Source organism: Labeo rohita, chromosome 10 (genome assembly GCF_022985175.1).
Source record: "Labeo rohita strain BAU-BD-2019 chromosome 10, IGBB_LRoh.1.0, whole genome shotgun sequence".
Taxonomy (NCBI): domain Eukaryota; kingdom Metazoa; phylum Chordata; class Actinopteri; order Cypriniformes; family Cyprinidae; genus Labeo; species Labeo rohita.
The window spans coordinates 12,320,536-12,462,024 of NC_066878.1; the positions used below are offsets into that span (position 1 = coordinate 12,320,536).

The 141,489-nt window shown below is 35.3% G+C and overlaps 14 protein-coding genes and 5 non-coding genes across 23 annotated transcripts; 12 read left to right on the forward strand and 7 right to left on the reverse strand.

Moving 5' to 3' along the window:
• Positions 1–9,016: 9,016 nt before the first annotated feature.
• Positions 9,017–17,105, forward strand: LOC127172572 (uncharacterized). Of its 2 annotated transcripts, XM_051121893.1 has the most exons (8): positions 9,017–9,431; positions 9,640–9,857; positions 10,116–10,254; positions 11,593–11,732; positions 12,026–12,078; positions 12,227–12,351; positions 16,044–16,361; positions 16,446–17,101. In XM_051121893.1, the coding sequence occupies exons 2-8, from the start codon at positions 9,649–9,651 to the stop codon at positions 16,776–16,778; spliced, it is 1,317 nt and encodes a 438-aa protein (XP_050977850.1). In that variant the 5' UTR covers positions 9,017–9,431; positions 9,640–9,648; the 3' UTR covers positions 16,779–17,101. The 2 variants fall into 2 exon arrangements, with proteins under 2 accessions (XP_050977850.1, XP_050977851.1); XM_051121894.1 differs by having other exon boundaries at positions 9,017–9,857; positions 16,446–17,105.
• Positions 17,106–18,585: 1,480 nt separating this feature from the next.
• Positions 18,586–29,031, forward strand: im:7136398 (schwannomin-interacting protein 1). Its single transcript, XM_051120229.1, has 7 exons — positions 18,586–18,967; positions 19,950–20,178; positions 23,266–23,396; positions 23,482–23,569; positions 23,666–23,779; positions 28,133–28,250; positions 28,435–29,031. Exons 2-7 carry the CDS (start codon positions 19,981–19,983, stop codon positions 28,533–28,535), a joined length of 750 nt encoding a protein of 249 aa, XP_050976186.1. The 5' UTR covers positions 18,586–18,967; positions 19,950–19,980; the 3' UTR covers positions 28,536–29,031.
• A 3,308-nt stretch (positions 29,032–32,339) lies between these two features.
• LOC127172302 (P2Y purinoceptor 3) lies at positions 32,340–35,224 on the forward strand. Its single transcript, XM_051121548.1, has 2 exons — positions 32,340–32,552; positions 33,325–35,224. Exon 2 carries the CDS (start codon positions 33,430–33,432, stop codon positions 34,669–34,671), a length of 1,242 nt encoding a protein of 413 aa, XP_050977505.1. The 5' UTR covers positions 32,340–32,552; positions 33,325–33,429; the 3' UTR covers positions 34,672–35,224.
• A 1,682-nt stretch (positions 35,225–36,906) lies between these two features.
• LOC127172146 (P2R1A-PPP2R2A-interacting phosphatase regulator 1) lies at positions 36,907–45,400 on the forward strand. The gene is made up of 9 exons (XM_051121301.1): positions 36,907–38,040; positions 38,162–38,246; positions 38,341–38,397; positions 38,486–38,532; positions 38,612–38,669; positions 38,743–38,810; positions 38,954–39,009; positions 40,627–40,711; positions 41,303–45,400. The coding sequence occupies exons 1-9, from the start codon at positions 37,955–37,957 to the stop codon at positions 41,418–41,420; spliced, it is 660 nt and encodes a 219-aa protein (XP_050977258.1). The 5' UTR covers positions 36,907–37,954; the 3' UTR covers positions 41,421–45,400.
• c10h17orf49 (chromosome 10 C17orf49 homolog) lies at positions 44,894–51,653 on the reverse strand. Its single transcript, XM_051121302.1, is given in 6 exon segments — positions 44,894–46,067; positions 49,456–49,557; positions 49,661–49,890; positions 50,991–51,092; positions 51,224–51,318; positions 51,399–51,653. Coding segments are annotated over 6 exon segments (615 nt in total). The 5' UTR covers positions 51,420–51,653; the 3' UTR covers positions 44,894–46,002.
• A 127-nt stretch (positions 51,654–51,780) lies between these two features.
• Positions 51,781–53,701, forward strand: rnasekb (ribonuclease, RNase K b). Its single transcript, XM_051121111.1, has 3 exons — positions 51,781–51,992; positions 52,389–52,471; positions 53,002–53,701. The coding sequence occupies exons 1-3, from the start codon at positions 51,915–51,917 to the stop codon at positions 53,144–53,146; spliced, it is 306 nt and encodes a 101-aa protein (XP_050977068.1). The 5' UTR covers positions 51,781–51,914; the 3' UTR covers positions 53,147–53,701.
• med11 (mediator complex subunit 11) lies at positions 53,685–57,056 on the reverse strand. The gene is made up of 4 exons (XM_051121110.1): positions 56,925–57,056; positions 56,634–56,717; positions 55,459–55,589; positions 53,685–54,078 (listed from the first exon to the last, which is right to left on the reverse strand). The coding sequence occupies exons 2-4, from the start codon at positions 56,701–56,703 to the stop codon at positions 53,935–53,937; spliced, it is 345 nt and encodes a 114-aa protein (XP_050977067.1). The 5' UTR covers positions 56,704–56,717; positions 56,925–57,056; the 3' UTR covers positions 53,685–53,934.
• Positions 57,057–57,207: 151 nt separating this feature from the next.
• Positions 57,208–60,348, forward strand: si:ch1073-143l10.2 (uncharacterized protein LOC565165 homolog). The gene is made up of 6 exons (XM_051121109.1): positions 57,208–57,348; positions 57,426–57,489; positions 57,582–57,645; positions 59,714–59,787; positions 59,878–60,129; positions 60,211–60,348. The coding sequence occupies exons 1-6, from the start codon at positions 57,261–57,263 to the stop codon at positions 60,305–60,307; spliced, it is 639 nt and encodes a 212-aa protein (XP_050977066.1). The 5' UTR covers positions 57,208–57,260; the 3' UTR covers positions 60,308–60,348.
• On the reverse strand, positions 60,130–71,495 carry arrb2a (arrestin, beta 2a). Of its 2 annotated transcripts, XM_051121107.1 has the most exons (16): positions 71,356–71,495; positions 70,781–70,811; positions 70,643–70,703; positions 70,496–70,540; positions 69,258–69,454; positions 68,944–69,003; positions 68,734–68,801; positions 68,501–68,636; positions 67,831–67,915; positions 67,656–67,728; positions 67,018–67,155; positions 65,366–65,449; positions 64,857–64,880; positions 62,624–62,700; positions 61,304–61,358; positions 60,130–61,205 (listed from the first exon to the last, which is right to left on the reverse strand). In XM_051121107.1, exons 1-16 carry the CDS (start codon positions 71,376–71,378, stop codon positions 61,118–61,120), a joined length of 1,245 nt encoding a protein of 414 aa, XP_050977064.1. In that variant the 5' UTR covers positions 71,379–71,495; the 3' UTR covers positions 60,130–61,117. The 2 variants fall into 2 exon arrangements, with proteins under 2 accessions (XP_050977064.1, XP_050977065.1); XM_051121108.1 differs by lacking the exon at positions 64,857–64,880.
• Positions 71,496–73,639: 2,144 nt separating this feature from the next.
• On the reverse strand, positions 73,640–78,288 carry ap4m1 (adaptor related protein complex 4 subunit mu 1). Its single transcript, XM_051120329.1, has 15 exons — positions 78,061–78,288; positions 77,838–77,923; positions 77,643–77,749; positions 77,077–77,173; positions 76,853–76,963; positions 75,413–75,493; positions 75,274–75,336; positions 75,126–75,192; positions 74,976–75,029; positions 74,775–74,881; positions 74,608–74,699; positions 74,484–74,528; positions 74,345–74,395; positions 74,146–74,263; positions 73,640–74,070 (listed from the first exon to the last, which is right to left on the reverse strand). The coding sequence occupies exons 1-15, from the start codon at positions 78,116–78,118 to the stop codon at positions 73,879–73,881; spliced, it is 1,329 nt and encodes a 442-aa protein (XP_050976286.1). The 5' UTR covers positions 78,119–78,288; the 3' UTR covers positions 73,640–73,878.
• Positions 78,289–78,341: 53 nt separating this feature from the next.
• Positions 78,342–84,256, forward strand: and3 (actinodin3). 2 transcript variants are annotated; one of them, XM_051120370.1, is made up of 6 exons: positions 78,342–78,541; positions 80,646–80,779; positions 80,982–81,036; positions 81,119–81,160; positions 81,301–81,455; positions 83,456–84,256. In XM_051120370.1, exons 2-6 carry the CDS (start codon positions 80,768–80,770, stop codon positions 84,086–84,088), a joined length of 897 nt encoding a protein of 298 aa, XP_050976327.1. In that variant the 5' UTR covers positions 78,342–78,541; positions 80,646–80,767; the 3' UTR covers positions 84,089–84,256. The 2 variants fall into 2 exon arrangements, with proteins under 2 accessions (XP_050976327.1, XP_050976328.1); XM_051120371.1 differs by having other exon boundaries at positions 80,759–80,779.
• A 235-nt stretch (positions 84,257–84,491) lies between these two features.
• Positions 84,492–84,573, forward strand: trnal-uag (transfer RNA leucine (anticodon UAG)). Its single transcript has one exon. It is a non-coding gene; the product is annotated as a tRNA-Leu (tRNA).
• Positions 84,574–84,833: 260 nt separating this feature from the next.
• trnat-agu (transfer RNA threonine (anticodon AGU)) lies at positions 84,834–84,907 on the reverse strand. Its single transcript has one exon. It is a non-coding gene; the product is annotated as a tRNA-Thr (tRNA).
• Positions 84,908–85,481: 574 nt separating this feature from the next.
• On the reverse strand, positions 85,482–85,563 carry trnas-gcu (transfer RNA serine (anticodon GCU)). The gene has a single exon. It is a non-coding gene; the product is annotated as a tRNA-Ser (tRNA).
• A 270-nt stretch (positions 85,564–85,833) lies between these two features.
• LOC127172627 (U8 small nucleolar RNA) lies at positions 85,834–85,968 on the reverse strand. The gene has a single exon (XR_007828658.1). It is a non-coding gene; the product is annotated as a U8 small nucleolar RNA (small nucleolar RNA).
• A 2,121-nt stretch (positions 85,969–88,089) lies between these two features.
• trnal-aag (transfer RNA leucine (anticodon AAG)) lies at positions 88,090–88,171 on the forward strand. Its single transcript has one exon. It is a non-coding gene; the product is annotated as a tRNA-Leu (tRNA).
• Positions 88,172–88,553: 382 nt separating this feature from the next.
• Positions 88,554–98,248, forward strand: vamp2 (vesicle-associated membrane protein 2). The gene is made up of 5 exons (XM_051121268.1): positions 88,554–88,972; positions 91,467–91,575; positions 91,681–91,839; positions 92,121–92,172; positions 94,686–98,248. Coding segments are annotated over exons 1-5 (339 nt in total). The 5' UTR covers positions 88,554–88,970; the 3' UTR covers positions 94,703–98,248.
• Positions 98,249–101,803: 3,555 nt separating this feature from the next.
• On the forward strand, positions 101,804–118,946 carry per1a (period circadian clock 1a). Of its 2 annotated transcripts, none has more exons than XM_051121090.1 (20): positions 101,804–101,972; positions 104,278–104,790; positions 105,611–105,864; positions 105,951–106,072; positions 106,537–106,738; positions 108,210–108,401; positions 108,921–108,999; positions 109,094–109,200; positions 109,293–109,446; positions 110,883–111,126; positions 111,247–111,355; positions 111,462–111,603; positions 111,813–111,931; positions 112,118–112,294; positions 112,419–112,736; positions 112,820–113,754; positions 113,835–114,012; positions 115,078–115,261; positions 115,643–115,793; positions 117,113–118,946. In XM_051121090.1, exons 2-20 carry the CDS (start codon positions 104,465–104,467, stop codon positions 117,314–117,316), a joined length of 4,197 nt encoding a protein of 1,398 aa, XP_050977047.1. In that variant the 5' UTR covers positions 101,804–101,972; positions 104,278–104,464; the 3' UTR covers positions 117,317–118,946. The 2 variants fall into 2 exon arrangements, with proteins under 2 accessions (XP_050977047.1, XP_050977048.1); XM_051121091.1 differs by having other exon boundaries at positions 104,278–104,769.
• Positions 118,947–127,291: 8,345 nt separating this feature from the next.
• pcolcea (procollagen C-endopeptidase enhancer a) lies at positions 127,292–137,908 on the forward strand. Its single transcript, XM_051121093.1, has 9 exons — positions 127,292–127,458; positions 131,299–131,407; positions 133,800–134,058; positions 134,204–134,328; positions 134,654–134,790; positions 134,903–135,255; positions 135,340–135,420; positions 137,185–137,355; positions 137,444–137,908. Exons 1-9 carry the CDS (start codon positions 127,346–127,348, stop codon positions 137,572–137,574), a joined length of 1,479 nt encoding a protein of 492 aa, XP_050977050.1. The 5' UTR covers positions 127,292–127,345; the 3' UTR covers positions 137,575–137,908.
• The last annotated feature ends 3,581 nt before the right edge of the window (positions 137,909–141,489 follow it).

Genomic DNA, 141,489 nt, shown 5'->3' on the forward strand with positions numbered 1-141,489 from the left:
ACTGCACTTTGGACATTCAAACTCGCGGACACCATGGAAGTCCACTATATGAAGATAATTCCTGAAATGTTTTCCTCAAAAAACAATTTCTTTACGACTGAAGAAAGAAAGGCATGAACATCTTGGATGACAAGGGGGTGAGTACATTATCTGTAAATTTTTGTTCTGGAAGTGAACTTCTCCATTAAGCCCCTGTATAGTTGGTTTAGTATGGTTTAGAAAGGATTTAAAAAAAAAAAACGTCATAAAAAACAGTGTTTTTGCTTAAGATAACATGGATCTCAACCTTTTTGTCCCCAAGGCCCCCCCATAAAGAAATATTCCAGGGCCCCCACATGAGACTTTTTGACAAAACACTGCTTTTGCCATTGTAGTAAATTCTCATTCATAGCAAACATAAGTGAGTGAAGTAACATATCTAAGGAGGTGAATGGCGTTCCTCTTATGGTTCTACACAGCACCTGTAAATATAGCTGAATTATAGTACTTAAAGTGTTTCCCCTATGATTATGAGCCAGTAAAGCATTTTTACTGCTATTTAGCACCATTTTTACTTAGCTAATTTAGGCCCCTGAAAAGCATTCATGTAACTAAAATCATAAATTCCTACTGTGCAACCTTCAGAAAGTGGGAACACATGCCATACAAAAAAAGCGGCACCCTCAATTATTAAAAAGCCACGTATAGACACAGTTTACATATACTTGCTTCACAAACATGGACTTCTCCATCCTACATCCCCTAGCTTTTGAAGTTGCTGACTGCCACGCTTAAATTACATTGCTTTCGGCTGGATTTAGTGATCATACTAGTGGCGCCAGTGCAACCAGGAAAATGGCCCTAGAGGAGATTTAGTTCCGGAGACCGACCTGGTGGCTAGTTCCTATAACCAAGCTCTATAACTATCTGGTTTGAAAGCCCCCAGTTTAAACAACCTTCTTCACTGTAAAGAACAATGCAATGAAAAAGTCCAATTTTTTTATTGGCATTGATGGTTCCACAAAGAACTTTGAACATCCATGGAAACTTTTAAATGCAGAAAAGATTGTCTATAGTGAAAAAGTATTTTTTTAAGGATTTTTTTAAATGTTCTTCAAAATGGTTCTTTTAAGAACTGTTCACTGAAAGGTTCTTTAGGGAACTAAAATGGTTCTTTTATGGCATCACTGCAAAAACACCCCTTTGGAGTCTTATTTTTACGAGTGTAGCTCCAACTTGCCTCAATACACCTGCCTGGAAGTTTCAAGTATACCAAGCAAGACCTTCATTAGCTAGTTCAGGTGTGTTTGATTAGAGTTGGAGCTAAACTCTGCAGGACACCGTCCCTCCAGGACCAAGCTTGGTGACCCCTGCATTACAGGGTTAGTTCACCCAAAAATGTAAATTCTGTCATTAATTACTCACCCTCACGTCGTTCCAAACCCGTAAAAACTTCATCCATCTTTGGGACAAAAATTAAGATATTTTTTGATGAAATCCAAGAGTTTTCTGAGCCTGCATAGACAGCCATGCAACTGACATGTTCAAGACCCAGAAAGGTAGTATGGACATTGTTAAAATAGTCCATGTGACATCAATGGTTCAACCTTATTTTTTTTTTAAACTTCCAGAATACTTTTTGTGCACAGAGAAAACAAAAATAAGGACTTTATTGGACAATTTTGGCTCCTGTGTGAAAGCACGTCGAAGACTGACACAGAAGAGAAGAAATTGTTGAATAAAGTCGTTGTTTTTGTTTTATTTGTGCACAAAAAGTATCCTCGTAGCTTCATAACATTACAGTTGAACCACTGATGTCACATGGACTATTTTAACAATGTCCTTACAACCTTTCTAGGCCTTGAATGTGGTAGCTGTGTCGCTGTCTATGCAGGCTCATCAAAAATATCTTAATTTGTGTAATGCAATGCAATTTAGCAATATAAAACAACAAACTATATGTCCTGTCCTATATGTCCTTTAGATGCACATGTCCAATAGAGGGGGGCTCTAAAGGTGGAAAGGGCGAGTGGGTAACTGCCCACTCTTGAGCACCATCAGAACAGGACTTACAGCTGAATGGGCCACCAACCTCAGGCAAGTGTGTAATCGGCAGGAAATAGAGGCAAGAGGGACAGATTTGAGGGCATCACCACGTAAACACACAACACACGAGCACGCACATATGCACAAACGCACACAGAAACGCACACACGTTCGCGCCCCAGGGTACCGCAGCATCTCCACTGCAGTGTGTCAGAGCGGCTGATAATCCTAACACGTAAGCAGCTGGCAGGACGAGAGCGACATGGGAAGTTGGTTATTACTGTTATCATCATAACTATTATCATTATCAGCCTGAGCAGCAGCAGGTCCCCTTCATCTGGGAGCGGTGCGTCATACCGCTGGGTCAAAACCATGAAGTGCCAGGAAGCGACCTGCGCTGAATGTAAAATACAAAGACGGGGAAAATAGGGTTGATTCACTCCATTCTTTCGATTTCTCTGCCTCTCCCTATTTCGGTCTCCCCTCACCCCCTCCTCCCCTCGCCGCTCTTGCCCTTCTTCTCAATTTTATGTTTTTCTTCAACTAGCACAGATCCATTTCTCTGCTTTTTAAGGATTTGCACCATGTCTCCTACTTCGTTCAGGACACTGTGACATAATGAAAGCACCTACATGTCCTCTCATACATCGATTTTCTTTGCCGCTCACACGCTCGCGCCCCCTCGCCATGTATACCGCGGTAAGGCCACGCCACTGTACGCTGGTGGGCTGAATGCTCATGCCTGTCAGAGACAAAGAACCACCAGCTGTCTTGTCTCTCGCAAATACTGTCTTTCTCCGTTCCTCCCCCACTGGACGACGTTCGAACCCCCGCAAGAGTTTATTCGCGTTCTTCGGAGACTAGCATCTTTTCTCTTATCTCCGATTGGCACGTATCGGAGGGCGAAAGGAATCGTCATTTTTCAGTTTTCTGGACGTCTCCCACTCTGACAACCCACAGCCTGTCGCTGCAAACACGACACACAATGGCCGTCATCATGCTTTAGGGCGCCAAACTAGAGAGGGTGACTTACTGCTGCCATCAAGTGGCCTTCGGGAAGACTGCAACCTGTTGCTCATCAAGATTCACAATAAATCTGTAGTGTACCTAGGCCCAAACCTGCAGAAACTGAAAATAAATACATGCAATAATATTAAAAAACTTTATTAAAACAAATAAATATATTTTTACATACATTTTTTTCATTATTTATGAATTCATTTATTTTTATATTTATTTATTCCCACATGTATTTTTTTTATTTGCTTACATTTATTATTTTTCTGTGTGCTTATAATTCTGCATTTCCATATGCTAGAAAATAGACTACATATTCAAACAGCATCTGCATCAACTACAAACTATTGTCTGATTCAACTACAGTAGTTCATTTAGTTAAGGTGTTTACACTAAAACTAATACATCACAAACTCACTTTCACCTGTAATTCCCTTTGTTGGTTGTATATACGTTTTTATACAGTTGAGGTCAAAAGTTTGCACCCCCCTTTCAGAATCATTAAAAATGCATGTTATTGTTTATTTAGTATTGACCTGAATAAGATATTTCACATAAAAGACATTTACATATAGTCCACAAGAGAAAATAATAGTTGAATTTATAAAAAAATGACCCTGTTCAAAAGTTTACATCCCCTTGATTCTTAATACTGTGTTGTTAACGGAATGATCCATAGCTGTTTGTTTGTTTGTTTAGTGATAGTTGTCCATGAGTCCCTTGTTTGTCCTGAACAGTTAAACTGCCCACTGTTGTTCAGAAAAATCCTTCAGATCCTACAAATTCTTTGGTTTTTCAGCATTTTTGTGTATTTGAACCCTTTCAAACAATGACTGTATGATTTTGAGATCCATCTTTTTACACTAAGGACAACTGAGGGACTTTTTGAATTTGAAGATCAGGGTAAATGTAGCTTATTTTGTCTTCTGGGAAACATGTAACTATCTTCTGTAGCCTTCTTCTGACATCTTCATTCTTTTCAAAAGTTTTCACCCCCTGGCTCTTAATGTGTCGTTTTTCCTTCTGGAACATCAGTGAGTGTTTGAACCTTCTGGTGTCCTCAGTGTGAAAACATGGATCATTGTTGGAAAGAGTTTAAATACACAAAAATGCTGAAAACCAAAGAATTTGTGGGACCTGAAGGATTTTCTGAAGAACAGCGGGTAGTTTAACTGTTCAGGACAAACCAGGGACTCATGAACAACTATCACTTAAAAAACACACACACACACACACACACAGAGCTGTGGATCATTCAGGTAACAACATAGTATTAAGATTTAAGCATATGTAAACGTTCAAACCGGGTAATTTTTTATAAATTCAACTATGATTTTCTCTTGTGAACTATATGCAAATGTCATTTATGTGAAATATCTTATTCAGGTCAGTACTAAATAAACAACAACATGCATTTTGTATGATCCCTCTTATTTTGGTAAAATTAACATTTTTAATGATTCTGAAATGGGGATGCAAACTTTTGATCTCAGCTGTAGCAATAAAGACTTCACTTACCAGTTTCAGGCATCAGAGGGTTGTCACTCGCTTTCTCAAAAGTAGTGTAAAAAATGTTGTCAACAACCTGGTCTTGCAGGGTTTCAAGTAAACACACTTTCCAACAGTGTGGTAAGCCGTCTGTAAATAACATTAATGATTATGGATGTCAAGTACATAATTGACTGAGGAGGTGGACGCAGGAGGTTTATCTTTCCCAGTGGGGTTAATCAGGTTAAGTACAATGTTGTCATGTATGCTTGACGTTAATCCTGCCTAATCTAAGGACATTATCTTGATACATATCCGAGAGGTGGAAAGATTAATGCTTCAGGAACAAAATGCAAACCAGAGATGTGACAAGAATATGATATCTGGATTAAAACTGATTTCATGTTCCCGGCCCACGTGCCTGTGGGACAGGCCTTCTCATCCTCCCGAGGGTTTTTAATACTCCATCGGATGTGACTGATCAACAACCCCTTGAACAAAAGCTCTGAGGCGAATGCAAATTTCATGGTGTCTTAATAAACATGTTATAAATAAATATGTGTACTGTACTGCTACTAAATATGTTCCTCTCTCTCATTCTTTATGCATCGATCTCATTCACTCAAATCTTCAAGAACGACCTGATTTGTTTTTTTAGGAGGGATGTTATATATGTGTATGGACGGTTTGTCATTGTGGTGGCTGAATGGTTAAGGATGTGGGCTGCTAACACAAGCGTGACAGGATCATTCTGTACAGTAGTACAGAAGGAGTGATCCATGAACTGGAGGCAACAAGACTTCAGCATTAACACTAGCACAATATTAAGAAGTGATAGTGACACAGTACTAATCACACATAGAAGACCCTTGACTAAATGGCATGAAGTCCACAAAACAACTTATTCTGGGGAAAAAAAAAAACACCCACTTGGACATGAAGAGATTCCTAAAGTGACCAAATATAGTTTAATTGTTTTTATGTGACAGTGAAGGTCCTTGCACACTCATCCGGAAATTTTGCACGTTAAAAAATAAATATGACCTCACGGTGCGTCAATCACTTTTTGTAGCAAGCATTTTGAAAGGTGTTTTAACAATTCAGAGGTGCTATGACGTTTTGTGTGTGCCAAATTTTAACGAATAAGAAAAAACACACAGGAAAATTTCAGACTCAGGGTGCAAGGACCTTCAGAGATAAGTTTCTCTCAAATTCGCACCGGGTGGTTATAGGAACTCAGTTATAGTAGATCCACAAAACAATTTATTCTGGGCAAAAAATGCTTACTTAGATGGGAAGATATGCCAAAAGTTGGCAAACATACTTTAATTGTTTTTATGTGACAGTAAAGGTCCAGTAAAGAAATGCAACCTCACGCTGTGTCAATCACGTTTACACACTGCCTACGAAACGTTCGTCTGTCATTTAAAAAATCAGATCAGGTTCAATTTTGTGTTTTTTGCATTCGAAGCAAGTATTTTGAGAGGTGTTTTGACAACTTTGATGAATTTTGACGAATGCGAAAAAATGCATAGGACCTTTAGAGACAAGTTTCTCTCAAGTAATTTCTCTCAAATTCACACCGGGTGGGTACAGGAACTCAGTTATAGCAGATCCTTGACTAAACAGAATAAGGCCCACAAAACAACTTTTTATGGGCAAAAAATGCTTACTTAGATGGAAAGACATGCCTAAAGTTGGCAAACATAGTTTAATTGTTTTTATGTGACAGTAAAGGTCCTTGCACACTCATCTGAAATTTTCACACGTTAAAAAATTAATACGATCACGTTGTGTCAATCGCGTTTAAACACTGCCTCCAAAATTTTCGCCGTCATAACAAAAATTTGGATCCGGTTCAATTTCTGGTGTTTTTCACATTCATAGCAAGAATTTTGAGAGGTGTTTGACAATTCAGAACTACTGTGACATTCCGTGTGTGACGAATTTTGACAAATACGAAAAAAACACATACAAAAATGTCGGACTCAGTGTGCAAAGACCTTCAGAGATGAGTTTCTCTCAAATAATTTCTCTCAAATTCGCACCGGGTGGTTATAAGAACGCAGTTACAGCAGGTCCTTGACTAAACGGTATAAGGCCCACAAAACAAATTATTCTGGCCAAAAATGCCCACTTAGATAGGAAGAGATGCTTAAGTGACCAAACAGTTTAATTGTTTTTATGTGACAGTAAAGGTCCTTGCACACACAATTTTTGCATGTTAAAAAAATAATTTCAACCTCACGCTGTGTAAATCATGTTTACACACTGCCTCTGAAACAAAATCTTTGTCCGTCACAAATTCAGATAGGGTTCAATTTTCTGAGTTTTTGGCATTTCTAGCAAGCATTTTGAGAGGTGTTTTGACAATTCAGTGGATTCACTGTGACATTCTGTACGTGACATATAAAATATGAACATTTCAGACTGGTTATATACTGTAAAAAATAAAAAACACAATTTCTTGAGTCAGCTTAAAATATTTTTGTTACCCTGCTGCCTTAAAATTTTAAGTTCAGTCAACTAAAATAAGTTCAGTCAACTTGAAATGTTAAGTTGTACTAAGTAACAACTTAGATATTTGTGTTTGCTAAACTTAACCGACGGGTAAGTAACCCAGCTGCCTTAAAATTTTAAGTTGATTCAAATCAAATATCCAAGTTGTCACTTAGTATAATTTAACATTTCAAGTTGAATATACTTTTCTGACTGAACTTAAAATGTTAAGGCAGCCAGGTTACAAATTATTTTAAGTTGACTCAACAAATTGTTTTTTACAGTGTAGGAACTCAGTTATAGCAACTAGCCACCTGGTCGATCCCCTGAGAACTAAATTTTCCACTATTTTCCTGGTTTTTATTTGCACTACAAGTAGAAACTGAAGTGACATAAGGCAGTCGACAGCGACGTCATTTAAGCGTGGCATTCAATCTCTACAAACGGTTGTAGGGAAAACGGGACATTTCAACATATAGAAAACAAATACTTCTGAAAATTGTGTGAAGTCAGCCAATCGGAAAAGATGTAAAAATGTAGAGCAGGGTCTTGGTTTAATCCTTAAATTGCTGATTTGATAGGGGCAGGTCTGAATGTGAGCAGTCGACTGTAAGAAAATAGCAGGGCTTAAAGGGATAGTTCACCCAAAAATTAAAATTCTATCATTAATCACTCACCCTCATTTCATATCAAACCCATAAGACCTTTGTTCAGCTTCAAATCTAAATGGCCTTGGAGCCTATACAGCATAAGCGTAGACTGGTGTATAAGTTTCTAATCTCATCCATTTTGACCCAGCTATTTGACATGAATCATTCATGCACCATAATTGTGCAGCAAACAGTTTTAAGTTAGTAAATGTCCTCTAGTATAACCCTATCAGTGATCTGCAGAATGAAGCTCATCGTCTTTATCTGTGTCCATCCTGCTCTGTAGACATTCAGACCAGAGAAGCTCTGATAAAATGCCACCATCGGATCAGTGAGCCTGATAAATGTCAGTAAACTCCAAGTTTACTCGAGTCAAAGGCATAACTTTCGGGGGGGAAAACAGGATGGTATTTAGAGGCAGAAAATAGAAGCACTCTGTTCTTGATGGAAAAGATAATCCACAAAGTATATAGATGTACAAAACTACAGACTTATGTGGTATCTTTAACTTTCTTACTATAATTTATAGCCAGTAACGTTTCAGACAGTTAATCTCAATATTAACAATTAGTAAATGTAGATATAGGTTCATGGGCTTTTTAAAGGCCTTGTATAACATAGGCTCAATAGAGGCTACTCAAACTGCCTGCAGTGAATTATGCATAATTATAATCATGCAATTTAAACTTAATTAAATATAATTAACTTAAATATAATCTTTATGGTGATTTCCTATGTAATATAACATCAATTCTCAGTACTTCAGCCTTAAGGTTTTCTGCTCCACTCAGTGCTTGTCTTACATTATCCAATTCAATAATAATAGCAGCCTACAAGAAGGAGAACTTTTAATATAAAGTAAAGAAATTAGTATTATGAATGCTAAAGTACATTCATACGGAATTTGCTTAGGGAAAGCCATTTTCCACTTTTTAGTTCAAGCGTGTTTCATTCACAAAATATTATAAGGGGAAATTATTCTTAAGTCACTATACGGTATTCAGTCCATTGCTTTGTCAGACAGATTTATCAATCAGGAATATTTTACCAGGACTCTTGGCCAGTAAAAAGGGCCTAGCCATGCCTTTATGTCTAGTAAATTGAAAAAAGTGACGTCTTGCACCAATGTGATGTCAAGTAAACAACTACATACCTAAGAGTAAACTGATTGTTACTCTGTACGTAAAGTAAGCTCTCACTTAGTTTAAAAGATTTGAACATCTCCGGTTTTATCATGATTTTACACGAAGTAGTTAAAGTAATGACTGACTGCGAGTCGGTTTGAGCCTTTATTTTGAATTCGTCGCACGCGTTTATATCATCCGCCCCCCTTTACAGCCAGTCAGATCATTTCTGAGGAACAGAAACAGGGGAAATGTGTTGGGAACGGTGTTGGTATCGTGAAACTTTTAAAGAATTGGCAGTGGCGTATACAGTGAGAGTGTGTGTCTCGTTACTGATAAGAACTGACAGTTATAAAGTGAGCTTGCCGGAAGATTTTCCTTTCAGCCAATGCAGTCGTCCCAGAGCAAACAACAGAGGAGAAATCCACATTGATTGGAGGCAGCTGACTCAAAGACATGACCGAAGTTCACATTAGTGACACATTATTCAACTGTTGTGGTGACCAAGCATTTCTTTTCGAAAGGCCTTCAAAATGGGGGATTATGCTCGCTAAATCTCCGCGGTAAACAGCTTTGTGTGTAGTGTGTGTGAGTGATTACCGGCGGTGAGTTTTCCGATCCAGAACAGGTAATTGCTTCTGACTCATATGAGACCTGCTGCTATGCTGATAAAGAACGACAGTGCGCACGCGCACATTCGTCAGGAAAATAAAAACATGTTTTATTTACATAAACGACGAGGAATTATACAATTTTGGAATGGAAAATACTTTTGCTTTTTCACTCTGAAACTTTATTTATTGTTTATTTCTGTATCGGGTTCATTTTTCTTTTAGCTCTGGAGAATGGAGCGGAGAGCCCGTGTAGCTGTGATAGGAGCCGGGCCGGCGGGGCTTTGCGCAGCTCGACACATTCTGTCCAGGCTCGAGGCATTTGATCCACCCGTGATTTATGAAATGACAGATCATTTGGGTGGGACGTGGTACTATGAGGAACGAGTGGGCAAATATGAGAATGGGTATCCTGTCCAGAGCAGTATGTATAGAGACCTCAGGTAGGGAGCTAAAAGTTGAGAATAAAAAACACTTTAAACCTGCCTAAGGTGGTTTTATGACTTTCAGACTGGTTTAGACTAGTCTGGCTGGTCTGATCTTGATTGACAAGCTGAAGTAACCCCAAACCACATTAAAACTGGCAAATAGACCTGACCCAAACAGGTTTAAGATGTTTATTTTGACATTTATTTTATTATTATTATTATTATTTGTATTTTTGTACAACTTTTTGATAAAATCTAATATCTGTTTTTAAGGACCAATTTGCCTAAGGAGATTATGATGTTCCCTGATTTTCCTTTTGATGACCGCCTGCCTTCTTTTATGCACCATTCATCAGTTCAGCAGTATTTGGAAAAATATTGTCAGAGATATGATATTGCTCGTCATATCAAGGTATGTGTTTGTCTTATTGTAAATCCTGTCTATAATGAAACTTATAAGAATAGAAAACTTGAAAAATCAAATTGGCTGAACAGATTTGGAGGAATTTAGCATTACTTCACTTCATCAGTGGAGCCTTTGCTGTGAATGGGTGCCGTCAGAATGACGAGTCCAGCTGATAAAAGCATTAATATAATCCACAAGCAAAAGTCAAACATTAAGAAGTTTTTAACTTCAAATCATTGCTTCTTGCTGAAATAAGAGTCCTCCATCTATAATATTGCAGTGAAAAGTTGCCGGTCTGAATTAGGAGAGAAATATGCACAAATCAAGCTCAGTTCACATGCATGTTAGTAGATTATGATGTGAGAAGACAACGGGCAATGGACTTTTTCTCTGGAAGACGCATTATTATAAATTATGGATATGTATTTTAGCCAGAAGCGGCATTTTAAAGTTAAAACGCCTTATTTATTACAAACACTCAGCTTTTTGCTTTGACATTAATTGACAAGACATTAATCAATTAACTGAAGTCATGTGGATTACTTGTGGGTTATTGTGATGTTTTTATCAGCTGTTTGGACCCTTATTCTGACGGCACCCATTCACTGCATAGGATCCATTTGTGAGCAAGTGATGTAATGCTAATTTATTTATTTTTTCCAAATCTGTTCCAATGAAGAAACAAGTTAATCTTAGATGGCCTGAGGGTGAGAAAATTTAAAGCAAATTGACATTTTTGGCTAAAGAAATGTGGATTGACACCGCAGGTTTTTACATTTACATTTATTAAAGTCTAAAGCAGGACACACCATACAGGGTAAACTGTTGTTAAAAACCAGTCCATCACTATCCCTGTGACCGTATATTTTGTAAAACCTAAACATAATATGTCTAGATATGAGAATTGAAGCAGAAAATTCCATAATAATGAGGGAAACTGAGGTTATTGGAAATTGTGCATGTATGAGAAGTAGTAACAAAATGAATATTGACGTGTCTTCACACATTTTGACATGTGACTGACATTATGCATAATTCATCATGCGACAAATACTATTTGGCATGTGTCTGTTTATTTTAAGTCTGAGAAAGCAATGCTTCACTCAGTAAATCTGTAATTTCTGTGCCGGAACGTTGAGATCGTTATGGATTGCCTCTTTGATCAGGCGTGTAGGGGTCACTGACCCCTGCTTGTCAAAGGCATCAATGTCAGCACAAAATCGAAGGACGCATCGAGTGTGTTTTTAGACTTGAACACTAGAAATGTTCTCAGTGTTCCCAAGTATTTTTCTTACCAACGGAAGCAAGAATATTGCTTATGACAGACCGCTTTGTCCCTCACAGTTCAACACCGTGGTGGAAAAGGTGAAGCCCGTCTCCATGGAGACGGAGACGGGGGGAGCTGTGACGTGGGAGGTAATTTCGCGCAGCACATGTGGAGATCAGAAGACGCAGACGTTCGACTCGGTGTTCATCTGCAACGGGTGAGGGATGCCATCTTAAAGAGTCCTTTTATCTCCCAGACATGCTCAAATGGACACAAGTGCATCTAATCTCCGATTGCAGCTTGGCGGTGATGTTCTAAATGCATAGCATTATTCAAATAGTGGCATGTTCATTTACCCCATAATATACCCAAAGGCTTTTATCTGGCTGAATTCTCGCGAATGGGTATTATGTTATGCATTCATGTGGCATTTCTGTGAGGGAATTCAGAAGACCACAGGAGCCCTTTAGCGTCTCAGCGCTGACTCATATTTCCTTCCTCTTTCTGCAGGCATTACTCCGACCCCCACCTGCCCTACATTCCTGGAATAGAGCATTTTAAAGGTACAACAAATGATCAGTGATCACTACAAATGCATAACCCTGAAAGCCCCAACCATTAGTCTCATTACACCCCTGCATCTCCCCTTTTATCTCTCTGTCTCTCATCTTCTTGCATTTATCTTTGCCTTCTTCCTTTGCTGTTTTGCAGGGAAAGTCTTACACAGTCACGCGTACCGCTATCCAGAGCCCTTCGCCAACAAGTCCGTCGTGGTCTTGGGGGCCAGAGCATCCGGTGTGGATATTTCCATTGAGTTAGCCAAAGTTAATGCTCAGGTTTGTGGCTTAGCTTCTTTTTACAGTGTCACATACCATTTTAAATGCCAGAGCTTTGTTTGCTTGTAAATTAAAGGGTTGGTCACCTGAAAGCAAAAATCTATCATTATTTACTCACCCTTCATGTTGCTCCAGAGCCGGAGATGTTAGTACGTGCTGCTCGGAATGGTGATGAACACTGTTAAAGTAGTGTGCAATATTCAAAGTAGTGAAGTCTTAGTATCCTTGATATGCTATTGTAGGTTTTATTCATATTTTATTCATTTGGTTGAATTTTTATTAGGGCTGTCAGTCAATTTAAAACTATTTAATCTAATTAATTACATGATGCATCGATTAATTAATCTAATTAATCGCAAACTAAATTTGACTCTGAAAAGATTATTTAAAGCTATTTTTGTGGTAAATGAGAAAGTATCAAGTGGACATTACAAATTGTAGCTTTAGAAAAAATATTTGATTTGATTCAATATAAAATTTATTACACACAAGCATTTAGGCTGCAACGGTCTAATGTAAAATATGGAACATAAGAGAAGATAATTTGAGAAACATCTCAGTATGTTTTGTTTATGCTCCACAAAAGAAAGGTTTGAAACGACATGAGGGCAAGTAAATGATGACTTAATTAATTAATTTTTTTTTGGGTGAACTCTCTTTAATGTTTTTATTTGTATTATTACTATTATTATTTTTTTTTTATGAAATGATACTCTAAATAAGAAACTAAATCTGACAGCAGATGGTGGTGAATGTCTTTATCTCAAGTCATTCATTCGATTCAATTTGCAAATGGTTTAGCTATATGAAAGGGCTTTTGAATCATTGATTCACATGATTCGTTCAAAATGCGGACTCATTCAAAAACTAAACACTGCTGTGTTGCTCGGAGACACGCAACAATTCTGCTATGGCTTCAAAGGTAGTATGTTCTCTGGAAAATTGAGCAAATGCACATAATATTGTGTTTAAAATATAACACAATATCAACTTCTTATTTGCTGAACTGTTGCATAAAATCACATTTAAGCTTGTGATTGATCGGGACAAAATCAGCACTCGTGTCATATTGCTGCCCGGGTGATATCGTGTAATATGTGATATATATATAAATGTGAGACAAAACACATACAGGGGCCTTTTTTCCACCAACAGCTTGATTTTTAGGGCATAACTGCATTTATGGAGTTGCTGCCCTGCATCATATTTGTCAGCAGTCAACTATATGAAATATAAGATGACGTACAGGTCTGGGGGCGGGGCTAACTGCGTTAAAATATTTTAATTAAGATTATTTTTTCATAACTAATTAATTAAGTTAACGCATTAAGCTGACAGCCCTAATTTTTATATTTCCAATTTTTATTTTAGTTCAAGTTTTTATTGGATTATTGGCTGGGTAAAAAATACAGACTTCTTTATTTTAAACAATTCTCATTTTTATGAAACGAAATTGATTTTTTTAAATCCCAAGAATCGATAAGTTTAGCCTGTTTGCAATTTATGAACGGAACATTTTAGCCCACCTCCCATCCAATAAATCGCAATAAGCTTTGTGCTTCATTACTTTTATTATGAAACAAAGTCTCAGATTTCAAATTCTGTTGATTTTATAGTATTCAAACAATAAATGCCATTTTGGCGGCGTTTAATGTGGAACGACAGATCGCTGCTTCATTTTGAGAGAATCAGCAATGTGAAACGCATGTAAACTGATCATCTCCTCCACTTTAATACTAGTTTCAGAGTTTCAGCACAAATAAACATGAATGGACATCCGAAGGTATGTTAAAAGAAAGAGTACAACTTTACCAAAATCCGTATCCTGTCTCATGTAATCACTTAATCAGTGTTTCAACCGTGCAAAGACGTCAGTATAACAGCTTGTAAACAATGTCACGTAACGTCAGATTTACCTCAGAAAAAACATATCCAGTGACCATAAGTCAGCTAGAAAAATGAACTCTAGAGTGGAGCATTATGCTAAATGTATGCGCCATATAACGTGTTCATTATAATTTTTGTTCTTCAGTGTTTAATTTATGTTTGTTTAAATCTGTCAAGTTTTTCTGCAAGCCATTTAAATGTTTATATTTAAAAAGAAAAAAACAAATTGGATTATTAATATAAAGTATGTAATTGTACTTTTATTATTATAAAAACTTAATTGGGTGTAATTTAAGTGTTTGTATACAAATCAGTAAATTTTAACCTTCAATATTACAGTAATGTGATACTGACTGACACTCATGTATATTTTACAGCATTAGTTAAAAGATTTTTTTCCTTGAGAAAATTTGCCATGTACTGCACCTGATATTTTGTGACCCTGGACCACAAAACCAGTCATAAGGGTACATTTTTTTTAAAAAATTGAAATTTATACATCATCTGAAAGCTGAATAAATAAGTTTTCCAATTATATGTGGTTTGTTAAGATAGCAACATTTAGCCGAGATACAATTATTTAAAAGTCTAATCTGAGAGTGCAAAAAAATCTAAATATTAAGAAAATCGCCTTTAAAGTTGTCCAAATGAAGTTCTTAGCCAGGCATATTACTAAACAAAAATAAGCTTTTTATATATTTACAGTAGAAAATTTGGGTCATGGAACATGGAACATGATCTTTACTTAATATCCTAATGGTTTTTGGCATAAAAGAAAAATTGATAATTCTGACCAATACAATGTATTGTTGGCTATTGCTACAAATATACCTGTGCTACTTATCACTGGCTTTGTAGTCCAGGGTCACATATATCCAAAAAATACTGATATTGAATGGAATCACAAGCTTGTGAATCCGAATCTTGGAATTTGTGTCAAAACCCAGCCCTAATTTTTATGACCTGTTATTTCAGTTGTATTTTCTTACTTTAAGTTAAACTAAATAAAAATGAGAAATGTTGCTTTGGAAACTAGCTGAAATAAAAACAATTTTAGTTTTTTAATGTTTTTATTTAAATTAATGTGTTTTTTTTAGTCTCAAATATTAAAAAAAAGTGTTTTATGGTTTTTATTTTAGGTAACTATAATAACGCTAGTTCAAGGTCTTCTGAAGTTGTAGAAGTGTAACAGACCCATAATTAATGTTGACATGAAGTGAAAATTAGAAAATTCAAGCTATCTATATCTATCTTATCCATCTATCTATAATGCATATTATAGGTCTTATCGTGAACAGTTTATCTGTGCGTATTTTTTTTTTCAATGAATTTTTAATGAGAATGTCATAACTGGATGCATTCTGGATTTCTACAATAATTTAATCTGCTTAAATCCCACGCCTGCAAGCTCACGTTCATCTGCCTCCACTTTTGAGTGCAACACATATCTCTAAAAACAATCAACAACCGATAAGACGAAAATCTCTGCCCTACTTTTTTTTTCAATATTGTGTTACACTCAGATGAACGTCACAATATGGAAGTAAAGATCTGCTGCTAACTTCCATTTCATTATGACTTTAAACCTTCCTGCCCATCCATTTTATTGCATTGAAAAGGTGAACATTCTCCTTTTGAGTTTCACAAAAGAAAAAAGTATGGGTTTGGAACAAACTTAGAGTGAATAAGTAATAACAGAAATGCTATTGCCATATCCCTTTAAATAAACTTTGGTGTTGTTTATCCTGTCCCTCTCAGTGGTAGGGCTGCTCTCTTCTCATCCACAAATGTTTTTCTCATTCTAGGTGATTCTAAGTCATAACAGACCAACCATATCCTTACCCCCACCTCTGGGTATCCGGCAGGCTAGCGCTGTTGTTGGGGTTTTGGAGGACGGATCTTTACAGTTCCAGGACGGATCAGTGACCCAGGCTGATGTTCTTCTGTTCTGTACAGGATACAATTTCAACTTCCCTTTCCTTTGTCCATCAGACCTGGGACTTGATGTACAGGATCTTTTTGTGACTCCACTCTACAAGTACTTGCTGCCCCCTGGCTTCCCTTCAATTTTCTTTATTGGAATTTGCAAAATTATTTGCCCTTTCATACATTTTGACTGTCAGGTGAGCAGAGATGAAACAACTAAATACAGTTTGAATACTGAGCGTGATTGATTCTCACTCTAATGTTGTTGTTTTTATCCATAGGTTAAGTTTGCTCTTGCTGTCCTGGAGGGCTCAGTAGAGCTACCCACTCAGGAAGAGATGGAGAAGGAGGTGCAGAGAGAGGTCCAACGGAAACAAGACACGGGTGTGCAGATGAAGCACCTGCTCAATTTGGAAAACGATCAGTGGGATTATTACCTGGATCTGGCCAGGGTGGGCCGATTCACACCCCCTCAGCCAGTGTTAGAGAGTCTGTTTAAAGAGGTTAGCATACAGAGGCAGAAAGACCCACAGAAATACAGACAGATCAACTATAGGCTCATTGATGCCACACAGTGGGAGCTTTTGGAAGCTCCAACAGAACAGACTGATTAGTTTAGCTGCAGTCTGAGGAGATTGATACTGTTTTGCTTTCTTTTTTTAGGAAAAGAAAATCTGTAGAAATGGTGAATGAAGAACATACATTTTTAGAGATCAAATATATATAATATATGTATAGAGAGAAAGATAGACAGATAGATATTTAATTTTTTCATTTGTTAGCATAAGAAATTATATATATAAAACACAATAAAATGTATATATAACTATATAGATAGATAGATAGATAGATAAACTCTTAATAATACCTCTTAAACTATTAATAATTAAATTAGAGATCAAAGTTTATATATATATATATATATATATATATATATATCGATATGTCAAGATTTGCATTTTAATCTTTTCATTTTTAATATATTTTTTCATTTATCAGCAGAAATTAATATATTAAAGAAATGTATATATATATATATAACTACATAATATATAATATAATTTATATATAACTATATATGTAGATATAAATAAACTCTTAATAACTCTTAATAATACCTCTTAAACTCTTAATGATTAAAAAAAATATTTTTAGAGATCAAAGTTTTATAGATAGATAGATAGATAGATAGACAGATAGATAGATAGATATTAGCAATTGGATCTATTTTTTATTGCATAACAAATAAAATATTATATATATATATATATATATACTGTAAATATATCAAAACTTAATTTTTGATTAGTAATATGCATTAGTAAGAGCTTCATTTGGACAACTCTAAAGGTGATTTTCTCAGTATTTTGATTTTTTTGCACCCTCAGATTACATATATTCAAATATATATATACACAATTAATTAAAAATAAATTAAAATGTAAAAATTAAAATGTACATTTGTATTGTAATCTATTTTTATTTTAACTTTATATAATATAAATATTTTATAATATAAATACTTATATTTTTTTCATTTATTGGCATAACAAATAAAAATAATTTATATTTTATTATAGATCGATAGATAGATGGATAGGTATAGATATAGAGAGACTCTAATACAAATATTATTTATATTTTTCATTTATTCGCATAACAAATAAAAATAAAATATTAGAACTGAGTGAAGTTTAATTTAAACATAATGACTGAAAATTTAATTTAAACATTCACACATGTTCGTCAAATAAATATTATTATGTGTTATGATTTTTGTATCAATGACCAATATGGCCTACATATACATATATGTATGTAAATGGGTCAGTGACATAACACTCCTTATTTTCTGTCTAGGAAACTGTCCAGATTGTAAAAAAAGGAATGGGTCTCATTAAAATGCAAAACATTCCTAGAAAAAAATGTTCCCATATATATTTTAGCAATATCTTTTTTTAATGCACTTAAAACATGCAATCATGCAATAACATGTTTGTTCTTTAGAAGATAGTATTTACTATTTTTTTTTTTTTTTTTTTTTTTTTTTACTATTTTAAAGACCTACATGTTTAATATTAATAATAATTTTTTCTTTTTTTTTTTACTGTATAATGCTGCAAAAATAAAGTAATTTTTTTTTCAAACGTTTTCCGTCTTCATTCTAGTGAGTAATTGTGTTGATAAATATTTAAAATATTTAATTGCATTTTCAAACTGCGTCTTACCTCAAGTCAAATCAAGCAATCTCGAGCTCCTCCAGAAAAATTCAAATATTTACACAGAGATGCGATGTGAAGTTTATGTTAGGGTTTAAGGGGATGTGATTTTCTACATTATTGAAGCATTGCATCACGGGTTTCATCAGCAGTGTGAACAACACGCCACAGTCCCGCAGACTTTCCCATCTGCTCGCAGTCTTCGTCTCCCAACATGTGAAATCGGACACCTACTTTCTCAACCCTTCCCAAACAGTCTTATCTGCACTTCCAGCTGTCACTATAACACTATATACAAAACATTCAAGCGCAATTCAAACTTTAACAGCAGCAACTGACTCCACGAGTTCAGAAGATCGACATCGATAAAAAAAAAAAGTCGCCGTAAACTTGCAGTTTAAGAAAACATACAAGAAGAAACACGGACGGAGGGCGGGAGGAAAGGGAAAGCCAGAGGGGTGTTTCCTCTTCAGCAGAGGAAGGATTGAAGTAGTGAGAAATAATTCATTAAACAGCGTGAAATGTCTAAATACATTGACTTTTAGCTGACAGTCGCGATGTCAACATCAGTTTTCCGATAAAAGGTGAGTGAATCCATGTCATGCAGGCTACTCCTTATAGACAAGAAAACAGGAACCGGAGGGACTCAGTGACGATACGTTCTAACTTTGTCACTTTTAAAATTGAGTGTAAAGTTTATGATTAATATAAAAAACATTTTGGTGTGGTGGATTCTTTTTAAAGATGAACGTATTAGTCATGCGTCATGAGGCAAACAGAAACGCTACTTCATTTTACTGTGACTGAGGGTGCTGGACTTGTTTTCTTTGAAAACAGGAATTTTAATGTGGCACGGCTTTCTTTAAAGGTCTGGAATGAAATTAAATGCCCTAGTGTCTTATTTGAAGGGTCATTTTCATTTTATTTTGTACCTTATGAGCATGTAAACAATGACGTTAACTGTGAAAAATAGGTTCCAACTTTTACTGTTACTACGGGCATTTTCTTGTGCAGTCTATATTTATGTCTGTATACAGAAACAAAAATGTGGTGAATGTGTTTTTCTCTCCAAGAGAAGTCTTTTGACTTGACTTTTGACTTGTTCCCAGCAGTTTCCAAATTCTCCTAACTTTGTTAGGAAATATGCCCAGTTTGATTGCTAAATTCGCTATAAAACTGTCAACTCTTGCTTTTTCAAGGCGTAACTACATCCCTATATACTCTACTGTTTAAAAAGTTTGGGGTCCATTGGGTCATTTAAAGAAGTTTATACTTTTATTCAGCAAAGATGCATTAAATTGCTCAAAAGTGACTCTTAAGTCATTCGTAATGTTACAAAATATTTCTATTTCAAATAAACGCTGTTATTTTAAACTTTCTATTCATCAAAGAATCCTTTCAAAACCATTCTAACAGAATCTTTAAGAAATGTGCTTCAAAAATCATTTTTGTTTAGCTGTAAAATTTGGAACATTTTTAGAAATTATTTTACATCTTTATATATATATATATATATATTTTTTTTTTTTTTTTATTATTATTATTTTTTTTTTTTTTTACATGTAGCCTATGCTGGACTAGCATTACTCTCCAACGGATGGAGGAGAATCCCGACAGCGACAGGCATTATGAGAGGACCGCTGATGACCCCTCACCCTCTGGCCAAGGGATCAAACAGGAGAGTGAGCACTCCCCCCTGGACGACTGTGATCTACCCATCATGCAATGGGAGGATTTAAGTTTGCGAATTGCAGAGCTAGAAAGGCAGGAAGAGGAAAGAAGAAAAAAAGCAGAGGTAACATTTTATCAGGACTTTACATATATAGGCCATTCTACAGAATTGGTGCAAAGTCAGAGTTGAAAACATGTTGAGAAAAATATTTGTCCTCTCTCCAAATTTGTCACTACCGAAACACAGTAATAATAATTGAATTAGAAGGGTTATATTGACTGATTAAGATTTTGCGTACATTTAGCTTGAAAATATATTTTTTGCTATTTTATTAAAAAGTTTTCGGAGGGAAAACAATAACAGTTACAATTGTAACAATATTTCAAGTGTGATTTATGATATGTTGTATTTTAAATCCTTTTTTTTTTTTGTGAAAAGCAAAAAGTTGATCATACAGATTTCAAACTTAGTTCACATCTTCACATCTTAGTTGATAATTCAATATACTTTATTTTTGTCAAAACATCCCATGTTTTGGACGTGGCAGCACATTTTCAATAGTGACAGTAATGTTTTGGTAGAGACCACATCACATTACAGAATTTTAAATCACATACTAAACACTACAAAAAATTTGCATAACTGTACTAAAATTTTCCCCACATATAGAATTATGTGTTCCCTTTTGTCACTACAGAAACAATGATGACATGTTTTGGTCATGACTGTTTCGGTAGTGACAATTTTCGATACTTTCAAACCTAGCTCAAAAATGCTAATCAGCACATGGTTAACTAGCACAGTTCTGAAGAGTTGTACACACATAAAAAATAAAATTATGGAATAACACCCCAAAAAACGATGTCACTACCGAAACTTCACAAAATCTTTTGGTTGTGACTGTTTTGGTAGTGACAATTTTAGATACTTTTGAACCTACCTGAAAGATGCTAATCAGCACATGGTAGCTAGCCATGTGCTGATTAGCATCTTTGAGCTAGGTTCAAAAGCACAGTTCTGAACAGTTGCACACATGTAAAAACTAAATGTTATAAAATAAACCCCCCCCAAAACAATGATGTCACTACCAAAACTTCACAAAATGTTTCGGTTGTGACTGTTTCGGTAGTGACAATTTTATATTCTTTTGAATATGGCTCAAAGATGCTAATCAGCACATGGTTAACTAGTACATTTCTGAACAGTTGTACACACATAAAAAATAAAATGTGTGGAATAACATCCCAAAAAAACAATGATGTCACTACCAAAACTTCACAAAATCTTTCGGTTGTGACTGTTTCTGTAGTGACAATTTTAGATACTTTTGAACCTACCTGAAAAATGCTAATCAGCACATGGTAGCTAACCATGTGCTGATTAGCATCCTTGAGCTAGGTTCAAAATCACAGTTCTGTTGAAAATCACAGTTCTGAACAGCTGTACAAATGTAAAAACTAAATTTTTATTAAATAAAACAGCAAAAAACAATGATGTCACTACCAAAACTTCACCAAATGTTTTAGTCGTGACTGTTTCTGTAGTGACAATTTCAGATACTTTTGATCCTGGCTCAAAGATGCTAATCAGCACATGGTTTGCTAGCACAGTTCTGAACAGCTGTATATACATAAAATCTAAATTTTATGGAATAACACCCAAAAAACAATGTTGTCACTACTAAAATTTTGTCACACTAAATATTTTGGTCATGACTGTTATGGTAGTGACAATTTTAGATACTTTTGGGCCCAGCTTAAGGATGCTAATCAGCACATGGTTAGCTAGCACAGTTCTGACCAGTTGTAGACATATAAAAACTAAATGTTATGGAATGACTCCCAAAAAACAATGATGTCACTACCAAAACTTCAGTAACATCATGTGCTGATTAGCATCTTTGAGCTAGGTTCAAAAACACAGTTCTGAACAGTTGTACACATATAAAAACTACATTTTATGAAATAAAATTCCCAAAAAACAATGATGTCACTATCGAAACTTTACCAAATGTTTTAGTTGTGACTGTTTCTGTAGTGACAATTTTAAATACTTTTAAACCTGGCTCAAAGATGCTAATCAGCACATGGTTTGCTAGCACAGTTCTGAAGAGTTGTACACACATAAAAAATAAAATTTATGGAATAACACCCCAAAAAAACGATGTCACTACCGAAACTTCACAAAATCTTTAGGGTTGTGACTGTTTCTGTAGTGACAATTTTAGATACTTTTGAACCTACCTGAAAGATGCTAATCAGCACATGGTAGCTAACCATGTGCTGATTAGCATCTTTGAGCTAGGTTCAAAAGCACAGTTCTGAACAGTTGTACACATATAAAAACTAAATTTTATAAAATAAAACCCCCCAAAACAATGATGTCTCTGCCGAAACTTCACCAAATGTTTCGGCTGTGACTGTTTCGATAATGACAATTTTATATTTTTTTAAACCTGGCTCAAAGATGCTAATCAGCACATGGTTAACTAGTACATTTCTGAACAGTTGTACACACATAAAAAATAAAATGTATGGAATAACACCCCAAAAAAACAATGATGTCACTACCGAAACAATTTTAGATACTTTTGAACCTACCTGAAAGATGCTAATCAGCACATGGTTAGCTACACCCAAAAAAAACAATGATGTCACTACCAAAACTTCAGTGACATCATGTGCTGATTAGCATCTTTGAGCTAGCTTCAAAAGCACAGTTCTGAACAGTTGTACACATATAAAAACTACATTTTATGAAATAAAATCCCAAAAAAAACAATGATGTCACTACCAAAATTCCACCAAATGTTTTAGTCGTGACTGTTTCTGTAGTGACAATTTTAAATACTTTTAAACCTGGCTCAAAGATGCTAATCAGCACATGGTTTGCTAGCACAGTTCTGAACATGGAATAAAATGCAAAAAATATTTCAATGTCATTTTCATAAGTTGAAATTTAGGGGTTAGGGTTCGGGACAGCCACCTCCCAATTGAAAGTACCAAATAAATTATTTTTTTTTTTTAAATATTAAGCTTACTGATATTTGAAATATTATTATGTGTTTCAATAGTTAATAGAAGGATCTTAGTAAACATCTAAGATTTATAGTTTACACCAATTCTGTAGAATGCCCCATATATATATTTATTCATTATAATATTTATTTTTAAACATTCAAAATATAGTAAAGACCCCCTTATTTTTCAGAGTCTGGGTTTATCAGAGCGAGACAGAATACTTGGAAGTTGGAAAGAGTCAAAACACCATTCACTCCACCGGGAGCCATGGGCGGATGAGAACGACTACAGTCCCTGCCGTGTCCCTGTCATAACGTCACGGTATTCTGCATGTGCAGGTTCATGATCTTAAGATACTTTGTTCTGATGTTCTGTTCAATGTACGCTGTGTGTTTCCATCTTTCAGGTTTAATAGCCCTAAAAATCTTCAGCTGTGTTTCATCAACAACAGTGAGAGTGAAGAGGAGGATGACGAAGGAGCGTCTAGCAAAGAGGTGGGTGCAGAGAGTCGTGATAGTAGTTTCCCTGAGCTGTGTCTCAGGTCATGATTTATGAGATTGCAAAATGCATTAGGTTTTTGTCATCCTCAGAGCTCATGTGAGGCAGAGGTACATGGGAGTTGCTCTCGGGGACTAAAACAGGAAGTAAAAGCAGCACTCAGGGCTCTCAGAGACAAGCTATGGGCCGAACAAAAGGAGAAAGAGGTGAGAGGTTTCAAAGACATTCACTCAACAGTCTTGCATGACTGTCTTTCTTCCATGACTGTCTTTCTTCCAAGGAACACAAAAGGAGAATGCGTTGGGTGGTTTATACATGCAGTTGAAAAAAAAAAAAGCAGAACTTGAAATGGGGACTGAAGCTTTTAAGCTTCAAAATGAATTCAGAAACACCATAAAAGTGTCATTCAAGATATCTACTTTTGTGTTCCAAAGAATAAAATTACACAGGATCACATATGGGTGAGTAAATGATGACGGAATAGCCGACTTGTTTCCGTTTTTTTTTTCCCTTTCATTTTCTCCACAGGGAGTTCAAAAAAAGTTTCTGTAATGACCTAAACCACCCAGCTCTTGGATGATTCACAACATTACAAACTTTATTTTAAAGCATCAAATTGTATATCTGTAAAATGTTAAAGAAAAGGTATCTTATACTCATCAGGTCTGTATTTATTTGATCAAAATTACAGTAAAATTGTGGAATATTTTTAGAATTACAAATAACAGTTTTGCATTTTAATGCATTTTTTTGAAATTCTGTTGTAATGTAATTTATTCCTGGAACAATTTTCAGCATCATTACTCCAGTCTTCAGTGTCACATGATCCTTTATTCTAATATGCTGATTTGGTGCTCAATGTATATGTCCTATTATTATCAATGTTGAAAACAGTTTCAGCCATGATACATTTTTGATGAATAGAAAATTCTAAATCTAACGTTCCCATCCACTAATATTGGCACCCTTGGTAAATATGAGCAAAAGTGGCTGTAAAAATAAATCTGCATTGTTTATCCTTTTGATCTTTCATTTAAAAAAAAAATCACAAAATTCTGACTTTTCATTGAAGGAAAACAATTGAAAGTGGGTGGAAAATCTCATAATGAAATAGATGTTTTTTCTCCAATGCATGTTGGCCACAATTATTGGCACCCCTGGAAATTCTTATGAGTAAAATATCTCTGAAGTATATTCCCATTCATCTTTACATTTTTTAAGCACAGGTGACTAGAAGCATAAAGTGTCCACATATAACTTTCTGTTCCACAGGAATATAAATATGAGGAACACAAAGGCCAAATTCCCATAATCATCCATCACAAGGAGTAAAAATATATCAATATAACCTATCACAAATAAATCAATTGAAATTAGCGAAAAATCTTTTCTTTTTTTTTCTCTAGTTCACTTTGGCCACAATTATTGGCACCCGTTTACTGCAACGTCCGTTTCTCCTATAATGTCTGATGAGTTTGGAGAACACCTGACAAGGGTTCAGAGGCCATTCCTTCTTACAGAAACTCTTCAGATCCTTCAGATTCCCATGTTAGTTCTTCTTCTCTTCAGTTCACCCCACTCATTTACTATAGGGTTCAGGTCCGGAACTGGGATGACCATGGCAGATGAGTCAGTGACACATTTTTTGATGTTTGTTTTGAATCATTGTCTTGATGGAAGATCCAAACATGGTCCATTATAAAATTCATAACAGAGGCAGTCAGGTTTAGATTTTGTATCTGTTTATATTTGATAGAATCCATGATGCTTTGTATCTGAACAAGCTGTCCAGGACCTCCAGCAGAAAAATAGGCCCACAAAATTAAAGATCCTGCAGTATATTTAACGTTGGGCATGGGGTAGTTTTTATCCCTGTTTGCACCAAACCCATCTGGTGGGTTTGCTGCCAAAAATCTCTTTTTTTAGTTTCATCTGACCATAGAAGCCAGTCTCGTTTGCAGTTCCAGTCATGTCTGACAACTGAATATGCTGGAGCGAGGAGGATTTTTCTTAAAACCCTCCCAAACAACACGTTTGCTGTTTGATATATATTTTTAGGCTTTCTGACTCCAAGACTCAACTAATCTCTGCATTTCTCCAGTTGTGATCCTCGGAGGGTCTTTGGCCACTCAAACTCTCCTCCACTTGCATAAGGACAATAGATGCACATCCTCTTCCAATGAATGAGGCAATTATGCAGCACTTTCATTGTGTATTACGATACACCCAAAGTGCTTTTACATTCATATGGGCACCCACTTGGATGATGCGACAGCAGTCACAGTACAAGGGAGCCAGTGCGCCCAACACACTACACCAGGAGGTCTCCCATACAGGCTCAGCCCTGCTTAGCTTCAGTGGGCAACCAGTCTTGGGTGATATAGCTGTGGCTTCAGGGAGATTTGTAACATCTTTAATTGATTGGAACTTCTGAATTATTGTCCTGATTGTAAAAATGGTGGTTTTCAATGCTTTATCTTTTTTCTTACAGCCACTTTCTATGTTGTGAAGCTTAGCAATCATGTTCTGCACATTAAAACTATATACTTTGGTTTTACTCTTTGTGATGATTGATGATTGAAGGAATTTGGCCTTTGTGTTCCTTATATTTATATTCCTGTGGAACAGAAAGTCATGGCTGGACAATTTTGTGCTCTTAGTCACCCTGGTGTGCTAAAAAATGTAAATATAAATGGGAATATAGTAGTCAACATTTGAAGTGGATCAAAACCTTTCATCAAAGTTGTCCTAAAATCAAAACAATATACCATTCTTGTCTTAGGACAACTTTGACAGACTTTTTTTTTCATCCACTTCAAATGTTGACTACTGTATACTTCAGAGATATTTTACTCTTTTTTTTAATAAGAATTTCTAGGGGTGCCAATAATTGTAATTAAAAAGAAAAACTAAAATATCACATGGTCCTAAGTATTCAGACCCTTTGCTCAGTATTTAGTAGAAGCACCCTTTTTATCTAATACAGCCATGAGTCTTTTTGGGAAAGATGCAACAAGTTTTTCACACCTGGATTTGGGGATCCTCTGCCATTCCTCCTTGCAGATCCTCTCCAGTTCTGTCAGGTTGGATGGTAAACGTTGGTGGACAGCCATTTTTAGGTCTCTCCAGAGATGCTCAATTGGGTTTAAGTCAGGGCTCTGGCTGGACCATTCAGGAACAGTCACAGAGTTGTTGTGAAGCCATTCCTTTGTTATTTTAGCTGTGTGCTTAGGGTTATTGTCTTGTTTGAAGGTAAACCTTCGGCCCAGTCTGAGGTCCTGAGCACTCTGGAGACGGTTTTCGTCCAGGATATCCCTGTACTTGGCCGCATTCATCTTTCTCTCGATTGCAACCAGTCGTCCTGTCCCTGCAGCTGAAAAACACCCCCACAACATGATGCTGCCACCACCATGCTTCACTGTTGGGACTGTATTGGACAGGTGATGAGCAGTGCCTGGTTTTCTCCACACATACCGCTTAGAATTAAGGCCAAAAAGTTCTATCTTGGTCTCATCAGACCAGAGAATCTTATTTCTCACCATCTTGGAGTCCTTCAGGTGTTTTTTAGCAAACTCCATGCAGGCTTTCATGTGTCTTGCACTGAGGAGAGGCTTCCGTCGGGCCACTCTGCCATACAGCATCGACTGGTGGAGGGCTGCAGTGATGGTTGACTTTCTACAACTTTCTCCCATCTCCCGACTGCATCTCTGGAGCTCAGCCAGAGTGATCTTTAGGTTCTTCTTTACCTCTCTCACCAAGGCTCTTCTCCCCCAATAGCTCAGTTTGGCCGGACAGCCAGCTCTAGGAAGGGTTCTAGTCGTCCCAAACGTCTTCCATTTAAGGATTATGGAGGCCACTGTGCTCTTAGGAACCTTAAGTGCAGCAGAATTTTTTTGTAACCTTGGCCAGATCTGTGCCTTGCCACAATTCTGTCTCTGAGCTCTTCAGGCAGTTCCTTTGACCTCATGATTCTCATTTGCTCTGACATGCACTGTGAGCTGTAAGGTCTTATATAGACAGGTGTGTGGCTTTCCTAATCAAGTCCAATCAGTATAATCAAACACAGCGGGACTCAAATGAAGGTGTAGAACCATCTCAAGGATGATCAGAAGAAATGGACAGCACCCGAGTTAAATATATGAGTGTCACAGCAAAGGGTCTGAATACTTAGGACCATGTGATATTTCAGTTTTTCTTTTTTAATAAATCTGCAAAAATGTCAACAATTCTGTGTTTTTCTGTCAATATGGGGTGCTGTGTGTACATTAATGAGGACAAAAAATGAACTTAAATGATTTTAGCAAATGGCTGCAATATAGCAAAGAGTGAAAAATTTAAGGGGGTCTGAATACTTTCTATACCCACTGTATATATAAGTGTTTCTACAGAATCATTAAAAACCTGTTTGTTTGGTTTTTCTTCTGGAATGTTACGGTTGTACTTTGTGCCTTGAAGGCAAAAGAGTGTAAGATTTCAATGTTTTTTGAACATGATTCAGTGTGTTTTTTGGTGGTCATTTCTGTGGTATTTATTTTTGCATATTTTTCTTTTATTTTCAGCAAGCCACCCATAGTACTATGAACATAAGAAGGAAAATTCTTAGCCTTAGTGATCTGCAGACATGCTCTTTACTGCAACTGAATGCGCTCAGGGCCTCGCTAAATGAGGACATTCAAGGTATCTTTTTTCTCAATGATACAATTTGCAGTTACTGAACTGCAGCAACAACATTTTCAGTCAATAATACAACTTACAAATGTCTTGCAATTTTCATGCTTCTTTAAACTCTTTCCAAAATGTTTCTGCGCTTTTAAAATGACATCGACTTTCACTCATGCGCTAATTTGATTCATGCTTTTAGATTTGAGCTCAGAACTGGTGAAACATCTCGTAGTACGGGACCACCTTCGGACCAAGCAAGACGCTTTGCTCCTGGATGTACAGGATATGACATCATTATAAACGATCTTTGTTTGGGAACGCTGCATTGCTGCAGTTTAACGTTGGCACTTTCTGAAAGCAGTAATTTACTGTTACTCATCCTGTGGACTAACAAAGGCCAGAATATCCTGTTTATTCTTGAAGAAATGTAGCTCTCACAGAAACTTTTGTTGAAATGTGAGTCACATTGATTATAGTCACAAGTTTTATTGTGGGAAAAAAAGTGCCTTATAACGAACTCTAATGGCTCTGATTCATATGTCACTTACGGTTTAATTTTGCTTTCGTCAATAGAGAATATATTAAGCTGCTGTCGAAGCCATACGTGATCAATAACTGTGATGTATTAATCATCAGTTACTTTAAGCATTCCATTGAAATACAGTATATGTAATCGTCATGAGAATATAAACATGTGCATTTTGCCGTCTGTCATATGAATGTGCCTTACAACTTTCCTGTGTATCAAACTTATATATGAGAATGAAGTATATATCAGTGCTAAATATTCACAGTAATTTAATAAATCATTTATTTTATATTTTATAGTCATTAGTGTTTTTTTCAACTGGAAAAGCAAAAAATAAATAAATAAATAAAATGCACATTTTAATGCAGCATTGGGGTAACGCATTACAAATAACGTGAGTTAAGTAATCAGGTTACTTTTTTCAAGTAACTAGTAACGCACTACTAACAACTTATTATTACAACAAAAGTTACTTTTTCAAATACGTTATGCCAGTTACTTGCTTTACACCGTTGGGAGTATGGTCCAAGACAGAGGTACTTCCTTTAGCCTGAGGTTTATTAATTTCTGTTTTTGTGTGAAAGGTGTGTAAAATATAACGTTTGAGTCTTTTGTTATTAAAGCCCTGCCCACGTGACAAAATGCAATAACGCGCAAAGGTAACAATGCAGAAAAAGTAACTAAGTAACATAATTAGTTACTTTTTTTAATGGAGTAACGCAATATTGTAGTACATTACTTTTAAATGTAACGTTCCCCAACATTATTTGTATAAATGGCAGTGGTAGCAGAATAAATATTTGCTGACTATTTTCCCACCTAAAGTATTTATTTAAAGTGACTTTATGAGACCATATCACACCTTGTATTGGTTGCCAGCTGGCATTCGATTTTCAATTTGATATTCGAATATTTATTTTTTCGAACACCTGGCATCCTCCGAGAAGTGGTTCTCATTTCCACTTGAATATGAATTGCCCATGAATCAGCGTCATGAACGTCATGAATTAGTTCATCTGGAAGAGAAGACAAAAATATGGAAGACCTCAACTGTGTGTGAGCACTTTAAATTGAGCGAGCAGCCGAACACCTCCCTTGCGGCCACTTAAGCTCCGTCAGAGTGCTTTTTTTTAAAGCTGGCTACGTCGTAAATAAGACCCTAAGTTTTACTTTTACCGGAAAATGGCTATCTTATTAAAAGTATTGCTGTGTTTTTTTTTTTTTTATCACTTAGTGCAGTGTCCGTTCTTGAAGTTCCAAACATAAGTTCGGGAGGAGCCTGATCATTCAGTCTTGTCAATCATCATTACGAGCCTATATAAGCAGCTCTCATTGCACCGTCCCAGCCTCAGTTTTTCTGGCACCCCTCCACCTCCCCTTCTCCTCCTCTGTTTCTGTTATTCTCCCTCTAGGTAATATCGCAATGGGGGGGCTGAACTTTGCGCTCAAGCCAAGCCTCGGGTTCGAGCCTCCATTAAGGACAGCAAGCCAAGTTTGTTTACCATTGCCCATCAGGACTGGATGGGCAGGCGAACTCGTGAATTAGAGAGAAAAATATTTTCAGCCCCCCTCCCTCCGAAGCTTCGAATATTCGGTGTTGATATCAAAGCTTTGAAGCTCAAAAATTGTATTCGGACCAGCCCTAGTTGCCAGTTCAGTATCAAATTGACGACAAAATTCTGTTATTTGTTTATAAAGCTCTCAACAACTTAAATCTGGCTAGGTCACTTAGATACCAAGATAGTCACCTTTTGCGAATACCATGGTTCAGCCTTCGCAGTAGCTGGTCCTAAGCTGTGGAACAGCTGACTACCTGTCAGAACTGCTTACACGTTAGCCGAATTCAAATCTATGTTAAAAAATATTCTTGTGCATTTAATTCTTTGTTGTGTGTGTGTGTATGTAATATGATTTGGAGTCATTTAGCATTACATCACTAGCTCATCAACAGATCCACTGCAGCGAATGGGTGCCGTCAGAAAGTGAGTCCAAACAGTTGATTAAAAACATATACAATACTCCACACAAATTTCAAAATGTTGCTTCTAGCTAAAATACAAGCCATCTAACCATAATATTGCTGTCTTCAATGAAAAAGTCGCCTCATTGGAATCATGGGAGAAATATGCACAGATCAACCCAAAACAGATCTAAACAAATACACTAAAAAGTTTCTGAACAGTAAGATTTTTAATGTTTTTAGAAAAAATCTCTTCTGTTCACCAAGCCTGCATTTACAGTATTTGATTCCAAGTACAGCAAACACACTAAAATTTTGAAATACTGTTACTTTTTTTGTTACTTTATTTTTCAAAATGTAATTTATTCCTGTGATTTCAAAGCTGAATTTTTAGCATCATCACTCCAGTCTTCAGTGTTGCAAGATCCTTCAGAAATTATTCTAATTTGCTGGTCAAAAACAATCATTATTATATTATGTTGAAAACAGCTGAGTAGATTTTTTTTAGGTTTCTTTGATGAATAGAAAGACAGCATTTATCTGAAATAGAAATCTTTTGTAACATTATAAATTTCTTTATCATCACTTTTGTTTAAAGCATCCTCGCTAAATAAAAGTATTATTCCCCAAACAAGCTTTTGAATGGTACAGTGTATAATGTTACAACAGCTTTTTATTTCAGATAAATGCTGATCTTTGGATCTTTCTATTCATCAAAGAATCATGAAAAAAAGTTTACTCAACAATTGTAAATATTGATAACAATAATCATAATAATATATGTTTCTCAAACAGCAAATCAGCATATTAGAATGATTTCTGAAGGATCATGTGACACTGAAGTCTGGAGTAATGATGCTTACATTTTAAAATATATTCAAATATAAAACAGTTATTTTAAATAGTAAAAATATTTCAAAATTGTACTGTTTTTGCTGGGTTTTGGATTAAATAAATGCAGGCTTGGTGAGCAAAAGAGACGTCTTAAAAAAAACATTAAAAATCTTACTGTTCAAAAACTTTTGACTGGTAGTGTATGTTGATGAATTTTGATGTGAAACAACAGGGGATGAACTTTTTCACTGGAAGAAGTGTTATTATGAATTATGAACTTGTATTTTAGCCAGACGTCACAGTTTAAAGTTAAAACTCCTTAATTTGTTTCACTTCACCAAAATGGACTGCAGTCATAGTGTAGATTACGATGATGTTTTTATCAGCTGTTTTAGCTCTCATTCTGACGGCACCCATTCACTGCATAGGATCCATTGATGAGTGACTCCAAATCAGTTTCAATGATGAAACATACTCATAAACATCTCGTATTTAAGCGTGAATACATTTCCAGCAAATTTTTACTTCTTGGTGAACTATTAAATGATAATGCAAAATGATATCCACTATAATATGAGTTAATAGAAACACATATTTAGTTTAATGTTAATGAATGACTACTTAAGTGTTACTAACGAAGGCTACAGGGGTTCATAATTCAGAAAACTTGTTTAGCCCTGGTGTGTTTCCGTAAGGTTGCTGTACATAAATGTAGTCAACTGCATGCAGCTCAGCTGACCGACCATTCATGCACAGTGAACGCCGAGGAGGCGAGAGAGGGCACCGAGACCAGAGAGAAAAGAAGAAAGCACACTGAACTGCTTAGTAAAACCTACCAGATCTGGATACCAAACCAAAAAGAAAGTCATTTGTAAACACAGACCGTAGTGGAGCAAAAAGTACCCGGCGTTGAACTTTCTCGTCCTGACCTTTTATCAAACGCGTGGAGAAATGAATATGTTTCGGCTTACCTTTTTTCTTGACCTTTAAACAGGTAAGATATTTCATTTAGATCTACCTTCAATGCCTACGTGTATCAAACTTTGCTTTAATACTATAAAAAAAGACTTGTTTTAAATGAATAAGGATGACCTATAGTTTTTTCATTTTCATTTAGTTTACATTTTCGAACTTTTAATAATCAAATCATGGTGTTTATAATCGATATGCGCAGTTTTGTGTTGAACTGCACGCTGGATTGGGTTTCCGCTCAGCGTTTCTTGTCTGAATGAATGGGAATTAATTATTTACAGCAACATACCTGCAAGGACACATGATATTGTAATACCAAAACTGCCTCTGTAGTACACAAGCATATTCATTAAGAAACAACCTCAAGCTTTTTATAAACCTAACATGAAGACCACATCCCTGCCACTCCATGTTCTGTAGGTACTAAGCATATAGATGAATGCATCAGCCATGTCTAGTCATAAATTAGGCATCTTAATGTACACGCTTCGCAGTGTTCATTGCAACCGGGGTCAGTCGGGTTAGGAAGTGGCGCGTGTTGATACCTCGTAATTTGTGTAAAAAACGTGCAATGTGAAAGAACCCGTCCAATACGTGGGACGCAAAAAATGGGGGATGGAAAGATGAATGAAGGGTTTACGGAACGCTTCGTTACTGATTGATGGGGTAATAGACCAGAAGAGGCCGATTCAGCACTATAGACAGATAAAGTTGAAGGGCTGAGTCACTGGTCAACCTGCAGTTTGCTTGGAAATAGCATATGTAACGTTCCTCTGTTTTCTCCATCTTGAAAGCGATGTCCTCACAGGATATCTTCAAGAACGTGGAGCTTCTAGATCAACCTGAAAAGCTCTTGAGAAGACAGTGATGTGGCTTTGTGGTTACAAGGACAGCTGATCATGAAGACCATGACTTCAACGATCTCCAACGTATCACTCCAGCCAGATGTTTATAACCACAGCGCGCTGCACAGCTGCAGCATCGACGAGTCCTACAAGTACATCATCTTGCCTCTATGCTACTCCTTGACCTTCTTGCTCAGCCTCGTCCTGAACTCCACCGTGCTCCTGCGGTCCTACCGGTGCAAGAGCGGCCGTCAGTGGAACACCTCCTTGATCTACATGGTCAACCTGGCCTCTACGGATCTAATGTACAGCTTCTCACTGCCGTTCCTCGTGGCTAGCTACGTGATGCGTGACCATTGGGTCTTCGGGGACTTCATGTGCAGGCTGGTGCGTTTCCTATTCTACTTCAACCTGTACTGCAGCATCTTTTTCCTCACTTGTATCTCCGTTCATCGCTACATGGGCATCTGTCATCCCATCAGAACCATTGCTTTGGAGAGCAAACGGGCGGTTAGAGGCATTTGCGCAACTGTTTGGATCGTAGTGTTCATACTTACGTGCCCAATTGTCCGGTTTGCCAAAACTGGAGACGTTCTGAGAAAAATCGGAACCGATTCTTGGTCGGAAACTAGCGTCGATGCTGGAAAAGTCAAGGTGGAGGTATATAGGAACTGTTGGGATGACGCAATCGATAGTGAGTTTTCCGAATACGTGCCTTATGGAATCGTCCTACACCTTCTAGGCTTCTTCTTCCCGTTTATCGTCATCGCGTGGTGTTACTCGCAAGTGGTGTGGACTATTTTTCAGACTCTTCACTCCCAGCCACAGGTGCAAGAGGATGAAGGTGTCGAAGGGGTCAAAGACAGAACATCCGTGTCCATCTCCGGTTCTCAACACGCGCCGTATCTCAACAGGCGCCGAAAGTCTATCAAAACCATCATCACCATCACTATTTTGTTCGCCCTGTGCTTCCTGCCTTTTCACATCACACGCACGCTCTTCCTCGTCCTTAAGGAAACAAAGGCCGTCGAGTGCCAAACCATGCGGATGGTTTCCATTTGCTACAAGATCACTCGGCCGCTGGCTTCCTGCAATTCCTGGCTCAATGCGCTTCTTTATTTCTTGACTGGAGACAAAAGCTTAGCTTGCTGTGGATGGAGCAACGCCGGTCAGAACGCCCACCTGCTTTGGCCTTTACAGATTCTTGGAGGACAGAAAGAGGCCGAGGAGCAAGAGCCAGGGAATAAAGCAGAGGAAGCTCATGAAAGTGACTCGAAATCTTCAGGAATTACATAGATGAGGTCATTTCTATCGGACTGACCTATGCTGTAGATTTCATATTATTTATTATTCATTCACAATTTCACACAATCTTGAGTATTTCTGTATGTTTTATGCTAGTATGTGACTGAGGAGTTATATTCACCTATTTTTTAAAAAAAAAATTGTGTTCGTCTGTTTGTGATGGTTATTTGGTGAGTATAAATTTAGAATCATTGAAAAGTGATATGAAAATGGTATTTCTTAAGCACAAAATAAGCTATTAATTGCTAACTGGCTAGAAGTAAAGTGCAGTCGACAGGCCAAAATAATATACAGAAGAAACAGGAAGCAAAAGTTACTAATTTACATCTTGTGACAATTAAACCGATTTGCTCACACTATTAGCAAGGCTAATATGACCTGTATGCTGTCGAGATCCTGAAGCTGTTGAACTCCATACTTTTATCATTTAATAAAGATCCTGTAGTAAATAAAAAAAACTCTTTTGTGGTGTATCTCAAAAATTAAAGCACAAACTTTTTCCAAATTAAACTTCAAAAAACATTGACTAGTTCATCAGCAATACCAGACATTTGTTTACCTTAAATATATACATATTTTCAGACTACAATTATGGTAAATGGTTTATCTCAATTATGTAAGAGTGTAAAATTCATAAAAATTCACTATGAAATTTGTATTATTTGTTATAATGTAATTCACATTGACAGAATTTAATTGGTAGCACTTTACAATAAGGTTTGATTTGTTAAAATTAGTTAATGATAGGGCTGTCGAACGATTAATCGTAATTAATCGCATGCAGAATAAAAGTTTACCTAATATATGTGTGTGCTGTGTATAATTATTATGTATATATAAACACACAGATGCATGTATATATAAGAAAAATTTTATATTTATATACAAAATATGTATATGTACATATAATATAAATTATATGTAAATTTAAAGATATATTAGTGTTGTCAATCGCATCCAAAATAATTTGTGTGCACTGAGTATATTATGTATATATAAATACAGTTTAAATACATTCATGCATTTATTTAAGAAACATATGTATACATATTTATATATTGAAAAATATAATATTAGTTATATGAACATAAATATATACATGTAAATACATGTAAATATTTTCAAAATATATACTGTATGTATATACTGTTTATTTATTTATAATTAATTATTTATATATTTATAATTTATAATTCTATACATGTATGTGTGTGTATTTATATATACATAGCCTAATTAAAACACACTGCACACACACATTGTATGTAAACAAACTTTTATTTTAAATGCGATTAATCATCTGACAGCATGAATATATATATATACACACACACACACACACACACGTCTGGTTTATTATCTTTGTGGGGACTCTCCATAGGCATTTGGTCCCCACAATGTAGCAAAAACAAGTACACACACACACACACACACACACACACGTGTGTGTATTTATATATATAAATAATTAATAAATTGCTATTACTCGCATTTATATAATGTGATTACTGCATTTTTAATAATAAACAATGAACAAACATCGAAAACTTAATTAATTAATTAATATAGATAGATAGATAGATAGATAGATAGATAGATAGATATTACATATGTGTGTGTATTTATATATACATAATATATATAGTACACATTTTATGTAAACTTTTATTTTGGATGCAATTAATCTTGATTAACCACTTGACAGCTTGAATATATATATATATATATATATATATATATATATATATATGTAAATTACATGTGTGTGTATTTATATATACATAATTAATATAATGCAATTATGTGATTATTCACAATGCGATTAATTGCGATTACTGCATTTCAAATAATAAAGTGAATGAACAATTTTACAGCATTTTTTTTTACATATACTACATATACTCACATATTCATATACTATATATATGACGAGTTTATTTGCAAAAATATTTCACTTTTACATTTTTTTAAAAAATCATGTTTTTATGATGTTATCATGTTAGTTAGCTGTATTTTTTTTTTTTTTTTTTTTTTTTTTTTCTTAATCAGTATAACCCAACTGCATTTTAATTGACATTGACTGAAACGCACAATGGAAAAATATGATTTTTGAAAAAAAAAAAAAAAAAAGTTATCTGTTTTTGCAAATAAACATCATAACTAATATATACAGCACTGCTGATGTATGATGGTTTAGCATGACTGCCATGTATCCCAAGGTGACTCGTTCGGATTAATCCTCAGTGAAATAACGTTAAATATTTGCCTTTTTCTTTCATTAATCGTATTACGTTTGGTTTTAATCAGATTAATCTAAATAACAAACTCTCCATATCTTGGCATTAAGGCCGGAATAATTGGCAAAATAATGCAGTAAATAGTTGCACGCCACATATTCACTTCTGAGCTCAGTGCTTTATCTCTGTGTGCAATTCTCTGGTCTACCAGAACGAGGCGCTGTTGTACAAGGGGATGCACAATCTCTATTTGGTTGCGGGAAATATGTTTTATTTTCTAAATTAAGAAATGACCGAAAACTTTTAATGTATGCCGCGTTTCAGACTGTATCAGGGGACACTTCCAGATGAGGATGCTTTCGCCGACAGAGCCGGCGATCATGTGTTTGATCGGGATGGTGTTATGTCATTTTTCCGACTGCTTTACAAACTAGCAGGTAAACTTGAAAAAATAAGCCGTGGCAGAAAGCTTCACCTTTATAACGACATTTGACCGAAAAGACCCGAAAGCGTATTTCCTGACTACTTTGATCCGTATTAATTCGCGTGTGTGTTGTTTTTGCTTTTCGGTGTTTTATTTGCTCTGTTTGGATAAGTTGGATTGGATTAAAAAGCCAAAGGACCTTGTCGAGTTACTGGCTTTGCACTGGAAATAGTGCTGAATATACACAACTCGTGGTCTGAGTACGAAAAATCGCGTTGATGCACAGGAATAACTGTGTTTGCTAACGTTTACGCCGACGAAATCAACCTGAGGAGTTTATACTAAGTTTGTGTGCGATCCGATAAACCAGCTGTAGCGCGATCTCACAGTTGTTCATTAAATTAGTGTATCGAGCTGACACAGTTTCGTTTATAAACTCAACAAAATGCGATAGACACGGGAAAGCAGTCCACTCAGTTAAATTGGATCGGGTATTTTGGCGTGAGGCCTGCTGGTCGGGCTTTTGCCGGGTGAGATTTGGGGGTAAGGCCGCGTCAGGTCGCGTTCAGCCCGGCCGAGAGTGACGCGCAGTCCCGGTGCCAGAGGACGAGCAATGGAGAGGATGGAGGTGGACCAGTGCGCAGGCGCAGGAGGAGCCCTCCGAAGGTCGAACAGCGCCCCCATGATCACGAACGTCAGGTGAGAGAACTGCACCCACTGCTAAATGTGACCGGAACGGAATTTTATTACCTTGTGAATTCATTTTAAACCATAATACGCTACAAAATCATATAGATAAGTCATTCTTTTAAATTACCAGTGATGGGACGACAGTATTCAGCTCTAACAGTTCGGCTCGGTATCGTCGGAGCAGCGTTTCTGTAAACCCGAGCTGTCCCTCCCGGGTGAGTGTTGAGAGGATCTGTAAATATCAGTTTTGGGCATTTAGTTTTCCAAAGGAAAAAGTAAAGTAATATAAAATAACCTTTTTTGTTGCAGACCCTCCCTATGTCTCCATTCTCCCTGTCATGTGAGAGATCCGAACACAAGAGACAGGTGAGAACCGAAGAATCGATTCTCCGATGCTTTTACAGTAGCAAAAGAGTTCACATATTGAGCACCTGTTGCCTGCATTTTCTTCCAGATTGAGAATATGGAGCTCACTTTGAGAGGGAGTTTACAGAGACTAAGGTAACCCAACTGCGCATTAATAAAGAGTTTATGTTAGAATATTAACTTAAATTAACCTTTTTTTTTACTCTCATCTTAGTGCCTCATCTGCTGTTCCCTTCCCTCCTGCGGGTCATTGGCATGACCATCTGTCTCCAGTGAGTATTTCACTCTCTTCGGGTCATAAGTTTCAATCTGTTGTCGTCAACTCACTGTGTACGTCCCACACAGGGATTCCATTCCCAGGACAGCGGTGTCACTCCTAATTCCTCACCCAGTCCAACTCGAAGGTTTCGAGGGTACGTTCATGAATAAAACTACAGTATTAGAATGTATAGTCTTCAAATGTCATAACTAGCAGGACTTTGGTCTCATATTTAAAATACAAGAAATGCAAACATATTTTCTGAAGAAATTTTTTGATGTGGTTTTGACTGAACAGAGGATCTGTGAGCTCTGGAGTGAGATGGCCATCAGTTGCACCTTTAAAAAGAAAAGGTAATGATTTATGAACTCTTTTTATTCAAAATGCGTTTGCAAAAGAATTGGAAAATTATTAGAAGCAATGGAAATCCTGCTGAGTACAATGAAAGTATTTTTATTACTAGCAATTTTTCATATTTTATTCGTAGTGTTTTTTGTTTTTTTTAAATGAAGTAAAACTACAGTTCAGTTCAAAAGTTTATAACATACTGCTAATAATACTGCTTATTACAATAAAACAGTAATATTATCAAATATAACTATTTAAAATTATTATTAAAAATAAAATGTAATTGATTTATGTGATGACAAAGCTGAATGTACTTCAGTCTTCAGCGTCACATGATCCTACAGAAATCATTCTAATATGCTGATTTGGTGCTTAAGAAACATTATTTATTATGATAAAAACTAATATTTTTTGTGGAAACAGTGACAGATATTTTTTTTCAGGACTCTGATGAATAGAAAGTTGAAAAGAGCGGCATTTATTTAAAATAGAAATGTTTTGTAAAAATGTAAGCGTATGACATTTTTGATGAATTTAATACACACTTGCTGAATAAAAGTATGAATATTTTTTTAAATCATATCTCAAATGTATGAATTGGTAGTGTATGTGATTATAATGATATTTAGTTTATATATATATATATTTTATATATATATATATATATATATATATTATATATTTATATATTTATATATATATATATATTTATATATATATTTTCCTATATTCTTTTTTTTTCCTTCTTTTTAAGTACTGCTGTTTATTTACATTTCATAAGTACACAGTAACAGTTCTTGGTTCATTTCAAGTAACACATGGCAAAAATACTCAAGTTCAAAACTTACCCAGATAGCACACGTATGTCTGCGAGATGTCTGTTAAAGATCACTTGATCTGAAAAGCATCTGCTGTGTACAAACATCTGACAGACATCTGTAAGATGTCAGTTTTACATGCATTCTAAATCATAAACATCTTCAAGACATTTAATAGACGTCTATTTGACATCTGATAGAAATGTCCAACAGATGAATTGCAGATGAGCAAACACTTTAAAAATACGTCTTCCAGATATAAATGCAGACATCAAATAGACGTCTCTGTGATGTATGTGTGCTATCAGGGTAATGAGTCATCAGACTAATAGTGAATCATTTGACTGATTTATTTAAAAGAATCAACTAGTTTGTTAATTGAACTACCCCAAATAGAATGTGTACGTCTGCAAGATGTCTGCTAAAGATCACTTTATCTGGAAAGCATCTGCTGTGTACAAACATCTGACAGACGTCTGCAAGATGTCAGTTTTACATACATTCTATGTCATAAACATCTTAAAGACATCTAATAGACGTCTATTTGACATCTGATAGAAAACGTCCAATAGACGTATTGCAGATGAGCAAACACTTTAAAAAATACGTCTTCCAGATGTAAATGCAGACATCAAATAGACGTCTCCATGATGTACATGTGCTATCAGGAACAATGGTGATGCTGTTTGTTTGCTGCATGAAATATTCAGTTCCAGTACTAAAATTCCCAGTTTTTAATCAGTTTTCCCAGCAATTTTGTTGTCATATTACATTGTCTCTTTTTTCTGCATCTTCTCCACTCAGGTGGAGTGGAATCGGACGGTCCGCCCAAAAAGCTCTTTGTTGCTGGAGTCACAGACCCTGCTCACATAACCAGTTACACAGTCAGGTGAGCCTTATTATGATTCTTAAATGGGTAGCTAACTCAAAAATGAAAATTCTGTCATTAATTGATCGCCCTCATGTCGTTCCAAACCTGTAAGACCTTCGTTCATCTTCGCAACACAAATTAAGATATTTTTGATGAAATCCAAGAGCTTTGTGACCCTCATAGACAACAATGCAGCTGAAACGTTTTATGGCCGAGAAAGGTAGTAAGGACATCGATAAAATAGTCCGTGAGACATCAATGTTTCAACCGTAATGTTATTAAGCTACAAGAATATTTTTTGTACATAAAAAAACAAAACAAAAATAACAACTTTATTTATCAATTTCTGTCATATGGACTATTTTAACAATATCCTTACTACCTTTCTGGGCCTTGAACATAGTTATGTTACTGTCTATGCATTGACAGAAAGCTCTCAGATTTCATCAAAAATATCCTAATTTGGGTTCTGAAGTTAAACGAAGGTCTTGCGAGTAATGACAGAATTTTTATTTTTGGCTGAACCATTCCTTTAAATAAAATGGACAGAATGTCATGCCTCATTATAGGATCTCCTTCAGCACTTAATGAATTTCTTCACACACACAGTGTTTCCCAGTCAGTGGACTCTTCCTCTGGGACTGCTCCTGTTGGTTCAAGCACCCAGGCCACCCCCCTGTCCCTCTCCCCTCCGCCCCCCTTCACCTCTCACCACCCCAGCATCTAAACCCCCAGTATTCGTCCACACCATCACCTTGTAGAACTCTGGACTCAAGCTGTTGTAAAATGAAGACCAAACTTTCGACCTAACCTCGGTTCTGTCCCTTTTTGCTTTTAATTTGGTGCTTCAAATAGAGTATTTCAGTTCAATCGCTTCTGAAGGAGATTCGCTGTGACTTTGATTTCAAATGAAATCAAGATGCAATATAAAGAAGACAAATCTTCTGGATGTATCTGACACGACAACATGGATGCCGCAGGCTGTCTTGTAATTTGTGAATAATTATGGATCTTCGGTGCCTACAGAATAGGGTGTTGTATATATGAAATAGTATCTGCAATAACACATTGCAATGAAATTATTCAGGTAATTAAAACCTGGTGAATACTGACATAAAGGAGGACCCAAAACAAAAGTTTTCTTTGTTTTCCTCAAGTTGTGGCAAAACGCTTTTGTATTTTGGTACATCTTCAGCTTCCATTAAATGGGTCCAACAATCTGGTAACTCATCCAGAATGCGCAGAAAAAAAAGACTATGGATAGAGAGTATTAAAATCAGTTGGCCACAGCTGTCAACATTTTGTATAAATGTGTATAAATATGTGAATAATCGAATATTATTTTGGTAGGTATTAATGCTATGTTTCTCTCTTGTGTTTATCCGAGGGGTCTGATGTCTGTAAATATGTTTATTTTTCCATATAGCTTTTAGCTTGGACTGAACTTTGAGTTTGATAAATATTCTTTAAATCATTGGAAATGATACCAGTGCATTCAGCCAACTCCCACTTTTTGATTCGCTTATCGCTGACTTAAAGGAACATTTCACCCATAAATTTAAATTTGCTGACAATTTATTCATCCACAGGCTGTCCAAGATATAGATGAGTTTGTATCTTCATCAAAACACATTTGGAGAATGTGGTTTTCGTGTCTACACCGGACGTAAGGGCAACGCAACAAAATATAGTAGAACCCATTATAATCAGTGATGCTGTCTACACTGGATGCGGCGCGACACGACAAATCCCCGACAGTAAACTGCTGCCGCGTTCTCTTTATGACGTGCTGACACAAAGTTCACATTATTTGCAACGGTCACTTTGTCACATCCAGTGTAGACAGACAGGTGTTGCAGCGCGGTGCAACTGTCGCGTCCAGTGTAGACACAGTGTTATTGGTCCACTGTTTTGGAACTGACATTGATGAGCAGTGCTGCATGTTAAAGTTTCAATTTTGTTAACTTGACACAGCGTTTTAAACGCGCCACTCGTGCAAGACTCTGCAAAAGACACGAGCGCAGTGGTCATATCCGTATAGCGCCGACTACACATGTGATAGTTTTTAATAGTAAAGTATTACCAGGATCTAAAGGAGAAGTCCATTTCCAAAACAAAGATTCACATATAATGTACCCCTTGTCATCCAAGATGTTCATGTCTTTCTTTCTTTAGTCATAAAGAAATTGTTTTTTGAGGAAAACATTTCAGGATTTTTCTCCATATAATGGACTGATATGGTGCCCCGATTTTGAACTTCCAAAATGCAGTTTAAACGATCCCAAATGCGGTTGTAAACGAGTCCAGCCGAGGAAGAAGGGTCTTATCTAGTGGTTATTTTCATAAAAATAAAAAACAATTTAAATACTTTTTAATATCAAATGCTCATCTTGCTTTGTGCTGCCTGAACTCTGTGTATTCTGCCTCAAGACAGTTAGGGTATGTCGAAAAACTCCAATTGTATTTTCTCCCTCAACTTCAAAAATCATTTCAAAATCATCCTGCATCGCTGCAGAAGTACCGACCCAGTCTTTGCAAAGTGAACGTGCAAAGAAGGTCAAACACCCTTAACAAAAAAGGTAAAACAGCGATATAGGATGATTTTGAAGTTGAGGGAGAACATGAGATGGGAGTTTTTTGACATACCCTAACTATCTTGAACCGGAAAAAAAAACAGTCCATGCAGAGATGAGGCAAGATGAGCATTTGATATTAAAAAGTATATAAATTGTATTATTTTTATGAAAATAACCGATCGTTTCGCTAGATAAGACCCTTCTTTCTCAGCTGGGATCTACAACCGCATTTGGGATTGTTTGAAGCATTTAAACTGCATTTTGGAAGTTCAAAATTGGGGCACCATATCAGTCCATTATATGGAAAAAAAAATGCTGAAATGTTTTCCTCAAAAGACATAATTTCTTTACGACTGAAGAAAGAAAGACATGAACATCTTGGATGACAAGGGGGCGAGTACATTATATGTGAATCTTTGTTTTGGAAGTGGACTTCTCCTTTAAAAAAAATATGGCTGATATGCGAAAATTACGTCGGTAGCTTCTGAAATTCGGTTTTGAGTACTTTTTTCGATTAATCGCCCTAGGCTTAAGGGTGAGTAAATTGTTAGCAAATGTCAATTTTTGAGTGAACTATTGCTTTAAAACAAGTACTGTAAAGACTAGATGTCTCACTTCGCATCTACAAAGCACTTTTAGCGAAAAGTCTACATTGAAAACTGAACTAGAACCTTAGAATGTATCCCGTCTGAGGCAAAATGCTTTGTTTAGTACGCCCCAGTGTGGAAATCATTAGTCAAACTGTTTTCCCTTCTAATGAAACCCTAAACAAGACTTTAGTGTTTTGACTTATGTACAAAAAGCGAGGACTTAAGATACTTGCAAGAGGTGAGCTGTTGCATTAAAAACACAATAAACCGTTTCTACAATCGCGGTTTCAGCTGATAACATACTCTTCCTCTTGTACTATTTGCACAGTGTTAGATATCAATGTTGCTGTTACATGAGTGGGATCATATTTACTTTTATTGTAATGGATCTTTTGTACGTTTTATTTGTTTAAATCCTTTCACTTGGGAAATAGTTTCAGATCTCCAATCTGCTTTTTATGTAAAAGCAGCAGTTCTGGATTGTGGCTTTAATTCTGGATGGATTTTATTAAGCTTGTTGAAAATGTATTATCCAAAAAATGACATGCTGCAGTTACTTAAACTGGAAGCCCTTTTAAAGTAAATTTACCACGGTATTTCACAGCGTTATGTTGATTGTGGCGCATGTTACATTGCTATTTATGAATGTGTGAAGGCTCTGGTTGCATTATGTACTTCAGTGTCAATGTATTCTTGATTCCCAAAGTCTTTATTGTATCGACGCCGGCAGCTTGTCGGTCTCTAAAATTGCACATCAGACATTTGAAACCGTTCCTCTGTTTCCATATTCATGTATCAGTAGGAATACAGCTCGTTTTTTAAATATAATTGCCTTTTATTTTTACTCTTTTAGTTTTTAATTCAGTTATGATGCCTTATAGGTTTTGAGTCTTGAAGTTTTAATTCCAAAGTTACTTGCACTGTCATTTGCAATTTTTTCCAGTCGTTGGAGTCCTTGAGATTTCAAACATCGATAGCAATGTTTATGGGTCTTTGAAAGATTTTTGATTGCGATTACAAATGTGCAATATGCATTAAAGTTGCTGGAATTACTATGTCAAGTTCATCGGGATAATCAGTTCCAGGTATTTCTCAAGAACCTGAATGAAAGACTTGACAGCTGTTTGTTCTGAATCATTAGTGTATCATCTAGAATAAGTACCATGTCATTTATTTTTCAGATTTGCCATACACTTACTATGACAGGATCTGTTGTATCTGTGTGTCAGAGACTGAAATGATTGAGGGGTGTTGTGAATAAAAACTAAAATGGATTGTGAGCGCACGATAAACATTATAAAGAAATGCCAAAGCGGATAGATTTTGCCTATCAGTCGTTCAAGTTGTAAATATATTCTGGAAGCCAGAAAAATTAAGTGAAAGATGGATATTTTTTGACATATTGGTAACATATTGGTATTCCCTCTCAGTCGCCCAAGATGAATGTCCAATTATCAGAGAAGAAATATCATTTACCATAAACTGTATATTATACCATATATTCTTATGAAAAAGATCATAATAAAAACTCATTTTATTGATTTGTATGTCTCTTTTATGCTGAGCCAAAAGAATTGTATGACAAAGCGATTTGTTCATTTAAAATCTAAGCTGGCATGTCTGACATTTGCTTTTGAAATGACCTGTTTAATTATTCTGTAATGGTAAAAAATAATATATATACATACAATAGAAGCTGGACCTAAAATACAGTGGCAGTGAAAGAAAACTATTTTTGATTTTGTGCTGCCACATTTTCATTACAAGCAGCACCTCAATTCACTTCACAAAGCTTCACTTCAGGCAAAAGGGCCTAATAATAAAAACAAACAAACAAACAATATAAAAAAGTAAGTATTTTTACAAGTAGTTTGACCCTTGCTTCACTGTCCTGTAAACCCCTTTTCAGTGGGCAAACCAGATCACAAAACATCCCTTCCTCATTTTTACCCATTTATACAAAACTATCCATTTTTGCTGCATAATAAGAGTACAAGTTTGATCTGGTGCTGTTTGAACCCACAGTTGAAAAGGTGTAACAGGTGTACAGCAGTGATCGAACTGCAGAATCTTTACATGTGCTGCCCTCGATCATCTTTGCCCCCCGTTGCACCTGAATATCACTTTGACTGACAGGTGAAGATCAGCGGGACAGCAGAGGCAGATCACTGGAGTTCATTATAAGACTGGAGTCCAGATTCAAGCTCTCTGCAAGAGAACACAAAAGAAAATTGAACATTTAATGAACACACTTTTCTATATGGAATCATATACCTAACTCTTCTAGACACAATTTCAAAGAATGGAATACAAGTGTTATGAAGGTAAATTGAAGACTTAAAGGAGAAGTCCACTTCCAGAACAACAATTTACAAATAATGTACTCACCCCCTTGTCATCCAAGATGTTCATGTCTTTCTGTCTTCAGTCGTAAAGGAATAATGGTTTTTGAGGACATTTCAGGATTTTTCTCCATATTTATGGACTTCATTGGTGCCCTGATTTTGAACTTCCAAAATGCAGTTTAAATGCAGCTTCAAAAGGGCTCTAAATGATCCCAGCTGAAGAATTAAGGTCTTATCTAGTGAAACAAGTCAGTTATTTTGGAAAATAAAAATGTGTATACTTTTTAAGCGCAAAAGCTCACGTACCACAGGCTCTGGGATGTGCGTCCATGATGCTACAAATTAATAATGGGTGGTTCTTGAACGATTCTTTCATTTTGAACGAATTTTTAATGTGACTCAGAAGAACGAGTCGTCTCATGGAGTGATTCGTTCATTCGCACATGCACAACATCCTATTAGGTTCTGATTTTTTGAGTCGTTCATTCATCTTATGGGGTTGTCACGTGATGATCGACCGACTCAAACCCGGAAACTTCTCAGTTAAGAGGTGAGGTGAGCTAATCTAAAGACCCAGGTAAACAATGAACTAATCTTTTCTGTTTCTTATAGCATTATAGTTTTGTCTTGTTTGTAGTATGATCAACATTTGTGTGAGCAGTAGATGTGTTAGAAAAGTAACGTAACATTTTAATTATATTTTGCTAAAATGAATGAAATGACTCGAAAAAAAGATTCGTTCATTTTGCTGAACGAGACTCAAAGGTCTGAGTCGGTAAAATGATCCGAACTTCCCATCACTACTACGAATCATGTCTAAGTTCATCGTCTGTGTAGAGTCTAAAAACTCCATCTTATTTTCTCCTACAACTTCAGAATCGTCCGACATCGTTGTACCTTTTTGTTTGTAAACAGTGTTTGACTTACTTGCACTTCCTTAGTCTTAGCGCATTCGCTTTGTAAACACTGGGTCTGTAGTTCCGCGTGACCTTTTGACATGATTCAATAGTACGTTGTGTCATGAACGCACATCCCAGAGCCTGTGCTACACGAGCTTTTGTGCTTAAAAAGTATACAAATTTTTATTTTCCGATTTAAAAAAACCAAAAAACCAAAAAGGCAGATCATTTCACTAGACCCTTCTTCCTCGGCTGGGATCATTTAGAGCCCTTTGACACTGCATTTAAACCGCATTTTGGAAGTTTGGGGCACTGAAAAATACTGAAATGCTTTCCTCAAAAACCATAATTTCTTCACAACTGAAGACAGAAAGACATGAACGTCTTGGATGACAAGGTAATGAGTACATTATTTGTGAATTGTTGTTCTGGAAGTGGACTTCTCCTTTAAGACAAATGTCAATATGTTCTCTAAATGTAAATGTTTAGAGAGCAGACAATGAGTATTTATGAGCAACAGTTTCATAACAAACACTGTTCAAAAGTTTGCGATTAGTGAGATTTTTTTATGATTTGTAAGTCTTTTCTGCTAATCAAGGCTGTGTTTATTTGAATAATAATACAGAAAAAAAACAGTAATAATCTGAAATATTATTGCAATTTAAAATAGTGGTTTTCTATTTTAATATACTTTAAAATAGAATTAATTCCAGTGATGAAAAGCTGAATTTTCAGCATCATTACTCCAGTCTTTAGTCTCACATGATCCTTCAGAAATCATTCTGATATGCTGATTGTTGTCACAGTTGTGCTGTGATACTTTTTTTCAGGATTCTCTGATAAATAAAATGTTAAAGGAAACAGCATTTATTTAAAATAGAAATCTTCTTTAACAATATACACTGCCGTTCAAAGTTTGGGGTCAGTAAATTTTCTTTTTTTTCTTTCATTTAAGAAGTTAATACTCTTATTTAGCAAGGATGTGTTAAACTGATAAAAAAGTTTAGGCTTATATTGTAAGAAAACATTTCTATTTTGAATAAATGCTGTTCTTTTTAACTTTTTATTAGTTATTTATATTAGTTATTTCCAACATTGATAATAACTCAGCATATCAGAATGATTTCTGAAGGATCATGTGCCAGTAATGGCTGATGGACTCTTTGCATCACAGAAATAAACTAAAATTTTAAATTGTAATAATATTTCATAATGTTACTTTTTTTCTGTAGTTTTGATCAAATAAATGTAACTTTGATGAGCATAAGACACTTCTTGAAAAAACATTAAAAATCGTACTCATCCCAAACTTTTGGACTTTTAACAGATTTCCATTCGTTTAATTTATCATTTATGTAGCTGAACTACAATATATAAATAACCTCTACTGTACCTTTTCCTTAGTAAGTTTGTCTTGTTTTCCAGAGTAAACATATGAAAATTCTTACACCAAAATACCCTAAAATGCAATATCTTGTCTTAAGTCTTCTGTGAAACTGATCAATGTGAATTGAAAAAATGTAAAGGCCCTACTGACAGATATTTGTTCTTGTTTTAGGCATAAATTCACTTCATTTTGTTAAATTTTTTAGAAAACAAAACTTCAACTGTCTTCATTTTGCATGTCAAGTCAGTGTATCTTGCTTTGAGGATTTTTAGATATTTGTATTCGAAAACAAGACAAAATTGCAGAGGGAGATACTCATTGTTTTTGCAGTGCATGCAAGACTTAATGCCATTACTTCATGAATTTAAGATTTAAGAATTTAAGACCTTTTCAGGTGAATTAGGACTTTTAAATCGGACAATTCCTGCAAAAATATAAATTCTGTCATTAATTATTCACCTTCATGTCGTTCTGAACTGTAAGGCTTTTGGTCATTTTTGGTACACAAATTAATATATTTTTGATGAAATCCGAGAGCTTTCTGACCCTGCATAGACAGCAATGCAACTACCATGTTCAAGGCCCAGAAAGGTAGTAAGGACATTGTTAATATAGTTCATGTGACATCAGTGTTTTTTTTATGAAACCACTGATGTATTTTATGAAGCTATGAGAATACCTTTTGTGAAAGCTCTCTGATTTCATCAAAAACATCTTAATTTCGAAGTGTTTCGAAGATGAACAAAGGTCTTACAGGTTTGGAACAACATGGGGGTGAGTAATTAATGATAGAATTTTCATTTTTGAGCAAACTGTCCCTTTAAGACCCTCAAAAAACCTGTTTTCCAGCTTAATAATGAATGCAAATAAACCATAAAAGGGTTTTGAATGACATGAGGGTGAATGATGACAGATCTTTCATTTTTAGCTGACCTATTCCTCAATGCATTTAAAATGTGACTCACCTTGGTCAAAGTTTGGTTTTTTAGTGGAACCCTCTCCAAGCCCTTCAATATCCACCAAATCACTGTTCACATCAGAGTCATTCAAAGCACTCAGAGTCACATCTGACAACAGACAGCCAAACTGTGTAAGTGCACTGACACACATATAACCACACTGCTTGTATTTAGTTACATTTTTTATGCTTTTTTATTAAAACTGAGTCACCTGATGTTTTAGGGTTCTTTATTGCTGGTTGCAAAGACGAAGAACTCTGCAATCCAGTCGTCACAACAACCTGTGAGGTCGGCACAGCGATAACAGTGGGGGCGACTGATGCAGGAGGCGGCGGTAGCGTCACTGTGGTTTTCTTCATCGTTTTTTAAGGCGACTCTGCAGTGAGAGGTACCCTGCTGTCCTCATACAGCTTCCTTTTCACTGTAGTCTTAATCTGGGCACTACAAGATGAGGAGGAAAAAGAGAGTTGCTAATTTAGTTAGAGCACAAAATGAAAAATCATTCAAAGGGGCCAACGTCTGATATCAGTGCTATTCATATTTATATATGGGTCAAAGACGAGATGTTCCATCACCAAAATTATTTTACAAAATTAGAGTAAAAAGTCAAAAGTTTTTGAACAGTAAGATTTTTAATGTTTAGAAGTCTCTTCTACTCACCAAGCCTGCATTTATTTGATCCAAAGTACAGCAAAAACAGTAAGAGTTTGACATTTTTATTATTTAAAATAACAGTTTTCTATTTTAACATATTTCAAATGTAATTTATTCCTGTGATTTCAAAGCTGAATTTTTAGCACCATTACTCCAGTCACATGATCCTTCACAGATCATTCTAATATTCTGATTTGCTGCTCAAAAAACATTTATTATGATGTTGAAAACTGTAGATTTTTTTCATTTTTCTTTGTTGAATAGAAGGTTAACATTATAAATGTCTTTATCATCACTTTTGATCAATTTAAAGCATCCTCGCTAAATGAAAGTATTCATTTCTATAATTTATTTCCAAAAATAAATAAATAAACACTGACAACAGGCTTTTGAATGGTATAGTGTATAATGTTACAAAAGCTTTTTTATTTCAGATAAATGTTTATCTTTGGATCTTTCTATTCAAAGAATCCTAAACAAAATGTACTCAACTGTTTAAATATTGCTAATAATAATAATAATATTAATAAATGTTTCTTGAACAGCAAATCAGCATATTAGAACGATTTCTGAAGAACCACGTAAAACTGATAATGCTATAAAAAAAATAGCTATGATCACAGGAATAAATTATATTTTAAAATATATATTTAAATAAAAAAATATTTTAAATAGTAAAAATATTTTACTGTATTTTGGATTTAATAAATGCAGGTTTGGTGAGCAAAAGAGACTTCTTTAAAAAAAAAAAAAATCTTACTGTTCAAAAACTTTTGACTGGTAGTGTAATATTACAGAATTTAGACATTTTATTTTAATTTGGGAAAAAATAGCTGACAATTACACAGCTATAACTCTATCTTTTCTACAAGTTCATAAACACCTACACTGTTCGCTCTTTTATGACTGAGCTGATGCTGTTCAAATCTTCACCGAAGCGGCGAACTGCAGAACGCAGCATCTCAATCTCCGTGTCGGTCCATTTGGCTCTGAGAGAAGCAGTTGGCAAAGGCAAAGACTCACTTATAAAATATCGACTATACTTAAACAACAACGATACATTTGAAAAACTGCAGAAGATGCAGTTTCGGCAGAAAGGAGCTCGTAAAGCACATCTCACCCTGCAGGAGAAGAGTCTGCCACTGGATGCAGCTGCATGGTCAGTTCACCCAGTTTAGAAAAAGCAGCGCCTGCAGCCGAGAAGATCTCGCCCACCTAATTGACGTTTATATGAGCTTTTAATTTACCAGTTAATATTAAGAATATATATAATGCAAACCAATGCAAATGTTTACCTTTGTAGAAGCTGAAGTCATGCTGGAGTGATGATCTGAAATAAACAGTCCTGACACAAATACAAAAACAGTCGAGTCTCAAGTCAGCTGTGCTGAGTACGTAACTCTATCAAACCGGTTTAAAATGACTGTCGGAGTCATTCAGTGACCGCTCGCATGAAAATATATTTATCTTTATTGTATATCAAATAAAAAATCTCTATAATCAGCATGAACGGAACATAATAGTTCGAACTAAAAAATCCCAGAGTACAATGCGCGTCGAAAACGAGGCGTGTAATTGGTCAGCGCCGAGCCAGTCAAATGCAAGCACACGATCTGCGCAACATCCATACGAAAATACGCGAGCGCTGTCGACTCATCTTACGGAACTAGTCGAACAAATCCGAGTTCTGCCGATATACATTCGGTCGATTGGATCGGAAGAGAAGGCTAGAGGCAGGCTGTCATCCCAACTGGATGTAGCATCCTTTCCCCAGTTTTGAGAGGAAGAATCGGTGGGCGATTTGAGATAAAATGCCGTCGCTTTTATTCTGTGGGCCCAAGTTGGCCGCCTGTGGAATCGTGTTAAGCATCTGGGGTGTCATCATGCTGGTAAGGATTATAATCATCGTGACATTGCTTGCTAGCTGTAGCTAATGTTTTATCTATATGATAATAGTAAATATTGCGCATTTGTGTCTTTACCTTATAGAAAAATGTATACATTTATAATAAATGTGCATATATGGATCAGTTCAGTCACCTTTTTATCAGTAGAATAAACCAAGAGCTTGTATGAGGAATATAACGTTAACAGCAGGTGTTGGGATCATGGGATGTTAAGGCCTCATAGCTATTTTTTAGCGCTTTGACATGAGTTTTTACTATTTTTTCTTTCTTTTCATTTTTTTGTGTGTGTTTTCATAGGTATGTATTAGGTTCCTATCCATAATTAATTCCACCGTAATATTAAATATTAATAACAAACCCCGTTACGCTTTTTTTCAGTCAATGTTGGGAATTTTCTTCAGTGCAAAATCTGCCGTGCTGATTGAAGATGTTCCTTTTACTGAGGAAGACATCCGTGATGAGTAAGTTATTTGCTTTCAGAGAGCTGTCTGATTCACCTGTTAATATAAGTAAAACTGACTAAATAATGTGACAAAATATTTCTATTTCAAATAAATCCTGTTCTTTTGGACTTTCTTTTAATCAATAACATGAAAAATGTTTTTGATTAAATATCAAATATCAAGCAGCACAACCCTTTTTAACATTCATGATAATAAGAAATGTTTTTTTTAAGCCAAATCAGCTTATTGGATTGATTTTTGAAGAATCGTGTAATACTCACGTCTGGAGTAATGATGCTGAAAATTCAGCTTTACCATCACAGGAATAAATTACTTAATTATCTTAAAATATTTTCAAATAGAAAACAGTTCTAAGTTGTAATATTTCACAATTTTACTCTATATTTAATCAAATAAATGCAGGCTTGAACATAAGATTCTTTCGAAGACATTACTGACCCCATATTGTATTAGTTTGTATATGAATGAAGGTATGGTGATGTTTCTGCATTCAAATGTTTACTTGTTAATTTTCTTATTTTCAACAGCAAGAATCCACCGCAGAACATTTACAGTCTCTACAACCAAGTTGGCATCAACTGCTTCATTGCTGCTGCCATCTACGTAGGGGTCGGCGCGGTGTCTCTCTGTCAGGTTCGCCTTAACAAGCGCCAGGAGTACATGGTCACATAAACCTGAGCGATTTCAAATTCAACAGCAATTATTCCTAATTTATTTTTAAAAACTTCTCAACAGGACAGTTTGTCATTACATTGTCTAAAATTTGTCTATATTTGGCAGTTCATCTTCAAGTCAAAATCTCTAAACTAGATACTAGATACTGTAATGAATACAAAGTGAAATCATGTAAAACAGTATATATGCACATATACATGCGGTGTGCATATATATGCATGTTGTGTGTTATATTTGCCTCCACATTCCCTATGATATAAGTAAACAAAAAGTTTTTAATAGTTGTCTTCAAATGAATAACCTAAAAGACACTGTAAAACACTATGGGTGTGAATGACAGTAGCTGGTGTTTATGTAAAATGTGTGTATGGTGGACATTTTTGATTTTCAATACTTAAATGTTTGTGTGGTAATATAAATGTCTTATTTTATTGAAGTAAACCGCAACCCTTGTGCTGTATACTTGATATTATCACAACAGTGATGAACAACGCAAGATATGTAATTGGAGAGTCTTATGTTCCCTTCAATAAAATACTAGTGAAAAAAATATTTTATTGTTCTTTTGTCGTAAGTATTAAAAAAGCAATAACAGAAAATAAGAAAACGTAACATTTCTCAATATAACAAAGAAAGATATTCTGAGCAAATCACTGGGTTTTTCAAAGAAAATTCTTAAATTATTAAGAATAAAAAGTGTTGTCTTGTAGATGGTATTCTGATGTATGTAGATACGTATGAAGCTGGCTGGAAGATATTACAAAGAAATAGTCCATTTAATGCCTTTATGTCTGCGGATCAAGCATTATCTCACAGGTGCGTCCCAGTTCTCCCAGTTTGACACGGGCATATTCTGCACGGTTTAAGGCCATCTGACAGTCCTTTCTGGCCGAGTACGTCGATCCCTCATGAGGCTGACCTGTTGCCACCTTTACTCAGAAGGGAATAGAGAAAAAAAAAAAGTGCATCACATCACAGAGACAGTCTGAGTGTTGTTGTTTTTTTTTTTTTAAATCTATGTGTTTTATACACATACACAGCATAGACTGATAAAAGGTTGATCAATTGACTGAATGAAAGAGTAATACATACAGTTGAAGTCAAAAGTTTACGTACATCTTGCAGAATCTGCAAAATGTTAATTATTTTACCAAAATAAAAGGGATCATACAAAATGCATGTTATTTTTTATTTAGTACTGACCTTATTTCACATAAAAGATGTTTACATATAGTCTACAAGAGAAAATAATAGTTGAATTCATAAAAATGACCTGTTCAAAAGTTTACATACACTTGATTATTAATACTATGTTGTTACCTGAATGTTAAACTGCCTGCTGTTCTTCAGAAAAATCCTTCAGGTCCCACAAATTCTTTGGTTTTTCAGCATTTTTGTGTATTTGGACCCTTTCCAACAATTACTGTATGATTTTGAGATCCATCTAGGTACACTGAGGACAACTGAGGGACTCATATGCAACTATTACAGAAGGTTCAAACGCTCACTGATGCTCCAGAAGGAAACACAATGCATTAAGAGCCAGGGGTGTAACGTTTTGAACAGAATGAAGATGTGTACATTTATGTTTTTTTGCTTAAATATCATATTTTTTATTTAGTACTGCCAGTTCCCCAGAAGACAAAATAAGCTAAATTTACCCTCATAATGCTCTTAATACATTGTGTTTCCTTCTGGAGCATCAGTGAGCATTTGAACCTTCTGTAATAGTTGCATATGAGTCCCTCAGTTGTCCTCACTGTGAAAAGATGGATCTCAAAATCATACAGACAATGCTAGAAAGGATTCAAATACACAAAAATACTGAAAAACCAAAGAATTGGTGGGACCTGAAGGATTTCTAAAGAACAGCGGGCAGTTTAACTGTTCAGGACAAACAAGGGACTCATGAACAACTATCACTAAACAAAAACACAGCTGTGGATCATTCAGGTAACAACACTGTATTAAGAATCAAGAGTATGTAAATGTTTGAACAGGTCAGTTTTATAAATTCAACTATTATTTTCTTCTGTGGACTTTTTGTAAACGTTTTTTATGCAAAATATCTTTTTGAGGTCAGTACTAAATAAAAAATAAGCATTTTGTATGATCCCTCTAATTGTGGTAAAATAACATTTAGCAGATTCTGCAAGGTGTATGTAAACTTTTAACCTCAACTGTACATAGAACAACTGAAAAATAGATGAAAGATAAGACAGATGATAGATGGCCAAACGGATGGACAGAAAAATGAATAGATACATAGATAAATAGATAGATAGATAGATATGAGCACACACACACACCTGTGTCAGATATCGGATCTGTGCACTCAGTTCACTCTCAACTCTGTTGATGGAGGTCTGAAACTGGTTCAGCTGTCGGTCTAATAAACTGGCATTGGCCTTCTCTTTAGAAAGCTCCAGCACGATCGTTCCTAAAAAACAAAAAAACAGATACAGTTACTTTTCAATTCGAATGAACATATTAAAAGATAAATATCATTATAAAGCTGTAAAGATGAGGTTTAAATATGTATATTTGTAATGTCAATTACAAATCCCCTATTTAAATTAAACAACATCATTTAATCAACCTAAGCTGATTGCTGGTCTGTGTACTGGTTTTATAAGGGTTTCCTTGTATGATCAGCTAAATCCAGCTTGGCTAGTTTTATATTTCACCCAAAAATTAAAATTCTGTCATTAATTACTCTCCCTCATGTTGTTTCAAACCCATAAGACCTTTGTTCATCTTTAGAACACAAATTAAGATTTTTTTGATGAAATCCATCAGCTTTCTGACCCTGCGTAGACAGCAACGCAACTGACACATTCAAGGCCCAGAAAGATAGCAAGCACATCATTAAAATAAATGGTTCAACCTTAAATATATGAAGCTATGTGAATATTACTGTGCACAAAAAAAAAAAAAAAAAAAACTTTAATCGGCAATATCTTCTCCTCCGTGTCCACGTTCACATGCATTGTGGTAAAAACACATTGAAGGCACGGAAGAGAAGAAATAATGTTTTCTTTGTGCACAAAAAGTATTCTTGTAGCGTCATAAAATTACGGTTGAACCACTGATGTCACATTGACTATTTTAACGAGGTCCTTACTACCTTTCTTGGCCTTGAACGTGTCTGTTGCGTTCCTGTCTATGCAGGGTCAGAAAGCTCTCGGATTTCATCAAAAATATCTTAATTTGTGTTTTGAAGATGAACGAAGGTCTTACGGGTTTGAGATGACATGAGGGTGAGTATTGACAGAATTTTCATTTTTGGGTGAACTATCCCTTTATGCTTCTTTTTGTCAGCAGGGACCTCAGTTCTGAATATTTTATCATATTTAATACGAATACGTCATGATTTATAGGATAACGCAATCAGAATTCAAATCCCAGAATGTGACACAGTGTCTGAATTTATATTAAGCATTACTGAAATGAAACCCATGCATACATTTGTGAAGTGACAAACCTGCGCTCTGCAAAACTAAAGCAATCTCCTTCTCCACCTCTTCTAACGCTCTCAGTCTGTCATTAGCCATCCCGAACACACACCCTACAGAAGAAAGAGAAAATATAAGTCACTGTAAATATACAAAAGACACTAAAAACACTTAACTCTTACAAACATACAGAATAATCAACAACGGCAGCAAAACACAACCACACCCGTTAGCTGAACAACGAGTGTTTATTTACTGAAACACTGCAGACGCACTTTAGAAACGTATGTTTTATTAAAAATAATCTTAAGGCTACTTACATCTATAATCGTTCACAGTAAGCTAAACTTGACGCGATATCCGGCACCGTAGTGTCTAGTAAAACACAAAGCACTTTTAGTATGTATATTAGCGAAGTACGGAAGCCGCAGAAGAACAAAATAATAGAACGCGAAACCCGCTGACTGCCTTGGAGAAAACTAATCATGACGATGTAAACTAGTATTTAAAGCCGTTTGCGAAACATCCGATGAACGTCTGTTACAGAAATGAGTTATCTAGGGCTGCCTGTAATATTCAATGTAAAAACGCTTTAATAATACATCAGATAAGAGAATAAAATAGGTGAATTGTCTAACTGAGCTCCAGCACAGATTATGGATTCCTGGAAGAGTCACGTGCGGGCAGAGTTGTTTCACAGAGACTGCAGGCAGAAAGATCCCTTCTCTGGCCTTTTTGACAATGGTGAGTTTCGAAATGCTGTCAAATGTACAGAAACAAGCTATCAGTAATGCTTCAGTAATGACTGGATGCTCTGACAGTGTCCAGGCTGGAGGAGATGCTGGCTTTTCACATGAGACTCTGGAAAGACATGGACACATGCAGGTAACACACATGATGCTTGACATCTGTTGTTGTACTGATTTGATTTTTTGACTTATTGGAATAGATTATGCATATAACCTATATTCATCTAGATCCCCAGATGAAGGCGGCTCCCTTTATTTGAGAGTGAATGAGCTGGAATTTCTTAATCAACAGGTGAGAGGAATATTCGTAACAGTGAACTGCCTTTTTGCGAAAACAAACATTTTATTTTCCACCAGATCTTGAGATTTTGTGTATGACATGGTCATTTGGAAGTTTAAGGTTTTAGTTATGCTTAATCTTTAGAGGGTTTGCACCTACGTCGCAATTTGGTCAGTTACCCGGATCCGTGGCCATATTGGCGATACTCGGATGTAAACAACAGCATTGCACAGTTAATGTACAACTGAATACGCTGTTCTATGCTGTCTAAACCATGGAAAAAATGTGTGGAAGCTGCTAAGTCATATAGACAAGGACTTAATAAGCAGGAAAGAGTGCAAATTTTCGACAAACTAAAGTTAATTGGTGGTAAAGATATGTACGAGGAGTATTAAATAAGATATTAGCCTAATATTTCACCTACCCGCCCGGAAATGATAAGAACAAACACAAATGTTGTTAAGTTTCTTGCTATGGAAATCCCAGTTCAGTTTGGCCAAACACAAACGCCTTTTGTTCCTCAGACGGCTTTTTTTGCACTCTTCTCCTTGATTTGTTATATCTTTTAGCAGTCTATAGTACTCCAAATGTTTTTCCTAGTCTGACCGATTAGTACAGCCCAAAACATGACAATAATTGACCATTTTCAGCAGCAATAATCAGCAAAATATGCAAGTTTTGTTCGATTTAGTGGCATTGTTTACATTCAGAGTCACCAATATGACAGACTGATGACGTGTTCTGAAAACGTTCTATAAGAAATTTGTTTTTACTGTTTTGTTTCTGAGCATATTAAGCCATTAACTGAGATGTTTATTTGATTTATTCCAACATTTATTCTCTCAATTTATTCGTGGTATACACTACCAGTCAAAATTTTTGAACACTAAGATTTTTCATGTTTATATAAGAAGTCTCTTCTGCTCACCAAGCCTGCATTTATTTGATCTGAAGTACAGCAAAAACTGTCAAATTTTGAAATGTTTTTGCTATTTAAATTAACTGTTTTCTATTTGAATATATTTTAAAACGTAATTTATTCCTGTGATTTCAAAGCTGAATTTTTAGCATCATTACTCCAGTCACATGATCCTTCAGAAATCATTCTAATATTCTGATTTTCTGCAAAAACATTTATTATTATTATTATTATTATTATTATTATTGTTATTATTATTATGAGTAGAGTAGATTTTTTTTCAGGTTTATTTGGTGAATAGAAAGTTCAGAGGAGCAGCATTTATCTGAAATAGAAATATTTTGTAACATTATAAATGTTTTTATCAATTTTGATCAATTTAAAGCATCTTTGCTAAATAAAAGTATTAATTTCTATAATTTCTTCTCCAACCCAAAAATAGTATCAATATACTCAACTATATTACATATTGATAATAATATAAATAAAAAATATTTCTTGAACAGCAAATCAGCATATTAGAATGATTTCTGAAATATCATGTGACACTTAAGACTGGAGTAATGATGATGCTGAAAATTTAGCTTTGATCACAGGAATACAGAGATTACAGAGATTTTTTTATTATTATCATCAATATTTAAAACAGTGGAGTTAATACTTTTATAGCAAGAATGCTTTAAATTGATCAAACGTGATGATAAAGACATTTATAATTTTACAAAAGATTTCTATTTCAGATTAATGCTTTTCTTCTGAACTTTTTATTCATAGAATCCTGAAAAAAAATTCTACTCAGCTGTTCAACATAATAATAATAATAATAAATGATTTTTGAGCGGCAAATCAGAATATTACAATGATTTCTGAAGGAACATGTGACTGGAGTAATGATGCTAAAAATTCAGCTTTGAAATCACAGGAATAAATTACATTTTAAAATATATTCAAATAGAAAGCAGTTTTTTAAATAGTAAAAATATGTCACAAAAGTACTGTTTTTGCTGTACTTTGAATCAAATAAATGCAGGCTTGGTGAGCAGAAGAGACTTTAAAAACGTTAAAAATCTTACTATTCAAAAACTTTTGACTGGTAGTGTCTATTCAGATGAAACCTCAGTTTCCACAGTCTATCACTACTTCCTCTTCTGTTTTATCTAGCTCAAGCAGAAAATCTCAGATCTGACCAGTAATATATACCTGAAGGAGGCAGAGTTACAATACTGTCACTCACAGTAAGTAAAACAGCCAGTTACATCTTGAAAAAGATGAGAAAATCATCAAGACAAGCCATCCTAATAAGCCTCTGTGTCTTCCTGCCATAGAGTTGCCCGCTACAGGACCGAAGCAGTTGTATTGGCCCAGGGGGCTTCCTGTTTGAAGGCTAATCTAGAGGAACACGAGTATCAGCTTGAGTGTCAATCAAAGGAACTAACAGCACTGAAACTGGAGCACAGCTCACTGAGAGAGAAGCTGACTGCCGCAAACCTCCACAAAGAGCAGCTCCTCGAACGCTGGTTAGAAGAGAAGAAAGAGGAGGCTGAGAGGATTAATAAATACAATGCAACACAAGAAAGGTGAATATAATTATGTTAATATTTTATTAATGCTTTTTCAATGACTTTGCACATCAGTGATTTGCATTTGTTGTCCACTAGGTGGCAACGTTTGGCAGGTCGACTGAAGAAGCGGTATCGGGTCAGATCTCGCTCAGAAATCAAACCAGAGTCTAAAACTCAGCGTCCTCCTTCTTAGAAATGTAAATTTTGTTTTGTGGCTTTTTTCTATGCTTTTGGATTTTATTTTATATATAAAAAAAGATATGCAAGACACACTGGATTTTCCTACCAGATTGCTGAATTTAGAGGTTAGTAATAAACCTTTATTCTTAATATCCATGATTAATAACACAGTAACGCAGCCACGTTGTATTTCTATTAGTTTTATTTAAAAAAATTAAATAAAAATTCAGTTTTAAAAGAAAAATAAAATCAGTGTATCCTGTAATTATGAAAACAGATTTCCTTTCTCCTGAGGGATGTTAAATCTCTATACATTAACTGTGTTTTTTTATTTAACCAATGCAGCAGTCCAACAAGTTAAAAGCAGCACTTTCATATATTTACATCCTGCAGAAAAACAATATGTGCTCAATCACATATGATCCTCAATGAGAAACATGCACAGCCCGTGTCGCCGAAACGTCCATCTGTCTATACTGTACACAGATCATATGGAAATTCATGACTGTTTTTTGTCAAGTAATAAATATGGAGCAAATTTCATCATCTTTACAGATTGGTTTGCCATTCATAACAAGCTGGCACAATATGAGATATAATTTTTACATGCCTATGCAAAAATGTATGAAATTCCCTGGAATCCCCTCCTTCATTAGCTTTTCATATGTATACGTCATAAGTCTTTTACTTTTCTCCAGTTTTAAGTAAAATATCCCAATACTGCTTCTTTCGTAATGAGATGAATTGTTACACTCTTGGAGAAAAGAGATGCACAATTTGATGAGAAGCGCTTCTGTTCTTGATGAACGAGATGATAAAACATTCAGCAGTCCTCTTCCTTGTCGATTATTCCTTTTAACCGCAAACGAGCGAAGTCTTCAAATACGATGTCGTCATCTGGGGTTAAACTGCTGTTAAAGTAACATAGAAAACAATGTTTAAAACATGTGGGATGATACATACATGATTATTACGCTTAATGTTTATATTAAAAAAAAGTCTTACTTACTTTGTGTCAAACTCTATCAAGTTGGTGTCAATTGGTGGATCCAACACTGGAGCAGCTGTTGAACAAAAAAAGTAATAGTGACTTAAAGGAGAAGTCCACTTCCAGAACAACAATTTACAAATAATTTACTCACCCCCTTGTCATCCAAGATGTTCACGTCTTTCTGTCTTCAGTCGTGAAGTAATTATGGTTTTTGAGGAAAACATTTCAGGATTTTTATGTATATAATGGACTTCATTGGTGCCCCGAATTTGAACTTCCAAAATGTAGTTTAACTGCAGCTTCAAGGGGCTTTAAACGATCCCAGCCGAGGATTTTTTTTTTTAATAAAAATTTGTTTACTTTTTAAGCACAAAAGCTCGTGTAGCACAGGCTCTAAGATGCGCGTTCTTGAACAATTCATTCATTTTGAACAAATCTTTAACGTGACTCGGGAAGAACGAATTGTCTCGGCGAGTGATTCGTTCAGTCACGCATGCGCAACATCCTATTAGGTTCTGTACTGGAATTAGTTCACCTGTTTCGAGTCGTTCGTTCATCTTATGGGGCTGTCACGTGATGCTGATTTTGCTAAAATGAACGAAATGACTCGAAAAAAGATTTGTTTACTTTGCTGAATGAGACTCAAAGGTCCAAGTCGGTAAAATGATCCGAACTTCCCATCACTACTACGAATCACGTCTTCAACTCACCACAAGTTAATTGTCTGTGTACTCTGGCTCAGAAAGTTAGAGTATGTTGAAAAATTCCATGTTATTTTCTCCTACAACTTCAGAATCGTCCGACATCGTTGTACCTTTTTGTTTGTAAACAGCATTTGACTTACTTGCACTTTCTTAGTCTTTGTGCGTTCGCTTTGTAGACACTGGGTCTGTAGATCCGCCTACGTCCACGTGACCTTCCGATGTGATTCAATAGTACATGGACGTGCATCCCAGAGCCTGTGCTACACAAGCTTTTGTGCTTAAAAAGTAAACATTTTTATTTTTTAAAAAAAAATGACTGATCGTTTCGCTAGGTAAGACCCTTCTTTCTCGGCTGGGATCGCTTAGAGCCATTTGAAGCATTTAAACTACATTTTGGAAGTTCAAAATCGGGACACCAATGAAGTCCATTATATGCAGAAAAATCCTGAAATGTTTTCCTCAAAAACCATAATTTGTTCATGACTAGAGACAGAAAGACATGAACATCTTGGATGACAAGGGGGTGAGTAAATTATTTGTGAATTGTTGTTCTGGAAGTGGACTTCTCCTTTAATGAAGGAGTTCCTGTTACAGTTCCATGTGGCCTATTTTGTGATCATTTCTTGGCACAAACCTGAGGTTGAATGTAAAATGGTAGAGTCTGCTGGTTTTGGATGCATTAAGACAAAAGGCAGTTCCACTGAGACATCCCTGAATAAGAGAGAGAAAAAAAAACAAAACCAACACTGCCATCATTTGACATACTTGAGATGTAGAAGAGTTTATAAGAGGACGTATCTCTCAAGAACTGACTAGGTCATATTTCAATCCAAAACCAAAGCAATATTGCTTTTTTTTTTTTTTACTGAAAACAGAAGAAACAACTGTAAAACTTTTTTTGGATTCTAACATGTTCATCAATTAAGTCCCATTCTCTTCATTTTAAGTGTCTTGCTGTAACCTTGATATTTTAAACTTTTTTTTTATTCATATTTTATATATATATATATTTAATACTTTATTGTATATTACTGTCGATACTCATTATTTTGGATATATATCAGGTACAATACATGTCAAAATTTCTAAAGAAAAAAAAAACCCTCAATGCTGTAAAATATACAGGAGAGTAAGTTGGTACTACATTACCATAATATCGAAGTTTAAAATAACTGATTTTTATACAAACACTTAAATTACACTCAATTAAGTTTTACTAATAATAAAGTTACAATTACATTAAGCTGCAAGTAGCACTGACAGAGCCCTCACACCCAGGTTCACTGCTACCTGGTGGTTTTAGGAAAACAACGAACAGTGAACAATATGCAGTGGTAAATATAGGACTATAATATTGTTTTATAGCCAATTAAATGTGCCAAACTTCCTGCTGCCAGCTGGTGGCACTAAGGACTCTTACTTAACCTGAAGTTTGGTGCAGATTGAACATGGTATGTTTGCATTAGTGTGAAGCATGACATATCCTGTTGCCAACAGGCGGCACTATGGTTATACCTGAGTATTGGCATTTAGATGTATTCAGGCTAGGACTCTCGTCAAATGTGTGAAGTTTGGTGGCTGAGTTACAACTGCCTTTTCCATGGCGAAACACTGAACTTTGTCAGGGCGCCAAGGACACGACCTTTAACGAAAACTCAAGGTCTTCACCATTTAACATCACAAAGGCCATTAGATATACCAAATCTAATGTTGTTGTCAATAAATCTCTAGGAGGAGTTTGTTACAGCGTAAAACATGTCACTTCCTGTTGCCAGTAGGTTGCGTTATGACTATAACTGAATATGGTCATGGGAATTGTATGCTTGAATTATAACAACTACCATATACAACTAAAGAATTATTATACAACTAAAGTTAGTCAGGCCCCCACGGACACGCCCTTCAACGAAAACTCAAGATCTTTGCAATTTAACGTCACAAAGGGCTTTAGATTAGACTGACCAAATTTGGTGTTGATCTGTTTAAATCTCTAGGAAGAGTTTGTTTAAATACAACACCTGAAAATGGCAAAAATGGCACAAAACTTGCCAAGAAAATTAAAAATAACAGACTTCCTGTTCGGTTTCTGACTTTGTACAGAGGGACTTTTTTTGTAGGTATTGGTGTGTTACATGTGTCTACCAAATTTCATACATCGAGGGGCACTTTGTTGAAATTTTATAGGTGGTGCCATTTTGCCGCACCCACTCCTGAAACCCATATCAGATGTAAATTTTCACCACTTTTGACGCATGTGCAAAGTTTTATGAGTTTTCGAGCAAGTTTAGGCCCTCAAAAATGTGATTCATTTTGGAGAAGAAGAATCTGAGCAATTCCAATAGGGTTTCTGCACCGCCGGTGCTCGGGCCCTAATTGTAACAAAGACTATAGAATACCCAAGACTTGAGGAAAATGCAACGCTCATTATGGCCACAAAGCCCCACCTTCTTAATGAAAGAGCCAATTGTTGATTAGCAAAGTCAGCGCAATTTTAATCATAAGCTTGGTGAACAGTTTCGAAGAATTTGATGTTTTCCTATTCGGAGAGATAGTAAATTGAGCAAATTGAGAAATCAAAATTTTTTACCCAGCCCTAAAAAAAAAATAAAAAAATACACGACATGTATTTTGGATTTGGAGATAAAAAAATATTTAAAAAAAAAATATGACCTAGACATTTCTTAGTGAGATTCATCCATTCATGCGGTTTCATGTGTGTTAAGGTTAGTGCTCTAACACTATGGATATCAGACAGGAAGCATCAGGGTAAAGTTGAGCAGAGCATTCAACACCATGCAGATTTCCTTTTTATGGCAAACCTAGAGACACTACAGCAAGACACCAGAATGCACAATGGATGTATTTACCTCTCCAGCAAGCTGCTTAAAAGCCTGACGCAACACACAGATGGAGGGGAAGGAAACAGACAGAAAGAGAGACATAAAACAATGGGAGAATGACAAAATGATTTGATAACCAGAACGAAGCAGCACAGAGAGGCAAGGGCTCAGGGAGGGAATATAAAACACAAAGCTCACAGCATCCTGCAAGAGTTCTAACAGCTAAAGCACAGCACGCTAATTGACCACCACTGAAAATATCAAACCAATAAAAAGAGAAGAAAACAAGGTCAACCTCACAAACTGACTAATTCACTATTGTAAATATATATGTCACAGAGAATTGACATGGTGTGTATAGGACAGATGAATCATACCGTGAAACTTGTGTACATATACACACACACACATACACACAATGAATTACAAGTGACAAGGTCTCACTAATTGTTATTGCCTTAATATTTGTGGACACTTAGAGACTAATCAAAACTGCTCCCCAGTGTGCGACTGTAGAAAGGAAGCAGGTGACTCACCCCCCACGGGAGACCACCAGTTTGACTTTGACCCGATATGACACCAGCACACCCAGAACTTCCTTATTACTCACATCCTTCACACTGCAGTCAAACAAACAAACAGAATCAGTCAATCAACACTTTGTTCTCAAAGAATGAAGGTCAACACAAAACTTCTGCAAAGTGACATGCTATGAAACTGGGAAATCAACTGCTTTCCCAATCAACTGGCACCAGGAAACTTACATTTTTTGAACATTTTGACTGCTTAACTAACTTGATTTTTGCAAATATGCCTGTATGTGTTAATGAAGGTAACATTTTGGATTTCTACAATGTTACCATTTTTATAAGGTGTTTTTGCATAGTAACCACTGAGCATATGGGTAAAATGGGGTGGTTAAAGGGTCAGTTGACCAAAAAATTAAAGTTCTGTCATTAATTATCGACCGTCATGCTGTTCCAAACCCGTAAAATCTTCGTTCATCTTTGGGACTCAAGTTAACATGTTATTGGTGAAATATAAGAGCTTTCTGACCCCTGTGAAGACAGCAACGCAACTGACACATTCAAGGCCAAGAAAGGTAGTAAGAACATTGTTAAAATAGTCCACGTGACATAGGGCTGTCAACAATTAATCGCGATTAATTGCATACAAAATAAAAGTTTAAGTTTGCCTAATATATGTGTGTGTACTGTGTGTAATTATTATGTATCTGCAATATCAATGTACTCTTATGTACAGTGTACTGTGTAATTATTATGTATATATAAATACACACAAATTAATGTGTATATATATGAGAAATATGTTATTAATATACAAAATGATTTTATTTATATATAACATAAATTATATAAAATTTATAATAAATACATATTCTTGTAAATATTTCTTAAATATATACATGAATGTGTTTGTATTTATATATACATAATAATTGTACGCAGTACACACACATATATTAGGCAAACTCAAACTTTTATTTTGTATGCAATTAATCACGATTAATAGTTGACAGCCCTAACGTGACATCAGTGGTTCAACCTTAATGTCATGAAGCTACGAGAATTCTTTTTCCGCGCGAAGAATATATAATATAATATAATAATATAATATTATACTAATATAAAGACTTTATTCAACAATTTCTTCTCTTTTGTTTCAGTCTTCAACCCGTTCATGTGCATTCATCGTCTGCATATTTTGGTTCAAAAGTCATCCTCTGTCAAAATCTTCAGACAGTTTACAAATACTCTTATGTACAGTGTGCATCTTCCTTGCTTGTAAACAAGGCGCAGTGCATCCGGGTTCTACGTCAGAATAGCTCCACACACGTGAAGTTGCACTCTCGTGAATGCACATGAAACACTGACACAGAAGTCGTTATTTTTTGTTCACAAATTATTCTCATAGCTTCATAACATTAAGGTTGAAACACTGATGTCACATAGACTATTTTAACCATGTCCTCACTACATTTCTGGTAGTTGCTTTGTCTTTGCAGGGCCAAAAAGCTGTCGGATTTCATTAAAAATATCGTAATTTGTGCTCTGAACACGAACAAAGGTCTTACGGGTTTGTACCAACATGAGGGAGAGTAATTTCTGACAGAATTTTCATTTTTGGATGAACTATCCCTTTAAGTACAGTACATAGTAATACTCACATAGTACTGGATGCCAGGTTGGTGTCTTCATGTTTGAGTTTTCCATCCAGCGCCAGTCCTCTCTTCTCTCGATTGTTGTTGAGAGTGGGTGTGAGTGTGTACACTTTACAAAAAGTAGAGCTGGATGCCACCTGATCGCTGCAGGACACAGAGACGGAACGAACACACATGGTTACCCATGTACACATCACTTCAAGTCAGCAAACAGGCTGAAGAAGATGGTTTTTGTGTCACTTTTGGGCAGGTTTGTTCTTCTAATAATATCTCAATCATAAATCTTAAATTAAAGACAACTAATAAAAACATTTCAAAACACCAACATCTATCCACATTTTTCTTGCTGTAAGAGCGGAAGCTCCGTTTGTGCTCCATCTTATGGGTCTGGCTTCCGGTCTCATCCGCGTCCAACTATTTTTAGCTGTACAAAACAATTTGTTTTGCTGCTTGATATTACAGATTGGTGTCTCTTACCGTATTAGTTTAATGTATTATGTTAATTATGAGCAAACTGGTTTGTAGTGCAAACAGTTGTAGCGACTTCACGGTGTTATTCTTCTCGTTATTTTGGATAATGAATTACCCATAGGCTTACTTCCACGTTAAAGATAAAGTGGATACAGACTAAATAAAACACTTACTCTGCCTCTATCTGAGCCACTGGACATTTGTACTGTGCTGTACTGAACAGACAGATATCAGCATACTGTCGAACTGTAAAGACACAAATGTAAACAGTACAGTATAATTATGCAAACAGATCACAGATGATGAGAGTGATATGAAAATAATGTCATCCTACAAACAGCAACTTACCTGATATTTTAACCCTTTTGACAGTCTTGGTTGAGTTATTGGTGACATGGACGTTAACACTGATTGGCTCGCCATGGTAATAGAGCTGGGTAAGAAAATTGAGGTTAATTATAGGTTAATTAACTCTTACTAGCACTGTGTTAAACCTGATGATGCATTAAAATATGTATATATTTTCACATTCCATGTCTGTTTGGACCCAAAGAATCGTTGTTTTATAAACAGTCATAACTTAATATTTCTCAACTAAAACTTGAATGTTACCATGTTATTACAATGTTATTACTGCATTTACCCCTTTTGATTAAAACACTAAGAAACTCCTTCAAATATATATATATATATATATATATATATATATAAATAAATAAGTAAATAAATATATATATTTATATATATACACATACTTGTGTCCAAAATGACCCGAATATGAAACGCAACATTTTTTTTAAATGGCTATATCTTCTAGAAAATAATTGTGAAAAAAATAATAATAATAATAATTTAAAAAAAATACTAACAAAAAAAAAATGTGTGTATTTTTGAGGGTCTTAAAGCACTTGCAAAGGTTCATTCCCTTACTAAAACAACACATTTTTTAGAAATGTTTATGGATCTCTTCCAAGTCAATAGACCCGAAATGAGTTACGAGGGTAAAACAATGCGATACCTCTTTATCTAGTGAAGCCTCTAGGTGTAAAGACCGGTCTGACATGAGAAAACTCCTCGTCGTTTCCACCATCGGCTGTGGGCCAGGTTTCTCGGGTGCATACTGGACTTTACGTATCACTAATCGCACTGAATTCCTGTGGAGGAGGAAATAAGCTTCAAATAAGATGTAAACTCTCTTAATTAATCTCTTTTACACAAATGATTAGAGCAGAAAATTGTCAATAATCAAACCGTTTGTGGTTCTTCTCCTCCATTGTTTTGGCGCAGAAAGCCCTGATCTCAAAATCCACACCGCAGGCCTGAAAAGAAAAAGAAGCAGGTGAACAAAAGACAAGCTTGCCCAAGCTTCAAAAACAGGATGTGTGCAAAATTGGGTGACACATCCAAAGGTGTTAGATTGTGTTTGTTATGTTAAAATGAGCTGTGTAGGAGTGATAATACCTTTCCTGTGTCCTCAGGCCCGGGCTGCAGAGTAACAGAGCACGGCAAGTTTTGCGGTATCTAAAAAAAGCAGAAGAACTTATGCATCTGATCAAGTACAGTCAAAAAAAAAAAAAAAAAGTTTCAGTTGTCATCTGAAACCAAATCGATAATTACTTTCATGTTATAACTGTATAACTATATACATTAAAATTGAACATATACTATTCAGATCTAGTGACTAATACCAATATGTCTTAATAAATGCTACAAGTGAATTTAAGCATCACATCACCATTTAAAAGATGTAAAAAAACTCACAGGGAGGAACTCACAGTGAAATGGAAAGGATAAGCATTCTGGCCCAGTTTCTTCAAAAGCCTCTCCTGCAGACGACTGTGGGGCTTGGATTCCTCTGGAATGGGGGGATAGGCCTGAAAAGTGTAGATGTAAAGATCTTTTCGGAAGGAGAGCCCTAGAACGTCAAGGTCCTCACGGCCATACCGGAACGCACAGGTTAAAGTCACAAATACTGTAGGAAAAACAAATAAAGTTGAATAGATTACTACAGAAACACCAGAAGTGAGATATCATTTGCATTCGAAGTTAAGTAAGTTACGATAAAGTATGGAAAAACATTCCATATTAGATAAGCTTTCCAAATTCATCAACTGGAAAACCAAACAGTAGGGATGCTCGATATATTGGTATCATATAATTTAATTGTGCATGCTCATTTCCTTGTATTTACATTAAGACTACCTTTGCCGTCATCTAATGCTCACTTGAATCTTTAAAAAGTAATAATTAAATAACACAGCTGTAATTTTTAGGCAACAAATCTCAAAACGAATATCCATTTTTCATACTGTACTTCATAATATTAACACACAGAACTTTACTTGTAGCATCTTTTTTTTTTTTTTATTATTTAGATAAAATAATATATGTAAATATACAAACAACAGCTACTACCAAATATGTTGTTCTGCTATTTTATTTTGTCTAAACCTTGGAAAAAATGTGTGGAAGCTGCTAAATCATATTAGGACTTAGTAAGCAGGAAAAGGCGCAATATTTTGACAAACTACAGTTAATAGGTGATTAAGATGCGTACGAGAAGTATTAATATATTAACCTAATATTTCACCTACCTAATCGGAAATGATAAGAACAAACACAAATGTTTTCAAGGCAAGAATCTTGACAATCCTGGCTCAGCTTGGCCAACAACAAACACCTTTTGTTCCTCAGTTTTTTGTGCACCTCTGCTTGATTTGTTAAAACTTTTAGCAGTCTATAGTACTCCAAATGTTTTTCCCGGTCCGACTGATTAGTACAGCCCAAAATATAACAATAATTGACCATTTTCAGCAGCAATCAGTTAAATATGCAAGTTCCATTGGGTTCAGTGGCAGTGTTTACGATCAGTGCTGCCAATATCGCCAACTGATGACGTGTCGTGAAAACACTCTATATCTACAGTTTACTGCTTACCAGGCATTACATGCAAATAACTATTGACTTATCGGTATTGTCAAAAACCAAATAGCAAAGATGTTTTCCGACTCACCTTTTCTATCTTTGAGATATTCAGGGTCGACCAAAATCACACCATCTGTAGCAGAAGTATAATACGATTTATGTCAGTGAACGTTCACTAGTAGACTTTCACTTCTCCATTTAAATTCAATTGAACTGTTAATCTCAAACCACTGACCAACAGGGTCCACATGATCTAGGTGATCCACAAAATCTCTTTTCCCCAGATATACTGTAAGCTGTGAAAACAGACATGGTTGAAACTACAACTTGTGGAAACCACAATTGTTATACCGTAACATATAAAAAATCTTACCTTGCAATTTGGACTGGACTTCTTGAATACCCTTCAGAATAGAAAAGAGTGCATGAATAGCCACAGACATTATCAAAGCTGATCGTTTGTAAATGTAGGTGGGAACATTTTAAACTAAAGCAGATGGCAAGAGCAAACAAACGGTGGAGAGCAACAAATGGCATACTGGGAGAACTAGTTTGCTTGCAACGCCCAGTATTACTATAAAACATGCTGACTATATTAATAATACTACGTTTGATTAAATAACTAGAAAGATCAGTATGAGAATGTTGCATACAACCTACATGGGCAGCTGTTGTTAGCTGCCAGGCTATGCGACATGCATGCTAAAGGATGAACTGACTTCTATTGAAGCCTTTGAAAACATATTTCTAACGCAATTATAAAAACAAAACGTTTTTAATTTAATAACCGTACACGTTAAGTGCCGTTTCTCCATCATGCTCTGTCAGGTTATCCATCCACGTCCATTTACAATCCAGCTAGTATTAGCTACTGTTCGCTTTATAATTTCAATAGTAATGATATCAAACAAAATTTATTTGAGGTCTGAATCCATAAAAAATACTCACCGGGTGCCTGCCTTGTCCCCCATAATGAGGGAGGATTTGGCCGTGGGAATTTGTGGAGGAAAACACGGCTATGGCACAGAGTGTAAACAGCAGCTCCTGTAGGCGTTCAATCGTTCCCTGGTAGCTGGCGGTGGGCGGGGCTACTGTTGAATCACGTGATCAGCAGATACAACAACCAGTGATGGTTCACAGAGTGTACAAGTATGCAAATAAATATATTATTTATTTAACTTTTAATATATTTATTTAATAACACTGAGTATTCGCATCTATTTCTGTTTTCTTAATTATATTAAGTGTTTTATTTATGTATTATATTATACTATTCATTATATATACTTCTTACGGTGTGTATATATAGTACAAAAGACCTCTAGTATGATACTATGTACTAAGTCACACAGTATCTTTTTCCCATAATAAAATGTACATGTGAGAATGGTGAGGTACTAGAGCTCATCCGTGCTTTGATAACACAGGGGGTCAAACATGTCATCTTTTGATGTATTTCTATCTGGTGGCAGTGTGGGATGACATCAAAAGAGAGATATTTTCTCTAAGAGGTTTTCCCTATTTGTCAATGTAATATCTCTACAGTTATTGTTTGGTTGGGCCACTTATGTGGTAGATGGTTTTTCTTTCCTTGTAATTATAGCTTGAAGGGAGTAGCTTCAGAGAACAGTTAAGGTGTCACAACACATGCTGGTTTGAAATGATGAATGGATTTCTTTTTGGTCTTGTTGCCAGACTCAGATGAATTTTATGATCTCATAATTATGAGATAAAAAAAAAAAAGTCATAAGTACAATATGAAGTTAAAATGTTAACATACTAAGTCTTAATTATGACAAAAACAAAACAAAACTGACAGTCAAAAATGACATTAAAGTTTAAATTATGACAAAAAAGACCATAATCACGAGATAAAAAAATAGAAATGATCACATACTGTCATTATAATGACACAAGTTTTATAAATAGCATAAAAAGACAAAATGCTATGAGAAAGTTAAGTTATTGTGAGAAATTTATCAAGATATATTAACAAAAATATCAAAAATATATCTAAATATCAAAAAGTAATTGCTGACTTACAAGCTAATGTAAACTTTTTAAAGTAAAAAAATTATATATGTACATTATCAGTTAAAGTTTTTAGACCGTAAGATACGCAGGCTGCTCACCAAGCCTGCATTTATTTGATCCAAAGTACAGCAAAAACAATAAAATTTGGAAATATTTTTACTATTTAAAATAACTATTTGAATATTTTTAAAAATGTAATTTATTCCTGTGATTTCAAAGCTGAATTTTTAGGATCATTACTCCAGTCACATGATCCTTCAGAAATTATTCCAATATTTTGATTTGCTTGTCAAAAAACTAGTATTATTACACTGAAAAGAGCTGAGTAGAATTTTTTTTAAGTGTCTTTGATGAATAGAAATTTCAGAAGAATGGCATTTATCTGAAATAGAAATCTTTTGTAACAGTAAAATGTCTTTATCATTATTTTAAGGCATCTTTTGTAAATAAAAGTATTAATTTCTATCATTTATTTTCAATAAATACATAAAAAAATACATAATAAAATATGAATGGTATAGTGTATAATGTTACAAAAGCTTTTCATTTCCGATAAATGCTAATCTTTGGATCTTTCTATTCATCAAAGAATCCTGCAAACAATGTATTAAACTGTTTTAAATATTGATAATAATACTAATAATAATAATACTAATAATAATAAAGGTTTCTTGAACAAATCAGCATATTATGATTTCTAAGGGTTCATGTGACACTGAAAACTGGAGTAATGATGCTGAAAAATTAGCTTTGATTACAGAAATAATATATTTAAATAGAAAGCTATTATTTTAAATAGTACAAATATTTCACAATATTACTGCTTTTGCTGTATTTTAGATCAAATAAATGCATCCTTGGTGAGCAGAAGATAATTCTTTAAAAAACATTAAAAAAAATCTTGTTTTTGGTAGTGTAAAGTAATGTATTTGAAGTGTTTATACACCACTGAGTTATTTTATGTTAATTGAGGACAGGAATGGACATAATTTCTTAAAATTATGAGATGAAAAGGTGTCAACATGATGACAAAATTAAAATTTTTGACTTACAATGCATCGATATGACATTATAATTTCAGCTTTTTATGTCTAATGACTTTTTAATATTAGAATTTTAAACTGCTTGTCTACTCCTATATGAAGTTTAATTGAAACTATGACAAAAAAGTTTTTTTTTAATAAGTCATTTACACATATATTTATACAGCTTATTTTATTTTAAATAAAGGAACACAATTTTCACAGTCACCTGGACACAATATTGTTATATCTCCAAAAATCTTTAGATTCATTCTCTCTCAAATAAAAAAAAGAAAGGAGCAAAGCTACAAATTTGTTCATATGCATAGATTACAGACTTTCCCAACAAAATAAAAAAAATGTGGCTGGATGAGGCACACAGCAGTTTGTTCGTTGTTCTTTCCATCTGGTTATGTCAGATCCGTATGGTGTAGGAGTCAGAATGAGTGACATATCGAACCCAACGTTGTGACAGTCCCGTCTGAGTAGGAGAGAGCCGGAGGAAGCGGATCTGAAGGCCGGTGCAGGTTTGTTTGGGCAGTTCGAATGACATACTGACAGGGCCGACCTCCAGCAAAGAGGCGGAGCTTATTCCAGGAACATCCACCTGTGGGATCAGAACACACATCATCAGTGACGGATGAAAATTTGCATCAAGCAAATCACCATATAATAACATCACCTTGAACAGTGCCGACAACTGCGCTCCTCCAGGGAAACGAGGGATCTCCCAGAGCAAAGCTTTGTTCTTCGGCTGCAGCTCAGCGGTCTGGTCAGGGCTACTGAGCTCCTGAGACATACTGTACAGGATGGAGAGAGAAACTCTTATGATCCATAAGAATAAATATCACTAATAATCATGCTGTTGCATAAAATCTGACCTTACAGAGCCTTTTGGTACAGGAACAGTAATGGAAACATTAAGAGCCGTACTGCAGGAAAAGTAAAGAACAATACTCATATTGACAAATCTTTTGATGTATGATGACATTTTAAAAACTATGCTGTATATACACTGACCTTTTAGGTGGAAGATCACATCTAAGTTTAAGAAAAATCAACACCCTGCAGAGAAACATTCATTATTGCATATACTGGCACAATCTAACAAATGTACACATTTTACAGAAATACGTTTACAAACCTGTTGACATAATCCTTCTCTACAGAGGGGAATAACTGAAACGGTGGCGCACATGGCAGCTCATCACACAGCTGATACTGCATTACTGTTTGCTGAAGAAAAAAAACCCATCAACTATCCATGCAATTATTCTAAAGTGTATTTCTGTGAACTAGACCGCAATTTACCTCTCCCTGACTTGGACAAACTTTCAATATTCTGAAAGTATCAAATTCATCCAATTTGACAGCCTGGTGGAATCTGCATTCGTCTACTCGAACAGCTGAACTATAGCCTGACGAATGGAAAGAAACTGACTTAATCACAGCTGTAATTAAAGATATACAGCCTCTAGAGATGTGTGTATTGATCAGTGTTGCATACTCAACCTTTCAGCTGGGACTTTCCAATATTGAGCTCTTCATTCAGCCCAATCCGCATCTCTACGGGATGAACAAAAGAAATATACAGTCATAGAAGGGAAGATCATTTCATCAGTTGTGTGCATTAAGATGGGCTGCAAGATGTAGCTAACTCACCCGAACAGGTTGGGAGGAAACATTTTATTCTTATCTCTCCCTGAATATCTGATTTCATTAAAACTCCCTTAAAAGAAGAATAACATGTAGATGTAAGCAATTAGCAGTCTGATTTTAAAACTGTTTTTTTTTTTTAAGTTGTACTTACATTGGAGCCAATAACCACAGATAGCCTTTCTATGACATCCACAAAGATTTCATTTTTTCCACCCTGCAGCCAAAGAGAGAGAATTTATAATAATTCATAATAATTTCATTATCAAATTTCAAAATCTAAGGCAACCCACCTGCTCTCCTCGACTGGACATTATAGGACGACTCGCTGCAACACTAGGAGCCACTTTATTCTGTTGTGTCTCAGCACCAAACTACAGAATATGAACATTAAAATGTTCATAATTATCATTCAAATTTGAGTTTAAGCAGTGGTTCTCAACTAGGAGGCCAGATCTCAATCAAGAGTTAACTAAGCACACTTCTAAATAGGACCACAAAATCTTAAAATGATTTCAAATAAGACAAAAAAAGATTTTAAATAAACTACTCTAACCTGAAATCATATTTCTTATTTTTACTTGTTAACAACTGTAATTTTTATGTAAGAAACAGGCTTTTCAACATCTTTGACAATAATAGATTTTAAAAGTGTGATGTCTAGACCAGAAAAAAAAATCATGGAATTTAATAAAATTATATACAAATTTATATACATTTTCTCAAGCTCTAAAATATTTTTGGGTAAAAATTCCTATTTGTGTGTGTGTGTACTTGTTTTTGCTACATTGTGGGGACCAAATGTCCCCACAAGGATAGTAAAACCTGAAATTTTTGACATTTTTGACTTTGACAATGTTAAAAAATTATTAAAAATAGTAAGTGATGTTTATCTGAAAGTGTAACGATGTAAACATGTTTTCTGTAAGGGGTAGGTTTAGGGTTAGGGTTGGGTTAGGGGATAGACAATATCGTTTTGTCAGTATAAAAACTATAGAAGTCTATGGAAAGTCCCCACAATTCACAAAAACAAACGTGTGTGTGTGTGTGTAAAAAAAAAAAATAATAATAATAATAAATAAATAAATACTTGAAATCAAAAGCAAAAATACACTGTACACTGCTATTGGAATTATAAAAGTAAATTATTTTATTTATTATTTTAATATATTTCCACTCCTAGTTTCTAAATAAAAGTAAGTAATCCTTATTTTTCCCATAAGAGTGGGCATGGCGATTTGCAAATTTTATGGGTCAGGCTTCTGGTCTCATTTGCGTCCAGCTATTTTTAGCTGTATAAAACAGCTCGCTTTGCTGCTGTATGTTGCAAATTGGTGTCTTAACATAATATTTTAATGTATTATCTTAATTATGAACACACTGGTTTGTAGTGCAAACAGTCTTCTGGTTATTTCCCTATAGCGGCTAATTAACCCTAAGTCTCGTCAGTAGATGTACTTCTGCTCTGAAGAATAAAGTGAATAGAAAGTTTGAAAATGAGCAGTCATTATAAGTATGAGAAATATCTCGGGAGACTTTCAAATACTCAAATATCTTTGACAATGGAAAGCCTGGGAGTCAAAAAGTTTGAGAACCACTGTTTCAAAGTAAAATAAACTATAATGCAGTCTACAGCTGTCTGTTTGTTCAACAAAAACACTAACGCATTTAGAAATAATCAATTTTTTTGATAGGAACATGCCAAAAATAAATAAATAACAATAATAACTTACCAAACCGACATTACTTAGGTCAAAAAGGCTGAAGGGTTTGGATGAAACAGCTTCTGTCTGGATAAAGTTTTTCAGGATGTCAGTTGAGGTCGTCTGTATGTAGCCAAAGTCCTGGTGATCAGAGAAATAGAGGAAGTACATACAAAGTCTGTGTGCTTTTAAGACTTTTAAGATTTGTTTGGTGTGACAATAAAAAAAATAAAAGAAAAAGAAAGAACATTTACCACCATCTCATCCAGCAGCTCATAAATTAGAGCGAAATTCATCCGCACTGATTTCTCTGACAAACTGCCACAGTAGTCCTTCGTAAGAGCTGCTAATCTGTAAGACATAAAACTGCTGCTGTCATCATGACATCTACATAGGTGTAGTATTGATAATAAAATGTGACCCTGGAATACAAAACCAGTCATTTTTTGAAACTGAGATTTATACATCATATGAAAGCTGGATAAATAAGCTTTCCATTAATGTATTGTTAGGACAGGACAATATGTGGCTGAGATACAACTATGTGAAAACTGGGATCAAAGGGAAATCGTCTTTAAAAAATTAAGTTCTTAGCAATGCATTTTACGTTTTGATATATTTACGGTAGGAAACTTACAGAATATCTTCATGGAACATGATCTTTGCTTAATATCCTAATGACTTTTGGCATAAAAGAAAAATTGATCAGTTTGACCCACACTGTTGGCTATTGCTACAAATATACCCGTGCTACTTATGACTGGTTTTGCGGTCCAAGGTCACAAATATGACATTACTGATAAAAGTAAGATTTGTTAACCTGTTGAGGAACTCAATTATGGTGAAGGGGGATGGATTTATTTTGGTAGACGCCACCCAGTAAAGCCCACCCTGTCTTACGTGGATGAAATGAAGATCTTTGTGTGACTGCAACAAGATCAACAAATGTATAATACATTATAAAATTATCAAACAACTAGTCAGACATCAGACCACTCAAAAATCATGAATATACCATGACAACCGGAGGCTGATCTCCACTAAGAGCTGTGACCATCTCATAGAAGACATTAATGGAGTCTTTACTTGCTTCTCCTCGGACTGACGCAGAATTAAGAAAAACTAATAAGCAGAAAGTATACAGACTTATGTTAAATGACTCCCGCACTCTTAAATCTTAGACATATATAAACACATAACATCTCACTAATACATTAGGAAGCAAGTTGTAAGGATACAGTCTTTATATATGAGATGATCTCCCTTTGCTGACAAGATGAAAATTTGACTGATCATTTTCTTCAGCACACACGAGTCTTTTTCATATTATTAAAATCAGTCTGCTTCCTTATCCGCCTTCATTTGTATTCTGCAATATAACAAAATAAAGCGGTTTAGCTGCTCAAATGTTTTATTACTGCCACTGTCATGACTGTAAACAGCCGGTTTGTTCTTCTTCATGAGCAATCACGTGATAACCGTAACGTTTACTGCCATCTGTTGAGCTGGAATACGAACTTCTCGGCAACGACATCTAAGCTACTCCCTCAAAACATTATGCACTCTAATACCAAATTAATATAAAGTATAACTTTAAGTTCTTATGAAATTGTGAGAATCGTGTATGTATAAATGTGTTTATTTAGTCGTGTAGAGGGAAAGTTAATAACAAGTCTAGGTGGAGGACGATGCCAAATACGTGGATGAAGCAGTCGTGAGGTAAATCAAACTAAACACGTTAATGTTAATTACTTGTGTCTTCAGATACACTGTTTGTAAATAAAATCTAAAACCTCTGGTTGCCTTTAAAAAACATTGGTCAATTGTGACTGGAGGGTAATTTTAACGGTAAAAGACGGTAAAAATGCAACGGTAAAACCGTTGGTTAACGCGGTAACATTATTAGGTGAAAAACTAATAGACCTAATGAGACACTGTTAACTGACACTGTTAAATATACAGATTTAAAAGTGAAATAGAGCAAGTCATCTTATAACTTTAAGTAAAAACCGTAAACTAACATTCCCCGAATCCTCTGTGTGGCACATTTAATTTCATTCAGCTTCGTCTTATAAGTTATGTAAATTTGTGTTTTATGTTACATGTTGCTTAATTAATGTTTATTGCATGATATTAGTGTCTTGTATGGTGTTTGTGTTTGTTCGTATATCACACCGTGCACCTGTTTGTGACAAATTATGGTTCTTATGCTGTTAAAGTGTTGTTAAAGTGGTCATCTTATTATAAATGTATATGTATATGTTTTTTCTATATAAATACAAACATATGTAGTGATAAAAGCCAATATATTAAATGTCACAGATATATATTTACTGAGTAAGCCACTATTTTTAAGAGTGGGGTTGAAATGAAGTTTCATCTGAGAAACAAATTAGAGGAATATAAAAATGATGTGTCAGCATCTTTATTTTATTTTTACACAGAGATTGGTAGACCTATTAGTAAAATCTGTTGACTTTAGAGCATATTAGTTTCATAATATGTTAAAAGTGACAGTTCACAAATGGCAGTTCAAGTATTAAGTATTAAAGATATCTTAATATTTTGGTATCTCTATTTAAAGGCCTAAATGATTCACTCCCTGAGGTATATAGTGGATTACTCAGTTAAAAAAAAAAAAAGTAAATATACATCTGTGACATTTAATAATTTGGCTTTAATCATTATTTATGTTCGCCTTTCCACAGAAAAAAAAAAATGAGCAGGGCTAGTTTCTGAAATTTGATTGATTTGACACAGACCATATTAACACTATGTTTTATTACTGCAAGTCTAACTTTAATTTGTAAAACTTAAAATGTTGCTACCACATTATTTACTGTTAAGGTCTGACAAACATAACAGAATGTGTGCGAGTTTTCACAATGTAGGGTGTAGTTGACAGGATGGTTTTTCATTATTTATTGTGAAGATGAGCGTGTACATAGGCTGGATGGGACCTGTGCAATAACACCTTAATGTTGAGTCCTTCTGTTATTTGATCATTATCATCAGAAACCCTCTGTTTTCCTGCATATCTCAGATTCCAGCTCTGCTCGATCACACCTGTTTAACAAACTGCTCACTAGTTTTCTCCGCCTTTAAGTGTTCTGATCCTTCTGCCTTCCTGCCGCCACATGTGCAATAATATGCAACTAAAAAAGTAACAAAAAATGCAAAAAATAGAATTGTTTCATATAACCCCTTTCCTTAACTAACATATTAACTTTATTGTTTTGAATCATCAATCAAAACAGAAGTTCAGAAGATTTGGTTTAAGAGGTTTTTCTTTTTTTGTTCTTGAGTCCAGAATTTAGGCTCCAGCTGTTTCTGTTGGAGTAAAGGTTTAATTTTGCGCGGCGTCTCTAAAGACAGGGGTGCTTATGTTATCATCACCTAAACACACACATCTGAGCCATTTTTTAAACCAGACAGCGGAGATGTTGAAATTATGCAGCATTGAAGCAATGACTTGTTGACCCAGTACCAAAAACATGCCTGAGGGATTAGATTTACAACATGTCATATATATAATAGATACCTTAATGGAGTAATTTATGCCGTGAGATCAATCAAAATAAAATGCAGATGTATCTGTTCTGACTAGCTTTCATAACACCATACTTCTAAATTCTATTTAGGTCAGTAAAAGAAAAATACTAGTCATTAGGGAACACATTCATAATGCATAAGTGTATATACATTTTACAAGTTTTTGACCTCTAGTTTCAGATATGTTTTTATTATTATTTAGCCCACAAAGTGCATGACATGTTGTTATATGTAATTTTAAAATGTCTGTAAAAATGGATGGGGGTGCAAGTAAGAGGAGGGAGCTTCTTGAACTTCACAGCCAATGAAATGTAAGGATGCAATTGCTGGTATTGAGTCCAGTATTTAACTGCTTTGCCATTTGAAATTCTCCAATCTGAACAGAGACCAACGATGAGACAGAAGGTGAGTGGTTTTATTTGACTTTCAGCTCTCAAAGTTAATATATCTTAAGAATTTTGTAAAACAAAATACTTAATGTATAAAAAATATAAACTTTAGATCTGACTAATAAGTTAAAAAAAATGTTGCATGTGCTCTGTTTCAAATATTTCTATGAAGAAAAACTGGGACTGTTAATACAGTACAAAAACAAATCTGTTTTCAGGTGACGTCTGTGCTGTGCCTTTATGGGGCTCTGCACTGCTTGGTAATTTTGCCAGGTATGATTATTTACATTAAAAACTTGTCTTTAAAAAATAAATATTCAGCTAATTACTTAACTGTTTTTTAATATTTTTGCAGTATCACAGGCCACATCTCTAGCAAAAGTCTCCAAAGACAAAGGTAAGATTAAAATATCTGAAATGCATGACATAACATTTAGTGCCTTCACTTTTGCCAGTGCAACACTATTCACGTTTGATACTCGAGACTATAGACTATATTCCATCAAAAAAACAACAACAATTGTACTTCTCTTTCAGTATCGAATCCAGCTGTCAGCATTAACTCTGAACAGGCCCATGATTTTCTGGCACATGCACGTCCAAGGAGATCAGCTGACCCCAACTGGTATCACAAAAATCCAGACTTTCAGTCCTACTATCGTTACTACAGCAGTATTGGGCACACTGAAGGGGTAAGAAGAGCAATATATGTTTCTTTCTGTCCTATTATTGATTTTTTTTTTCAGCTTAGAAATACTAGTAAATAGCAGTAATGTAGCTGTTCTTGATAAAATTAATGATGACTATTATTAAATGAATTGATCTAAGTCTAATCAATAAATGCTAAACTTTTGTCAAGTTATTTTTAAGTTATTGAAGGGATGGTTTACACAAAATTGAAAATACTCATCCTTATGTTGTTCCAAACACATAAGACTTTGGTTGATCTTCAAAACACTAAGATATTTTTAATGAAATCTGAAAGGTTTCTGTCCCTCCAGAGAAAGTCTAGGTAACCAAAACTTAGAAGACCCAATAGGTCATAAACACATCTTACGCCTTGTCCACACTAATACATCATTTTCTCTGTTTTGGACTTCCTTCCACAGTAAGATAGTGTTTTTATCATGGAAAACAGATTTTGGAAAATGCTCTCCAAAGTGGATACATTTGAAAACACTGTTTTTGCATTGTAGTGTAGACTGTGAAAATGTAGGCTTTTGAAAAGGATCCATTTTTGGTCATGTGATGCATACTGTACCAATAGATATCTGTTTAGATATCTGGTGTTGTGTCTGTCATGTGTTACTCACACTGTTGCTAAAGATATGTTACTTTGTACACTCTTCATATTACAGTCTTGCAAAGATGACAGAAAATTTACTTACATTTGCAGTCCTGTGGCAAAACATGAGAGCAGTTGCATTTTAGATCAAACATATAATAGTGAGTGTTTGCAACCTGGATGGCAGAAAATGGTGGGATGTTTTCGTAAATAAAATGATCCTGCTCGAAAAATTATGTGAAAATTTATGTCTGTTCAAAAAAGTATCTTCTCAGTTAGCTTTTTAGTAGGTTTTACACATGCGCAGTAAGGCGAATATAAAGTTTTCAGACATTTCAGTGTGGTTAAGAAGCCTTTGGAAAACACTTGAAAACGCTAGTGTGGATGGAGAGAATTGTATCCAGATTAATGTAGACGTAGCCTTAAAATGTATTCATTTCAATTGAGTGGTCTAAACCAATTAAATCTGTTCACCATGAACAGTTGAGGTCAAAAGTTTACATAGACCTTGCAGAATCTGCAAAATGTTAATTATTTTACCAAAATAAGAGGGACCATACAAAATGCTCGTTATTTTTTTATTTAGTACTGACCTGAAAACAATATTTTACAACAGATGTTTACAAGTGCACAAGAGAAAATAATAGTTGAATTTATAAAAATGACCCTGTTCAAAAGTTTACATATGTTTGATTCTTAATTTTGTCTTGTTACCTGAATGATCCACAGCTGTGTTTTTTTGTTGTTTATAAGTCCCTTGTTTGTCCTGAACAGTAAAATGCCCTCTGTTCTTCAGAAAAATCTTTCAGGTCCCACAAATTCATTGGTTTTTCAGCATTTTTGTGTATTTGAACCTTTTCCAACAATAACTGTATGATTTTGAGATCTATCTTTTCACACTGAGGACAACTGAGGGACTCCTATGTAACTATTACAGAAGATTCAAAGACTCACTGATGCTCCAGAAGGAAAAACTATGCATTTAGAGCTGGGGGTGAAAACTTTTTGAATTTGAAGATCAGGGTAAATTTAACTTATTTTGTCTTTTGCGGAACATGTAAATATTTTCTGTAGCTTCTGAAGGGCAGTACTAAATGAAAAAAAATATGATACACATAAATATCGTAATATAAATGTACACATCTTCATTCTTTTCAAAAGTTTACACCCCTTAATGCACCATGTTTCCTTCTGAAGCATCAGTGAGCATTTGAACCTTTTGTAATAGTTGGATATGAGTCCCTCAGTTGTCCTCCGTGTGAAAAGATGCATCTCAAAAGTCTTATGAGTCTTATGAGTTTGCAGTCACTTGAGGGTGAATAAATTATGACAGAATTTTCATTGTTTACTAAAATGCACAAAGAAGCTGTATTTTCTCTGATTGAACAATCTCTGCTTCTCTTCTAGCTCTATGAGATAGACAAAATCCGAATGCTTTATCAGCAGATGCGACATCTGGAGCTCACGTATGGCCCTGATGCATCCAAATACCAGAATACCCTCGGTCTTCAAGTAAAGTCGACGCCTCCACCCACAACCCAACCTCCACCCCCTACTTTACCACCTGTCTCCAAGATGAATGTTATGTACCTGTGTAATTCAAAAGACCCCCAGTGCAAGCCACATATTGTGTACTTACCCGCTGGTGGCGTACCAGTACTTTGCGATCCACGTTACCACCCAAACTGTAAACTCAGCCCTGTCCAAAAGTCACCTTCTCCACCTGTAACTGCCTCAGAACCAGTCACCTCTGCCCCTCCTCCACCACCACGAAAATCCACTCCTCCACCACCACCTCCTCCAATGATTATCAAAGGAATGGAGTACGACTGTGATCCTTACTGGGACCCTGACTGCCTAATCGACAATCCTCCCAGGCCAGTAAAGATGATCGAACCACCACCAGTGCTTCCAGCTGAGAAGCTGAAAAAGGAAACGGGGAACAAAGTAATCCTAAATGCTCCGGATCCAACCTATGACCCATATGACTTCGATCAAGATCTGTATGATCCTTTCCGCCATGCTGCCCCATCTCCTTGATTTCAAATAAAGGCAAATCAGTAAAAAATATCCATCTTAATAATTTACCGTTACATTCATATTTTCATATCAAAATGATGTATAATTTATTAGATAAAGTACACATTAAACAATGGCCTTGTTTATAATATGTAGCTAGATTTGTATTCTTTAAACAACAAATGCTGAGGCCAGAATAAAAGATATATTTTACTTTGGTTTGTTTATCTGATTTATCCAGTTTCATTGTATTTCAGTCCAGAAAGAAGCCTGTGGGCACACTGACACCGTCAGGTTGTTAAAAAGCAAATTGTTTCGTCCGTCAAAACACTTTGCCGTTTACCACAAAACCCAAAACCATTTATGAGTTGATGGATCGGAACACTGTATCCATATGTATACCGCTTTCCAATCGGCCGCATAGGGTAGCGTGGCCGAGCGGTCTAAGGCGCTGGATTTAGGCTCCAGTCTCTCTGGAGGCGTGGGTTCGAATCCCACCGCTGCCAAAAATGTTTTTCGAATTTTTACATTTAAATTAATAACCTATAACATATCGCTAAAACATTCATTTAATTTGACAGATTACTCGAGGAGTACAGAACCTTAGATGTATTTAACATATCTTCAGATATGTTTTCAGAAATACATTTTTCAGTGTGTAACTTGCAACTGGTCATTCTTTACACAAAATCCAATAGAATGATTATTGAGCTCTTCTAGTTTCTTGTGTCAAACGTACGCAAAAACACGATTTGGGAATTTCAAAAGGCACCGCTGGGATTCGAACCCAGGATCTCCTGTTTACTAGACAGGCGCTTTAACCAACTAAGCCACGGCGCCAGCGAGCACTTCCTTAAAAGGTAGTTTTTTTAAAGTGTAAAAACCTGCCATATATTAAAACATCAATAAATATGTTCTTAACTCTAAAAATGCATCAAATTTCTTTAGAAATGTTTTACTACCAAAAGCTGCGCAGTGTTGTGAAATATTGAAACTCATTGATTTTTATTGTGAGTGACGACACATTGCCCGTTCCAAGATGGCGGACGCGTTGACTGTTGAATGTGTTATATATTACAGGTTTTTAAACTATAGTACCTTTTAAATGTCGTCCTCGCTAACTACTACTTGTTGTGTTAGGGTTAAGTCTGCTTAAGACTTTTGCAGATATAGATATCTCTGCAACCCTAGTTATACGTATGAATATATCTGCAAATACGTGTAACTAGGGTTGCAGAGATACAGGCAAGTTACTCTCAAGTGTTTGTGGACCTGCTTTGACCATTTTTAGTATCGCGGACGGCAGAAAGTTCAACGGCCCACAGAAAGAGCTGCTAATAAAATATCTACCTATCCAGGTATATATGGTGGATAATGCATGTATGTATAGCATTGTAACTTAGTGAAAATAATTCGACGAGGATGGGATTCGAACCCACGCGTGCAGAGCACAATGGATTAGCAGTCCATCGCCTTAACCACTCGGCCACCTCGTCTGTACGCCTGCGCCACTCGAAACAAGTCAATACAAATTACAATATATATTGTTAATACAATACAAAATGGATAACTACTTAAAAAACTATTATTTGGAATAAGTCCCCTTACACTAAACGTACTTATTCAACGATAACCTTCCATATACAAAATACCTTAAAACCAAAGACTGCTTCATCAAACAACACCACACCAAACATCCTTTTCTAAATATTAACCAGCGAAACCCACTTCATCTTTCGTTATAACTTTCTACAATTGTAAATTAGATCAGATAGGATTCGTAAAGGGGTTGCAAGACCCTAAACGAATACGGGTAATAATCACGTATTCATGGAATCCATTCATCATGTTCTGCGATCTTATTTCTAAGATCTGCAGGTAAGAATTAACCTTACTGATATCTGTGAAAATGGTCTCAGAGAACTTTTGTAAACCATGCATGCATTCTCAACCATGGTTGTGTTTCTATCTCGTTTAAAAGAATTCAAAATACACATGACGTATTTAGTCATATATTTAATGCCTAGTACTAGAGAATCGTTTTAAAGTTTTTTTTAAAAGGTTAGCTAGTTATAGGTTTTTAATTCGGTTTCTTTTAGATATCATATTAACATGGTGGAGTTTCTTGCGATCCTATTGGTGGATTTTGGAACCGATGGCCTTTTCGCTATTTATTCGCATATAGCTTCGTGTAACCGTAAAATTAATACACACATACATCCCATTTCAGGTTTTCACTAAAAGTATTTTATAAAACACTTAAATGTGCGCTTATTTCTTTAAAAAAGTACGGCTGACGTGAGACAGGAAGGAGGGGCTGTAAATGTTCGCCATTAAAGTAACACACAGACGGAAGCTGAGTGAATCTCCTTACTCGCTAAAAGTGTAAATAACATATTTTAACAATTAAACTTTAATTCCATTTAGACAAATATTAAATTATCTTCATTCTTTTATATTTTTAAAAATATTTGATTATTTAAAAATATTTTTATATGTAGATTTATTTTTTGTTTATTAAAATGATTTTATTTTTAAGATACGTTTCCCCTAAATTATAAATTGCAACATTTACATGTAATATATATATATATATATATATATATACACACACACACAGATCTGGGTAGTAACTGATTACATGTAATCTGGATTACATAATCAGATTTCAGAAATTCAGTTCTTCTGATTAAAGTAAGTTACATTTTAAAATACTTGTAATTAGACTACAGTTACTTTTTATTGATTACGTGATTACCTATTATTCACACAATACCAATAAATTATTAATTTATTGATTCTCTCCTCTTTTTTATCTTTCAAAATGTTCCTTTCTAAAATAGTCTACTACTTATATACACTCAGAAAGTTTTGTGGACATTCACATAGACTATAGTCATTAGCATTTGATCAATGGATTTAAAACAATCATTTCAGATTTAAGAAGTGTTTCAACTACTGATGAACACGTTCATTAACACTCAGTAGGCCTATTTTATTTAGCCATGTATTATGATGTATTATTGAAAGGCTTTTGTCTTTCAAACTCATTAAAATGCACAAATTCCTGTTATTTCTTATTTGAAGAAATAACACACACTGCTCTTTCACGTAATATATTTACTTTAAAGGGGTGGTCATTCAGCAAAATCCCTTTGCATTGAACTTTGAGCGTCGTAACTTTGCAGATGTTGTTTATGCTCAAACAGCAACAATACACACTAACTAAAGTTAAAAAAAAAAAAGTCGTAAGAAATCATAATTCATGACCCCTCTGAAATACCCTGGAGATTTTAAAATAAATGTTTTATAAAAGTATCACATCTGTATGTTCACGGTTCTCTCACATTATTAATGGTCAGATGACTTGCAGGTTAAATGAATTTATTTAATCTTTTTTTTACCAAGTGTATTATATTAGGAAATCTTGATGTAATATAATGTTTAATGCACTTTATGTTGTTAATTACGATGAAAGGAATATATTTTCTCACTCTTTGTATTTTTACATCATTCTGGTATACGATTATCCTGTTTAAATCAATGTGATAAACGAGTTAGGTCAAAAGTCATCTAAAAGTATATATTTATAACAATCACTTCGTCAACTGAATTTGTGTTTTTACACATCGCAATGAGTTTTTATTATGATAAAGTTTTTCTTGTTGGCAGAAACCCACATGGATACTATATGCATATAGCGCCATCTAGAGGTTAAAGTAATTACGTCTAAACTTATCAAAAACTGCTATTTTTCTAAATAAATTCTAATCTGTTTTCTTTTCCAAATATATTGTAAAGCGGTTTTGTCACTTCATTATAAGTATAAATCAAAAAATGTGATTAACTAAATCTCAATAGTTTAACAATTAATAAAATAATTTAAAATAAGTTTTCGTTATACATGAGCATACATAAACCTAAACACAAAGCTAAAAATAAAGCAATAAATGACAAACATAGGACACACAGCCGCTAAAACCGATCTTTTTTTCCTTCTTAGGCGAGCGTTCATTCTCAACGGTAGCGTGGCCGAGCGGTCTAAGGCGCTGGATTAAGGCTCCAGTCTCTTCGGGGGCGTGGGTTCGAATCCCACCGCTGCCAAACACTTTTTCACTCCGTACTATTACCTTATGATGTCATATGTCACAGAGTGGACCTCGTGAGGCAAAATGACTATACTTAATATTTGTTAAATTTTAGTGCTAAAACATATACAATTATGAAATTGTATAAGCAACACATATGCTATCAGGACGCATTACAATATAACACTGCTCCACAAATCTAAACGTTTCCATGTCTCCCATTAAGCTAACTAACAAGTGAGCATACGCAGCCTGGGAAGCCCATTCATCCCTTCACAGACCGCCATTTTGTTTGTTTCGGCAATCCTTACTTATAAATAAATGAACCACACGGCATGTTGTGCAAACACAACCCATGGACTCCATCCCACGCGCTCTTACACACACTGCTGAAAGTGTTCCACACGGATAGCCTAAAAGTGCCCTGTCCCGTCGTGTCAAACTGTCAACAAGCAACGCATCCTCCATCTCCTGTCTCTCATGGTCACTGCTTCCAACCTGCAGCTTCCCGGATGACGAGTGACGTCAACGAGCCATCTTTGTTCGCCTAATCCGAGCATCTATTTTTTATGTGTACATAGTGACAGAAGAGAGTAGCGGTAGAGCGCCCTTATTATAAAGGGAATAATAGCGAGGCGCGGCACACCGCTGGAAAGAAATAAGAAATAAACACAAACCTTGAAAAAACACAAGGAATACCGCTTTACTGGAATAACCTGGAGAGTGCATTATTTATCCCGGAGACGGGGAGAAACGCCTGAAGCAGCGCGTTCATCCACACACTTCTTGTAGACGCACATAAAACCCGGTTCAAAATGTGAGTATGACTTAAATTAGTAATCATAATCTGGTTGAATGACGTTTTATTTCATGTATTATTATTATACTGTTAATAGAACGCGGTATATAAATATTTATATAACGTTATATGCACAAAATGATCATACTCCATATTACTGTAAGTTAATATTTGACTGTACATACGTATTATTTCACATCTATTGCGTATTTTACAAAACCCACTAAATTCTGTCAAGCGCACTTGCTATATAATAGTCTATAAATAGGCTCCTAATGGCCAATGTTTTTCCATTTCGCTTGCAACTGCTGACATTTGCATCTACACAGTAAATTTCTTGTTGAAAAACGAATTTGTTTATAATACGGACGTTTTTCGCTTTATTCTGAGGTTTGGAATGAGCAAGAGCGATAGAATCACGCCTAGACACCGGATTGGACTGGTTTGGCTGGAAGTGGCTGCGCGCTTTTAAAAAGAAAATAATTTATGAATTGACATTGTAATTAATACAACGTTACGTGTGCACCCAAATCTCTAGCTGACTTGATAATAATTTCGATGTTGACTCAAAAGCCCACTGGGATTTGTTTCAAATAGCCCAAGGCCCACTGTATTTCAAACGTGGCCTGATATCAATGTTAACAAATGACTTTTAAACATCGCTAATGAAATATATACCTCACACTGTATTAAAAAAACCCTTACACAGGCTGTAAACTAGAGGCGTGATATTCCACGCGAGTCGTGGGGGTTGGTAAACGGACGGTCATATGCTTGCGTTCAGGCAAAGGGGGCGATGCAATTTGTTAGATTTTCGAATTATATTATTCTCTGACCCATTCAACATGTTTCTATGGAGCCAGACCTTGATATTCATTGATATTTGGTTAGTCTGAAGCCAAATGGCTGGCACAAAGGGCGCAGGTGTTCCTCTGCAGGAAAGATGGCCGTGTATACTAGTATTTTCTAGACACGCTCGTTTAACTGGTTTAAATAATCGAGGCTGTAAATGGCGCGCAGCTTCAATAATATGTCCACATTAGCTCTCCTATTATGTATACTAATATTAAAGCATCACTGGGCCTGGAGGGTGATACTTTAGCATGCCCATTGTGTTGTTTTAAGGTTATACCTTACAGAAAAATACATGTCAATTAGTAACAAATGTAAACATTTGGTCCAGTTATTTGACAAAATATAGGGTGATTGTGACGCAACAATGACAGAGACTTAATGAAGGCCTTGTGTGGGGGTGGGGATGTTGTCCCTATCATTCATATGACCCTGCCTTTACCAGTCGAGTGTAAGGAATAGTCCAGAAGCAATGTATTAACCTCATATTAGTCTAAAATACACGTGTAATGCTTCCTCATTCAATTATTTGGAATTTGTCAGTGAGCCTCACAAAAATAGCCTTGCGTAACCAGGCTGTAAGAGCACAGGTTTGGTGTGTCATTTCATCAAATGAATTTTGATTTTGATTTAAATGAGAAATTTTGCATTAGCACAGCCATTACTTGAAGATAATAAAACTGCTAAGATTTTGGCTACACCCAAATTTTGTCTAAGGGTAATTTAGCATTGAATCATGTTCTTACAGACTATTTCTTCTTATGCCCTGTTTCTGCTTCTTATACTTGGATGATAGATAGATGGATAGATAGATAATTAAAATTTACCTGCATTAAGACAGAACACAAATAACAAAACATTAAGATGAAAAATTGATGAATTGCTTCAATGTATCCTAGACATGAAAATCACTATTACTATTACATTCTGATCAATGAGAAGCATTAAACTGATATACATCACTCAAAGCGAAGTGCTATTAAATCTTTTCATGTCAGTGAAGGTGAGAGGAGCCAAGACTTAATGTATAAATATAGACTATTGTAAATGAGAATGAGCGGAAGTAAGTGAGAAGGAGAAAAAAGGCTGAGGAAAAATATTTTCATTTCTTTGCATTTTAAATATTTAAAAAGAAAAATCACACTGAGGAAAAATATTTTCATTTCTTTGCAAGGAAACGAAACAAGGATTATATCCAGGGATCCTTCAGAGGTGACCTTTATACAGAGTTTTGTCTTCCTCTGGTGGCTGAGATTGGCATTAGCAAGGAGATGTTTTCAGAAATTCCCTGTTTACTCAAGATTTCTGTCAGTTCAATCAAAATACAAGACAAAATAGCAAGTGAGTGGGTGAAGAGCTACAGTACATTTAACTAAATAATGTAGTTTATTTTATTGCAACAGCTAGTCTGCATCATGGCAGTAACATTTTGTGATTTCACGTAATATTGCTGGAATGATGGTTATGACAAATCAAAAAGATCTTTATTGTAAGTAATTTAGTAATGAATTTGAACTGTGAATGCAATTTGAAATCAAATATTGTTCTAAAAAGAAATGCAAGCTAAATTAACGAAATTCCTCATGTATAGCTTCTATGTACTTATAAAACACCCCGGTAATATTAAAGTATTGATGAATGCCTGTATGTTGGTTTGCAGGTCTGCCCCAGCCCCTGCCGGTGCCCCCGCCCCAGAAGGAGGTAACCAGCCTCCCCCTAACCTCACCAGCAACCGTCGCTTACAGCAGACACAGGCTCAGGTGGATGAGGTGAGCAAACCCCATCTTTTTGTCTTCTTTTATCATCTATACATGCATCTATACGTGAATATAAGGGATGACAGTTTACTAAAAGTCACCTTTATTGTTTCTCAGGTGGTGGACATTATGCGTGTGAACGTAGACAAGGTTCTGGAGAGGGACCAGAAGCTGTCAGAACTGGATGATCGGGCTGATGCCCTGCAGGCTGGAGCCTCACAATTCGAGACCAGTGCTGCCAAGCTCAAGAATAAATACTGGTGGAAGAATGCCAAGGTAAACAACACAAGTGCCTTGAGTAAGGCTGAAAAAGGCAATGGATTTTCATAACAACACATCTAAATCAAGCAAACAGTTAACAGTAAACCTCAAATCACTATATCGCGTTGAAATGAAAAATGTTATCATTCTAACATATTTAGTTGGCAGTGTTTATAAGGTGTTATTTGTATTTACATCTTAAATTATATATTTGGATCAAATGTTTGAATGTTGGGTCTGTATAGTCTATTTTTTACTTTTCAACTCATTCTCCCTCTTTTTGCCTCTTTTCTTAGATGATGATTATCCTGGGGGTGATATGCGTGATTGTCCTCATTATAATCATTGGTAAGCAATGACAATATTCTTACTGATTTTCAACTGAATATTCTGGGTTAAATACAACTGGGAAAATTAAGTTTTGACTCTCAAACGTTTGTAAAAGAATATTCCATTTTAAAGGGGTAATTCACCACTGGTAAGATAAAACCTGACTGTCTATGCAGTAGAAAGGTATTTTTTAAAAATCAGTGCTACATGACTAGTGGAAACATATTTCCGTTTGCCAAAAAGAAAATACCTGAATGCACTGGGCTCAATCTGACTGTCTGTAGGGGGATAAATACAAATGCATATATGCGATGTGTAGTTTTAATAAAAACCTGGATTTTGCATCATCTTGTGGACTTTAGTTGACCAATAAACTTGGGGATCTGAGTGCAGGTAATGTGAAGAAAAATACACATTGTTGGTATTTGGTACACACTGGTATTTGTGTTTTTTTTCACAAACTGAGGTACGAAATTATGTTAAACTAGGGGTGCGATGATGAAACAATTCGTGGACCGATTCTGCGATTTACGTGAATGCATCACATTTCTTTCTTGAATTGATTCTGAGCTTAGTTTATAACAGCAGATGGCAATGCGTAATTTATAAACGGTCGTACTCTCCTTGCATCCATTTCCTTGCACACACCCCACTTGAACCTAAAATAACCATTCATAAAGTTCGAAAAGGTTAAAGAGTGTTCATAGTGGGCTTTGTTTACATTAACTCGTGTCATAAAAGCCGAGGTCCAAGTACATTTAACCACTAACATTACTCTGCTCCGCTCTGCTCCGTGTGCATTTAAGTGAGCGGTTAACTAGCCTAGAGCTCCGTCTGCTGTTAAAAACTAAGCTCAGAATCTATTCCAGAGAGAATTGCGATGTCTTCGGAAAATAAAAACTTGCAATTCTGACTTTTTTCTCACAAATGTGAGCTTGTATCTTGCAATTCTGACTTTTTTTTTTTTTCACAATTTTGAGTTTATATCTTGCAATTCTGACTTTTTTCAGAATTGGGAGATATAAAGTCGCAATTGCGAGTTATAAAGTCCAATTTTGAGGGGGGGGAAGACTGATATGTTCTCAGAATTGCAAGTTTATATCTCACAATTCTGACTTAACAACTTTAGTTTGTGAGATATAAACTTGCAATTCTGAGAAAAAAGTCACAATTGTGAGTTTATATCTCGTAATTCTGACTATTTCTCAGAACTGCAAGTTTATTTCTCAAAATTGCGATTTTATTCATCAGAATTGGAACTTACTTCACAGAATTGCGACTTTATTTCTCAAAACTGTGATTTTATTCATCAGAATTGCGACTTTATTTCTCAGAAATGCGACTTTACTTCACAGAATTGCGACTTTATTTCTCAGAATTGCAAGTTTATGCCTCAGAATTGCGACTTTATTTCTCAAAATTGCAAATTTATTCCTCAGAATTGAGTTAACTTCTCAGAATTGTGAATTTATTTCTCAGAATTGCAAGTTTATTCCTCAGAATTGCTGTTTTATTCATCAGAATTGCGACTATTTCTCAGAATTGCGACTTTAGTTCTCAAAATTGCAATTTTATTCCTCAGAATTGAGTTTACTTCTGAGAATTGTGAATTTTTTTACTCAGAATTGCGACTTTACCTCACAGAATTGCGACTTTATTTCTCAAAATTGAGTTTATTTCTCAGAATTTCAAGTTTATTCCTGAGAATTGCAAGTCTTTTCCTCAGAATTGCGACTTTATTTCTCAAAATTGTGACTTTATTTCTAAGAATTGCAATTTTATTCTTCAGAATAGAGTTTATTCTTCAGTATTGGGACTTTATTTCTCAGAATTGCGACTTTACCTCACAGAATTGCAACTTTGTTTCTCAAAATTGCGAATTTAATTCTCAAAATTGCAGTTTTATTCTTCAGAATTGAGTTTATTCCTCAGTATTGGGACTTTATTTCTGAGAATTGTGAGTTTATTTCTCAGAATTGTCATTTTATTCCTCAGAATTGTGACTTTAATTCTCAGAATTGCTATTTTATTCCTCAGAATTGAGTTTATTTCTCAGAATTTCGAGTTTATTCCTTAGAATTCCAAGTTTTTTCCTCAGAATTGCAATTTTATTCCTCAGAATTGAGTTTATTCCTCAGAATTGCAAGTTTATATCTCACAATTCTGTCTTTATAACTCACAATTGTGAGTTTTTATCTCACAATTCTGAGAAAAAAGTCAGAATTGCAAGATGTAAAGTTCCAATTGTGAGAAAAAAGTCTGAATTGTGAGATAAAAAGTTGCAAGTCTACTTATGATCTAGCTGCAAAATTTCAAATATTTCAATGCTTCTAAAACTCAGATTACATCTAAAAATTCAGCATACGCACATGATCAAACTCTATTCCACTACTCTCCATTAGAAATGAATGACTTTGGTCATTTTTCTTGGATAGTGAAAAGGCGGCTTAAGTAGAAAATACAGATTGTTTTTCTTATTACGTACTGTTTCTCAAGTGTTGACGATAAATCTGATCTGCTTCTCTTCACAGTGTACTTCAGCACCTAAAGCGTGACGTTCCTACCCCACTCTGAGCTCATGAACGCCCAATTCCAAGCCACAGAAAAATCCCTCCCAAAAAAGATGAGAAAAACGACTTCGATTTGCCCTCAAAGAGTCTAAATCCGCCCCTTCCCTTACCCCCTTGCCCCCTGCCTCCACTGCCTCACAGCTGGGCCCCTGTCACTCCTCGTCCGTCCTGTCCGTGAGTGTGTGGCCATGTCTCCTCTGTAAATACCTCCGGCTTTTCTGAAATACTGTTCATACTCGAAAAACCTCTGATTACTTGTGACGACAACCGTTAAAAAAGAAACCACAACCCTTAGAATACAATAAGACGATACGGTATATATTCCAAATGTTCTTTGTAGAGTTTTATTCTGATATAATGGGTTTTTGTAGTTTGTGTGTGAGTGTGCATTTGTATATTTTTTTAAGTTTTGTAAAACTTGTTTTGCTTCAGGTTTAAACTACTGCCTCTTAATCTGGGTGTTTGTATCTTGCACGCTCTATTTCACTCTTTCTCGCTCACTGAGTATTGGTGTATTTTTGCACAAGCGATAGACTCCCTAAATCAATATCCCCGATTTGCCCCCTCAACCCCCTTCTTTCTTTCTTTCTCACCAACAATACTTACTCTCTTAGTGAACTGCCACAACAGACTGGACCAATGACTGTAGATGTTTATTTTTATTTAATGTCTTTAGTGTCTTATCTCTTAAACATTCCTTAATAGCAGTGTACAACTATGCTGTCTATCAAACAAAGTAAGTGTATTTATCTTAAAGACTTTCAAAATAGGTCTTAAACAACCTCAAGTACGCAGGTCAAGTGCTATTCGAACTGCAAATCAGGACCGAAACTCCCCGATTCATTCTGCTGGTAAAGATTTTGAAGCCCAGAGAGATTCAAAGCCAGACCGAAAGGGGAAATAGCATCATGCACAAAAAGCTTGTTTTCGATGGCGCTTTTTAACCGGTTAGACTGCAGGCGCGAATGAGAGAGAACCACGCGCTGTTACGTCCTACTGCCAAACCGATGCACGAGTTCATCCGTCTGAAAGCACACAGGTTGATCGTAACACTTCAACGTGAGGTCATTTCAACAGCCGTGGTTCTCTCTCTCTTAAATCTAGATACTGCCTTTTAATTTAGCCTTTCTTTTGAGTTTAAAAATAGATGTTTATATTTTTCTGTGCGATGCAGGCAGGACGGGACCACGTCGTTTCAGGACTTGACGCTGCTGCCATGTGCACAGCGAGCACCTTTGTGTCCCTCGCTATTATCCATCTCTCTGTGTGCCTGTTTGTTGAGTTCAGCTGTAGTTTACACACTGCCAAGCACCTGAGGGGACGTTTTTTTCTTTTGTCTTTTGGTTTTTCCTCTCGTGCATATAAATACGCCTCCATCAGCATCACCCCTTAGTCTCATCCGCCCAATCTGTCAACACGAAGCGAGCCAGGCGTGAAGTGTGCGTCTGCACGTGAACACCCCCCTCTTCCCTTTCACGTTTCCAAGTTAGCGCCATTAACGCTTCTTCTTTCACACATGATTCGCTTTCTAGCCGAGGTTTTCGGCTTCATCCTGACAGATTAGGCTGCTTAGACCTTTGCAGGTAAAGAAAGGCTTTTCCCAAGGCATAAACAGGGGGGAGGGAATAGATTAGCTGATTGATTGTGACAGGAGGCGGGGCTGTTAAGGAGGCGGGACTTGAGAAATGATTCCACTGGTGTGTTTTCACATTCCATGTTAATCATCCATATGGAAAAGGCTGACGCTTGCAGCAGAACGAAGTGTAATATTTAGTATTTTCATTTCATTTATTGCCTTAGTTCATTTCGTTTGGTTTTTTCATTCCTGCATGGTCATTCACTTCTTTGTCCCACTCACGTTGAGCTATTTTAATGAAAAATGACCAAAGACCATGTTATATCTTGCTTATACTGCCAACAGCCATCAAAAACAGGTTAAGGGACATTTCCCCAGATCTCTGGTTTTTAAAAGCCAGCAAAAGGAAACAAGAAGTCGCCCATTTTTTCTTCAGGTCTGTTACTTGAATATTTAGTGAATAAGGAATTTGAAACTGCAATTGCCCCAGGCCTGATATCTAAACAATGATAGCACAACTTCTCCTTTAGGTCTGTATCTGTAATGCTGAATATAAAACATGAAACTTTCTTTGTAGCTGTTTAAAGAAGAAAAAAAGACAAAAAAAATCTGTATTGTTTCGTGTTGTAGTGTGGGCTTCATCTGGGGGAAGGGGGTCTTTTTATTTTCTATTTAAGGCACAAACAATCTGGAATTAGAATATGATGTAGAATAAGAACTATATGTTGTATTAGGCAAACGTAAGAATTTTCTTCCATTTTAAAGGGGTCTATAACTAAACAACAACATGCGTTGGGGTAGGACTCAAACGTGACCAGTTATTCTCAAATTGAATGGATTCTAATAGGGGACTACTACAAATACTGTATGTGCTTTTTTTTGTTTGAGTGTATGAAGACATTTTCTTTTGTCTTGGCACTTCTGTATTTTTCGTTCAAAACCGTGTGGGTTGAGAGGGACGGTGGGAGTAGTTTTGTCACGCCAGCCTGTTAAAGACGCTGCGTCTTCTTTATTGGGAGGGAACCAATGAAGACACAGAACTTTACCGGCTCGAAGCCACAGTGATTTCTCCATTACTCACATCATACAGTTGTTTAGTCTTCAGTTGTTTACTTTATTTTAAGTTAGAATTAGTTAAGGCTTCACAGTGGTGCTCTTTGGCACAGCTTCATTGTGCTTAGTCAGGAGAGGGTGATTTTTTTCTATAATTTGAGTTTAAATATAAGAAGGTTGACCTATCAAAGTAATAGTGGAAAACAAACCCTGCCTTATTGAAGGTTAGTGTGTCGACAAAACATTGTACAGACTGGGATATCAATTGGTACTTCAAATGTTAGTTCAAAGATGTTTCAAATGAAAATTGATGGTGTTTATAAGATTTTTGGAACTGGGTAAAGTTGAATTTAAGGGGGCTGATCCTATAGAGCTTATTGGAGGTTTAGAAACGCATTGAACCAAGAGCCAAGTTGCTGTATTAATAACAATTTGTTTATTTATTTGATTTAAGGAGGTTCGTTTAGGGAGGAAGGTTGGGGATTAGCATTAGCCCTGTTTGTCTGGCCTCTCTGGAGGGACTAGGCTGGAGGATCATGGGTAATGCGGTCTTCGCCGTTTTATTTTATGTTGTTGTTATTTTATTTTATTCTATTTTTTATTTATTTGTGTCATAAGTTATAGTGGACTACATATTAAACAGAACGAAGTACATTGTAACAGGGAACCTTTTGGCAACCAGACATACATGAAATCAATTGTAGAGTAAATCTGTCAATGTCTATTATATGGATGAACATCTTGGGAAAATATATATATATATAAATATACATATATATATTGCAAAAAAAATGACAGTTATGATGACCTGTGTTTATTGTTCCGAGTTAGAAATTAAAATGTGTGTGTGTTTGAAAACAATGACAACATAAAAAATAAATATATAATAAAAATGCGTCTGTGTTGATTTTTTTTTATGAACTATTTGATGTATATATCAAAGATGTTATTTCGTAATTGTATGTATTAAGATTATGTATTTAAGAATATATATCTGTGTGTTTTATTTTAATAATTTCTTCTAAAACAAGGCCAGCTCCAGAACTTGGAGAAGATTTTTGCACCACCACAGAATGAATCATAAAAATATAAGTAACTCACTACTGCGTCACTATTGCATAAACTATTAAAATTACCAGTGATTACCATGGTACCTTGCGGACAACTGTAATACCATGGTTGCCTGGACATGTTCTACTTTGGAAGTACATTAATTCTGAATATGCATTCAGAACAGTATTACTGTATGATATTGCTTTTATGAAACAGTTCAATAACCAATAAGTTAATACTGAGCATGTGGACACATTATTGCCAGTAATTTTGTATGCCTAGGCAAATCATAATTATGGTACACCAGAAGTAAGCTTATGGGTGAGACTTAAGTTCGTTAGCCGCAATAGTGTTTTCCACGACGCATCATTAATCGGCCATATTGGCGGCACTGAACTGAACAGAACTCGCAAATTATGCTTATTATTGCTGCTGAAACTGGTCAATCGTTATCATGTTTTGGGCTGTACTAATTGGTCGGACCGGGAAAAACATTTGGAGTGCTATAGACTGCCAAAAATTATAACAAATCACGGAGATAAGTGCTAAAAACTAAGGAACAAAAGGCGGCTGTGGTTGGCCAAACCGGACCAGGATTTCCAGAGCATGAATCTTGACAACTTTTGTGTTTGTTCTTATCATTTTCAGTCAGGTAGGTGAAATATCAGCCTAATATCTTAACACTGCTTGTATGTATCTTTACCACCTATTAACTTCAATTTGCAAAATATTGCACCCTTCCCTGCTTACTAAGTCATTCTCTTTATAATTTAGCAGCTTCCACACATTTTTTCTGTGGTTTAGACAGCATAAATTATTATCCTTACTATTATCATAAATTACATCCGAGTATCGCTGATATGGCTGCGCATCCGGGTAACTGACCTAAACCGTGATGTAAGTGCAAATCCTCTACAGGGAAATAACCAGAAGAGTAACGTGTAGTAAATGGTAAAACTATTTGCACTAAAATAACATGATAAGACACAGCAATTTGCAATATCAAGCAGTGAAACAAAGGTGTTTTGTACAGTTAAAAATAGCTGGATGTGGATGAGACCAGAAGCCAAACCCATAAAATGTACAAATGGCTGTGCCAACTCTTAGGTGAAAAAAAGTGCATCCCTTATTCCTGACAAGTGTACTACGTTTGGAATTATGGTTGGCACTTCCGGTTTGAGGAACTTGGTTTCAAAAATACTGAAACGAATCATTTAAAATTATACGGTTGCCCTACAAATAAAGCTTATTCGTCTGACTGAATGAGCTGTCGATTTTCCTTCATGTTTTATTTTCAGACATCATGGGAATGACGTATTTTAAACTGACACGTTTTAACTATGGCAAGAGCTCTTTTCAGTCGATGCATTCTTTTTCTCATGATATTCTTTTTCCCTTTGCATTCCACTGTAATAATATGAAACATTTGTGGTCTGTTCTTCTGATTTCATATACAATATGTCCCATTAATAATTCAAAGGAATGCAAACTTATAAATCCTCACGTCTCTTTCCAGGTTTGTTTGTTTTCACAGGTACAATGTAAAAAACAATTTGTTGTGTCAACTTAAAATAATTTGTAACCTGGCTGCCTTAAAATTTTAAGTTCAGCCAACTCAAAAAAAAAGTTTATTCAACTTGTAATGTTAAATTATACTAAGTGACAACTTAGATATTTGAGTTGAATCAACTTAAAATTTTAAGGCAGCTGGGTTACTTACCCATCAGTTAAGTTTAGCAAACACAAATATCTAAGTTGTTATTTAGTACAACTTAACATTTCAAGTTAACTAAACTTATTTTAGTTGACTGAACGTAAAATTTTAAGGCAGCAGGTAACAAATTACAAAAACAAATAACAAATATTTTAAGCTGACTCAACAAATCGTGTTTTTTATTTTTTACAGTGTAAATACAAAATCACTTTTGAAATAGAATCACGCAATGAGGAAGTTATTCATTTTTGATTAAGGCAATGTTACATAATAGATATTACTACAGTGATGTCTGTTATTGCTGTGGAAAGAATCGCGCTTTTGGGGTTATTCATGGTCTGTTGAAAGTAACTTGTTTATTCTTTTACATTTGTCATTTTAACGTTCAATGGTTGAAGTGTGAGTAGAATATGTAATCTCACTGTGGCCAGTTTTTTTTTTTTTTTTTTTTTTTTTTTTTTTAAAAAAACGTATTATTGCGTCCATAGAGTGAACCTTTCACTGATTGTTTACAGCTTACACGTCATGGGGCTTATGAATAAGGTGGATAGTCAAGTCAAAAAATTGTCAAAAAATCTAAATTATGACAAGAAGTCATAATTACAACATTAAAAGCTACAAAAATTACACGTCATACAAAAACGTTTAAACTATAAGACACTGATTATGAAAAAGTCAAAAGTATGTTTTATTGTGCATTTTTATGTCATAATCGACTTTTTAATGTCATAATCTGAACTTCCCCGCTGATTCCCCGCCGTTAATTCAATCAGGGATATGTCAGCTGTTTATTATCATAAAATACCATCTTACGAGTAGTTAAAAAAAAAAAAAAAAAAAAAAAAAATATCACTCGGTCAGGGTTTATGACCATCTGATGCGCCACTATAAAAGTATGGCACCGCCCTACATTTTAAAAAGTGATATCAAGGCTATTAAGTCAGTTTAAACACTGACCAAAAGTTAAAATTAATAATTAAAAATAATAATTTACATTTCTAAATAATAACATCCTGTCATACAGTTGCAATGTGTTCAAAGCACTCAACATTAAACATATCCTCCACAAATGTGTCCGGCTGTGATCTGCTTACATCGTATATTTGAGTAGCAAACGAAGGGAATAGAGTCATGAGACAGGGATTTTGACAGTAATATCTGCCGTGGCCCTCACACGCCCTCATGTGTCAGCGGCAGGTGGACGGACACTCTAAGTACGCGCAAACACGAGGAACGAAGCACGACTCCAAGCCTGTGAGCTGAAGTTGTAAGTACCGAAAAAGACGTGCAGCTACAAATGGTGGCATTTGAACTATATACACGTAATTATTCACAAAATCATAACCTTGTTTATTTACCTTTTTAAAAAAGTCAAATAAACCCGAAACAATGTCAGTGCATTAGTCTTACATGGTAAAACCAAAAAGCGCTTCCGCGCTTCTACAGCAGTTAATACGGTTTGGAGAAGGGCAAATTAGGTCTCGATGTTCCCTCACGTCCACACAGTTCAGTCGGAGGCTTTTCTACAACGTGACAAAGGAGCGCAGAGCATTCAAAGCCCTGCCCACGCGTCCAATAGCAGCCCGAGTTTCTCGTTGACGGGCGTGGTTTATGTTTTGTAGGCGGAGCAACGGCAAGTTAGGAGCCAATGAGAGATGGCTTCGGGAGGTGCTGGTTACACGTGAAATTTGTTCCCAAAGCAAGAATGATGATGGTGTCCGTACACGGGTTATCATCACAAAAAACTGGAGTTACAGTACTGAAGAACATTGTTGCACATGCGTCTATACGTATACCAGCTCTGAAAAGCAGCTTAAACTTCACTCCGGAGAATCTGAAATACTTTCATAAGGTAAGAAAACCTGCATTTTGCCATAATAGTTCTATCATCGCTATCATAGTCATGCATCGCATGTATGAATGACATTTAAATCTGTATTTGTCAAAGAAAATACGTTAAGCCTTTAAACATTTCGCTTTTAGTCTATACTGTTTAGTCTATATTTCCAAAAGGACACTATTGATCTCTGATCTTTGTTAAAATATTTTATGGTGATTTTTGGGATGTGCTGTTGGGATGAGTATTGTGTAAGTCAGTTGGCATAGTCGTTGACTGTATTAAATTCCAGAATATTTTTGACAAGAAATTAACTGTTTGTTTTAAAAATGTAATCTACATGGCTTTATCAAAATATATGGTATTGTCAATGTTTGTGTGACGTCAGTAATTCCACAGGTTGACAGATAGAGGGCTCGCGTTCATCTAAAACCCTATACGCACTGCTATTTAAATGTCTTACAGTCAGATCATAGGTTAAGGATTAGACCTATGAGCCCTTAAACTAAAGAGATCATTTTAACACATTAATAAGGATTTATAACTTATTTTTAAATATATGTTTATAGTGTTATTGTAAATAGTTTAGTAGGCTACTTAATGCAAGATGCACGGAAGTGGTTTGTGCATTGAAAACTGAAACTTGTCAGGGTAAGGAAAACAGACGAGAATAGAAAACAACAACAATACATCAGGAGGGGAAAGCCTACAAATGTTCTAGTTTCATGCTGAAAAGTTAAACAACTTAGTCACATTTTCCTACAGATCTAGTGTTTTTAGGTTACTTGTAAAGCATGTGTAAACTTTAGGCATTTATCTTTCTTTTGTATCATACAAAAGCTTCATGGTTTAGATGATTTAAATTATTATCTATAATAATGTTTCCACAGTACCATAAAAAAAAAAAAAAAAAAAAAAAAAATTAAGCTGTGCAGGCCTGTAGAGGGCATTTCTTGTTGTCCCTCCCTGATGATGACGTTTTGCTAGAAGATAAATATAATTTTTGTTTGTTCGTTTTTAACTTTTAAAAAAACTGCACACTTTTATTTGAATGTATAAATTATTGATCAGTAAGAAAACAACTATATTTCATATTTACTTAAAACATTAAATCAAATGTTTTAAATTAAATAACTTTAAATTACAAATTTCAAAATTTACAAATTTCAGTAGATTCAGATTAGTACAATTTTTAATGTTTTTTATGCTAATCAAGGATGCATTTATTTGATCATAAATCTGTTATATTGTGAAATAGTATTTCAATATAAAATAACTGTTTTCTATGTGAATATATTTTAAAAAGTAATTTATTTCTGTGATGCAAAGCTGAATTTTCAGCATCATTACTCCAGTCTTCAGTGTCAAATGAAAAATTTCAAAAATCATTCTAATATCTATTTATTATTAATGTTGAAAACAGTTGTGGTGCTTAATATTTTTTTTGAAACCTGTGATTCCTTTTTTCAGGATCCTTTGATGAATAAAAAGTTAAAAAGAACATCATTTATTTAAAAAAATAAAAATAAATCATTTGTAACAATATAAGCTATACGTTTGTGGTCTGTAAATTTCTTTTTTCTTTTTTTTTTAAATTAAATGTATACCTTTATTCAGCAAGGATGTTTTAATTTGTATAGTATAGTAAAGTTGTATATTATAAGAAAATATTGCTGTTTTAAATAAATGCTGTTCTTTTAAACTTAAAAAAAAAAATTAAAAAAAAAATATTTGGCAGCACAACTGTTTCCAACTTTAATATCAAAAGTAATAAATCAGTATATTACAATGATTTCTGAAGGATCATGCGACACTGAAGACTGGAGTAATGGCTGATGAAAATTCAGCTTTGCATCACAGGAATAAATTATATTTTAAAATACAGTAAAATAGAAAACCGTTATTTTAAACTGTAATAATATTTCACAATATTACCTTTTTTCTGTATCTGGATGAAGTAAATGCAGCCTTGATGATATTTAAAAAGCTTAAAATTCTTACTGATCTCAAACTTTTGAATGACAGTGTATATATTAAATTATTTGCTTAATTATTTATAGTTAAAATTCCCTTAAATATTTCATTGACCCTCCCACATTACAATTCTGAACATCAGTCATAAGTATTTTAAGGACACTGCATCATAATGAGTGTATCATAAATGAATGTAAATACATCAGTGTGGTTCTTTAATATCATATAGGCCACAATTGCAAAACTGTAACATAACTGCTATTCACAATTGATGTTGAATTTTCTCATGCTTCACATCTCCAGTGCAATTGTTGCTTATCCTCTTTTTATTATTATCTCCAACCAGACAGTTTGCAATTCCAAGAACTTAAAGTAAGCAGATACATCCAGGACAAGCGGACAAAGAAAGCTCCTCAGCCGCATGTTTTAGAGCAGCAGATATTTATATACCCAAGGAGTTCCCATGCCCTGCTGTGTCAGAAGGTCCCTCACAGATGCACAAGACAGATGTGATATAATTATTCTGCTTCATTATGAGTAATGACAACTTCCAAACACCAGAGACTTGCAGTACCCGTATAGGGAAGGGAAGAAGACATAAGGATGAAGGGGAAACCCACAGCAATGCTTCTCCCAGAATGACCGACAGCCAGGCGGTTTGTTCCAGGCTGGACATCTCAACAGCGCCCCAGCAGACGCACTCGGATGACACGGATGCCCACTCCAGCGGGAACGACTCGGCCGAGAGGGAGAGCGATGGAAACATGGGACGAGGCGCATCCACCTGCAGCTCTCACAATGGAAAGGGTTCAACCACAGAGACTACGGAAAGCAAGAGGTTTGCTTTGAATTTCATGTGGTAGGAAGTTTTGTTGAATTAATCTATTTATATGCACTGTATGTGTGAATATGTATACACTGCCATTTTGAAGCAACTGATACTTTCGTTCAGCATAGACACATAGTATTGATTTCTATTTTGAGTAGTTCTTTTGAACCTCCTGTTCATCAAAGAATCCTAAAAATTAAGCAGCAAAACTGTTTACAACTGGAAGAATTCAGCTTGGAATACATTTTAAAGCATGTTAAAATAGAAAAAGTTGTTTACTGTTTAAAAAGGTATTGTTTACTTTTAAAAACATTACAAATCCCCCCAAACTTTTGAACCGTGGGTATACAATTTATACAGATAAAATAGTTTGAATGCTACTGAGGAGTAATTTTAGATGGGTGTACACCTATTTTAATATCTTTGAAACACTTTAGTCAGCAAATAGATAAAAACAAAGTGTGTGACTGAAGAGATCTGGCCTATAAATAGCTCACACATTCAGTGTAATAAACCAGTTGCAGTTGTTTGGTTTAGCTTAGTACATTTTGTTCCCGGAAATTCTTTTCTTTAGGAACTAGTTAAGGCGTTGTCATGATGATGCTTTACTTGATACAGATTAAAGTTGCGTATAATTATACATGCAATCAATTGTAGTTTAAGCGTATTTTAAGATAATTGGCTTCAATTAACTGTGCCGGAGTAGTGGTCTGAACTAGTATCAGCTTCAAAATCATATTTTAGACGTTTTAGAAACATTCATGTTCAGAAATGTAAATGTAAAATTCTGTTGTAATAATTTAAGTGTGTTTAAAACGCTAATTTCACCCATTAAAATGTCTGTCCTCAGCTCAAATGGAAACAGTCCCTCTCCTCCTAGCAGCTCGGTTTCGTACAGTCTTTTGAGTGGCAGTTCGGAGCAGGATCAGGCGACGTCCCAAACACACAACGGTGACCAACCTGCCCGACTAGAGACCCAGAGAGAGCTGCTGAAGGCCCTGCGCGAGCTAAAAATCCGCATGCCGACGGAATGGCACAGGAAGGGGCGATCAAGCACCCTAGCCTCCTTGCAATACGCACTTACCTGTGTCAAACAAGTCCGAGGTGAGTGTCAAAACCGAAACTTAAATTGTATTTCCTTGTACCAGCATACATGTGCCAATAAAAGGTTGTTTTTTGTTCGTCTGTAGCGAATCAAGAGTACTACCATCAGTGGAGTGTGGAAGAGAGTCACGGGTGTTGTCTGGACTTGTCGTCGTTTACCATCGAAGAGCTAGACAACATAACATCAGAGTACACACTTCAAAACACGGTATGACTGGACAAGTTACCTAGTTGTACATACGGACTACGAAACCAGTCATAAGGGTCATTGCTTTTTTATTGGTTAAGGTTTTTTTTTTTTTTAAAAATTAGATATATTGAGATATAATCTTTCAGTTGATGTATGGTTTGTTATGATAGGACAATATTTGGCGGAGATACAACTATTTGAAATCTCAGGGTGCAAAAAATCAAAATACTGACTTTAAAGTTGTCCAGAAGTTCTTAGCAATGCAAGGTACAAATCAAAAATTAAGTGTTGATATATTTACGGTAGGACATTTACAAAATATCTTCATGGAACATGATCTTTACTTAATATCCTAATGATTTTTGACATAAAAAATAGAGTGTATTTTTATACCTGTGCTATTTAATACTGGTTTTGTGGTCCTGGGTCTCATATCAGGTTGTGAGATGTCAGGAATCTAACGCATTCATTTTTTCTCATAGGACACGTTCTCAGTGGCAGTGTCGTTCCTCTCTGGTAAAGTGGTGTACATCTCATCCCAAGCGGCTTCTCTGCTCCGCTGTAAACCTGAGAGGCTGCAAGGGGCAGTTTTTTCAGAGCTGCTCGCGCCTCAGGACGTCAGTACGTTTTACAGCGGCACCGCTCCTTGTCATCTACCGCCATGGTCCTCCTGCGCAGGCACTAGTAAGTGGAAGTTTTTTTTGACTGTTTTGAATATAGCAACAACAGAGAGTGCCGAATCTTTTGTAAATCAATTACAGATAGTTCTATTCAACAAAGACAGTTATAAAACTACCATGCACGTGTCCTGAGCTGTTTATATTGTCGAACGGTACAGATGAAGGGTGTGTATTTTTTTAAAGGCTTAGTGTTTTATGGGTATACTGTAGTATTGAAATTTAACTGGTCCAAAGTTGTTTTGCACAAAAGTGTATTGTAAAGGTAATTATTATATCACTACTTGTACCAACTGTAATTGCTAACCAAAAATAATAACAGGTAGGGGTGGGCAATATGACCAAATTCTTATATCACGATATGAGTCATTTTATTTCACCATGTAATGATATCACAATATAGTTATTTTTGCTTTTAATATGGTCTTTATAATATCAAAATTTTTGGTGGCATGGAAATTTCATCATTTTTGTCAGTGTCAGTATCACAAAATCTTAAATTAAAATAATTTAAATAATAAAAAAATAAAAACACAAGCTCACCTAAGCTATTAAAAAAATTATAAGCAATAATTATAAGCAATAGGACAATATGACGGTGTTTTATGTGGGATTATTAGCAAAAATCACACCATGTGTTACACTCGCAGGGACAGTGTGCTTGGAAATAATATTTTTTACATCTCTGATTGCATTCATTAGGCCTATTTGTAATACGCCAACCATGTAATAATAGCAATAAGCTTTGTGCTTTCAGTACTTTTAATATAAAACAACATCTCAGCTTTCAAAATCTGTCAGTTTTATAGCACGTTTAATTAAAAACAATAAAAAGTTCTGTCATTGTAATCGGAAAGATGACTGATTCATATGCCGCTTAAACTGAGGTGAATACAGCGATCTGTCAGGTCATATTAAAGAATGTGGAAAACACATTATTGGAATAGACATATTGTTTCTGACAGATTTTCATATCTTAGATTTTGGAATATCCGGGCCATTTGCATGTGCAATAAGTTAGATATACTTTCAAAATATTATAACTTTAATCTCAAAATTGCTACGAATGAATTCTCGTAATTTTGACTTTTTCTCAAAATATTTAGACCTTATTCACAGAATTTTGACTTTATTTGTCCTATGATGGCGTTTTAGTGCCACGTTATAAAAATAAAAAAAATTCTAAGATTACGAGATTGAAGTCATAATATTTGAGAATAACCCGGATATTACGAGCAAAGACGGGCATTTTGACACGCACAAGTATGTGTATTTAATAAAGTATTTGGATTTTAGCGACAACTGTTTACTTCTTCAATCTTCAAGTTCACCTAGTTAGGATGCGCAGTAATGGTAAACAAAGTTAAAAACCTTTTAAAAAACCTTTAAGAATGTTACAAATTTTAGTTATTTTTTTAAAGGTTGTCCAAATGTGTGCTTGGAAAATGAGTGTTTATTAAAGCCCCATTTGTATCCAGCTTCACCGGTGGACTGTGCCGAGGAAAAGTCGATGTTTTGTCGGATCAGCAGAGGTAGGGACAGCGATGGAGAAGTGAAGTATCACCCCTTCCGTCTCACGCCATATCAGCTGACCCTGAGAGACTCCGACACGTCCCAACCCGAGCCCTGCTGCCTCCTTATCGCAGAGAGAGTTCATTCTGGCTACGAGGGTAAAACAATACAGTGCCAATGTCAATACTTTACCATTCAAACATTTGGGGTAGGCAGGATTTGAAGTGTTTTTGAAAGAAGTGAATGCTTTTTTCAGCAAGGACTAGTAAAAAACGTGTTATATAAATGCTGTTTTCATAAAAATGTGAATATCTTAAAAATCTCTTATAAAATCGTACCAACCCTAAACGTTTGATTGGTAGTTCACTAATTGTGTGTCATATGTTTGAAACTGTCCCGCTGTTATGAAAGTATAATCTGAACACTTAAATAACATGCACGTTGATGAGAAACTGGTCTACATCTAATAAGAATAGAATATAATTGCTTTAAACATTCTTAATGTCGCTCTAATTATTAAAGGTGCATTTTGCACCTGTAATTACTAGTCAAACGTGCATCATATTGAAAAAATCACCCTTATGTAAGTGTAATATTGATGCTTAATTATCCGCAGTCTGCACTCTGTTGTTTTCGGTCTGTCTGTTCTAATGCGTTTCCGTATTTTTATATAACAGCGCCTCGCATCCCAGCAGACAAGAGAATATTTACCACCAGTCACACCCCAAACTGTCTGTTCCAAGAGATTGATGAAAGGTTTGCTTTTTTGCCTAGAGCCATCTCACACATTTACCATATATTTATGTATTTTTTAAACAGTTGCATAAACCTCCTCTGCTCTCATTTGCAGGGCAGTGCCTTTATTAGGTTACTTGCCTCAGGACTTGGTCGGGAAGCCCGTGCTTATTTATCTACATCCAGAAGACAGACTTCTTATGGTGGCCATCCACAAAAAAAGTGAGTCGCTCATTCTGTATACAGGCACAATTCAATAATAAATATTTGTGCGGGAGAATTTATTGATCAAGTTTTCATCCTCCCTTCATCAGTTCTCCAGTTTGCAGGGCAGCCGTTCGACCACACGCCCCTGCGCATGCGCGCACGAAGCGGGGAGTACTTGACCCTCGACACCAGCTGGTCATCGTTCGTAAACCCATGGAGCAGGAAGGTGGCATTCATAGTGGGACGTCACAAAGTTCGAACGTAAGTGGCTGCCCTTCATATAGCAGTTAAACAAGCTAAAAATGGCAGCCACCCTAGCTTTACAACTGATATATGCAAAGTTATGGCATTAAACTCTAGATGGCACAGTCAAATAATGATATTATTATCACATGGCACAGCTGATTGGTTCTCTCCTGTATCAGTAGCCAATGAGCTCACTGCTCGTTGTCATGACAGAACTACTGGCCTAACTAAGAAAGGTCAAACATAATTAAATACAAATTTACAGAACAAGAACAAATACACAAAATACAAGCAGAGATAAATAAAACAGAACAACAAGTTACAAATAATATAAGGTTGGTGGTATTCAGGTACCGAAATGTAGTAATCAAGTGTAAAATATCACTGCGTAGTGTTCATTTTATAAATAAAATATAGATGGGTCATTCTATAATCATGTCCGTGAAGTATATTTTTAATATATTTTCATCAATATAAAGCCCCGACGCTTAATTTTCTAGTACACAATTATATTTTTCTCAATCACATTACTATGTTAAAAAAGCCATGTCTTTTGTTAGAAAATGATGTTCATGTTCATATCATATAAAGTTGCTCATTTTACTCTGGATTTAAGCATGGAAATTATCTCAAATATACATTAATTTCATAGTTTTTAATAATTAGTGTTAATAATTAGTGTTTATTGTGATATAACTTGTTTTATTTGTGTCCGAAAAACCATTGTCAACTAAGTTACCCACTAGAAAACCACACCTCAAAAGTTAATGGTTTGTCCCATTCTTGCAAAATTTGCACAGTATGATGATATTTCATCTAGAAGCACATGGATGAAACACTACAATTTATGTTCTCTCTCTTCCCCCTAATATTGGTTAAACTAGCAAACCGCTGTCAAGAGTGAATTAATTGACTCTCAACAGTGTTACACAAGTATTATTGCTGCAAATTTTAACCAGACAATTGAACTAAAATATATTTCTAAACATACCATATGCTCAGTTGTTCAATGTAAAGTATAGGCCCAAAACATTAAAAATGTCAACTAAGTTACCTGTCAACTGTGTTACCCAGTAAAGGTAACATGGTGGACAGTAGCAAACATAGATGGTATTTTATGCACATATTCCTACAGATCACCTTTATTTATATAGCGCTTTATACAATAAGGTCATGTCAAATTCTAAATGTAGCCCAAATTATAGAACGACCCAGATATAGATTTGTCAAAGCTGTGTTTTGTTGCTTGATTAGCGTTAATGGCCTTAAAGGCCTGAGGTATAGATTTAATATACACATCCAATTTCTTTCTCAGCTGTTTTCATTTACTTAAGACAGCGTGCAAGTACTGAATCAAGTTGCGCTGGAATAGTTTAAAAACATTTGAGTGTGTAAACGCATACAAGTAATAAACTTTCCCTTTTATGTCTACCATCCCTTTCTTTTTGTAGGAGTCCACTGAATGAAGACGTGTTCACTGCCCTGGATGGCGGGGATGTGAGAACCATGTCCCCAGATGTGCCGCAGCTGAATGAGCTGATCCACAGGGTCCTGGTGCAGCCCGTTCATGCCGGCAGCTCACAGGGGTATGGCAGTCTGGGCAGCAGTGGCTCGCACGAGCACCATCAAGGCACCACTTCGTCCTCTGAGAGTAACGGACATGCTTCCGAGGACCAGATCAAACCCAGAAAACCAGTGAGAAATTTAATCCGTTTTTTAAACCAGACATACACACAACCATATTTAACATCACAAAATGAAATAAACACCAACATACACTAATGTGTCAACCTTTATTTCCTCAATTCTTTCTAGATGACGTTTGAGCAGATTTGTCAAGACATACACATGGTAAAAGCCAATGGACAGCAGGTCTTCATTGATTCCCGAAACCGGCCGCCAGCTCTCAAACCGAGTAGCTTAGGTAAACAATGTTGATATGTCAATAATAATGACCTGACTTTATGTATTTATCTTGTGGTCACATGCTTGCTCACATTTTAAGTAACATAATTCCTGTCAAATATTAGAAGCACTGGCAAATGTAGCAGATACAGCAGAGGCCTCTGCTAGAGAAGGTCTGGCAAGTTTAGCTCTCTCCAGTCCACCCAGGAAGGAGCTTCCCATCGTCTACTCATACCAGCAGATAAACTGTCTGGACAGCATCATAAGGTGAGTCTCTCGTATGTGACTGCTTGTACCAGTTAAAATTTTGTGTGCTTTTCTTTTTATTTCTCCTATTCCATCTTATTTTAAGACCAATAATCTTTTATTACATAATAATCTTTATTACATAATCCCTTGCATACTTTTATCTGGCTACCAATAGCTGAATTTAATAGCTTTCATTGTCCTCATTTGTAAGTCACTGTGTTTTTCAGATATCTGGAGAGCTTTAATGTCCCTGGCACAGTAAAAAGAAAGTGTGGTTCATCTTCCTGCACAACGTCTTCTACCTCTGAGGATGATAAACAAAGGGAAGGAGCTGGAGCAACTGAAGGTCAGTAAAGGATTGCTAAAAGATAATGGAATATACACCTGACACATCTTATAAGTATTCAGAAAATCAGAGACAAAGAAGCAGACTCATACAAGCAACCACTATTGGTGTTTTTTCAGTATCAGCTAATAACTGTGTATGTTCTGTGTGTAAATATAAAGAATTAAAGTTCACTCTTCCATTTAGACGTAACAGAGACTCATGTGGTGACCGAGGGTTCAAAGGTTGTCCCAGCAGCGCCAGCGCACCCCCTAACCCCTCTGGCTCTGCACTGTAAGGCTGAAAGTGTTGTCTCGGCCACCTCCCAGTGTAGTTTTAGCAGCACCATTGTTCACGTTGGTGACAAGAAGCCACCTGAATCAGGTCTGAACACTTTCCAAGACTAATCTTGTAAATGACGTATCCATATGGTTTGTCTTATAGTCCATTAAACGACTGACTTTGCTATATTAAATCAAGCAATCTGCTGTGTTTGATCTACATCCAGACATTGTTATGATGGAGGAGCCACCAACCACCCCGACACCTTCCACACCAGCCCCACCCACCTCCGTCACCTCTCCTATGCCCATGAACCCCCAACAGGCCACGTCCTCCACTGCTGCTGTTCTTGAAAAGGAAAAGGAGAAGGAGAGAAGAGGTGGAGGCACTCCAGGGAAGGGCCTCACGAAGGCGGTGTTATCTGCACATACCCAGCAAGAAGAGCAAGCCTTCCTCAATCGTTTCAAAGACATCAGCCATCTGCGGATGGTCCAACCCAGCGGGTCACCACAGCGCAGACACACATCAACACCTGGGACAAAAGGTAACAGCGTTGTATATATAGGTCATATTTTTCTGTCTGACTTCTTTTACTGTTGCCTTAAATTTTTGGCTTTTGCTGTCTAGGAGTGAACAGCTCCCAGAACTATCCTTCTGTGGGCAACAGTAGCAGTCGTCGACATGGTAGAGGCGGGAAAAGACGGAAACACCAAGTCGACGGCAACACACCGGACAGTCCCTGCCCCTCTGGATCTAGCCCCTACAAAGGGTCCAATCCTGCACCAATAAGACCCAACCTCCCCCCAGTCCAGCAACCTTCCACTTCCTGGTCACCGTCTGCGGCATCTCAAACTAGCGGTACTCCCATGATGACCTCCTTTCCCCCAGGCTACATGCCTGTGTACCCCATTTCATCACCTTTCTCAATGCCCCAGATGGGAGCAGATCCTTCCATGCAAGCAGGAATCCCTAGATTCCCCATGCAAGGCTTTCCTCCAGTGATGCCACCAGTCATGACCTTCATGTTGCCAAACTATATGTTTCCACAACTCGGTAATCAGGGACCACAGCTGAACCCAGCCAACCCACAGCTCTGTACCCAAATGAACCCCTTGGGCCAGTTCCCTTCTTCTATTGTTGGTTTACCGTCGTTCAATCCCACAATGGGACAGTTCAACCCATTGGGCTCCCAGATGAATCCCGCCATGCCTTCAATGATTCCCCAGCAATTCTACAACCCAAATCCCATGTACACTTTTCCAAACTCTCCATCAATGCCAGTAGGAAACACCAATGCTACACCACATGGACAGTCTCGCTCCAGCACACCCCAGTCCACCGGCCAACAGGCTGGTGAGAGGGAAGGGGCCGGATCTCCTTTGTTTCAATCCCGATGCTCCTCCCCACTCAATCTTTTACAGCTTGAGGAATTGCAAAGCAACAGAACAGACACTATGCAACAGACTCCACCCCCAGGGGGTGTAGGAACACAAGGGACCGGGACTGTGGTGCAAAATTCCAGCAATCGCAGCAACACCAAAGATGCCAAACTCAGTGACAGTGTAAGTATTAAGAACCTTTTAAAACTCATTTGTTTTCCATTACCTTGCTTCTTTGCTAACTTTGAGTTCACTTCCTTTAGCCTGAAGTCAACGAGTCCAACCAGGATGCCATGTCAACCTCCAGTGACATGCTGGACCTACTGTTGCAAGAGGACTCCCGCTCTGGCACTGGGTCTGCCGCCTCAGGCTCTGGGTCAACAGGGTCAGGGTCATTCGGATCTGGATCGAATGGATGTAGCACATCAGGAAGTGGCACCAGTGAGTAATTTACTCATGTATGCCTTTTTCTTGAAGGGATAGTTCACCCAAAAAATGAAAATTACCCTATGATTTACTCACCCTCAAGCCATCCTAGGTCATCCTGAGTTATATTAAAATTGTCCTGAATTGTTTTTTTGGCTGTTGAGATTTTAAAGTTCAATATAGTCCATCCATCCATCATAAAAAGTACTTCACGCTGTTCCCGGGGGTTAATAAAGGCTTTCTGAAGCAAATCGATGAGTTTGCATAGGAAAAATATTCATATTAAAAATTTTATAAACTGCAATCTCTAGCTTTCGCTGTACACGCATCCATGAGAGAGTGGCACTTCAGCGTCAATCTACATTGAGAATATGCTAGTCTCATGAGAACCAAGATTTGTTTACAACAAAGGAAAACCAGTCTTCTCTTGGCTTATATCAAAATCCTCCAACATTTTTATTTTCTTTACAAATCCATGTTTCTACTTCTAACTAATGATGGTGTTTTGGTTTGGTCTCTCCACTGTGCTTCAGTGTTTGTCACCGCTTTCGCCAACGTAATTCACTGAAACATTACTCTTTCTTGAAAATGCGTACAACAGTTAGTGTAAGATAGAGATTATGGTTTATAAAGTATTAAATATGGATATTTTTCTTATACAAATTCACCAATATGCTTCACAAGGCCTTCATTAGCCCCCAAAAGCTGTGTGGAGTACTTTTTATGATGGATGGATGCACTTTCTTAGACTTTAGAATCTTAACAGCCATTCACTGCCATTATAAAGCTTAGAAGAGCCGAGACATTTTTCTTTGATATAACTTATATAATTGTATTCGTCTGAAAGACGAAAGTCATAGGCGCCTAGGATGGCTTGAGGGTGAGTAAATCATAGGGTAATTTACATTTTTGGGTGAACTATCCCTTTAAAGTTACAGATCAGCGAAACTCACTCATAGTCATCCTTATATCATTATAAACCTGTATGACTTCATTTCTGTGGTAGAACATAAATGAAGAAATTCTAAAGAATTGTACTGGTTGCTTTTTTCCATGCATTTTCTTTTCTTTTGATCTCAGGGAGCAGCAATACTAGCAAATACTTTGGAAGCATCGACTCATCAGAGAATGATCACAATCATAAACCAGCATCTAAAGATCTGGGTGGGGAACAGTACATAAAGTTTGTCCTGCAGGACCCCATCTGGCTCCTCATGGCGAACACAGATGACAAAGTCATGATGACATACCAGATTCCTGTCAAGTAAGGCCATTTTACTAGATTGCTTAGTAGCTAATTGCATGTTAGCCTAAGTTAAATGAATGAACTACAACTCTTGGAAGTCTAAGCTTACTTAGTTCTAAGATTTTAATTCCAACCCTGTTCTGAAACATTTGGCTGTTATTTACAAATAGCAAAAACCTTGCCCAAAGACCTTGATTAGTTGGTTCTGGTGTGGTAGTAAATGAGGTGATACTTCTCAGTAGTTCTTAATTATAAGTCATAATTGCAATAATTGCAATGTGATGTTGGGAATGAAATTGAATCATTGGGAAAATTCATATACCTACATGTAGACTTAAGTGTAGCACAGACTCTGTCAGAAAATTACATTCATTTGTATGTGTGTGTGTGTTTGTACAGAGACAGAGAATCAGTACTGAAAGAAGACAGAGATGCCCTAAAAGCTGTTCAGAAGCATCAACCTCACTTTACTGAAGACCAGAAGAAAGAGTTAACTCAGGTCCACCCTTGGATTCAAACCGGCTGCCTACCAAAGGCTATCAATGTCACAGTAAGTACAGTACACAGTACTTAAAAGATATTTACATGTAGTCCACAAGAGAAAATAATAGTTGAATTTATAAAAATGACTCTGTTCAAAAGTTTACATACACTTCATTCTTTATACTGTGTTGTTAACTGAATGATCCACAGCTGTTTTTTTTTTGTTTAGTGATAGTTGTTCATGAATTCCTTGTTTGTCCTGAACAGTTAAACTGCCTGCTGTTCTTCAGAAAAATCCTTCAGGTCCCACAAATTCAAGTTTTTTAGCATTTTTGTGTATTTGAACCTTTTCCAGCAATTACTGTATGATTTTAAGATGCATCTTTTCACACTGAGGACAACTGAGGGACTCATATGCAACTATTACAGAAGGTTCACACGCTTGCTGATGCTTCAGATGGAAAAACAATGCATTAACAGCTGGGGCGTGACAACTTTTTGAATTTGAAGATCAGGGGGAAATTTTACTTATTTGTCTTCTGGGAAACAAAAGTATCTTATGTAGCTTCTGAAGGGCAGTGCTAAATGAAAAATATGATATTTAGGCAAAATAAGAAAAATGTACACATCTTCATTCTGTTCAAAAGTTTTCACCCCCTTAATGCATTGTTCTCCTTCTGGGGCATCAGTGAGCATTTGAACCTTCTGTAATAGCTGCATATGAGTCCCTCAGTTGTCCTCAGTGTGAAAAGATGGATTTCAAAATGCTAAAGTCATTGTTGGAAAAGGTTCAAATACACAAAAATACTGAAAAACCAAAGAATTTGTGGGACCTGAAGGATTTTTCTAAATAACAGTGAGACAAACAAGGAACTCCTGAACAACTATCAGCAAACAAAAAGCAGCTGTGGATCATTCAGGTAACAACACAGTATTAAGAAACAAGCGAATGTAAACTTTTGAACAGGGTCATTTTTATAAATACAACTATTATTTTCTCTTGTGGACAAAATGTAAACGACTTATATCTTATTCAGGCCAGTACTAAACAAAACATAACATGATCATTTTGTATGATCTTATTTTGGTAAAATAATTAACATCTGCAAGGTGTGTGTAAACTTTTGACTTCAACTGTATCTTTTAAAAATTAGGCAATTACCCAGAATGCCTTGTGCGACCTCTGTCAATGCTACAACTCTATCAACGCTAAATATATTGTGTACAGAACAATACTGATAAAATAGTTCAACTGACTTAAAAAGACGCATTATTTTACGCGTTTTAGAGTATTGTTATCTTACATGCTAACATGCATGCTTCACAAAAGTAGTGATATTTTATGTATCTTACATGCAAGTTCTAAGTTATTTCTTTTCTTCACAGTGTTGCACAGGATGTGAATCTCCCCCAGATTCCTCAGATCTTACTCCATTCGATTTGGACTTTCATGAGATGGATCTCAGCACGGTTTTGAGAGAAGAGGCCAAACAAGAAGATAAACTTACCGCTCCTGAAACAGCCTTTCCTTTGAGCCCGCCTTCATCTGATAATGAACAAAGAGACAATCAGGCCAGCACAAGCATGTAGAAGTGGGCCACGAAGGAGGTGGAAGTGAATCATCAGTGAAGGTGAAGCAGGACCACGGACTGCTGGACGGTGATTGGTTGTGTTCCTGCCTTAAACTCTTAGGACCAATTTGAATTTTGAACCAAGTTGAAAGGGTGGAAGGATTATAATTGCTATCAGTGGCATTAATGATGAATCATTTGTAGCTTTATAGCTGAGTTATAAAAGAAAGAAGGGAACAAAAATCTTCCTTTTATTTTCGTAGCTCAAAGGAGCATGTGTTGAATGTCAACCTACTGCACTTAGTGGATGTTGTCGTTGTTGTTGCACTATGTTCTGCTTCCAGGTTACTCACGAGTCTGCGTGGCATTGTCTATCCTATGACGTGCACTTTTTCATAATTATTCATGACACCGTGTGACTTTTTCATATTACAGGTTTATAGAATTCTGGACGAATGGACAAAGAATTTACTGTTTGATTTCACATACGTTTGCCTTTTGTTCAGTACGGGTTTCCAGTCTGTGTCAGTTCTCGAACAATTCCACGCGGTTCCCGGAAATTGTTGATGGGAAAAATAGGTTCCAGTCTAAGCCTTAAAGCTTGCTGGTCTGTAACAAGGAACCCTGTGTTAGGGAAATGTAGACGTCTTTGACAATCTCATTGAGCATTGTAATAATGCTGGTTTCCTGTCCCTTGATTTCCGTTTTACTTCTCATGGTCGAGAACTGGGTCTGCAACCAGAACGCTAAGTATTTTGGTGTAAAATTTGATAGGCCAGAAACATTTTCTAGACAAATTGCCAAACCTTGTCTGTGTACATATATTTGTGTTACTGTGAAAGTAACTAACCTCAGTACTCAATGGGGCGAGTTACCTTCAAATGCCTGTTTTATGTTGTGGTTTTGAAATGCTGCCTTGAACAATTAATATGCAGTGACATTCAAAATTAAGATTGCACGCTAAAAGCGTTTGCGTTTATGTTGCACTTATGTTGCGTATGTTTCGGTCAGCATTACAAACCCCATTTTTTTACTATTATTGAAACATTTATTTATTTGTCCATGTCGAAAAAATTAGATATGGCTTAAATAAAGAATGTATAATATGCATTTTCATGTGTGCACTTTTGAATCACCGCACACATTTTGAGCTTTTGATACTATTAAGTCCATGAAATGGAAATAATTGGCTGTCAGAGACTTTGTGACAGTGTTGTGACAGTTCATTTGCCCTTATTTTCAAGAGCGATACAATATCTTAAAAGCCTCCCGAAAGAGCTTGACGTTCCTTTTGTTTCATTGTATTGAAGCAAAAGGATACACTTTCTAGCATCTTGTTTAGTTCCACAACAAATGCAGGATTGCATTACTTATAGACCTAATTTAAGGTTTACAAAACAAGACATCTGTTTCCCTTCCCTGTTGCCCTCAGAATTTTTTGCGAGGGTTTTTCAAAAGCTTTTCTGTGAAAGCAGAGAGGCCCAATCAGTTTACATGCAGTACTGTTCTGTTTTGCCTCTGTTGAATGTGCACGAATTGTAAATTGATTTTGTACATTTGCTAGACCTTAATTCAGTCATTTTTACTTAAACATGCTTGTAAAATTTATTTTTTTGCTTTGAACCTAAATAAATATGTTTTTAATAAACTGCTTTGGCAATCTGTGAGTTTTTCTTAATTAAAGGATTAGTTCAGTTCCAGAATAAAATAATTTACTCACCCTAGTGTCATACAAGATGTTCATGCCAAAAAGAAATTGAGGTTTCTGAGGAAAACATTCCAGGATTTTTCCAGAATTCCAGGATTTTTCTTCATATACTGCAGACTTTATTGGTGGCTAGTGGGTTGAAGGTCCAATGCATCTTCAAATGGCTGTGTTCAAAGGGTATACTTCGGTTCAAAAAGGTAGCGTAGGGCGAAAAACTCCATCTCATTTTCCTCCACCTCAAAATCATCCAACATCGTTGTTTTACCTTTTTTTAAGAGCGTTAGGTCTAGGTCGGTACTTCGGCCTACATCAGGGGTGCCCAACCCCGTTCCTGGAGATCTACCTTCCTGCAGAGTTTAGTTCCAACACTGATAAAACACACCTGTCTGTAATTATCAAGTGCTCCTAAAGATCCTAATTAGTTGGTTCAGTTGTGTTTGATCAGGGTTGGAGCTGAATTCTGCAGGCAGGTAGTTCTCCAGGAACAGGGTTGGGCAGCCCTGGCCTACATCCTTGGTGGGTGATTGAGTAATGTGTGAGGTCGAGTTTCAAAATGCCATTTGTGGTTAAAAAGTATATAAATTTTAAATTATTTTTTTAGAAAATGACTGATTCACTAGATAAGACCTTTATTCCTTGGCTGGGATAATTTAGAGCCGCATTGCTGCACTGAAACTGCAATTTAGACCTTCAAACTGTTTACATCACGGATTGGTAAATTACCCGGATGCGCGGCCATATTGGAGATGCTCGGATGTAAACAACAGTATCCATTGCACATTTAATGTACTACTGAATATGTTGTTCTGCTAATTTATGATGTCTAAACCATTAAAAAACATGTGGAAGCTGCTAAATCATATAGAGAAAGACTAAGTAAACAGGAGCACTGTTTTGACAAACTAAGGTTAAAGATACGTACGAGCAGTATTAATTAAGATATTAGCCTAATATTTCACCTACCTGACCGGAAATGATAAGAACAAACATGAATGTTGTCAAGATTCTTGCCCTGGGAATCCTGGTTCAGTTTGGCCAGCCACAAACGCCTTTTGTTCCTCAGACAGTTTTTTGCACTCTTCTCCTTGATTTGTTATAACTTTTGGCAGTCTGTAGTACTCCAAATGTGTTTTTAACATGTCTGACCGATTAATACAGCTCAAAACATGCCAATAATTGACCATTTTCAGCAGCTATAATCAGCAAAATGTGCGAGTTTTGTTCGGTTCAGTAACATTGTTTACATTAAGTGCTGCCAATATCCCAAATGATGACGCGTCGTGAAAACACTATAATGGAGAAAAATCCTGAAATGTTTTCCTTAGAAACCTTAATTTCTTTTCGACTGAAGAAAGAAAATCAGGAACATCTTGGATGGCATGGGGTGAGTAAATGATCAGGATTTTTTATTATTATTATTCTGGAAATGAACTAATCCTTTAACTTAACTGAATTGATCTTCGTAGCCACTAGAGGGTGTAGTAACACCCTCTGGCAACATTTACAATTGTCTTCACATTGCTTTGAATTATATTCACCCAAAACAAATATTTCCAAGAACTTGACTCCTCTTTCGTTTTCCAAGGGCAAACTGCTTACACAACCCAATTTGCTGATACCAATGTGCGTACTTGTGTGTGAGAAAAGCGTCATAAGGAGAAAGAGGGAGCATTCCACTTTCTTTGCTGACTTTCCGAAGCTTAAATCTGTAGTTTCCCTCAGCACAAGAATGCAGTTCAGACTGTCTCATGACTCTCGTCTCCATATCTCAAGCTCTCCAGAGTAGCAGAACCCGTCAGGTTTTTTGTAAACTCTTCCAGTTAATCTCTGTGAATATTTACACAGACCTCTTTGAAAATGCTGAGATATAGAAAAGAAAAGCGTGGAGCTGTTTGTTGTTGACGTTGTGTGATAAGAGGGTTTCTTATTCAAACCATAATGAGACAGGAGATAACTGTAGCAGCATGTTTCATCCCAACAAGCTGTTTGTATAATAAGTGATTGCAGTTCTGCTTTGCAGTTCTGTTTTCATTCATATCAAAGCATTTAAAACTCTCTGCAAGTTTTAATTTTTATTTAATTTTACAGGATTTTTAATAACCTGAATTTCATGAAAAGTAGCATGAGTTAAGAAGTTCTTTGAAAAATGTTTCACCCATAAAATGCGTTTTTTCCCCTCACGCTCATGTCTTACAAACTTTTTTCCACTGAGCATAAAAGGAGATATTTTGAAGAATGATCATGCTGCTTTTCAGCAAAGTGAATAGTGACCAGGAGCTGTCAAACTCCAAATCTTATAAGTCAATACATTATGCCATATTTGACATCAATAACAACATCATTGGTTCTTGAATTTTGTAACTGAACAGTCACAAATAGCATCTGCAAGATGTCTGCTAAAGATCACTTGATCTGGAAAGCCTCTGCTGTGTACAGACATCTGACAGATGTCTTTCAGATGTCTGTTTTACATATATTCTAAATCATAAACATCTTAAAGACGTCTAATAAACGTCTATTTGACATCTGATAGGAAATGTCCGATAGATGTATTGCAGATGTAAATGCAGACATCAAATAGACGTCTACGTGATGTATCAGGGGTTAGTTTAGTTTAGGACACAAGTTTGACATTTCTGAATAGCTAATGAAATTTGAAAGCTGTGGCAAGCTAGTGAAGAATAACTAAAATTCTGTGTCCTTCAGACAAGGTAATCATACACTGTAAATTATCATAATTTTGATGATAAAAACCTGACATCTGCTACATACATTTGCAGTTATGTTGCATTCACATTTTTTTTAAATGAAAAAGGTAGTCATCTTATAATTTACAGTGAAAACATTAAATTAACATTCCCAGAATTCCTTGTGGCATTTTTTTCTTTTCTTTTTGTTATTAGTTATGCACATTAGGGTTTCATGTTACATTATATGTTGTTAAATAATGCTTATTGCATTATTGTAGTGTCACCTGTGTTTCTGTGATGGTTTTCAGTATATTATGTGCAAAACACTTATTTTAATACTTTAATACTCAGGTAAAATAATAAAATATCACTTATCACTTAACGGATATTACTTAGCGAAATTTTTTACTGTGACTTTAAATTCAGTCCATAAAACCTAAAATGTTACTGTCCTATTTTTACAGTAAATTTATGGGAAAAGTTTTTTATTTATTTTATGTATATGTTTATTCATTTTTTTTATACTTTACAACACAACAAAACAAAAAAAGTCAACAAAAAAGTTTTATCTCACCATTCTGACTTCATTTCTCGCATGTGAGAGTTTATCATGCAATGCTAAAAAGTTAAAATCGTGAGGTACAAACTTGCATATGCGAGAAAAAAGTCAGAATTGCAAGTTCGTATCTCACAATTCTGAGAAGAAAAGTCAGAAATGCCTGAAAAAATTCTGAATTGCGAGATACAAACTTACATTGGCAAGAAAAAGAGTCAGAATTGCAAGTTTTCTTTCATTTCTCGCAATAGTTTATATCACGCAATTCTGAGGAAAAGGTCAGAACTGCGAGGAAAAAGCCTGAACTGCAAGATATAAACTCGCAATTGCGATAAAAAAGTCAGAATTGCAAGATACAAATTCGCATTTCTGAGAAAAAAAGTCTGAATTGCACAGAAAAAGTCTGAAATGCGAGATACAAACTCAAATTTGCAATCCAAAAAAAAGTCAGAATTGCGAGATATAAACTGGAATTTGTGAAAAAAAAGTAAGAATTGCGTGAAAAAAATCTGAATTGTGAGACGCAAAATTTGAGAAAAAAATTGTTTATATCTCGCAATTCTGACTTCATTTCTTGCACTTGTGAGTTTATATCACACAATTCTGAACAAAAAGTCAGAATTGCGAGATACAAACTCGCATTTGTGAGAAAAAATGTCAGAATTGCGAGTTTTTATCTTCAGATAAAAACTTCAGATACTCCCAATAATATAAATAATACGTTTTTATCTTGAAATTCTAATTTCTCTCACTTGTGAGTTTATATCACACAATTCTGTGGAGAAAAGTCACAACAACCTTTTTTAATTTTTTTATTCATTGGCGGAAACAGGCTTCCATAGATACCTGCCTAAAAAAATACAAACATTTAGGACACAAGCCATACGGACTTCTTTTATGATTTGTTGTCCATTTTGAAGCTCAATTGCATCCATCTCCATTCATTTTCATTGTATGAAAAGGAGCAGCACAAACATTCTTTGAAATATCTCCTTTTATATTTCACGGAAGACATACAGGTTTGAAATCACATTAAGGGTGGATAAATGCTGACAGACGTTTAATTCTTTAACAAATCTTGTTGTAGCCTTTTTTAACATGTCAGATCATAATACTTCTACTCCTACGTTTTTCATCCTTGACTGTATCTCCAAGTCATGTTCTACTGCCAAATTAAATGATGAAATATTTGAATACCAAAACCGCCCTCCAAAAAACTTTGTAAATTCCAGTAATTTCTTCACCTCAAGACCTCTGTGGATGAATGATACATCCCCCACCAGGTCTTCAAGCCATTGTTGGCTCAACACCACTCCTCTCCTCCATCCCCCTTCACCCGTCAGCCAAACTTCACGCTCCCTCCACCCCCCAGCAAAGTCCCACGTCACCACATTCTTGTGCTCTTGCCTGTCATCACAACTCCAATCACATCCAAGAGAGCACAAACGCAACCAGATGCCAAGCACAACACACAGTTAGCAGCATCTACAATGGATTCACATGATACTGTTTAGATGGTTTTCAATACTGCTTTATGTTTGGCTTTGTAGTTTGCTAACAATGTTTAGCTTAGCATTCATTAATTAAACTGTGGTGACTGGATGTCCTCATGCTGTCCTGCTTTGAGGTCTGCTTATCCACTGTTATCATTCATGAGATTTATATATCTTCTGAAGGTTTTATGTGGACGTTTCCCTTGTACAGGCCCCTGTGATGTTGATCGAAAGTCCAGAGCAACAACAGAACACCATAAAGGGTAAATTCCTCAAACAACGTGACTCATTCCCTTTGCTCTGACCAGACACAGATAGATAGCATGAATGTGATCACAAGACTGAGGTTGCTTATTTCAATTACAACCAGAAGTGCCTTTTTAATCTTAAAGGAATGTTCTGGGCTCAGCATCTGTAGGATGTTGTTGATTTAACACAGGAACTTATTTAGCTCATCTTTCATGACTCAAAGAACATGAAATCAGTGCTGTTATTGTTAAATAAAATAAAACATAAATATTAGATGAAAAACGTAATACACTTAATATTAATTTACGTGAACTGTAACAAAATGTAATAAAAATTAGAAATGTTGCCACTAACTAAAATAAGCTGAAAAGTACTAAAACTACTGAAACTGAAATAATAAAAAAAATATATTTTATGTATTTGTTAATTCATTTTTTTTATACTTGTTGTAACACAACAAAACAAAAAAGTAAACAAAAAAGTTTTATCTCGCAATTCTGTGAGTTTATATCACGCAATGCTAAAAAGTTAAAATTGTGAGATACAAACTCACATATGCGAGAAAAAAGTCAGAATTGCAGGTTTATTTCTCACAATTCTGAGAAGAAGAGACAGAATTGCCTGAAAAAAGTCTGAATTGCAAGATACAAACTTGCATTTGCGATTAAAAAAAAGTCAGAATTGCGAGATATACACTGGCATTTGTGGGGGAAAAAAAATTACAATGAAACAATGTTTAAAAAAAAAAAAAACAATTAAAAATAGTTATAATTTATTCAAATGAATCTGAAATAAAATAAAGTATAAATATTAGATGAAAAACGTAATTCACTGACTATTAATATAACGTGAAATGTAACCAAATTTAACAAAAATTAGAAATGTTTCCACCAACTAAAATAAGCTGAAGTACTAAAATTACTAAAACTGAAATAATAATAATAATAATAAAAAACATAAAAAATTACAAAAACATAAACTGAAAATATAAAAAAAAGCTAATTCAAAAAAGTATTAAATACTATGAAAATGAATGGAAAGTGTCGATTGCGGCATTAAATTTAGATATTTTGCACCATATTTCTTTTTAGGCGTTTTTACAGTGTTGCACATTATAACCAATTACACTCTGTTCTGCTGAGCTTAGGAATGCAATGGCCAGTCAGAGGCGTTCAGATGAGTCATCGATGAAACTAATCAGTTTCGTTGAGTGCGCGTTTGTGAATTCTCTCACCATAAACACAAAACGCAGATGTACGTAAAATGTAAGTAATAGATTAATTTCACAGTGTAGACAGCGTCAGTGATTATAAACATAGTGTTTTTTTAGAGCGCTTAAACTCGCAATTGAAGTTAATGATAGGTCATGTTCTTTGCTCACTATAAAAAATAAAAGGTAATTGCAACTTTTTATCTCACAATTCTGACTTTTTTCTCGCAATTGCAAGTTTACATCTTGCAGTTCTGACTTTTTTCTCAGTACTGTGAAGAGAATTTGTGTGCTTTTTGAGAATTGCGTGATCTGAATTCACAATTGAGTTATTTTTTCCTCAGAATTGCAAGTTTATGTCTCGCAATTTTGACTTTATAAACTCGCAATTCTGAGAACATCAGTCTTTCTTTCCTCTCAAAACTGGACTTTATAACTTTATATAATTGGAGTTTATATCTCACAGTGTTAAGAAAAATAGCCAGAAATGCATGAAAAAATTCTGAATTGTGAGATATAAACTCGCAATTGCAATAAAGAGTCAGAATTGTGCGCCTATGGAGAGTCCCCACAAAGATAATAAACCAGACGTGTGTGTGTGTGTGTGTTTGATCACTTCTCACTACTGTGTGTGTGCACTTGAATGGGTTAAATGCAGAGCACTTGAGTATGGGTCATCGTACTTGGCCACACGTCACGTCCTTTCCTTTCAATTGCAATAAAAAAGTCAGAATTGCAAGTTTATATCTCTTATATCTCTTCAGAATTGTGAAGAGAATTCTCAGAAATGAAGTCAGAATTGCATGATATAAACTCACAATTGTAAGTTACTGTAACTTTTTTACTCCGAATTGCAAGTTTATTGCGAGTTATTAAGTCACAATTGTGAGACATAAACTCGCAATTCTGAGGACATCAGTCTGTCTTTCTCCTCAAAATTTAGACTTTATAACTAGCGATAAAAAATTGCAAGTTCATTTCTCGCACGTTGGAGTATACATCACACAATTCTGAGAAAAAAAAGTCAGAATTGCGAGATACAAGCTTGCAATTGCGATTAAAAAAGTCAGAATTGTGAAATACAAGCTTGCATTTTCAAGGAAAAAAGTGAGAATTGCAAGTTTATATTTCACAATTCTAAGGAAAAAATTCAGAATTGCGTGAAAAAAAGTCTGAATTGTGAGATATAAACTCACAATTGTGATTAAAAGAAGTCAGAATTGTGAGTTTTATCCTAAATTGTGAGTTTATAACTAGCACTTCTGACTTTGTAACTCGCAATTGTGAGTTCATAATTTGTGATGTTTGTAGTTAATAGATAGGGCTGCTTTTTTGCCTTACCCTGGAGTTGGTTCACCCTCTCCTTATGAAAAGTATATAAATAATACATTCTAATATTTCTAATAAATGCAGAAATTTGCCATTTTAATTTTCTCAATGCATGTCGCTGGTCTTAGTATGTACAATTAATTGAAAACACTTTTTTAGAAAAGTTCAAATCTGATTTTTTTTTTTTTTTTAATAATTTGCCTGTGGAAACAGACTTGAATTTCATATGTTCTCTAGAATGAGAACACCAGATACTCCCACTAATAACATTTACAGCTGACTAGCAACATTTGAACTGTGACTTTCATTAGAATTTTACATGCTGAGATAGTAAAATATATTAATATCCTAAAGAGAGGTAATTGGAGTACAATTAAACACAACCTCTTGATCTCCGCAAAAGTGAGGGGTTGTGACACCTCAGGCACTTCCTGATAGCAAATGGATCCGCCCGCAGATTACACCTAAAACCTGACAACCTAAGCAGCGTGAAAAGCTCTCTTAAAAGACTGACTGTTTCAACGTAGTTTAATCAAATAGATTAGATTTTTTTTTCCCAACAGCTCCCGCACACAGAGTTTGCATTGCATTTGGTTCTTTTCCTTTCCTGCTTTTGTTGATGCAGCATTTTCCCTTTGGCCAAAGCCAATGAGGCTGTTATTCAATCCAAGGTGAACATCTGGCTCTAATTAAAGCCTTTCCTTGCTAGTCCCCCCCCATAGCGTCACTTTCCCACTCCCTCTACTCTTTCCTCAGCATCCCTCCCTCCAAACCTCCTCCTCTCTGTGTCATGTGTCCTGTGGCTGCGTCTGCATGTGGATCTCAGTGCTGAGGAATATGGAGCGTCTGACTGCTGTGTGGAGTTTGGGGATTCTTCTGTCTCTGAGTTTTGGAGGAGTCTTGAGTCAAACCAGCAACTACACCAGGTGTGTGGTAGGGCTGTGGGTGAGGATGAACTACGCGTGCATGTCAAAACAGCTCCTAGCAGCTATAAATAACCTGTTTTTTTTTTTTTTTTTTTTTTACAAACCCTCACGAGTTTCTACTGCAGCAGCTGTTTAAGCTAGCTTGCAGTTTTACATCTTATTAAGTGTTTATGCCTGGTAGTAAGTGTGTGCTGTATGTATTCTCAAGAATATTTCTTATAGATTTAGAAAAGGTTGCAGATGGAAATACTTTGGGTTAGTGTGTTTTCAAAGTGAATCAGGTCGCTTTACCCTGCATCAGGTCCAGTTTTCCTTTGCAGGGAGTGTCATTGCTTTTACTGAAGAAAACAGATGGATGATTTCTTAAATAATGACTAGACTGAGCGATCTGGCCGACATCCTTATGGGCAGATATTCTGGAAAACTTCTTGTGCTATTTAAGCTGTTGCAGTTGCAGAAATAGTTGAGTCAACAATGAAATTTCCATTCATATGACTTTGTCTTCATTGGAGAAATTTAGTAGAATGTTTGTGCTGCTCTTTTCCATACAGTGAACGTACCCAGTAACCAAAAAAGGTATAAAAATTTTTGATTTTTGATTTTACAATCATGTCTGTGCCTGATCATGGTACAGCAGGTTGTTATTTGAGTCAAATTAACAACGTACACATATATATTTTTAATTGTTGTATTAGTATGGAAACATAATTTTGAAAAATAAATAAATAAATAAAAAACACTAAATGCTATATATATATATATATATATATATATATATATAAATGTATATAATGCTAATTTATATGGCTTGAAAATGCAGTGTTGAATATTTGTAATTAAAAAATGCAGAGATGCATTCAATCCAGTGTTTAATTATTTAATTATTTCTAAAACTGAAATATGTTAATGCATGTGTTGTGTTAATGCAAATATGTTAATACAACAAATTTTAATTGGTTGTGACTAGTGCTATCAAATCGATTAATCACGATTAATCGCATCCAGAATAAAAGTTTGTGTTTACATTCTACATACGTATGTGTACGGTGTATATTTATATATAAATACACACGCATACATTATTATATAAACACAAACCTTTATTTTGGATGCGTTTAATCATGATTAATCGTTTTGGACAGCACTAGTTGAGACATTTGTAAGTAGCCCTAATTTTCCATGCATGTTAAATCAGTTTTGTTTACTTCCTCATTTTTAGTAACACAGTAAATATTTGAAAAGGTCACTGAAGTTATACCATGCAGTAAACATCCCTATTACTGAGTGAAGAGAGTCTGTTTCAGACAGGGTCTGTGAGAGTGACTGCATAATGACTAGGGGTGTAAGAAAATATCAATTATCGATTCTCAAAAACGGAATATCGATATTTAAAAAAAAATCATACAAGATTCATGACAGTTGCTTTGTTTTGAGCTTATATCCTGGCCGCTAGATTGCAGTCTTCTTATCTCTGAACTTAAACAGTGACAGGAAATACTAGCATAAGGGCACACCACTAACGTTAGCGTTAATGGAAGATGAAATAATAGTTCCTGCTTCCGCCTCGGTGTAAAGTGTGGCGTCATTTCGGCTTTTGAGTAGGAATGGGCGATACCTCTTATTTTATTTTCGATCCGATACCGATATTTTCAAGCCTAGTATCGTCGATATCAATAGCGATACCGATACCTCTAGGCTAAACTGATCTTTTAAATTATTAAAAGAATAAAATTTGTAATACTCACTTAACATTATATTTGAAAGTCATGTGTTTTAAACATTTCATAAGCCCTTTTTGTGTACACTGTCAGAAATACAATGTACTAAGGTGCACCTTCTCTACCCCTAAAAGCCAGAAAGCATACTAATACCATACACACACATTAAGGGTAGATAAGGTACAAAGGTGTACCTTTGAGGGTACCTGATGAAAAACAACCATGGTGTTACATAAGTACTAAATTGTATAATTAATAATAATTATAATTATTAATTATTATTATTATTATTATGGTTTTTGCTACAAATATTATGGTTAAAATAATGTTCCAGTAGTGTTAACGGTGGTAAAAGGAAGCAAGCTGAAAGAGAGAGAGTGTTAACCATGGTAAATTTGTTGTTACTGCAGTTTTACCACAAATATGTGGAAAACTGTTGTTACTGTAGTAAAACCATGGTTATTTTTTGTACAAGGCTGCCAGACTGTTGTACCCCTAAAGGTTAAACTTCAGCACAAATAGTTAACTAATTAAATAAATATTTCATGTACACTACACTGTTCAAAGTTTGAGGTCAGTACGATTTTGTAATGTCTCTTTAACAAAGGTTCTGAGAATGTCCAATATCTGTATTTATTTTATTGTTTTACAATTCTTTTGTTTTCTTTTCTTTTCTCCTGTAAGCACTTTTTTTTTTATTAATATTAAGCAGATGTAATTCTTAAGATCAAGACAATCTGACATGGTTACAATTGTAAACTTAAATGGTAAAGCAGGGTCTAAAAATATATATGATCTGTTTATAAAAGCTTACATTTTATACATTTAATAACTAAAGAATCTTGCAAGCACTTTATTTTCCCCCTCTACTCGTACTGCACAAAAAGTGATTCAATAACATTGAATGGTTTGCATATGGTGGTGTGTTCTTAATTACAGCTTTCCTAAAATTATGTCCTGTTCATAAAATAAGAAATATCCCAGTATATCGCCTTGTTTACAATATCGCAGTGTATCGCAACATATCGTATCTCAACCCCTGTAACATGATATGTATGGTATCGCCAGATTCTTGGCAATACACAGCCCTAGTAATGACCAGGCTTTGGGCCCTGAACTATTACATCACAATAGAGCACAACAGTTTTATTTTCCAGTGTCAGTGTCATAGAGTTTAAGTCTATAAACATATGTTGCTGTAGACTTCAGCGAATATTATCAGAACAATAAAACCCTTCGGCACATTCAAAAGGGATTTTGAGCTGTCGGTGATCTCAGAAATACTGCCTGGGATGTTAGAAACACTGAATAAAAGTGTTTGCCTCTGTGAAACAGCTTTGAAAATGTAGCCTGCCAAACTCATAATTTAAAGCGCAACAAAACTACAGTCCAACTGCTCTTTTGTAGGTAAAGTAGTTAGCAACACTAACTTAAAGTTGAGTGACTTAAACTTAAAAAAGATGCAGTTTTTGAACGTATTAACTTAATGCTGTTTGGCATTAAAGTTGTACATTTATACTAAATTATATATATATACATATATATATATATATATATATATTATATATTTCCAAATTATATAACTGAGTTATATAACATGTACTAATGAATATTTTGCTTTCAAAAATGCAGTAGTACACAAAAATCCAGTGTTTAATTATGCATTGTTTAGCTGAAATTGAATGTCTGTCGTAATTATAGCAATATGATGTATTTTTAGCTAAATTATATAAATTATATTAGGTTTATTTAAAAGGCCTCCCAACTTTTAAAACGGGTCAGATTTGTTCTTCTTATGGAATTTTGAAAACACTTTCTTTTTGATTTTGTAAATGTTTCTGTCATTTATCTTGTCCTGTCATTTATCTTCTGTCAACTTGTATCTTTAATAGCTTCCGGTTGGAAAATATTCTCAGCCTGGATGTCTCCCATAATACAGTTCTTCAGTTTTGTGGGTCCATCTGTGTGCAACTGTTTGTACTCTGTGAAATTATGTCTCCTGCAAACTATGTCTTGGTCAAGCTTTGACTTTCCTCTCAAACGCTGTGTTTATTGTGCAATATAAACACATTCAGTATTCACCTCATAGTGACCAGAAATCCTTCTCTTTCTCTCTCCCCAGGCCTGTGTTTAACTGTGGCGGTGATCTGGTTGGAGACTCAGGCTTTGTGGGCAGTGAAGGATTCCCATCATTCTACAAACCCAACAGCAAATGTACCTGGTACATCACAGTGAGTTCACTTTGAGTTCACACTCTACACTCAGGATGTTGTATCCCATAATAAAAGCCATTAAAAGTATAGTTCACTTAATAATGAAAATTGCCCCATGATTTACTCACCCTCAACCCACTAGGTGTATATGACTTTCTTCTTTCAGACGAATACAATCTAAGTTATATAAAAAAACACCCTGGCTCTTCCAGGCTTTATAATGTGAATGGCTGGCTGTTGAGATTTTGAAGCAAAATAAAGTGCATTCACCCATCATAAAAAGTGCTCCACATGGCTCTGAAGGGTTAAAAAAGGCCTTCTGATGTGAATCAATGTGTTTGTGTAAGTAAAATATTAATGTTTAAAACTTCATAAACCGTAATCTCTAGCTTCCACGAACTGTTATATGCGCATTCCAGCAGATGACGTAGGATGTAAGTGATGAACGCGGAAACGCAGAGGAGAGAGCAGAAGGAGAAGTACAAAACAAGGACTGTAAAACTAAATGTCAGAGCATTTCAATAAAAGCCAAGAGGAGACTGGTTTTCCTTTGCTAAACAAAGGAAACTTTGCTTCCTTTGCTCATGTAAACAAAACTTGGTTTTCGCAAGACTAGCATATTCTCACCAGATCTTACACCACACCTACAGTACGTCATCCGCTGAAATGCAACTCCCTTGTGTATGTGTGTATGACATTTAGCAGAAGCTAGAGATTACGATTGATAAAGTTTTAAATATGGATACCTCAACAGCCATTCACTGCCATTAGAAAAGCCAGGATGAAAGTATTCATACCCATTAATTTTTTTCACGATTTGTCATGTTGCTGCCATATGTTAAACTGCTTTGAATTACTTTTTTCCACATCAATCTACACTCCATACACCATAATGGCAAAGCAAAAAAACCATGTTTTTAATATCTTCGCAAATTTATTAAAGATAAAAAAACTTGACTCCATTGCATAAGTATTCATACACTTATCTGGGACAGTTGGAATTTAGCTCAGGAGCATTCATATTGCTTGTAGATGTTACTACACTACGAGTGGAGTTAAACTGTGGCAAATTCAATTGAATGGGTCTGATTTGGAAAGGTACACGTGTTAATAAAGGGCCTAACAGCTGAAAATGCATATCAGAGCAAAAAACCAAGCCTTGAGGTAAAAAAAAAGCTGCCTGTAGACCTCAGAAATAGGACTGCATCAAGCCGCACATCTGGGGAAGAGTGCAATGAAGGTTCACAGAAGCATGTAGTCTCCATCACCCTTAATGCAAGAAGTTTGAAACAACCACAACGCTTACTAGAGCTGGCCTCCTGGCCAAACTGAGCAATTGATGGAGAAGGGCTTTGGTTAGAGTGGTGACCATGAACCTTATGCTCACTCTAGTTGAGCTCCGTGATCATATGGGGAGAAAGGAGAAACCTACAGAAGGACAAACATCACTGTAACACTGCATCTGGGCTTTATGGCAGTGTGGCAAGACTCAATCGTTTCCTCAGTGAAGACACATGAAAACACACTTGGAGATGGCAAAAAAAGCACCTAAATGACCCCCAGACTATGAGAAACAAGATTCTCTGGTCTGATGAACCTCAATTCCAAGCATCATGTTTGGAGGAAAGCAAATACTGCTCACCACCTGCAGATTACCATCACAAAAGTAAAGTGTGCTGGTAGCAGCCTCATGCTGTGGGACTCATCAGAGTAGAAGAAAAGCTCAGTGCACCAAAATATAGAGATAGCCTTATTGAAAACCCAGACCATTTAGAACCTCAGACTGGGCTGAAGGTTTGCCTTCCAACAGGGCAATGACCCTAAGCACACAGGGAGAGTGGCTTATGGACAACTCTGTGAATGTCCCTGTCTTTGAGTTGTCCAGCCACAGCCTGGACTTGAACACAAATAAATATTTTTGGAAAAACCTGAAAATGTGCGTCTGACAGAGCTTGAGATGTGAAGAGGTAAGGTGAAGAATGGCAGATAATTGTCAAATGCTGATGTGCAAAACTTGGCGCATTATATCCAAAAAGACAAGGCTGTAAAGGTGCATCAGCTAAGTTAGGGTATGAATACTTATGCAATGTACTTATTTCAGTTTTTTTTTTTAAAATAACTTTACAAAGTTGTTACAGTTCTGTTTTTGCTTTGTCATTATGGTGTATGGAGTGTAGATTGATGTGGAAAAAAGTAATTTAAAGCAGTTGAACATAAGGCAGCAATAAAACAAAACATGAAAAAAACTAAGGGGTATGAATACTTTTGCAGTGCACTCTCACTCTGATTGTGTTTATCTGAAAGAAGAAGGTCATATACACCTAGGATGGCTTGAGGGTAAGTACATCATGGGGTAATTTTCATTCTTGGGTGAACTATCCCTGTAAGTGTGTCTTTGTCTTTGTACCAGGTTCCCGAGGGCAATGTGGTCATGCTGTCCTTCAGGATTTTTGACCTAGAGGCTGATCCTCTCTGCCGCTACGACTATGTGGATGTGTATAATGGACATTCTAATATGGTACAGAAGCTCGGGCGTTTCTGTGGAACATTCCGGCCCGGAGCGATCATTTCCACATCGAACACCATGATGGTAGAGATGGTATCGGATTCAGGAACGGGAGGAAGAGGGTTCCTGGCCTACTTCAGTGGAGGAAAGCCACATGTGGATGGTGAAATCAAATATATCAGATATAAAACATCAAACATGTTGTGAAACTTAATGTTTTGATGACTTCTCTTGAGCTTAGTAGAAAGTGAATATTTGTAGTCTCAATGGTCTTTCTTTTCTCTGAAATGATTTTTTATTTCTTTCAGAGCACCAGTTTTGTGGTGGGAAGCTTACAAAGTCTCAGGGAACAATCAAAACTCCCAATTGGCCGGAGAAAAATTATCCACCAGGCATCAGCTGTTCCTGGCTTATAACAGTGGAGCCGGAAATGGTCAGGAAAAAACACAACCCTGCAGTTCTGATCGTTTTCAGTTAATATTTCAACGCTGAATAGGTGGCGGCACGCCAGACATTTTTTGCAGCCTGTTCATTAAATGATAAGAAACAAGCCTGTTGGGAAACATGGTGTTTCTTTGATGGAATCTGGGATATTTTCCAATATATTATATTATGTTATATAAGAACTTTTTCCTAGAATGTGAATATTTATTTTTGATGTTTAACTTTGTGCCAATACAAATTTTTGTTGTTGATTTTACCTATCCTTTGTACGGAATACATTTGAGATTTCTGAATTTTGTGGTTTTGTGTTTTAGGTGATTGAGGTCAAGTTTGATAAGTTTGATTTGGAGTCTGACACGTACTGCCGGTTCGACTATGTGGCGTTTTTTAACGGAGGAGAAAAAGATGATTCAAGGCGCGTCGGAAAATTCTGTGGAGACACTGCGCCTCAGTCAGTAATCATATTCATCTCTTTGACAGCCGTTATCAATATCATATGTTTGAAACAAAACCAAAAATGTTTACAGTTGCATCCATCCCTGTTTTTTGCATCCCATCTGCAGGAACATTATTACCAGTAGCAATGTGCTGTTGGTGCAGTTTGTATCCGACCTTAGCGTGACTTCAGACGGATTCATGGCATCGTATACTAGCATCCCACGTGGCGTCCATGCTCCGACTGCAGATGGCGATGTTGTGTCAGGACCTAGAGTGTCATCCACTGCCACAAAACCCCGTCTCACTCCAGTCAAACCAGTGAAACCTGTGGTGTTGACAACAGAAGCTACAACAACAACCGCAACCACAACTACGATCACTACTACTGAACAGCCAAAGCCACGACCCAAACCCGTTAGACCCATTAAACCTGTGAGACGTCCGGTCAGTAAACCAGAGACAGGTGTATCCAGACCAGGTGAGGGATTTTGATTTTCAGTGAAAAATGATGCTGGTTATGGTTGATTATAATTTGTTAGACATTATTAAATGTCTTTTTCAGTGACAGAAACAAACCCACTGTGTGCAAAGGCATGTAAAAGAGGTGGAACCATCAGGACTAGTTTCTGTGCTAGTGAATTTGGTAAGTCATTACCTACAACATACACAAATTTGGTGTACAAACAGTTTTTACTTAGAAATTGCAAGTAAATTGTATACTTAATATAAAAAACAGCAAGTAACACATTGAATTAAACAATAAATATTCAAGCAAAAAGATTAAAATAGTATTTTATTATAACTACCAGTCAAGTTTTTGAACAGTAATATTTTTAATGTTTTTTTAACAAAGTATTTTCTGCTCACCAAGTCTGCATTTATTTGATTCAAAGTACAGCAAAAACAGTTAAATTCTGAAATATTTTACTATTTGAACTAATCGTTTTCTGTTTGGATGTAATGTAATTCCTGTGATCAAAGCTGAATTTTTAGCATCATTACTCCAGTCTTCAGTGTCACATGATCCTTCAGAAATTATTCTAATATGCTGATTTGCTGCTCATCAACAATTATTGTTATTATTATTGTGTTGAAAGCAGTTAAGTGTAATTTCTTCAGGTTTCTTTGATGAACCAAAAGAACAGTATCTGAAATAGAAATCCTGAAATAGAAATGTATAATGTTACAAAAGCATTTTATTTCAGATAAATGCTGATCTTTGGATCTTTCTATTCATCAAAGAATCCTGAAAAAATGTACTCAACTGTTTTAAATATTGATAATAATAATAAAATTAGAACAGCAAATCAGCATATTAGAATGATATCTGAAAGATCATGTGACACTGAAGACTGGAGTATTAGTGCTACAAAATTAGCTGTGATCACAGGAATAAATTAAGTTTTAAAATATAATCAAATAGAAAGCAGTTATTTTGAATAGTAAAAATATTTCACAATATTATTGCTTTTGCTGTATTTTGGATCAAATAAATGCAGACTTGGTGAGCAGGAAAGACTTCTTTAAAAAACATTAAAAATCGTATTTAAATTACAATTAAATTATTTAATAAATGTAAAATTTGTTAAGATTATTTAAATTTAAATCAAAAATACAGTAAAACGATAATATTGTGAAATATTATTACAATTTAAAATAACTATTAAAAAACTGTTTAAATATATTTTAAAATAAAAAAAATTAAATGTATTACTGTAATAGCAAAGTTGAATTTCCAGCAGCCAGTGACCTTTAAGCTGCTCATTAAACATTTATTAATATTAATAATATCAAAAACACTTGTACTGCTTAATATTTTTGTAGAAACCTTACTTTGATTTACTTTTTCTCAGGATCCTTTGAAAAAAAAAAGTTTAAAAGATCAGAATTTATTTGAAATGCATCTTTGCTGCATAAAAATAACCCTCATAAAATAATATAAAAATATCTTCCTGGCCCCAAATTTCTAATTGGTATATGTTTTAAAGGGACAGTATATATACATAGTAAAAAATATATAAAATATGTGATCCTAGACCACAAAACCAGTCATAAGGGTCTATTTTTGAAATTGAGATTTATACATACAAATAAGCTTTTCATTGATGTATGGTTTTGTTAGGACAGGACAGTATTTGGTCAAGAATTCTGGAATCTGAGGGTGCAAAAAAAAAATCAAAATACTGAGAAAATCACCTTTAGGTATCACACTCACACAACGTATTTCTTAACTTATTTAAAAAAAAAAAAAATATTTACTCACTCTATTTCAATTCCTTTGGATCTATAATATAATATAATATAATATGAGTGTAAATAACAAAATTTAAATGTAGAAGGTGTGAACTATATGAGCAATTCTTTATTTCAGTTTATTTCAATGTCTCTCTTTCTGTCTTATTTTCAGTTATCACCGGTAAGCTGACAGCATTGAGTCCTGGACCCAGTGGAAGTCTGCAGGGCACAGTGTCCTTAATTAAGGCCTTTAAGACCGGTAGTCTTACAATCACCCAAGCTGGAGAAACCATGTCTGTCAAACTTGTGATGCCCTGCAGGAAATGTCCATTGCTGCGCAAAGGTATATGGCTACATATGCGCATAAATACCCACCTATATCCCATTCCTTGGTCTTTATTCCACATTAATTCCTTACCTATCTTCACTAGGTCAAAACTACATCCTGATGGGTGATGTGGATGAGGAAGGCCGTGGTGTTCTCTCTCCTGGTAGTTTCACCGCCCTGTACAAAGCCCCACACAACAAGATACTGACCAATATCAACAACCAGCCATGCTGATTTGATCGCTCAAATCCGTGTTAGTACAATCAACCTTCAGAGCAAAGACACTAGGTGAAAGCAATGGACAGTGATTAGACAACAGCCCAAAACTAGTCTGGATATTAAGAGGTATTTTTTGGCATTGTAATATAATGCTCAGGAAGTTACACACACATTTTCGAGTGCTTTGATTAGCTATGATGCATTTCTTGGTGCAACTTGTCAACTCAGAACTGAATTTTATAGTTGTAAAGTGAAGATATTTTTCATGTCAGCATATACACACAGAGATGTCAAAAAATATATTTGTAATTTATGATGATCTCTTCTAATACAGGATTTATATAACACATTATTGCATTGAACTTTAGTAGGTGTTGTTTTATTGGGATGGGCCTTTTCCTTTCACTCAAAGCTGGTGAAAAGGAAAACCGCAAGAGCATACTAAACTGATGATGTGGTAATAATAACACTTCATTCTTTCTTTTCCTTCTCCTTTCTCTCTTTCTATGTACAGAATAGCTTACGACCATTGCTTCATTGGTGCTGTTAACTAAAACTATTAAAAATAGTTTTCTGCAACTGAAATAAAGCTGAAATGAAATAAATGAATGACATAAAGAATGAAATGATGTATTTACAATATTAAATAATGATTACATGTGTAAATACAGAAATAAGTAAATAAATAAATATTAAATGTAACATTAAATATTATTACTTAAATACTAACTTTAATGTTAATATTAAAATAAATATTCATTGAAATAAACAGATTTAAGTCCTTATAGACTCTCCTCCGTTAAAAATTGCAGTTTAAATAAATTGCAGTGCACTCGACCTTTTCCAGTGTGACAAATGAAATACTATTAGCTATGATTATTTTGTAAATAAATAAAGAAATAAATATTAATTAATTCATGTGTATTATTACTTCATAAATACTAAATGTTAATGTTAATATTAAAATAAATATTAAATAATACTTACTATAATGAATAGATTTAAGTATTGAAATTACTAAAACTAAAAAATAATTAAGCCAAGTACAGTACAAGTACAAGTACAGTAATACTTATGTGCTTATTAGGAATACTGTACCCATATTGCAATGCACTTGACCTTTTCCAGCGTGACAAATGAAATACTATCAGCTATGTTTATTATTTGTAAAAATAAATAAATAAATAAAATGATAATAATAATACATATATATATATATATATATATATATAAAATAAATGTAATAATATTTATTATTTAATAAATAGTAACTTAATTAAAATAAACATTAAATAAAACTAACTAAAATAAACAGATTTAAGAACTTAAATTACTAAAATTTAACTAAAATAAAAACATAATTTAGTCAGAATTTAAATGAAAACTTAAAATATGTCAAATAAAAGCTAATTCAAAATATTAATAAATAATACCAAATAATACATATAATATTAGAATAACTCTATTTGACCTTTTCCAGTGACAAATGAAATACTATCAGCTATGATTATTATTTGTAAAAATAAATAATAATAATAATAATAATAAATTTAAATAAAAATAAATAAATAATATATATTATTACTTTATAAATACTATTTTAATATTAATATTAAAATAAGTATTAAATAAAACTAAGATAAATAGATTTAAGTACTAAAATTACTAAAACTTAACTAAAATAAAAAAAAAGTCAGAATTTAAATGAAAACTTAAAATATGTCAAATAAAAGCTAATTCAAAATATTAATAAATAATGCCAAATAATACATATAATATTAGAATAACTCGATTTCACCTTTTACAAAGGAATATTATCAGCTATGATTATTATTTGTAAAAAATCTATAATAAAAATAATAACAATAATACATTTATATAAATAAATAAATAAATGAGTAAATTTAATAATAGATATTATTACTTTATAAATACTAAATGTAATATTAATATTAAAATAAATATTAAATAAAACTAACTAAAATAAATAGATTTAAGTACTGAAATGACTAACACTTAACTAAAATAAAAAATAATTGTCAACATTTTAATGAAAACTTAAAATATGTAAAATAAAAGCTAATTCAAAATATTAATAAATAATACCAAATAATATATATATAATATTCAAATAACTCTATTTGACCTTTTCCAGTGTGACAAATGAAATACTATCTGCTATGACTATTATTTGTAAAAATATATAAATAAATAATAAATAAATAATAATAATACATTTAAATAAATAAATAATATCTATTTTTACTTTATAAATACTAAATTTAATATTAATATTAAAATAAATATTAAATAAACTAAGATAAATAGATTTAAGTACTAAAATTACTAGAACTTAACTAAAATAAAAATAATTAAGCCAAAATTAAAATGAAAACTGAAAATGTAAAAATAAAAACTAATTCAAAATATTAATAAATACTACCATATAATACAAATAATATTAGAATAACACTTATGTGCTTACTGTGGGGAATACTGTATCCCACATTGCAATGCACTTGACTTGACCTTTTCCAGTGTGACAAATGAAATACTATCAGCTGTGATTAATATTTGTAATAAATAAATGAATACATACATACATTTTTTTTTTTTTTTTAGCATACTACGGTTTGAAACCATGCAAATTTTTAAGCAGTATATAGTGTGTAGTGTGTAGAAAGCAGTTTGTTAGTATTCTATGGCTTCTCTGTTTCTCACTGAAACTAAAGTCATGGCTTTATAGTGTCATCTAGTGGCTGACATTTTTACAGAGCCTCAGGACTCTAGAAAAGAGCAATTCATTACTGCAGTTCTCCATTAAAACACCTCTGTAAAATGTCAGCTTCGTAAATGCATCTTGTAAACACCCAATCATAAGAAACATAAGCTCTTACAGGCCTATATCATCGCAACATTAGACGCTTTACAGACATCCATCGGCGTCACTTAGGCCTGCTTAAAGCGGATAATGACTTGCAAAGTCACAATGAAGCTAATTCTCGTCCTGTGTCTGGTAACCAGGGAATTTATATCCTGTCTGTCCTCTCTGTGTCCTCCCTGACAACAATGGGCTACCCTGCCATCTCTTATCTGAAGTCTGGATAATGGGTTTGTGTTTACACGGTGAAATTAAATTGCACTATGTTGGGTGACAGTAATTCCACCCAGCCAGGCAAGCTTAATATTTATCCCAAGATTATGAATAGAACATTTTCGAGTGGTAAAGAGGCAAAACATCCACAGTAACTGTAGTTAAGAGTCCATACATTGCAAATGGCATAATAGAGGATGTGACCAGCAGTGAATAGTGCTGGTTAAGTTCATGAACAATAGGGTGCAATATTACAAACAAGCCAACAATTTAATAATTTTTAGTTATTTTCAGCAGACCGAAGTCAATTATATCGCTTATGCTACGTTTAACACACCTCAAATGTTGTTCAGATTTTATATTTAAAGACATTCATCAGGTTTTTGTCCTTAAAACGCTCTTGCGAGAATGTGAGTAGGGGAGAGCGGGGACGAAAGTACCATTTTTCCGAAAAAAAACATCATTTAAAAAGATAAAGTTGTAGACAGAGATATGTTTTGCTGTGGCCTATAACTCAGAAGTGTGGTCTGTTAATACCAGGTGGTATTTTGTAAAAATGTAGAAAGACTATAATTTCAGAACATAAGTTGCACATTGTTACTTTCGACTCCGTTGGTTGGGACGAAAGTAACACACAGGTGGGTCAAAAATAACACAACAATACAAGCTAGATTTTTTTGTGTTACTCTTGTTTTTATTAAATATACATGACTGTGACCTTGTTAATATGTAACTGCAAACATATTTTGTCCTTAATCTTTGCAAAAAATTATTACATTTTCCTTTTAAATTTAAGTTTCATCAAATGTTTCAAAACCTGAGTGTACAACCTTGAA

Bases quoted from the DNA above. Each gene is read 5' to 3' on its own strand.
- LOC127172146 (XM_051121301.1), top strand. From the start codon at position 37,955: ATGGAGAGGATGGAGGTGGACCAGTGCGCAGGCGCAGGAGGAGCCCTC. The intron at 38,247-38,340 runs GTGAGTGTTGAG...TTTTTGTTGCAG, and splicing joins ACCCGAGCTGTCCCTCCCGG to ACCCTCCCTATGTCTCCATT. The intron at 40,712-41,302 runs GTGAGCCTTATT...TCACACACACAG, and splicing joins ATAACCAGTTACACAGTCAG to TGTTTCCCAGTCAGTGGACT.
- vamp2 (XM_051121268.1), top strand. The intron at 91,576-91,680 runs GTGAGCAAACCC...ATTGTTTCTCAG, and splicing joins CACAGGCTCAGGTGGATGAG to GTGGTGGACATTATGCGTGT. The intron at 91,840-92,120 runs GTAAACAACACA...CTCTTTTCTTAG, and splicing joins ACTGGTGGAAGAATGCCAAG to ATGATGATTATCCTGGGGGT.
- si:ch1073-143l10.2 (XM_051121109.1), top strand. From the start codon at position 57,261: ATGGATTCCTGGAAGAGTCACGTGCGGGCAGAGTTGTTTCACAGAGAC. The intron at 57,646-59,713 runs GTGAGAGGAATA...TGTTTTATCTAG, and splicing joins TGGAATTTCTTAATCAACAG to CTCAAGCAGAAAATCTCAGA. The intron at 59,788-59,877 runs GTAAGTAAAACA...TTCCTGCCATAG, and splicing joins TTACAATACTGTCACTCACA to AGTTGCCCGCTACAGGACCG.
- pcolcea (XM_051121093.1), top strand. From the start codon at position 127,346: ATGTGGATCTCAGTGCTGAGGAATATGGAGCGTCTGACTGCTGTGTGG. The intron at 135,256-135,339 runs GTGAGGGATTTT...TGTCTTTTTCAG, and splicing joins GACAGGTGTATCCAGACCAG to TGACAGAAACAAACCCACTG. The intron at 135,421-137,184 runs GTAAGTCATTAC...TCTTATTTTCAG, and splicing joins TTTCTGTGCTAGTGAATTTG to TTATCACCGGTAAGCTGACA.
- LOC127172572 (XM_051121894.1), top strand. From the start codon at position 9,649: ATGGAGCGGAGAGCCCGTGTAGCTGTGATAGGAGCCGGGCCGGCGGGG. The intron at 12,079-12,226 runs GTACAACAAATG...GCTGTTTTGCAG, and splicing joins TGGAATAGAGCATTTTAAAG to GGAAAGTCTTACACAGTCAC. The intron at 12,352-16,043 runs GTTTGTGGCTTA...TTCTCATTCTAG, and splicing joins TAGCCAAAGTTAATGCTCAG to GTGATTCTAAGTCATAACAG.
- arrb2a (XM_051121107.1), bottom strand. From the start codon at position 71,378: ATGGGGGACAAGGCAGGCACCCG. The intron at 69,455-70,495 runs GTGAGTCGGAAA...TTTTTCCTACAG, and splicing joins ATATCTCAAAGATAGAAAAG to TATTTGTGACTTTAACCTGT. The intron at 69,004-69,257 runs GTGAGTTCCTCC...TGCTTTTTTTAG, and splicing joins CTTATCCTTTCCATTTCACT to ATACCGCAAAACTTGCCGTG.
- rnasekb (XM_051121111.1), top strand. From the start codon at position 51,915: ATGCCGTCGCTTTTATTCTGTGGGCCCAAGTTGGCCGCCTGTGGAATC. The intron at 51,993-52,388 runs GTAAGGATTATA...GCTTTTTTTCAG, and splicing joins TCTGGGGTGTCATCATGCTG to TCAATGTTGGGAATTTTCTT. The intron at 52,472-53,001 runs GTAAGTTATTTG...TATTTTCAACAG, and splicing joins GAGGAAGACATCCGTGATGA to CAAGAATCCACCGCAGAACA.
- LOC127172302 (XM_051121548.1), top strand. From the start codon at position 33,430: ATGAAGACCATGACTTCAACGATCTCCAACGTATCACTCCAGCCAGAT.
- ap4m1 (XM_051120329.1), bottom strand. From the start codon at position 78,118: ATGATCAGTCAAATTTTCATCTTGTCAGCAAAGGGAGATCATCTCATA. The intron at 74,882-74,975 runs GTTGAGTATGCA...TCCATTCGTCAG, and splicing joins TGGAAAGTCCCAGCTGAAAG to GCTATAGTTCAGCTGTTCGA. The intron at 74,071-74,145 runs GTGATGTTATTA...CTGATCCCACAG, and splicing joins AGTTGTCGGCACTGTTCAAG to GTGGATGTTCCTGGAATAAG.
- and3 (XM_051120370.1), top strand. The intron at 81,037-81,118 runs GTATGATTATTT...ATATTTTTGCAG, and splicing joins CTGCTTGGTAATTTTGCCAG to TATCACAGGCCACATCTCTA. The intron at 81,456-83,455 runs GTAAGAAGAGCA...CTTCTCTTCTAG, and splicing joins GTATTGGGCACACTGAAGGG to CTCTATGAGATAGACAAAAT.
- med11 (XM_051121110.1), bottom strand. From the start codon at position 56,703: ATGGCTAATGACAGACTGAGAGCGTTAGAAGAGGTGGAGAAGGAGATT. The intron at 55,590-56,633 runs GTTTGTCACTTC...TTTGTTTTTTAG, and splicing joins TTTAGTTTTGCAGAGCGCAG to GAACGATCGTGCTGGAGCTT. The intron at 54,079-55,458 runs GTGTGTGTGTGT...TTCTGAGTAAAG, and splicing joins AGATCCGATATCTGACACAG to GTGGCAACAGGTCAGCCTCA.
- im:7136398 (XM_051120229.1), top strand. From the start codon at position 19,981: ATGGAGGAGAATCCCGACAGCGACAGGCATTATGAGAGGACCGCTGAT. The intron at 23,570-23,665 runs GTGGGTGCAGAG...TGTCATCCTCAG, and splicing joins AAGGAGCGTCTAGCAAAGAG to AGCTCATGTGAGGCAGAGGT. The intron at 28,251-28,434 runs GTATCTTTTTTC...TCATGCTTTTAG, and splicing joins GCTAAATGAGGACATTCAAG to ATTTGAGCTCAGAACTGGTG.
- per1a (XM_051121090.1), top strand. From the start codon at position 104,465: ATGAGTAATGACAACTTCCAAACACCAGAGACTTGCAGTACCCGTATA. The intron at 111,604-111,812 runs GTGAGTCTCTCG...TGTGTTTTTCAG, and splicing joins TGTCTGGACAGCATCATAAG to ATATCTGGAGAGCTTTAATG. The intron at 113,755-113,834 runs GTAAGTATTAAG...CACTTCCTTTAG, and splicing joins ATGCCAAACTCAGTGACAGT to CCTGAAGTCAACGAGTCCAA.